The following is a 142,441-nucleotide window of genomic DNA, read 5'->3' on the forward strand; positions in this document are numbered from 1 at the left end:
TTCATCTCGTGAAAATGGCCCTGAAGATCTGAGCCTGACACGAGAGCTGCCAGGGATACTAGTGATGCCAGTGAAAGCAAAGTGTCCAGCGGCAAGACCTTAGTTGGAACACTTGCCCTCACAAACCATTTGAACTGAGAATGGAATCTAGGTGTTTCCAAGTGGATGCCCCAACTCAAGCGAGAGGCTCCTGTTTTCTCTTCTGACTCACTCTAGTCCGGTGAATTCCTCTTTCACGCAGGGACAGACCAACAGGAGGGAGAGCCTCTCTCGACTCCGCAGGAACAATGTAATCAATTCAGGCGTGCATGCTGCAGAAACAGTTGGCTTGGGCTTCCCAACATGCCATCTGTGAGAAAACTGATTTTTTTAAATGACTGATTACAACAAAATGCACATTCCTTTTCTGTTTATTTACATGCGTGCATGTATATTGATTAAAATTAGTCCGGTTTTGCTACATTAAATCAGAGCGTTGATAATTAAGCATCTGTGCACAGGGCTGAGAACATTAGGAGCACTAAAGAAACAAACAATAGTTTATAATAGGATCATTAGAGCAGTCTTAGTAGCACTTACAACATGTTTATTCAAAAATGAAATATGCCCTACGGAAGAAAAATACCAATTATGGAACACAGGGGATTTAAAATAAAAAGGTCAGTTTTAAAGCCTTTAAGTAAATCATTTCAAACAACTCGGCAACAGCTCATGTTTAAAAATAGACTGAGTAGCTAAAACAATAAAATGTGTTAATTGTAGGATCTGGAATATATCAAAAGGACGAGTACAGTCACCTTCGTTACCTTCTCATTGTTCAGAGTGAAAAAACTCAGTATTAATAATGACATATGACATACATCTTGGTGCATATATGCACAGCAAATATTTATGGTTCTAGGAGTGTCTTAAATTGGTTGTACACAGCCAAGAAGGAAATACTTGCAGCTGCACCAGGGCTAAAATAAACTGTGTGCATATCTGTATCAACAGCCCAGGTCTGCAGCACCGGCTGCCCTTGGGTCAGAGGAAGTTTATAGGTCCCCCTCCCACAAGAACAGCCCTTGTGTCCAAGTGGTGGAGCAACCTCTTATCACACACATGTACAAAGGCAGCACTTGGATTTATAGATATTATTTCTAATTACCAGATACAGCTGTCAGCACCTGCAAGTTTAAGTGGGACTAATGAAGTATTATTATTACCCACTCACAAACAGGGACTTTGACTCACAAAAAAGTAAAGCATCATCGTGGACTAAAACTCACCTCTTCTGTTTACCCTCTTAGCATGTTACACACAATATTAATAATTTAATCCAAGGAATTAATGCAAAAGAATAGCAGAAGGGTTTATGCGAATTGAACCCTGTACAGTCCTGGCTGAATTTCAGTAAAGCCGTGAGATGTTGGTAGTATCTCAAAGCAGGCCGCTTCGGGCCCTGCTAAGGAGACACCTACTCCATTTTTTTTTTTTCCTTGGAAGAAAGGGTTATCGCTGGACAATGCAGTTTCCCCGTAAGGTTTTAGATACCTGCTTGGAGGCCGAGCACTGGCTCTTGGCCGTGGTCAACCTCCACCGGCCCTGTGTGGGGAAGCACGGCGAGCTGTGCCCCAGATGCCAGCCGAGCACAGCCAGGGGCCTGCCCTCCGGGATCCGCCATGGGGAGCGGTACCAGCCCCAAGGGGGCTTTGGCGGGAGGAACGGGTTTTGCCCCAACATGGCGGACAGAGGGGGCGACGCCCACCACGGGCCTCGCCTCAGGTGAGCCCCGCCCCCCCCCGGCCGCCACAGGTGAACGACAGGGCGTTGCACCCAGCGGTACTGTGATTGGCCCGCGGGGCCGCCAATCGCCTGTTGCCGCGGCAACGCGCACGCCCTCCCGCAGGCACACCCCCGCGCCCCCGCTGTCGGCGCCTGATTGGCCAGAGCGGCGGTGACGCGTGCGCGGGGGTTTTACGGCCCTCAGCTGGAGGAGAAGCAGCTGGAGAGGGCGAGCGGCGGGCCTGGAGGCGGGAGGTCGGCGTCGCCGCTGTTACCACCATGACGTTCAAGCGGAGCCGGGACCGCTTCTACAGTACCCGCTGTTGCGGCTGCTGCCATGTGCGGACCGGCACCATTATTCTGGGCACCTGGTACATGGTGAGAGACGGGCGCGGGGGGCAGCCGGCGCCGCTGAGGGGGCGGTGATTTGCGTTGTGCGCAGCGCGCATGCGTGGGAGTTCGGCCCTTGCCCAGCCTGGGCGCGGTGGGCGCGGAGTAGGCAGCGCGCATGCGCTGCCGGTGGGCCCGGGCGGGGCCGCCGAAGGGGCTGTGGCGGCGGGTGCAGCGGGGCTCCCTCTCCTCTCGCCTGGGGAGTTGCTTCCGTCGGGAGCCAGCTGTCGTCGTGCTAGCCGTCGCGATTGGGGAAGCTGCATGAGCTTCTTGGAGTCACCCGTCGTGGCTCGGGCCCCGCTTCCTTCTCGGGGTCTGTTTCGGGCTTGCCAAACCCAGTTGTCCCTTGGCGGCTCCCTTGTTGTGGTTAGAAAAATAAAATGAAGGGGAAGTTCAGGGCATTTTAACCTGGGTCTCCGAGGGGTTCTGTTACTGTTCCCATTCCTTTTCGTAGATTGGAGGTCTTTTACATTTTTCAAACAGTACTGAACGTGTCCTTGGTAAGAAAGGAGATGCTCACTTTAGGGAGAATTTGGGGTGTGTCGAGAACAGGATGTTAAGATGTGGTTCCCCTGAGTAGAGTGTAACCTCTGAGGGGAAGGTGAGGGTCTTTGAAATGAGCATGGCTTCTGCTTGTTGAAGAGATTTGTGGAAAAGGAAGTTCCGGCTTATTTGGGACTTTGTGTTCTCAACACAGTGGTTGAGGAGCGATAGAAACAGGTTTCGTTTCCAAAACACCTCTTGTTTTCTGACTGGTGGGTGCTTTTTTTCTGAGACAGCGCTGTGGTGGTGAAGCTGAAATATTAAAGATGGTTTTGAACTAGAGTAAAGTAGAAATGTGAAAACAGTATCAGCAAGTTAAGGCCTAGAGCCGTAACTTCCCTTAGTTCACTTAAAGGGGAACTGAGTTCCCCTTTAGTAAAGTCACTTCCTTATCTTTCTTTCCCCTTACCCTCATGGGCAGTAAAAACGTGAGGCTAGTTTAAAAACGTTGCATCATAGCTTTTCTATTCTCCTGAAGCTGTAACCAAACAAATGCACCTTACTGCCTTTCCCACTTTCATTCCCTGTTCGCAGGAGTACCTAGAAACCCGGGAGCTTGGGGGGAGCGGTGGGGAGGGATGTGCTTTCCTTAGCCATGGACCTGGTGGTACTTCCAGCTTCTGCCTCTCTTGCTGTGCTTCTGTTTCATCTTGTTGCCTGGATGCGGCACCTCTTCCTCCTTTCTGAATCTGTGTAAATATCTGTAGTGCTTATGGACAGTGAAAAGTATGCTGGTCATTGATGAGGTTGATGGCTTCAGAGGTGGAGTGGTATCTGAGGCAAAGCGTTCCTTTGGTCCTGTGTAACTGCCACGGATTCAGGCTGCTAGAGGGAAAAATATAGTTGAGTTCAGACTAGCAGGGTGCATGCAAAGTACTTTATAGCTGTGTTTTTCTATAAACTGTATCAAACACTTTGTTAAACTATGCATTGAAAATTTTTATCCAGTTCTTCCCAGCTATCAGCTGGAAAAAGATGACAACTCTTTTAAGTCTGAAAACTGTTAGCTGTTTGAGCTGAAATAAGGTCTTACCATGAAGTCTTAGGTTGGTCTTGCCTAATGCTTTAAATCAGAACTCAACTATAATTCATACCTTTTGAAGGTAAAGTACAAGGTGGACAGTGAAAATTGAACTTACCTTTCTGCTGACAAACTTAATTTTTTTTTTTTAAGTGGCCTAGGGTATGTCAGGTTGTGTAGACATGCTAATGAATGCACCATTTAAGTATATCGCTAACTTCAGTCTTTCAGATGCTAGCTTGTGATAAGTATTTCTAAATCAATTTAAAATCTGTGTGGTAAGTTACGGTGGGACAAATAGTAATAACTTTCTGTGTGGGGTGGGTTTTTTGTTTTTGTTTGTTGTTTTTTTTTTTTGCAAGGGAGGTAACTTTTTGGTGGGGGAGAATGCTTAGTTCAACAACAGCTTTGTGTTACTGAAAATCTTGATCAGCCTGTATTTACTGGATAGACTGTGTTCTTGTGCTGTGCAGTCCTGAAGGAATTTGATACCAAACATAAAATGGAGTCTCGTAGCAATCTACTCCAGATGTTTTAGTAAGATAAGAGTTTTGGCTATTTAATACATGTCCGTTATTCTTACGTAACCATTTCTTTAGGCATTTTCCTATTCCTTGCTTATTTGTATACTCTTAAATCTTGCATCTAATTAACTTACCTCCTCTCTAAAACAGTTACATCGCTGTCCTTGTTGTGTACTTCTGTAAGTCTAGAGAGAACAAGGACATTATCTTCTAAAATGTCTGCTTGTTGATGCTGTGTGATCAAACTGCGTCTTTTAAGCATGCTTCAGTCCGTATGCTGGTACTGTTTCTGATAAATAGATAAACAGTATTTGCAAAAAGATGAGTTAAGAACATTTCTAGCAGACTCGTACTTTGGGTTCCAGGACTAATATAGTTTGGTTTACTCTGCAACACCCACTACTGTTCTGTGTAGGAAGGAAAAAGAAACCTCCTATTCCTAGCTCCATAATTGCAAACATGTGGCTTTGAAGTTTGTTTCTTCCTGTAAACTTTCTTATTAGGCACAGTGCTTTCCAGAAACCGGAAGCATGAACACTGCCCTGGCAAAAATCAGATCAGAGTTCAATAAACAGTCTAAAAGTAATAGCATTGTTTTGGAGGGAGTGACTGTTTCATTCTGGCAGCAAACTTCAGCAATGGAGTCAAAATGATGCAATTGCTACTGGTTAGCAGGAGGGTGAGGATGATCTCTGGAGTCGTTTGTTCACTGAACAAGATTTCCAGAAATGAAGGAATGTAACTGGTCTCAATCTAATCTTGATGGTGCTAGAAGCTCTGAAGTACCCTATTTAAAATTATTCTTTTTCAGTTTTTATTATTTCAGTATAATTAAAACAAACAAAAAAACCCAAACAAACAAAAAAACCCAAACCAAAACCCCCATCTTGGTTTGTTCTTCAGGAACATGTTTAAGGAAAAATACTGGAAAGGTGAGAAGATGAGAGAGTGTAGTAGTGCAAGGCAATTTCCTTCATCTTTCTCATTCATAAAAGGAAATAAGCAAATGATAAGTAGGAATTCGTGTTCATGTCAAAGACTTCTAGTCACTTGGAGTGCTTGGGGAAACCTAGACTTCATGTTCAAGCCTCCAGAGAGATGAAGCACTTACATGATTAGGCATTAAATGTACACCATGGAGATAAAACTCGCTAATTAAAAAGCTAATGCTTGTTATAGTCCCACAGTCTTTTGAGTTCTGATCATATGGGGAGCTAATATTTCTGTTACTAGTTTGTAATAAATGCGGACTTTCTACTTGTATAATACAAGTACTGGATTTTTTAATTTTGATATAAGCTACAGCAAGCTTCCGTTAAGCTCAGTTATCCCAGTTATAAAAGTAAAATACACTTCTTAAACTACTACAAAACTAAATTAAGTTTTTTCATCTTAATGGATCCATCTTTTGAATAAGAATTTGAACATGCATTTTGTAATTTATTTGATTATTATTTTTTGACTTCCTAACAAAGAAGACTAGGACGGGGACTGCTGGGATTTCTGGGGTGTTACCTCAGAATGGTGCACTATCCACTGAGTGCTGGCTTGTCAGGGTTGGGGTTTTTTTTGAGGGGGTGGTGGTTTTAATCCTCAGATTACACTGAGGCTTACCTGTGCTATGTTTTTTCTGACTACTACTCCATGTGGACCATTTGTGAACATATATCATATTTGCAGTGAGTATATTCTTTTAAGCTCTGATGCCTTGCCATCCAAACCATACTCTTGCTGCCAGTCATGTTGACGATCAAGTTGAAACAAGCCTTGTGGTCTTGCTGTTATCAAGCTTCTGTGAAAGAAGAATGATAGTAGTTAAAATACAGGCTCTGGCTTTGTGCTTAAAAGGACTCCTAATTTGGAGTTGTTAGTAACTCGTAATTGAAATCCATATGTTGAATATGATGAATTGCTCAGTGCTATGGTATGATTCACAAATAGCACTAATGGAGTACTGGAAACCCTGGGGTGTTAATTGGCAGAGGTTTGGGTTTGTTGTTGTTGGTTTTTTTTTTAAGTTAGTATTTTTATTCTGTCTCACTGATCCTAATAGATTGGATTTTGAATAACTCTTTAATTTCCTATTTTCTTTGCATGCCATTTCAGGTTGAGAAAATAAAGCTTTAATACTTTGAACTGTGCTCAGTAACTAGTGAAATTACTAAGGCCTTTTGTATGCTAAATTAGGACCATGGATAGGATGAAAATAAAAAAGTGACAGATGTAGGATCACAGTCTCACAATTCCAAGGCATTCAAGTTCTTGAGGCAGATAGTCTATCATGGCAGTTAAACTCAGTATTGAAGTAATACTGCCTTTTGTCCTGAACTTTATCACTATTTAAGTTAAAATGATGACTGTGTATAAACAATAAATGATTTAGCTATAATTGAACATGTGTCTCTGTTCCATGAAGTAGAAATCAATGTTTCAACTGCCAGAGATATGAACCTTGGCATAGGCTTTTTAAAACAAGTATAGAGCAGGAAGTTACTTTCCGAAGTATAGGTTCATACCCCTGGTTCACTCACAGAGAGGACTGCTCTATATAGCAGGCTGGAAAATACATTGAGAGGGGAAAGGCAGGGTAGAGAAGGGTGAAACAGGAGTGGTGAGAGAATATAGTATTCTATACATTTGAACAATGGTGAAGCAAAATAAAAGATTTGGACAAGTGGCAGATGAGGAACTTGCCAGTTTGCCCTGTAGAAAGTATCTTGCAGGGGGGGAAATATGCTTATTTCAAGGCTAAACTTAGTTCTTTACAGCCAGCTGTACTAGTTACTGTATTTTACATTCCAAGGCATAAAATGGAGGATACAAGAGGCTGAAAGTAGCTGGAATTTCTAATAAGTTTGTATAATACATGAGGACATGATAGCATTTCTACAAAACAATCAGCTTTTATTTCACTAAAGGGTTCTTCTTAGAAGAAAGTGTAAGCAAGCTTATCACCATGATATCTCTAAACACTAGGGGAAAAAAAAAAAAGAAAAAAAAAATCAACAAAGCCCTTTTAAAAAAAAAAAAAAGCAGCTCTAAGAACTATGAGTCTTAAGCTAAAACTGCTTTCGAATGTTCAAAAGCTTTTTTTCCTTACTGAAAACTTCCGTAATTGTGCGTAGGCTTGCTACTATTGCTACCATTGACTCCTGGAACCAGGCCAGTAAAAGAAGAAATATCTGGCAAATATTCTTAAGTTGTGAGAAACTGCAAACCAGTTTGGTTTTTTTCTTTTGAGGCTAACTGTAAAAGATCCTGCCAGTGGTGGTGACCATACTGAATATTGACTGGAAAATGACTGCAGCTTGAAAATACCATCATGACATTTTTTTTTTGTTACACAGCTCTTTTCTTTGGCATGTCTCTCCAGATATTAGTAACAGAAACTATGCCCCTGTAAATCTTGACTACGTTATAAATGCTGTGAAGGCAATTTTGCAGAGGCTTAAGCTACTTTTGACTCTTTGAGCTCTTACTGTTACTGAAAGCCTTTCTGGTATGTACCAAAATGGGGAAACAGAAGTAGTCCTCAATGGCAGTGTAAGTGAGGAGAAGGACCGGTAAGCACATAGCCAACACTAAATGCTTACAAATTTTGGGGTTCAATCTTTGTGTGAGATTTCTTTAACTTTACCTGTGTTTGTGTTGCCTTTCTGATAAGGACTGATGAGGTTTTAGTAAATTATCTAGGAAGGGGAGGGAGCCAGTTCTCCCCTGCTTGTATTAAAACTGTAACATGGGAAAAACCAAGAAGCAAGCTCCATTTGAAGATTAGAGCTGTAGTGGAAGTTTTCCCTCATACTCAGTATTTACTGTGTGATGCTTGCACATCCCCTTGTCCTGCTTGCCCCCCAGCACTATTTGAAAGAGTAGGGTGCAGTACCTTATTTGTGCATTAAATAACTCTGCCTTTCAATTTGTTGTAGAAAGCAGAAACTCTGTCCAAATGTTCCTCACTGTGTCTATTGTTGTACCTTTTCCTTCCTGGCCTCTTTTAACTGTTTCCAGTTTTCCGGTTCAGAAATCTGTGCGTTCATCATGCAGCATCAGTTTAATTATGTCATTTGAATCCTTACAAAGCCTATCCATCCTCTTAATTTGCAAAGTTATTTAGTTGTGATTTGTTAAAATTAGCAAGTGTCCAGTGCTTTTCTGTTTTTTTTTTTTGGTAGTGGTTTAACTAAATCAGCTTGAAATTTAATCATAAGTTGGGTTCTTTTTTTTTTTCCTTCCATATATAGGCAAAGCAAAGAGTTTATTTCTAACTGAAATAAAAGGTTTACTAGTGTGTCCTTAAAAAGATAAAGATCATAGCTGTTGCAGTGTAAATAACCTTTAGGTAACTGTGATCTTTCTCAGGTGGTGAACTTGCTGATGGGCATCTTGTTGACAGTAGAAGTGACTCATCCAAATATAGTGCCAACTGTTGATATCCAGTATGAAGTCATCGGAAATTACTATGCTTCTGAGAGAATGGCTGGTAGGTGTATGACTCTGCTGTCTGATTAGATAATAAAGCATGCAGTATCATGGTGTATTTGCCTTACACTAGTATGTAATATACGCATATAGCTTTTCAATATGGTTGTCTTGTTTTCTGAATTCCTCTTTAATGATTCTGGGATTGAGGTCTTCTACAAGAATAAAAAAAAACTTACGTGGAATATTATTTTTATTTCATATTACTCCTAAGCATCTTAAATGATAAGATTTCTAAAGATTTCTTGGCCTTCTGATGCTTTGAGTGTTGAAGTATGTGTGGAACATCTCTTAAGTCACTTTCTCAGTAAACATTTACTATCCTTGCTGTGTCAGTAAAACAAAAAGCAGAAAACTATTTTTAAAGATTTTTTTTTTTTTTAAATTTTTGGTGATCCTCATAGATTTAAGGAAAGAGCTTACAGCTATTGTGTAGGAGGTTACTAAGAGGAAAACCATGCCATTTTTCGAAGAACAGTGGAAGAATTGGGATGCCAAGTACTTGAGTGAAACCAAAATATTTATCTAAAAAGTTTGACGTGTAGAAGAAACAGAAGAGAAAGTGTCAGAATTAAGCCTACTTCCACTCTGTTGTTATAGATGAAATGTATGATATGTACAAGTGTAATCAGTGTCAAACTTTTGTCTGTAATGACCAAGTTTCTTAACTGTAGTACGACATATAAACTTGTGCGCACGCGTTGTTTTTGAATGTGCAGAAATACGTTGAGTGTGGCACTTCTAATGTCTTAAGTCTGTTGTATTACACTAAAATTTAGGGAGGGTCAGAACCAGTCCGGAGTGAAGACAAATAGTACAGCACAAATCTGGATTTTGAGAGTTCTGGTTTACAGTCTTTGTATTAGTTGTTGAGGATCTGTCAGTTCTGACCTGTGACTGGAACTCATGCTTGTTAGTAATGAAATGAGAGTGAGAACAAGAACCAAATACTTCATAAAGCCAAGATATTAAGTAAAATTACAGCAGATATCTGTAAAATGACATGTTTTGTAACAAATGTTGGTGTACTTGATAGTCTTAAACTTGCATGACTCAGAGATGGTTCTGAAGGTGCCTTCTCCACTCTTTAGTGTAAAATAGCTATCACGTGCTTTTGACTTAAAGATTCTGGTTTCCCATGTTGGAATGTGGGCTAGAGGGCTTTGTGTGCATGACGGGATATTACAATTTTGATTGTGCATGTGTATATTGTGAGTAACAAATCCTTAGAAGAAAACCACACTTGTTGGTTATTGCTGAGTACCTAGGGCTTTCTGATCAACACATTGCATTTCAGACATGGGAGGACCTCCTTCTTGATGCCATCGGTATATGTAGATAATATTATTATCTTGTACTGAATTGGGTAGGTAAGTGGTTCTACAGTGTACCTTTTCAAATCAGTTGCAGACTAGAAAATTATGATTCTCAGATCATCTCTTTCAAGCATGGGAACCACAACAGTTTGGCTTCAGTATTGCTAAAAACATTAGGTTACCACATCTATAAACTCTCAAGCTGGTTTCTTGCTCTGTGTTTAAAATGTAAATTGTGCTTGCTGTAGGAGAACGAGTATAATCTAACTTGTGGAAAGCAGCTGTGCTTCTGTCATCAGTAACTGTGAAGTACAAGGAGAATCTTTATAATTCAGTTTCTGTGAGTGTCCTGGATTCTGCTACCATTTGGCTTCTGTTCAGCTGCCTTTTCTTGTAAATAACGGGATACCTTCCACACAGCAATTTCCTGTTTTCCTTAGGGTTACTGAAGGAGCAGTGCTGCTCCCTCTGCCAATGACTGAATTACATAATCAAACCATTTTAAAGTGTAAAGGTTGATACTGTGCTAACTTCACTTAAAATTCTTTCCAGTTGTAAAGTTAATCACCCACATACTTTTAGCGCTGACATATATTGCAAATCAGCATCATTATGTTGCATTACTATCAAACTATGTCAGGCTTCTAATTGGTGTGTCTGAGCTTTATTCAGGCTTTTGATTAAGGCAGAGGGATTTTTCCAAACACCTGCTGGTTTTCTTGAACCAGATCATTTTCCATTAGGAGAGGTCTGAGTTAACTCAATTCTGCTGCTCCTGCAGCAGGTGAAACAATAGAGCTTGTGTACCTGTCAGCTGCAGTGTGACAACTTCAGGAAATGACTGATGCTTATTGTTTTTCTTTTAATGCAGAAAATGCCTGCGTTCTATTTGCTATCTCCCTCCTCATGTTCACAATCAGTGCAATGATGGTGTATGGTGCAATTGCTGTAAGTATATTTATAGTCCATGGTTTTAAACTTGCTACTGGAATTTTTAACAAAATACCTTACAGGCTGCTGCTTTTTTTTTTTTCCCCCCCTTAGCATCGTGTAGGCTGGCTGATCCCATTTTTCTGTTACCAACTCTTTGACTTTGTGCTCAGTTGTCTGGTTGCCATCAGTTCTCTAACCTACTTGCCCAGAATCAAGGATTACCTGGATCAGTTGGTAAGTGTTTGTTCAGCTCAGGTTGGTATTTTACATTTGAAATTAAACTTTGGTTTAATTGGATAAGTGACTGAGCTTTAGTTACCTTCCTGTGCACATGAAAGAAGAATTCAGGCTGCAGCAGCCATAGGGGATGACTGCTGGGGTGGTTATGAGAATGAGAGCTTATCAGAGGTGGAAGGGCCAAAGGTATCATTGCTCCCTAAAAGGAAAGCCAGGGAGAGAAAAGAAAGAATTGTGACAGGAGTTGTTGGTTTAAACTGTCTCTGCTACATTTGTAGTCGAAACAAAGATGTTCCTGACCCTTTAAGCAATGTGGTTCTGTGGCAGGTTCTGCTACTGCAGATGAAAAACGTCTTGACCCTTATTTAGTGGGGGAGGGGAAGAAGAGTGTAGGTAAGGATTCATATGATGTAGGGTCGTACAGCATTATGGGATGGAATCTGAGATTCTGAGGGTTCCTTTTTATGTTCTGTATGGCTCTTCTCATTTTGCAACAATACCTTCTAAGGAAACTGTAATGGAATTGTTATTAGTACTGCCTGTGTTCTAACTGCAGGAAGACTCAGTGCATAGAATACTGTCAGTTAACAAGCTCTTTCTGGCTAGTGTTTAGACCTGTTCAAGTAGACGTTAAAAGAAATCCTTTTAAAACAGATTAAAAAAAAACTGGATTGGTGTTGGAGAGAGGCTTTGTTACTGTGGTCAGGGAAAGAGAAGAGTCTCAAATTTGCAGAAGCTCTTCGTTTTGGCTCTTCTGAAGTTTGAGGGCAACTTTTTTCCTTTCTTCTCTGCGCACATTACATTACTGGTTGGACTGACAGGAGGTAATTAATACTAAGTCATTAAAGAGTTATCAAGTAGAGGACCTTAAGTACAAAATCTGTATTAGCATGAGTTTGAGGAAGTGACTAGGGACATATACAGTACAAGGCTTCTGTGTAGGTAGCCCGCTTCTGTAGTGACCTGTTCTTGCAGGACAGGCAGGATAAATACTGTGCTTTGTGGGAGGATAAAGAAGAAACTAGTGAGAAACGGAGAACTTTTTGTTGTTTCTGGGGGAGTAGTTTTTGCAAGAGTTTGTTTCATTTGGTGTCAAGTTTGGATGTTCTTCTGTCATATTTGTGACTGTGCAGTATTCGTGCTTATCTCCTCCTTTTCTCTCCCTTCCCTATTTTTTTAACCAGCCGGATTTCCCTTACAAAGATGATCTCCTTGCCTTGGACTCCAGCTGTCTCTTGTTTATTGTTCTGGTGTTCTTTGCTTTATTTATCATTTTAAAGGTAAGTTAAAATTTAAGTATATGTGTGTTTCATGAGTTACTATATTAAGATGTTGTCAATCTGAGTTAATTCTCAATGCTGAATTAAGAACTCGGCTGACTTCTTAATGCTGAGTTAAGAACTTCTTTGAGCAGAATTGTTAGGATGTTCAATTACGGTATGACTTAAGTCTTACATTTTGTGTACTGGTGTCTTCAACTAACTTGTTTGTATGTGGTGGGGCATGTTTATCCAGCTCTGCCCTTCCTGAGTATAAAGTAGGAATGCACAAAGACTTCAAATACCATCTTTTTGCATATGTGGACATAAATTTAGTATTTGTAATTAAGCATGTAGTGAAACAATATTGAGGTACTGCATACAAGTTTTCTAAACAAAACTTTTAAAATCTCTCACTGTGCCTAACAAACCAGGGTGCATGTTTTGGAAGGAAGATGATGGAAGGAGGAAATGCATAGGTTAATTCAGAGCTGCATCTTTCTCCCTACTGAAGGGTGATATTACGAGTTATTTTCTTTTTGAAGATCTAAATACAGAGGTGTTCATTGGAATTACAAAAACTTGTGCAGAAAAAGCATATTAGAGAAATTAGTTGATAATATACATTGGCCATGACAATATTCCTTTATTGCATTCAGATTGAATTTAAGAAAAACTGAAGTAATGAAGATGTTTTTTTACTCATTTTCTATACTTTCTCCAAGAGGAATGTCTGACTGGGAGGAGTGGAAGGCTAATAGAGTAGACGGTATTTTTGTATTGATTGGGAAATTCGGTACCTTGTGTATAACCACGTGCTAACTTGCCAGTGAAAAATTCAGAGAGATTAATGCTATACAGATCAATAATAAAAAAAAAAATCTAATCCTCATCACAGCATGATAGTATGTCTTTCTACAGCAGTTAATGTTGACTTAACGTCCAGGCTGCTTTGCTCTACCGTCTTCTCCTTGCCACCGCAGCTGTGTGTTTGTACCCTCTCTTCGCACTGGTAGTCAGACAAATAGTAATGCTAACGCAGGGATGGTGGGATTGTGCTGTTGTCCTGTCCTCCTCCTCCTGGCAAGTTTGGACTGAGATCCACAGAAGTATAAACCGGTTGGGGATTAATTCGATTAGCACCACTGAGGCAGATAGAGAGATTAGCTGAATGGATCTGTGAATTCTTTTGCTAAAACCTGTGTGGCTCATCCTCTCTGAGTCACTATGATAGCAAAGCTAAATGGGGAACAACATAGGCATGTGGCTAAATCTGTGAAACAGCAACCATTCCTCAGATATGTATCGACTAAGTTGATTTATGCTGCTTTTTGTCATATGAATGTCATCCAGCATCTAATTTCTGAATCAGCTAATGCATGTGAGGTCTTTAAAAAGAGAAATCTCTCTTCTTTCAGGCATATCTAATTAACTGTGTATGGAACTGCTATAAATACATCAGCAACAGAAATTTGCCAGAGATAGCTGTGTACCCTGCTTTTGAAGCTCCTCCACAGGTAAAACCTCTTTTTGAGATAAAAGGAACTGGCATTGTTTAATTTTGAAGTAGCAAACCACCATATCCATATATGTTTACAAGCCTTGTCCAGCTTTCTAAACAAAGACTGGAAAGATTAAAGCAGTTAAAGCAGCTAATGTTACAGTGGGTTATTTCTTAGTTACATTCTTATAGTGCATAAAATAGGAGGTTTTACAGAGGAAAGGCTTTGAATGTTTTTCTTGTAGTAGAGGGAAGCTTTCTGATTGCACCAGTGAAAACCTTCCTTTCCACTTTGCAAAACCGAGAGACAGTGGGGTGGAATGAATGACCTGGGGTTAGGTTCAGCAGAGCAGTAAGCGACTGCTGCACCTTCTTTCACTTCCTCACTAGAAGCAGCAGCAAGTTCTTCTTAAAAACACTTGCCTGCAACAGAGGATTAAGTTGCTGATGAGGCATGTGTGTGTTTGTTCTGTGTGGTGGTTTTTTTCCTAAACCTTCTCCATTAATCTCTTCAAAATGTCTTCTTTTTAGTATGTTCTGCCAACCTATGAAATGGCAGTGAAGATGCCTGAGAAGGAACCTCCACCTCCCTACATACCTGCCTGAAGCAATTTTCATGTTAATTAACATCTGTACCAGCTTCCTGGGGGTTTTGTCTTTTAATCTTGCAAAACTGCTTAAGTAATAGAAATATTCAGGGCTTTAGGAGCAAACTGTTCTGTTTAAAATATGTTTGATATAAACTTACTAAGCAAAACACATCTGGGAGTGATTTTGTTTGCTTTAATTTTTGTTCTCCTTAATGCTCTTAAACATTTTATTGCCTTAGGGCCTTATACTGCAAGAACTTATGCATGTGACTAACTTGTGGCTTTTAATAATACCAACTGAGCCAATCTATGACTGAAGTTAGCTACAATTATAAGTGTCTGCAGGATCGTGCCCTTAATTTATATTAATTTTTTTGTAAAGTAGTTCATAAAGACAATCTGATCGTGCAGCAGAATGACAGCTTGCCTTTATCCATTTTTTGGAGGGGGAGGGGGTTTGAATGTGGTATATACATGACTTTTTTTACTTTGCACTTTTCTCATGTTATCTTACCTTATTGTGGTTTTTTTGGTTATCCTATGTCTTGAAACATCGTATTTTTCAGGAAGAAGTGAGGGTGGCACAGGAGTTGTATTACAATGTGCTGCGAATGCAAGAAAAAGAGAGAGAAATGTGAAAGATGGTTGCATGCTTCTAATCTTATATGTATTTTCCTCTTTGTGATAAATGATACTTAAATAAATCTTTTACGAAATGTTTACCAGTAGCCGTGGTTGATCTGTTTGTTGTTGTTTGTTGTTTCTTTAAGTGCTTCAGTGTACTGCAGATAGTCCCACGTGCAACTTGGTGAACACTGGCTTCCTGCAGGTTGTTTAGTGATCTGTGTTCTTCAGCAAAAATCCTCCTGTGGGTGGACAGCATGGATTCCTTTTAATGTATAAGCTTGGATTGCAGCCTTTGCAGTTCAAGTGCTCGGGTGTCTTCTACTTGTCTGGTTGCTACTTATGTATAAGCTGGGAAAACGGAATTGTGCCGGAGGCTTCTAGCCCTCTGGGCAAATTTGATGTCTGAGCTCAGGTGTTAAGAGCAGGACAGACACCCAGTAGGACTACAACGTTATTTACGTTGGAAGGTGTCCACAATTGTTGGACCTATGCCAGAACTTCAGAAATGTTCTTCTAAAAAAAAAAAAACCAACCACAGACAACAACTTTCTACTGTTCCTCCTCTGTAGTAAGAGGTAAAGATAATTTAATGATCTGCTGATACATCTGAAGGGAAAATGGCTTTCTACTTTGGAAGATAAAAGGGATCTGGGATTAAAGTCTGGGGAGAAGGACTCAAATTGCTACACCATACAGGTTGTTGATTATTCTGGTCTGTTCAAGTATGTACCTCCTTCCTGTCCCCCGGCATTTAAAAATGTCCTCTGTCATTACACGCTATTAGTAATAGGTTCCTTAGTTTTCTCTTTACCTAGGTTGCCATCTATGAGAGCACCTTCAGCTGCGGTGGTGTAAGAACATCTTGTGCCACTGTTCTGGCAGCGCCCTAACCTTCCAGTTCCCCTCTGCACCCTGGTGTCTCGGTAACTGCACTCAGCTTCCAAGTTCTAAGGAACTGCATTGGATCAGGATTCCCAAAGAGGCTCCAAAACCGGGGAATCTTTAGATGCTAGCAAAGACTGCTTAAATGTGGCTTCTGGGGGGGAGCTGAAAGACTACATGAAACTAAAGTGGTCTAAGAAACACAGAACCGACACTATCGGGGAGCTGTGTGATGCTCAAGTTCTGATCCCAGAGCTTATACTCTGGCCTGCACCCATCTGCACTGAGGGAGATTCAGTGTGTGCTACAGAATGAAGCCAAAACCTGCTCCTTCACCACCTGCCTGACCATGAGTGGGCACCAAAGGAACTTGAAAGTGTTGGATAAGGGCAGAGAGCTCCGGCCAAGGGGTGGGTGTTGAGACTTCCTAGAAGGTGGGTGGGTGATCATATGGGTGAGCAGTATTTGGCAGCACCAGGCACTGCTTGAAATTTGTGTGGCGCGTGTGCACGCGCTGTTGCTCAGAGCGGCAGGCCCCTCTAGGAGATGCAAGCCATTGTACTCCACGGGACCCCTGTTCTGGGTCTTTCCTCTGCATGAAGGGTGGTGTTCCCCCTTCCCTGATTTTGTCTGCTGGCTTTGGGAATGCGATGGCGGCTGCTTCTACTGGGCAGTCAAGATAGTACCTGCTGAAGTGAGTCAATACCTGCCTGAGACGATACTGCTGGTGGGTTGTGAGGTATGGTGGTTCCTGTTGTAAATCGGGGCTTCCTGTTCCTCTTAGGGAGGTGAAGGGAGAGAAGATGGTCCCGCAGTCCAAGATGTTGACTGCGGGTTAGGCAAAGGTGTCTTCTAAAAGACTGTGCTAGAGATTGTAGTGGATTTGTGCCCTAAACCGTGCTTTCCGTTAAAGCTTCCCACTGGCAGGATTTACAGCGCTGGGGACCAGACAAAACGCCCTGCGTTAGATTTGACAACAGGGAAGGCAGTTTCTTGTGCCTCGGTGATGACGCTGTGAGCTTTTTCTCCCATTCTTTGCAAATACTGCCCTGCAGATAAAGCCGTGAGACCAGAAGTGCAAAGTTAGCAGACTTGGATCAAATAATCCCAGTGCATGGAGAAAGGATGAGTTTGTATTTCGCTCCTGCAGCTCCCAGGTCTGGACCCTGTCCTTACGGTGCCGCAAGTTCCCGAAGTTTAGCTCTAGTCCATGCAGCCCCTCCCTCTCCCCCGGGCTGAACGCCCGGTCGGGGCGGGGGAGCGAGGTCTGGCTGGCCGCCGGACCCCCGGGGGAGGAGGCGGCGGCGGGGGGGAGCCCGTGCCACCTCGCTCCCCGCCGTGCAGCTTTAAATGCGGCGCCGCGGGCGGCGGGGCGGGCGACGGCACCATGCGGCGGCCGCTCGGTGTCCCGGGCTGCTGCCTGCCGCTGCTGCCGCTGCTGCTGCTGCCGCTGCCGCCCGCCGCGCGGGGCTCCCCGCGCCGCCTGCGCCCCGCCGGGAGCCACGCCGCGGCAGGTACCGTACTCCCGCGGGGGCAGCCGGGCTGCCTTCTCCCCGCAGCCGGCTACCGCCTGCGAGGGGCTGCGCGCCCCCGGCCGGTGCTCGCCGGCTCGCTCGCTACGCGCTTTGCTCGCTGCTACCCAGCCGCGCCGGGTGCCGCCTGCCAGCGCTGTGCCCGGGATGCTCCCGTACGGGCCTAGTTTTACAGATTTCTGTAGGCAGAAGTACCAGCCGCTTTTTTTTTTATGCAAAGCTGGCCTTGCTAATCTCTAAAACCTACATAGCTGTTCTTTACCTGTGTTTCGCTTCTCAAAACATCTCTTTCAGACTCACAGGAAGGATCAGGCTGCTGAAAAGTTTTTTTTCCCCCTAATTTAAAAAAGATAATTCTTCTGCCTTCAAATATGGGATTTGGTCTTTTTTTTTTGTAGGACAAACATTCTGTCTCTTTTTCTTTCATGTCTTAAGCTACGCATGCACACACAAACATTTCTTCATGTTTTCTCAGCTTCCCAAAGGCCACAAAGCCATTCTTCTAAATCCTTATGCAAAAACTGAGTTATGGGATGCATGTAGGGTTATGTGTAATATACCTGGACGAGATCCTAGATTAGTCCAGTCCGTGACTCTGTCCAAAGGCAAAATCAACTCTGCTATTGTGTTCCGTGATGGAAGTAAGATGTATCTATGCAATTTTTTTTTTTCCCTCCCTTTTCACTTGCACAAGAGAAAAAAGTTTTTTAATGCATTGGAAAAAAAAGTGCTGTTTTCACCTCCACTTTTAAGAGACTTGTGAATAATTTTTATTTTTTTTAACTGGAATGGAATAATAAAAGTCAACCTGTAGCTGGGAAAGGTGTGTCACGTTCCCAAAACAGCTCTTCAGGGAGTATATTCAAACCGAACACCTCACATTTTGCTATTTAATGCACTGTTGAGCAGGAATGTCTCTTTTGTAGAAATACTGTGCTTTTGGGTTGTCTGTTTTTCATAAACCATCAGTACAAATCCATACCTTGATGGTATCGTCAAGGTCAGGATATCAGGACAGAGAGTGTACAGCTTAGGTTGCCTGCTGTTGGTGTCTTGCTTACTTTTTGTCTTCCGAGAAGTGATGCTTGTCTCTGACCTGAGCTATGGCTTTTCTGTTTCAGTCTAGATTTATACGTCAGTGAGGAATTTTAGAAGCTAGAAATATTTATGTAAATGTTCATTTTTACCTGTAAAATTACGTCATAAATAATAAGTTCAATTTTTTTCTCTGCTCTAGAAGCCTTACAGAAGCCTTTATCACAGCATCTTTTTCCTGTTGGCCTTTATTGCTTCTTGTTGTGTACTTTGGATTGTGAATTACAAACAAGAAATAATTCCTAATCAGCAATCTATATTGTAACTATCCTAAAAAATATTGTTATGATCAGTTTACTATGTAATCTAGCCAGTTGTTTTACCATTTTATTTCTGTAGCTTATAAAAATGGAATTCAGGCTTTATCTTTATAAAAATAAAAAATAAGTACATTTATATATCATTGCTACATTTCTGTGTCGGCTATTACTTGCAAACTACAACCCTTTGTTTCAAGGATAGACATTTTGTGGGCTCAAATGTGGAACCATCTTTTAATGCTTAGAAAAGTTCAATTATTTATTACTTGTCAAAATGAACATTTAAGAATTTATGTAATATTATAAATATATATATTATATAAAATACGTATACACATATCTATTTTACTTTTTTATATATATATATATATACATAAAATAATATGTTGCTCACTATAATTTTAAGCCTTTTCCGAGAGTATCAAGAGTGCTAGCATTTTTCTGGTGGGAGCAGTTTGCCGTGACAGCTCTCACTGCCCCAAGGTGAGAGCTCTGGTCCTGTGTAGGAGATGACTGAAGTGTTTTCCTTCCTTCTTGACAGACACTGCCTGCAAGAACCGGCCCCTAGACCTCGTCTTCATCATAGACAGTTCCCGTAGTGTCCGGTATGAAGAGTTTGAGAAAGTGAAAATCTTTTTGTCAAAAATGATTGATACTCTGGACGTTGGTGAAAGAACAACCCGTGTGGCGGTCATGAATTATGCTAGCACTGTCAAGGTAGAGTTTCCCCTCCGGACCTACTTTGATAAAGCATCTATGAAGGAGGCCATATCTCACATTGAGCCCTTGTCTGCTGGCACAATGACCGGCCTTGCCATCCAAACTGCCATGGATGAAGTCTTCACTGAGGAAATGGGCAGCCGGCCAGCAACCTTCAATATCCCCAAGGTCGTCATCGTTGTGACAGATGGACGACCACAAGACCAGGTTCAAGATGTGGCAGCAAGCGCCCGGACAGCTGGCATTGAGATCTATGCAGTCGGGGTAGACCGGGCAGACATGCAGTCCCTGAGGATAATGGCCAGCGAACCACTGGATGAACACGTCTTTTATGTGGAGACCTATGGTGTGATCGAAAAGCTGACATCCAAATTCAGAGAGACGTTCTGTGGTAAGGTGGTCAGTCCAAGAGGGTAGTGTAATTTGGCTCCTTTTGGCTCCTGCTGTGGTTCCACTCCCTAAGAAAGAAGTTTTTCTTTTTGAGAAGTGTTAGGTATCACATTTAAATATTTCCTTTGCTATCTATCTGTTGGGCAAACAAGTCAACCCTTTTATTCACTGGAGGCCAAGTAATGACCTTTCATATTGAACAGTGACCTTACCATCCAGGTAACAAACCTGATTTCAGTGGACCTTCTTGTGCAGTTGGTCCAATTTAGTGCAAGAGAAAGCGTGGCAACCTGGCCGGGTTTCGGCTATGTATATCGACTGACTTACCGAGAGCGCACACCCGACCTGTGCGGTCTGCTCGCTTCTTTTCCCATCTGGCTGGGAAGCAAGGAGGGGGGAAGTGGTTCTGAAGGGCTCCTTATAGCTTCAGAGTAGGAAAACCAGCTTGAGAAATTTGGTGCGGGATGAGGGGCCCGAATACAAGGGCAGGTCATCTCGGGATGGGCTTTCACCCTGCAGGCACTGCTGGGCTTTTTCAGCGTGCCAGACTCGCACCTTTCTCTGTTTCTCTGCAACCTGATTTAGACAGGGGGCTGTATCTGCAGCTCCTGACTGGATGTATATTTGGTTTGGGCTAGAACTCCACTAATGATGCTAAGCCAGTGTGGGTTGTTACTGTCATTTATAGAAAAAAAAAAAGGTCACGTATCTGGAGTATTTAGAACTGCCTATAGATAGCTATGGCACAGCCCTACCCACAAAAATCAAACAATGACTTTTTGACAATTAAAAAACTTGTGTGAAGTAGATTTTTCTAGTAAATTTCTAAGGAAATTACTTGTGAAATAATTCTCCAGCAAGTAATGGGTAAAATCGGGTGTAAAGAATATTGTAAGAGAATTAACGTAACAGCCATTGCCTTGGGAACTTGGTTGGCAATGTGTTACTTTGTTATTTCAGAGCCTTACTAAAAATTACCACCGTACCTTTTGAATACGTTTAGAGTGAATAGACCTCTTTTTCTAGGTATGAAATAAATGTGTAGGACCATCTGTAGACAGGACACTTTGTCCAATAATTAACATGGGAAATGCCTTGAGGTTTGGCTTGACATCATGTGGTGTTGCTGATGTGACCACATCCTCTCTCTGGTAGCTGGAAGAGGGTTCAAGTGCCCACCTAGCCGGACAGGTATGGGTGCTGTGAACACAGCACTAATTTGCCACCTATCTTCTTGCTAAAGCAAGTCCTTTCATAGCACTGGAGAAAAATCTCTTGTTCTTAAGAGTAAACGTTCTGTTTATTGTGCTGAAGCACAGGAATTGCACCCCTACTAAGCTGAAGGATAATCCAAAGAGAGCTCACACATACACACTTCCAGAGTAACTCTGAGTTCCCTGCATGCAGTTAGCCAGAATCTGTGGGGTTCATGGACAAAAATGGGGTAAAGGGAATATTTTTTCAAAAGGTTCCTACAAACCAAATGAATCTAAGAGAGTCTTGTAAGACAGTGTGGGTAAACTGGGTCTTTTCCAGCTCCAGACTGTTCTTTGGTCAGAAACCTACTCACCAGTGACAATTAGGATTTTCTTTGCTTTGGCCAAGCCAAATAAATTTGTTTGTAGGGTGAGCTGAAAACAGAAAAACTAATGTTCAGGGGCAAAATAGTTGGCTGAGATCAAGTTCTTGATGCATTGAGAGCATCATTCAACATGAGACCATCCTGGAGATGGAAAATCTTAACCTTAAATTGGTGTCCAAGTCAGTGGAAGCTTGACTTTCCTACCACAAAAGTCTGACTATTTGAGTCTGAGCTTCTCAGTTATGGTTGAAAATATCACCCACAGAGTTTGTTCCTAAGTCGTGAAGGTGAATTCTCTTTCTCCCAAGGGTGTAGCAGAATGAAAAGACGCTGTCTTGGTTTGAGATTTGTTTTTGCCAATGGAAATACAAGACACACTTTCTATCAGCCTTATTAGGGGACATCTAAATCTTCCATGTTTTAGAAAATGGGCAATGTTGCCTTGCATTCAGAAATACATGAGACAATTCAAGCACTCTTGCGTCTCATTTCTTATCTCACCACTATCGCTTTGGAGTTTGATTTTACCAGTAGTCAATATCCACATCATAACTACTCATCTAAGTAAAATCTCAGGTAATAACAGACTTCCCATTTTTCTCCTTTTCCCTTTCGTTTCCTCCTTTCTTTCCTTCCTTCCCCCCTTTTTTCCCCTTCCCACTTTTTTCCTCCACCTTTTTTTTCCTTCCCCCTTCCCTCTCCCCTTCCCTTTTTCATCTCATCTAAATCTAGTAATCTAAAAATCATCTGAGCTTAAGTGAGTATCTCAGATTCCTTTACAGTCTGTGGAGAGAAACAGAGGCATCTTGGGATGACCAAAGAAGCAGCAGATCCAAAGCTAAATACACTTGAGAAAAATTGGTCAGCAGTTAATTAGTTACTTACTTAGACCATCTGGGAAGGAAAAGCCTGTCAGCACCACAGTGCATGGCAGTGACAGCCCAGTACAACAGACATTTTGTCTGTCCTGTCACCACCACACACTTTTATCAGCTGCCATCCATCACGCTGCTTTTCCTATCACTCTCTTCTGTTTCCTCAGTCCGATGAGATAGCCTTACTGCCTGTGGGGAATTAGCTGGTGCCCGAAAATTGAATCTCGTTTTGTAGTTTGCAGTTTCAGCTTCTTAGTTCTTTGAGGTTTGAACGTTATTTCTGCAGTGTCCTTCAATTAGGAGGTTCATGTGCCTGCAAAGCTACCTTACTGTACAAACTTTCCTCCATATCCTCTTTTGGTCTTGACTTTTTAAACCTGGTGGAACCAGGCAGCTGCAGCCCTCACATACCCATCTTGCACTGGTGGGTGTCTTTGCTGGCTGATACACCTGGACCATCATTACGCAGACAGTCTTCATCCCGGAGAAGACAGTGTGTTATCTCAGTGCCTCTGAGTCATTTTTCTTTTCCTCCTGGTCTTGATGCTCTTTCTATTGCAGTTTTTTTTTTTATTTTATTTTATTTTATTTTATTTTATTTTATTTTATTTTATTTTATTTTATTTTATTGTGCTTTCTGTTGCATTTCAGTTTACATGGGGGTTTTTTACAGTGCAGCAGGAATTAATAAATCAGGTTGTATGCCAGTGAGCAGAAGTTAGTAAGCTGCCAGACAGTGACTGATACATTTTGGGATTATTTGAAGTGGTTGTCTGTAATAGAAAGGGACTGGATACAATAAGCCAGAAGGTCCTTTTCATTGCTGGGTTCTCATTTCCAGAGTAATGTTACTAACTGCTTAAAATCTCTCTCCCCGTTGCACCCTTTTCAGCTTAATCTCATCTTTCTGCCACCTCAGGGGGTGAGATATTTCAGTGCAGCTGTTCCAGTGTGGTTTATGACCTCTTTCTTCTGGCTACAGAATGATGCAAAAGATGCCTGTAACTTTTGTGACGGTGGCACAGCACTGACATTTACTATTACTAATCCAGCAAACAGTTCAAGATGTACTTTTGTAAGCATAAATTATTAATGAATGTTTCTCTCCTTTGGGATGACTGAAATGCCTTTTCTGTAATGCCCTTTGTAGCTGCGAATGTGTGCGCTCTTGGGACCCATGAGTGCGAGCAGGTCTGTGTGAGTAACGGCGGATCCTACCTTTGTGATTGCTATGAAGGCTACACTCTCAATCCAGATAAGAGAACCTGCTCAGGTATTACTCCTTCGGTAAATGTGTTCAACTAGAAAAAAAATCACTTTTTAACACCATAGTTGGGTTTGAGAAGCTACTTCTGTACTTCTGTTGAAACAGTGAACATCTGTATCTCCTTCAATAATAATAAATCAAATAATAAATAATAAATAAATAAGTCTACTGCAAGTAATGGTGAGAAGTAGTTTGATTCCATCAGCATCCTTTTTATAATGCCTACAGAACCATTCATTAGGGCCAGATGCCAAAACAAAGTCTTTAGATGTAGATACTGTATAGATATTTCTCCTACCATTACTCTAATTACACTATTACTCTAATTCCTTCAATTACTATTGCCATTTCTCAGCTGATTCCAAATAGAAATATATTTGAAAATGTGAATACACACTCCACCCCAAACTACTTCTTATTAACAATGAATTATTTCTCCAACGTGTGTCTTGCAGCTGTGGACATGTGTGCACCTGGAAGGCACGAGTGTGATCAGATCTGTGTGAGTATCAACGGATCCTATGTCTGTGAATGCTATGAAGGCTACATCCTGAGTCCAGATAAGAAGACTTGCTCAGGTAAGAATTAAAGGCTACTATAATATATGAAACTCCTGGAGACATGGACATGTTCTCTGTGAGTTACCTTCATTGTTTCTCATTGAAAAATTGCTTACAGACATCAACTCTTAAAATGAGGATTCACCTTGTACACTTTCTCCTTGGTTCCAGTAACAGTAAAATTGCATTTTTCTTTAAACGTGTTGATTACAAAAATGCAATTTGGCACTTACCTACCATTTTATGGTCTTCACAGTACTTCATAAACATCACTTAGTCCCTGGGAGAGGATGAACCTATTCCAGAGATGCCCACCAGCACTATGTCTCCATTGCCACTAGTCCATAGAGAACTTTAAACCTGATGATTTTCCCCTGTTCTCTCCAACTCTGCTATCGAAACTAATTTTTCTTTACAACTTGCTGCTTCTGCTTCCAAGCTGTGCAGGGGTCTGTGATATAGCAACCCGAGTCTTACATCGGCAGCAGCTTCTTCAATTGTCAGCCTGAAAAGTTAGCCTATTGTTAAAACTTTTTTTTCCCAAATACTTCTCTGGAGTTGTTTCTTTAAATCCAGAAGTTTTGAGCAGCACCAGCCTTAGGGTAGCTATTTTATTACTGGTAAGCGCATCCCTCCCTTTGAAAGCACATAAGCGTTCTTCTCACTGAAGTTTTCACTCTTCTTATTTCTGAAGGGAGAACATAATCTTCCAGTGCTCCTGCTTTTTTGTTTGTTTGCTTGCTTTTGTTCTCAGTAGGCTTTATCTCTCTTTGCCATTTAATAGCATTTCTACATATCATGCCTGCCTTTTTGTGCCTGCCTTCAGCTCATGGATGAAAGTATGAAGTTAAATTGGGACTCACCATAGTTACTGCTAATATTGCAAGAAACAACTTCTGCCTTGACACGTGGCAGGTTATTGCTCATCTCAGTATGGTGTCTTAGCTTCATCCTTACTGGGATATTCAGGGCTGTTAGAATTGCTGATGAAAATCAGATTGTGTGAGAGGTGGTATCATATAATATAATAATATAGTAGGGCACTGGTTGAATCCTAATTTGAATCCTAATTAAATTGTACTTATAAACGTTGAAGCATTTAAAATGCTTGAGGGTCTGGGAGGGATTAATAGCTTTTTTCTCTGAAACACGGTTCACTACAGCCATGGACGTGTGCGCACCTGGAAGGCATGATTGTGCACAAGTCTGCTTGAGTAATGATGGATCCTACAGCTGTGACTGCTTTGAAGGATATACTCTGAATCCAGATAAGAAGACTTGCTCAGGTAAGACCTGATCAAGGAAATACTGTGTTCAGCTAGAAACAAGGAACTTAAAAAAATCAGGTTAATTTATGTTATTTTTCTGACAAATTATCCAAGAGTTTCTGTACAATTCCTGAAAACACAGTGCAACTTTTTTTCTACATGTTTCCAGTAATAATCTGAGACCCGTGCATCGTGAGGGTGATCACTCTTTCTGGTGGAGGTGTTAAAAAATACTGCAGCCTCAGAGCTTTAGAGGATGAAGGGAGATGTTCTTTCCCAGGGCTGGGCTCTTGTGGGGATCAGGAGCATAGATGTAGCTGGTACTTAAGAATGTACATATAAGTATATAGTGCTTACAAATTAATATGTATTCTATATTATTTTCACTTGATTAGGATTTGAACCTCACTCTTCAGTTCTTTGGATGTCTCACTGATGACTTATTGACGCAAAATCCTTTTTTCCACTTCCATCATAATCCCTTTCCTTACTAGATTTTGTGTGACAACGCGCTCAACCTAGGCTTCCAATTCCAGGAGGTTTCTAGGCAAATCTCTCCAATTAAGTCATATGTCTCGCGTCTCAAAGAGGCGAAGCCAGAGGCTTCAATATTTCTTCCTGCCTAGTTTAGGAGCTGATTTTGTAAATATAGTTCCTAAGATTGACTCTTACCTGGCATTATACAGACACAGTAAACACCTGTGAGGGAATGTGAATTCAGTTAGGCATCCCCCCCTTTGGGAGTCCAATCCTGAGCCTTCTTTCATAGCCCTGATTCTCCCCCTGCATAGTCAAATTTCAGATTGTTTCCCTAATACGCTTGCTTTTTTTTTCCTTTTGAATCTCATTTTGCAGTATGCTGCTAATGATTTCTCAACCATCCACGTCTTTGTGATATAATAAAAATAGCCTAGGTCCAGGAGGGGCTCCTTTCTTTCTTCCTTTCTTTCTTTCTTTGCTTGTGCTTTACCGGACCTCCTTACTGCAAAGATATCCAAATATAGGAACTCCTTCTCAGCTGCCCTTTCAGAGTTGACGTGTTAAATTTGGCAGAAAGCATCAGCCTCACACATGAAGTACCCACTTTGTAACTGGCAGCGGGTGCCACGTCTCTCTTTTTTTGAGCAGCCATGTATACTTTTCTGTTTATGGTCTTTTCACTCCATAAAACAGTGTCTTATCCAACTCAATTAGAGCTGAAATAATGCCAAATAGTCTCTTAAAACCCAGATATTTGTTCTCTGGAATTCCTTTGGATAGTTATTTTGTAACTGGGTCACTGCTAGTTCAGTTCCTTTTGCAATCTGTTACAACTGCAAAAAAGTGTTGCCAGTATTCCAAAAATCGTATTAATTTTGTGATGTTGATAGTCAGATAAAACCACACTCTGTATCCCTACTATGGCTGATAGCGTGCTGACATGCAATAAAACCATCCTGGTTTGAATCCAGATGAAGATATGTTTGCAGATGGGAATTACTAACACCAACTAAAAAGGCTGAAGTTTGGGAATTGATTAATATTCTTTTCTTCTCAAACGCCTTCCTTAGCTGTCGACATGTGTGCTCCTGGAAGGCATGACTGTGAGCAGGTCTGCGTGAGAGATGATCTGTTCTATACCTGTGACTGCTACCAAGGCTACACCCTGAATCCAGACAAGAAGACTTGCTCAAGTAAGAGCAGATTGCTGTTCCCTATCCCCCCATCCCCTCCCCAGCTAAGTACACGCATTGAAATAGCTCTCACTAGCAGGTTAATATAGTTGGATCTGTTTGACAAACTTTCACATGCATTCAAGTGTTATAAGACAGTTCTATGTCACTCTGCCTTTTCCACTTCAGCGATATTCAGAGATATAAAGCACTTTATATACAACAATGCTAGTAACTGCTTACCATTCGGTCTTTCTTTATCACCTTTTAACTAAGGCCTTCACTGTATTTAAAAAACTGCAATTATGCAATATTCAGCAAACCCAGAACTGAGAAATGATTGAAGAGAGAAGAGCTGGGGTTAGTCACACAGTCACACACTCTGCAGGGCTGTGGAAACTGCGTACCACCACGCAGGAGACAGTCTGAGGCGGTGTCCTCCCCTCCAGGCTGAATTTCACGTTGCTGGTTGTTTCTTTAGCTTCTCAGCTAACTTTGTGTTATAGTAAAAATGTAGTTTTTTAAAAAATGTTTCTTTCCTTCCCGATCTCCTTACTGTAAAGCTATTGTATGCTGGGAAGTTTTCGTAGTGTGCCTTTGGAGGTGATGTGGTCCTTCACATCTGGCGGGGTTAGGCAGCTGCGGTCAGAGGGAGCGCAGACTGTACGAAGAAAGGACGGAGGGAGACCCCAGTAAGGCAATTAGTTCATCTCGCTGCTCCAAGGTGAGATCAGTTACACATCTCAATAGTTCCTGGTAAGATTCCCGTAGGATAGGCTCCCAACATGGAAAAGCATTGCCATCGGGAAGCGTTAAAAAATGTTATCTTGTTTTCGGATAACAGTTTCTCCAAAATGCATTCTGTAGGAATGGATGTATGTGCACCAGGAACCCGTGAATGTGAGCAGGTCTGTGTGAGTAATGGTGGATGGTATACCTGTGACTGCTATGAAGGCTTTACCTTAAATCCAGATGAATATATTTATTGAAGTACCTCTCTTTAATGTGTTAAATCCTTTTAATCTATTTGAGAAATGTTCTATCAACTCACTAACTCCCTGAAATCCCTTTTCATTCTTTTCTGCCTGTTTCCACTAATGTTCTGAGCTAGTTTGATCTTTCTTGTTTAGTTATAGCAGTTGTTGTATTTAAAACTACAGTTGACTTACCTATCACCACACATTAAGGACTTCACCGAATTTTAAAAAAATAATCTGTTATACCCTGCATTTCCTTATGAAATGGGAATAACTGGGGGGATTGGCAAGGCAGGGTTCTGGGGCGTCTGTCTCTGGGGCATGGGACTCAGTTGCGTACAGCATTCGGAGGATGGTGGGGGCCAGAGGGGAACAGAACTGGTGTCAGAAGAACTACTTGTCGTGGCTTAACCTGACAGGCAGCCGCTCGCTCACTCCCCCCAGTGGGACGGGGAGAGAATCGGAAGGGTAAGAGTGAGAAAAACTCGTGGGTTGAGATAAAGACAGTTTAATAGAACAGAAGAGGGAAAATAATAATAATAATGATAGAATATACAAAATGAGTGATGCACAATGCAATTGCTCACCACCCGCGCTGACCGGTAACTAAGTAGCGATCGGTACTTCCTGGATCACGCCTACCCTTCATATAGTGAGCATGACGTCACATGGTATGGAATACCCCGTTGGCCAGCTGGGCTGGCTGTCCTGGCTGTGTTCCCTCCTCCCAGTCTAGCTTGGTAGCAGGGGGTAATTGTACTTGACAAGGTACTTAGCAGCAACTGAAAACATCAGTGTGTTATCAACATTCTTCTCATACTAAATCCAAAACACAGCACTAGGAAGAAATTTAACTCTATCCCAGCCAAAACCAGGACTCTACTGCAATGCTAAACTGTATGTTCTTGTCCACTCCTCCAAGCTGAGTGGGGCAGGCATGAACACACCAACTGCTTTCCTTTCACATGGGCAATAACGCCATCAACTGTTGGCAGAACTTCTGCACCATTTGACATAGAATCATAAGTAAAGTTGGGTTGGAAGGGACCTTAAGAAGTACCTAGTCTGATCTCTGGTTCAGAGCAGGAATAACTTGCCATTATATCCAGTGGCTAAGGACCCTATGTAAGAGCGAAGTTATAAACTAGGTGGATATAGCCAAAGACCATCTGCAAAAATAGTATTTTTTTGTAGGGCTGGACTTAAACATAGATGCAGTGTAAAAACACAAATCTAGCATGTTTTGTGTCACTTGTTGGGCAACCCAGTGGCAACAGGAGTGCCCAAGATTTTGAATATCAAGTACTGGAAGACTCTAAATTTCACAAAAGGACTGTAGAAGACTTCAGGGTACTCTTGGGCAGTTGCCAAAGTTGGTTGGAAAAGTAATTTCATTAAAACAGACATAATCCAAGGAGGATTTGTATCTGTCACTGGAGAATTTAAATGCAAACATGAAAACTTAGCTGGCAGTTGGTTGGAAACCAACCATGTTGGTGTGATATTTTGAACTGGCCTTCCTCCAGCTGCATCTTGAACAGCTCTTCTTTGTACATCAACCATAAAGCTGGTGGAACATTCCAAAGAAGGGAGCTGAACAAATACAGGTTCAGTGGAATCAAGAAGACACCAGTTTCAACATTGGCTCTAAGACAAATGAATTTCTGCACTGCTAGAAATGAATCTGTTCATAGATTTTTTCAGTGAAACACTGAACGAACGACCATTTGAAATTGATATATTTCAGTCATTTTTCTGTAATTCAAGCAGCCATCAGTTGCGAAATGGCAATATCAATGGCATGATTGATAAGCAAAAAGAGAAACGAAGACAATTCAGAAAAAAAGAGAAATTGTATCCACAAAATTCTATTGTTTTATTGTTATAATGCTCACATAATTTGTTTGGCATTGATCAGCTATGCATTTATATATCTGCAGAAAAAATAATTGAATAATCTGCTGTTGTTGCTTTTGCAAGCAACATAAAACCCCATGTATAAAGTGACAGGTATTACATACAAGTAATCCTTCTTGATAACTTGTTGAAAGGGTATTTGGCAATTGTAGGCCCTCTTTTAAGGAGGCTTGGCCTTTGGAAGCTTATTATTCTGGTCTCAGACGTAGATGGTAATCTCACTACAGTAGCGGTGCTTCAGTTGATATGTTTGTTCTTAGCCTGCAGCAAGCGGTACAGCTTGCCTTAACTCCTACGTTCTTTATGGAGTAGGTGAGGTTAAATTGCCTTTCATGCAGCTAAGAGCTCACAGCCATCAGCTGATGCCTGACATGTTATTATACAACAATCAAATTATCATCTCTCTGAGCCCTGGTCATCCCTGGTTTTGTGGTGGATTATGGAGAAGAAGGAATTCTTGAGGACACTGAGGCTGATACCTGGTAAGTCTGGAAGACTGAGGGCAAGACCTGGGAACAGATTCAATGGAATCACTGCAGAGTATGGCAATGCTTGTTTTCTCCTTCCTAAGAGACGGATTACTTCTCTGTCTGCTAACCGGCTCCTCTGTTAATATTGCTGTGCCTTTCTACCAGATTTTGAATTCATTTGGGCCCATTTGAACATTGTTGTTCCCTCCATCCATATTCATGTGACATTGGAATGGACTTGTGTTCACACCTCTTGATGAATCAAAAATGATACTCCCTATGCATGCATATTGCCAATGTTACAAACCAAGAGTACTTGTGAGGTGATACACATGGATGATTTAGCTGAACCTCTATTGCTTAGTATTTAAAATTATTACATGTGTTCCTGCTTTCATTTTTGTATTATTTACCAGGTGGTAAATTCAATTCTTCTAACTCCTTCCCAAGCTGTGACTTAGGTATTTAAATTCCACCCACATCTCAGAAACTGATGCAAACTGACCAATTTGTGACACTGACCAACACTTTATGTGCCTAAAATCACTCGGTGCCTTCCTGCTTGGCTTGCAGGCTGGCAAGCCTGGAGGCTTAACTTTGGACTTTAACGCATTCTTAGAAGTGCTGTGTTTGGGAGTGATGGGTACCCCAAATGCCATTACAATCCAGCTTTGAAGGCAGCTGCCTTCATTTTATAGATAGATTTAGATATAAGGAAGAGATCCTTTTCTATGAGGGTGGTGAGGCACTGGAACAGGTTGCCCAGAGAAGTTGTGGATGCCCCATCCATGGAAGCGTTCAAGGCCAGGTTGGATGGGGCTCTGAGCAACCTGATCTTGTGAAAGGTGTCCCTGCCCATGGTGGGGTAGTTGGACTAGATGATCTTTAAAGGTCCCTTCCAACCCAAACCATTTTGTGATTTTATGATTCTTCTGAAGAGAAGCCCAAGTTAGTCATCGCCTTAAATACAGCTAATTTTATAGATTCTGTTTACAGTGATGCCAGTGGCCTTCCTGTGTGGATAGTCTGATGGTAAAAGTACTGTGTACAAGATGGAGTCCTGGACTGCAGGTTCTTCTCAGTCTGCATCACTTGAACACACTCATTCTGCTTCCCGGGGTGCCTTATGTTTTGAGGTGGGGAATATTCTGGATGAGAGGGAGAGAAAACATGCAAAGGGAAGATTCCCTCTAGTCTAGCGATCAGAGTTGATGGGGGAGGCTGGTTGGTCCCTGCACCCAGGCTTCTTTTTATTTTTTACTCAATAATGGTCTAATTTAAAGAGTGCGGAGGATCCAGATAGGCTAGGAACTGCCTGCTCTGCCTCCTCCTCGGTTAGAGTCAAGCTCTCTCTTGCCTGTCCTGTTCCTGGACTATGACACTTGTGTCTCTGGCTGCACAGCGGCCCCTGTTCACTGCTGCCTCTCCCTCCCGGCTGCCCTGGGTTGCAGCGCTTGCTGCAGTCTCACAGCACCAGTTCAACTCCCGTTGCAGAATCAAGCGTTTTCCTGGGATTTAAATGTTCAATAATTGTCATAAATATTCTAAATGCTGTTTTCTCTCTTAGGAGCCATAACGAGCAGTCTTATAACAACTGAAGAATCCTGTAAGTGTGAAGCCATAGCTGCCCTGCAGGACTCAGTCACCTCACGCCTTGAAGCTCTGTCCACAAAATATATCCTTTTTCTTACATGATCTCCTGCATTCAGCTCTTTACTGGTATTTTAGAGGTAGCTGTTTTGATATAAGCCAGGGAAGGAACATCCCGCAAAACAGAAAGTATTTTCATGGTGATTTTATAAATGTTATGGAGGAAAATCTTGGTTGTTGCAAATACTATTATGATTTCACATTTCATTGAAGGGCTTCAGTATCAAGATACAGATAAAATGCACATGCCCACATCCCCTAGATTATATATGCTATGTTGAACATGAAGCATTGCTCTGTTCATAGTTCTTCCAGATGACTTTTACTGTTATAGCAAACGCTCAGTTTTGAGCCCTCCTATTATGTCCCAAAATTTTCAAGACAGCTTCACAGGCAGTGTGACAACAGTCCCATTAGCTGCGGTATTCCTCTGCATCCCACCTCCGCAGCCAGGCGCAGTCCCAAGCAATTTTCATGCGCCTTCTTTTCTGTGAAAATGTGCTAGCCTATTAATATCCCGCTGCTGGGATATATGGGAATGGGAGAGCTTGGGTGCCGAGGCTGGGGGCACTGGGCAAGCCTCGGGTCCACAGGACACCCGAGGTGCAGGCTGGCGCGTGCCAGCGTCGCTGCACTGGGATTTGCCGGATTCATTTGTTGCAGTGCGGCACCTGCGGCAGTGAAGAGAAATGTGGTCGGCCCCCAGACTAGACATTTCACAAACATGTGGGAGAGAAAAAAAAAAAAAAAAAAAAGAGAAAGTGGTGAACTTTGTGGTACCACAGCAAACCTGAATGCTGGAGTGAATGCCCTCAGATGGCGTGGCTTGAACTAATAACTGGAGTTAAAGTTGGGCAAGCTGTGGTTCAACATAAGGGACAATTTTTAAAACTGAGAGTGGTTGATCAATGTGACAATTTACCAAGATTTTCATCACTGGAAATTTCTGAGACTACATGCTTTTTTCTGTAAAAGGTGCTCTTGTTCAAATAGTAATTGATTTAGGGGAGTACTTTATCACAAAGAACTGATGCTTTCTTTCCAAGTTATTCTTTGGTGGGCAATTTGTATCCCTAGAATCCTTTCAAGACAACCTGGAAAAAGCAGCAGAGACAATTACTTGCTGCTCCTCAGCCCTGAATGTCACTTGGTCCAACCACTTCTAAGAAATTAGGGTTGTTGAGCTCATTTGGGAAGTGGCCAGACCTTGACAGATCTCTAAAATGTTTTGAAATCTCTGGTTCAAGAATGTATTGACCTCATTTAGAAAACAGACTGTTCATTGAAAATGCAGCAATGAGAAAGATTATAAACAAACCAAACCTTATAGCCATCTATTATATTGCCCTTAACAACGGACCACTAGATGAAGTGTCTGAGAAGCTGCGTGCGTATCAAGGCAGACAGCAGGTTGTCTGAGCTATCATTCTACTTAATTCTAAAATAATCTTTCAGAAGCAATCCTTTTTATTGTGTTCAGCAAGCTTTATTTTGTTGCACAGCTTACAAAACAGCAGTTGATTTGTTATTATTGACAAATGTCAGGAAGACTTCAGGAAGCCAACAGTCTTGAAAACACAGTAACCCTGAGGATCTTCATGTACAGTCACTTTATAACCATAAAGCTACCTATACCTGCTGTGCTTCAGTTTGTAGTACAAGTAGTACAGCAGGTTCTGCTTTTCTGCAGTAACTGCATTTTTATTCTCTTATTTAAAAGTAAATACAGAAAAAATTAATGGATACAGTATATCACATTATACAAAACTGTGAAATGGCAACACAGAGTAAAAAGTGTGCCTATATCATCTGTCCATTAAATGGGAAGGTAATTTGGGGTCTTGTAACTTATTTTAATAAAATAAAGTATGATCAGCACACTGATGTTGGAACTTTTTTTGTATACAATTTAAAGGATGTGTGTTATGAAATAAAGTATTTAACAAAAACAAAGTAACAAAACCTCAGATATAAAGGAGGCATAAATGGAAGCAATCCACATAATTAAACAGGATACTATCCCCAAGTCACATAGTTGGAAAAAGAAGCATTTGATTTTAAAACCTACAAGTCCTTGTTAATACAGATAAAAGGTTTAATAGTAATTTCAAGTATTAATAATGTTGTTTAACACTCAGAAGGATGGAAGACATCCTCCAATTTAAGGTTTTTATCCTGCAAGATTTGCTTATATCAGTCATTCCTGTTGTCATACCGCAGACTTTACTGGGACTACTTGTGTCAGTTGGGCTTGTAAGATAAAATACAGTAGCTAACAATTTAAAAATGTAATTGTTAAAGGAATTCACTTGTTTTGCACACTTGGCATTTGTAATCATCCAAATGCTTTAGAAACTACATTTAAATAAATTTGAAGATGGAGTCAAAACTATGATTATTCTTTTTTTTTAGAATTGAAAAATCCAACATATTTTGTAGAGTTTTGCGATATAATTACAGAAAATCTTTTATCAGTAGCTGATATGCTAAGGACATATTATAACGACATCTGTGCTTGCTTCATACCCTGCACATAATAGATACAAACAATTGCAAGGAAAATCAGTGGGCAGAAGTTCAGTTATCCTGTTCACTGCACATGCGATAGAGACTTCAGATATGTCTATACAGTAATGTTAAGTCAGAATATAATACTAATATATATAATATATATATAGCGTGTGTATATATATATATAATGCTATATAATACTGTAATAGCACAGGTGAACATGGGACGCAGCTTCAGCAAGGGCTAAAAATGAGACTATAAACTGTCCAAGACTGCTGGATTGGTCTGCGGTTGGTATTTTGTGATGTGTCCCCACTGATATTAATTTGCTGTAGTTCAATTAAAGTTAGCGTGGGACAACCTAGCTATGCTACACTTGGTTCCTCAAAGTGCTGTGTATGCATATTTTTTCTGTAAGTCATGGAGTTTTATATCCAGCACTTTACATTGCTTACTTTCATGTCCTCTGCTTAAACATGGGTATTATATAAGGATTTATAGGGCCAGAAGCATGCCTTGGCCTCTGTCATTAGCAAGAATAAACAAGTTGTAAATCTAATGCAAGACTTTTCAACTTCTTGGCAATTGGGAGTGGATGACATCAGTCCCATTAAGGCCAGTTGTCAGATGAGATGTATAATTTTATACGATAGTGGAAAACTGTCCTGGAGGCCAGATGTGTCTTGCAAGCTGTCAGCTGGGCAGGCTTTGTTTCATGCATTAGTATTCATAACTCCATTTTACGTTACAAATTATAGTATTTACATTCAATTCTGAGCAATTACCTTGTCTCACTTTGTGTTTGTGAGCCCCAGATAAAATTCCTAAGTGATATAAGTGACAACTTTAAAATAGGACATACCAGCATGTCCTATTGACTGAACATTTTTATTTTAAATATAGATGTACTTGTTGATATGGAATGAGTAATTATACTGTTTTAATTATTGGGGCAGTGGAACTTTAAGACTAATGCAGAGAACTGTTATGAAAAAAACTAAATTTAATCTTTTGGATGGTATTTTAGAATTATTTTTATTCTGCTTAAAATAGAACAGAATAGAATACAACGGAATATTTCAGTTGGAAGGGACCTACAACGACCATCTAGTCCAACTGCCTGACCACAAGCATTTTCTAAATTACCTTTAGCTATCTTATTCAGCTGTAAGATGCCTACAGGGGTTCAGCCAGCTTTGCTTTATAGTTCTGTCTTATGTATGTGCTTCTAAGTTGGAATCGGTCAAAGAGCTAGATGCCCAGTGCTCCTCGCTGTTGCATGTTCACATAACTTCAATGAAATGATGTGACGATAATCTGTGGCTGGTTCTATTTCTCTACATTTCCAGATAGCCTCTCTGAGAGGAGGGGAACGTGCTAAACTTGACGAGACACAGGTTTGAAAACTTGGCTTCGTCATGATCCTCCTTTGACATTGAACAAATTGCTTATATTTCAGTATTCGTGTTGTGGATAATTGCACTGTGGAGTGCTTAGCCGCTATGAAAGCCAGGGGGACGCCCTGGGAGACATGGCACTTCTGTTCCTCCCGTGCCAAGCAGGCGAGTTTTTAGAGCAGGATGCCGAAGACACGGGAGAGACCGTCTGCTTACATCTCCCATGTTCCCCTTTTCTGTCGATGAGCTACAAAACACCTTCGGTATGGAAAATATTTTGCAGCTGGGTCCAACCTAGCTTGGAGTCAGCGCTGCAGCGCCAGGCTGCTCCTGAAGCCCCCTGCACCCCTCGTGCGGGCACAAATCGAGGCTTGATCCCTCCCCCTACCCTCTGCACTGCTCAGTGTCCAAGAGCTTCACAACAGTAGCCATGGGGCTTGCTTACCCTCTCTAACCCACTGAATCAGGCCATTATTCTTCTATATGTAGTAACTGACTGACCAGGCCTGGCTGCGGGTGCCAGCGGCACCTTCCGAGGGAGCGGGAACGGCGTCCCACGCCTGTGGCCTCAGCTGCAGCCACCCGTTACCTCAGCGAACTGGAACGTCCGGGGGGACTCTGCGGTAGGGGTAACTCTGAGGATGTAGTGGTGCAAGTTACACTAACGCCACCGCGTGCAAGCACTCTGGGATTCACAAGCTTTCAGATCTTCCTTCATGTATATACCTTTATTAATGAATGACCGGTGCTTTCTACCCAAGTTGAGCACGACTGTTCATGTGCTGCCCGCCGCTGCCGCTCAGCGGGAGAACACCCAGCCCCGCCTCCCCGCTCGGTGCCCATCCTCCGGCTGGCTGGCAGGCAGGCAGGCTGGCAGGCAGACAGGCAGAGCAGGCAGGCAGAGCAGGCAGGCAGGGCGGGGCAGGCAGGCAGGCAGAGCAGGCAGGCTGACAGGCAGGCTGGTAGCCAGAGCAAGCAGAGCAGGCAGGCAGATCAGGAAGACAGGCAGGCAGAGCACGCAGGCTGCCAGGCAGGGCTGACAGGGCAGGCAGGCATGTTGAGCAGGCAGGCTGAGCAGGCAGGGCAGGCAGGCAGGCAGGCAGGCAGGGCTGACAGGCTGGGAGGCGTCCACTCAGGCCCCGACAGTGCCCAACGGCTGCCACCGCCTCAACCCGCTCCTCTGGGGTGGGCTCAAAGGGGTGGGAGCGCTTGTGCCTGGCGCCAGAGGGCGGGCGGCAGCAAATGAATCGTGTCTTTCTCCTCCCGCTCCCGGAAGTAGAGGAGCGTGCGCCCGGGGTGGACTTCCGGCAGCGGTTGCCAGGGTGACGCGGTTACCAGGGAGGCCGCGCTGGGCCCGTCGCGCGCCGCGGCGCCGTGAGGAGCGGTGTGGGTCGGCACCCCTCGCCCGCCCGCTCCTCCAGGATGTTCATCTACCTGTGCAAGAAGGTGCTCCTGGGGCACTTTCGTCGGGGCAGCGGGGGGCAGCCAGCCCTCGGGGTAGGCGGAGTTCCCGGGGATTGGGAGCGCGGAGGCCTTGGGGCGCTGAGGAGACTCTCGGGGCTCCCTCCCGCTGCCCGCGGCCTCCGCGGCCCTGCTGTCGCTGGTGGTGCGGCCGTGGGCTTGGTCCCTGCCCAGAGTGCTGCCTTGCTCTGTCCTGCCCGCTCTCTCTCGGCCTGGGCTTGGGACTTGGGGTTTCTTTGGTCTTCAGCTGTCTCCTAAGCAACTACTCCCCCAGGAGAGTTTGGACGTGGCTCTTCAGCTGGGGACCAGCTCGTGGGAAAGCCCTGTGCGCTGTGTGGTCCCTCTCACCTCTGGTTGCTCGTGGCGCCTTCTCTGCACAACTTTGAAAATGTCCTGTTATTATTACTTACTGTATATGTTAGATTTCTCTTTTCTGAAGTGTTGTGTTGCACAGTTTCACTAGTGCTTATAATTATAACGATCTTCTGTCTCTTTTTGCATGTTGATGCAACTGATCTGTTGATAGAAATAAGTTTATATATTGTGTGCTATCACAGGTGTCTTTGAGATGTTCAAATAGAGTATTTTAAAATAAAACATGATTCTTAGAACTATGTAGAGATACAAAATATTTCTTTTTTCAGATTGCAATTCCTGGTAATGTTCGATTAAGATGCATTTCCTGGAATAAGGATCAAGGTTTCATAGCCTGTGGTGGAGAGGATGGATTACTGAAAGTTTTAAAATTAGAAACACAGACAGGTAAATGAGACTTTTTTTTTTTAAAGAACAAAATGCACCACACTGCAGAATTCTGAAAGCATAAGTCCTTCCACAAGTTACTTGACAATATTGCATATGTTTTAAATCCCTACATAGGTTTTTATGTATTTGCATAAACATCCAATGTGCTGCCACTTTCTTTTTAACAGTGTTTTCTGCCAGCTTGTCTTACATGGCGCACATATAATTTGTCTACCTGTTATATCTGCTGAAGTTTTCTTCAGTGCTTCTTTTTTTCCAGGGCATACATTTCATTCTTTTTCTTTTTGTATAGGCTTCCAGTTTATTTTGGAACTTATTTCATTATTTCTTGATTTTTGTTTGAATGTTCTCTTCCATGTTCATTATTTTAGGGAGAAAGCTGTGTTGTTTTTTTTTAAATAAATATGTTCCAAGAAAAGTAAAATCCAATTTCAAATTCTTTTAAACCTTTTTCTGAATGTAATGAAATGTGATAGCCATGGGTTTTGTTGTTGTTGTAGGTTTTTTTGTTTGTTTTGTTGTTTTTTTCCTGAAAAACTGCTAGACCATAAAGAGTATGAATTTGGATGACAGATGTGAATAGCAAACACATTGAACTGAGGGGTGGAAAATTCATCCTGCAGTTACAATTTACGTACTTTTAGGTGAGGTAATTTTTTCTATGTAAATAGTGATTAGAGCTGCAGTATTGATAGAGACACAGTAATATGTATGCTTTATTACGTTTATTTTATAGCTATTTTTGTTATTTTTAGATGAAGCAAAAATAAAGGGACTTGCAGCTCCTAGCAATCTTTCTGTGAATCAAACTCTTGAAGGTCATAGTGGTAAGTGTCTTTGTGCATTTAATGTACTTTTGCATAGAATAAAAAAAAATACAAGATCTTGTGAAGTTGATAAAGTAATTTTGCTATAACTTTTTATTATAAGCCTGAAATCTTTCATGATCTGTGACTGAATTACTGGGTTGAGAATCAAACTGATCTAGCCTTACCTCAGTTCTCCTAGCTGATATGGCATGTGTGGTGCAGGATGCATGCTGCACAAACCAAGCTCTGCTTTGGCTGTTACGATTTAAATTTGCTTATGGATTTTGCAAGGTTAAGTCTGTGAACTTTGACATTACAGCCTAACTTGTGTTTTGTATTACCTCAGGTTTTGCTTTTTCCAAATTATTTGGTCCCCATTCATTATCCTGAGAAGAACATATTGATTTCTATTTAAGTGGATGATGCTATTGTATGTGTTATATTACACAGGGACTTTTTTTTTTTTTTTTTAAATTGTGCAATGCTACTGGTATAGTACTTGTTATCTCTGACTTCAGCGTGGTTAATCTGGAAGTGCTAATCAGTTGCATGGGACTGGAATATATTTTTTAGTATTTACATAAAAGGTCATGATACATTTGCTCCCATACATTTGTTCACATACTGCCTTGGTAGGTGACAGACAAAGAATGCTTTATAGCAGAAGAGAAAAGCTAAATTGATGGGCAGTTGATGCCGGAAATGCTGAGTTAAAGAAACAATGATGTTCTACTGTGTTTTTTTTTAAAAAAAAAAAAAGGAGAACAATTTTCTCTTACACCGTATATATAAAGTTTTAACCTCTGTATGATAAGCTAAAATGAGAAATGAGACTAAAAGCCTTCTTAAGCATTATTTCTAGCGACACATGTGGATAAGACTGGTTTTTTTGATAGTGTCTATGAGATTTGCTTATATGTTATGGTAGCTTTACATTTTCTTCTGAAGAAATCGAAGTTAGTTCAGTAAACCTAATCTCTGTCTTAAATATATCTTCATTTTCCCTTTATTGACAAACTACAGAAAGTGTACATATGTAGACTGCAGTATAGTATACAGACAAAGTTTAGAGAGGTTAGAAAACAGGCTAGAGAACGACAGTGTGTAAAAGTAAAAATTGAATGCAGGGGAATCAGACAGGGAGAAATTAAACTCTCGCGTGAGAAATGTTACATGGTCATCATCTGTGGACAATGGGATATGAAGAGAATGCTAAAATCCTTATATGATTTAAAGAAACGGTCTTTTTATGAGGATTTGCCGTTGAAACCTGCTAACAGTCGGGTTATTTTAGGGGCCTGGTTAAATATGATCAAAAAAATGAATTGTGAGGAATTGATTTAGTGGATACTTTGAATCGATGTCTTGAATTCCAAAATAGATTACTGTTTCCTTCAAAAATCCCCGACATTTAGGATATCTTTGATTGCATCTGTTGATAAAGTTCATGACTGAAATGCTGAAAAATGGAAAGGATACAGAGGAAATGGATGACTAGTGGTGAGGGTGTGAAAGAGTGTGATGCTTGAAGTGGCCAAGTTCATATCCAGTCTTGAACTGATGAAATAAGATGCTGCTTAGAAACGGTTTGAAGTCAAGTCAAATATTTATGGGTGGGATCCCATATGAGACTTGAGGGTCTGAAGGAGTTGCGTGTAGAGTGCTCTTTTTGGTAGTTGTGAGGGACATTTTGTTTTAAAAGTGCAACACTACTGAGGATCAAACTACTAAGAGGAAGAAAAAACCTAAGCTTCTTATGACAGTGAAGTTTTGTCAGCTTCCCAGACTAACATGTCAGAGGCAGTCAGAAACCGCAAAACTACTATTTGGGCTTTGCGTATTGAAGCAGTATTCTGAGCAGAATTTGGAGAGGATGTTACTCAAGTGGGTGAATACAGAAGCAAAAGGAGCCGTTTAGCAGAATTTTGAAAGAGGAAACAAGTGATACAGAAAGAATGTCTAAAGCTAAATCAAAGTCAGCAGTGCAAATTTCTGAAAAGGTCCAGGTTGATGAAGTTGGATGTGATTGTTTTTATTAACTTATTTAAAAGGTGTAAATAAAAAATCTGTATAATTTTCTAGGTTCTGTGCAAGTGGTGACATGGAATGAACAGTATCAAAAACTGACTACCAGTGATCAAAATGGACTCATCATTGTGTGGATGCTGTATAAAGGTATTCTACAGGATAAATTTGAGATGGGATAATATTCCGTGTTGTGAGAAATCTTTCAGTTCTTTTTCAGAGTTTTTATTTTGCAGACTGTAAAGCTCAAAATAGATTTAAAACAATTTCCAAGTTTTTATTGTAATACTTGTCTACATTTTTCATAGTATAGTCGCATATAAAAAGGCATTTGTCCTGGAGAGCTTCCTTGGGAGAAGATATGAGTTCTTAGCCATATGCTTCGTCAACTGCTCTAAATTTCTTACTTTCTTATCTCTGTTACCTTATTCCCTTGGAGGAAAATAGTGTATTGAGCAAAAAAGGGAAGCAGTGCTTCTTTGTGTAGGTTCTGTTCTGGATATCGTAATATTTAAATAGTTCTGCAAAGTGCATCAAGCAGAGACATACTGGTAGGACTACAAGAACTTAGCAACCCTGCTTAGAACATCAATTAAATACTTCTGTAAAAGCAATCTTTAGAAATGTTTAATTAAGGCAGTGAACTAATATGACTAACCAGTGTATTGCTGTAATTGGCTTTTATTGTTCTTGACCTTTTCACGCATACATGTACTTCTTTGGTACACTTAAATTCACTTGAAAGCCAGCAAACCTCTTAGTCAAATTAACCACTTCCCAACACATGTGGGAAAGAAAAAGAAAATAAAAGGTTTTCTTTTCCTCTTGGGGGTTTTTGTTTAATAAAAATGGAAACAAATAAAATCTCAGCTCAGCTTCTCATTTCAGGAATAAAGAATATCACTTGATTAGTCTTTCTGCCTGATATGTGGTGGCTACTGTCACATAAATCAACTCTTAGTTTTGGAAAAGAACCAGTAAATTACTTAATACATATTCCTATCAAAGGTTGTTCCCTCCATTTATGTTTCCTAGTGTATTCTTGTCAGTTCTGAAATTACGTAAGCACAGATCTCTTCCTGTAGGGCCCCTCTCGGACTTTGGCTCCCCTCTCGGATTCCTCATTTGTCATGTTCTTTTTGGAAGTGAGTAGCTCACATCTGAACACTGGGTTTTGCAATAATTATGTCTCTCTAGTCTGAGGGACACTATAGCGTAGTCTTGCTAGACTTTTACAGAAGGGGTGGAACAACTTTGTTTTTAATTCCTTTCCAAAATTCATTGCTTCTGTATCTTTTTGTTGTATATTACATTGCGGAGTCATATGTAACCTACTATCACGTTTACTCATAAGCAGACTGTTCTCAGGTTTCTCCATTTCACTGAACACCTAATCTGATTGCTTGGTAACTTTTATAAACTTTTTGTCTGTCTGTATTATATTTTATTTGTTTTTTTTAACAACTTCAGGAATTCATATTGCTAAGAAATGTGATTATCATCCTATTTGCATATCTTTTTAATAGACAGTAATTTTACTCTTTGAATTCAGTGATTAGCGCGTACCTTGAATCCACTAGAGGATTATCAAATCAGAAGTATAACTCGGATTTTCATTCACTCCTAATAGGTGCTTGGTATGAAGAGATGATTAACAATAGAAATAAATCTGTTGTTCGAAGTATGAGCTGGAATGCTGATGGACAGAAGATTTGTATTGTATATGAAGATGGAGCTGTGATTGTTGGCTCAGTGGATGGTAAAATTTAAGCTCTACTAATTGTTGTGGTATTACATAGCTTTTGTTTTCAGTATTATATACATAGTGGCTCCAGATAAATACAATTAATAGTTACTTTCTAATTGTTGCTTTGACTTTCTTTAGCTTTTTCAATTTTTACATTGGTAACTTGCATCCTATTTTTCATTTTGTGGTCCTGTTACAGGCAATCGCATTTGGGGAAAAGACTTGAAAGGTACCCACCTGTGCCACGTGGCCTGGTCCTCCGATAGCAAAGTTTTACTCTTTGGAATGGCAAATGGAGAGATTCACATTTATGACAATCAGGGAAATTTTATTGTAAGTTCATGGTGGTATAATAAAGGTATTAACTTCAACAGGCATAAAAACTTACTTCCTCTTAATTTATTTCATGTTTGTTTAGTTGGTGGACTTCGGTACTGAGAACTGGACAAGGTCTTGTGCACAAAGTTTTTATTCAAGATTTATGCAGCTGCAGCTTTCTAATAAGTATTTATTTCTTGGTAGCTAAATGTATATCACATCAGCTAATGCCTTTTTGCCTTACAATAGTTATTGAAAATGTAAAAATATGTATGGTGATACTAATTAAATTAAATGAAGCTCATGTTGAAAATATTAGCATGCTTTCAGCATAAAGCAGTAGTTTATTTTCCTATTGCTCCTGTCATTCTTTATTACATAAGGAATGTTACATGCTTCGGAGAAAACCTGGTAGTAAGTGGAAAAATGAAAGGAAGTAACTATAAGATTGCTGCATTCGTACACCTTCGGTTTACTTATTTATTTTTATCTACTTATTTGGAATATTTGAATATGACTATGACAAAATGCTAAACAGAAGTAAACCACTGATTTTGAAAAGAGCAATGTATTTGGAACCATGTTCTTGACTTTTAGATGCCTATTATGGTGAATTTTCCCTTCCCCTTCCCCTTCCCCTTCCCCTTCCCCTTCCCCCTGTTACGCTTCCCCTTCCCCCTGTTACGCTTCCCCTTCCCCCTGTTACGCTTCCCCTTCCCCCTGTTACCCTTCCCCTTCCCCCGTTACCCTTCCCCTTCCCCCTGTTACCCTTCCCTTCCCCTTCCCCCTGTTACCCTTCCCTTCCCTTCCCTTCCCTTCCCTTCCCTTCCCTTCCCTTCCCTTCCCTTCCCTTCCCTTCCCTTCCCTTCCCTTCCCTTCCCTTCCCTTCCCTTCCCTTCCCTTCCCTTCCCTTCCCTTCCCTTCCCTTCCCTTCCCTTCCCTTCCCTTCCCTTCCCTTCCCTTCCCTTCCCTTCCCTCTGTTTCCCTTCCCTTCCCTCTGTTTCCCTTCCCTTCCCTCTGTTTCCCTTCCCTTCCGTTTCCCTTCCCTTCCGTTTCCCTCCCCTCCCCTTCCCTTCCCTTCCCTTCCCTCCCTTTCCCTCCCCTCCCCTCCCCTTTCCTTCCCTCCCCTCCCCTTCCCTTCCCTTCCCTTGTATCTGTTACCCTTCCCATTTTCTTTAACCCTGCACTGTATCTTTCTTTCTTCCCACTGTGTGAGTCATGGTGTTTCTAGCATGTGCTGTAAATTACTGAAATTCTTTAAATAACATGTTGTTACTCCCCCTGCCCGTGCTCCAACCCCCGACCTTTTATCAACAATACGTGTGGTTGTCTGTGCTCTCTCTCCCTCCCTCCCCCTCTCTCTCATTCTCTCTTCCTCTCTCCCTCCCTCGCTTCCATAAGTTACCTTGTAGCCCTCCTCGAAGTCATCCAGGTGCATTCTTATCTTTCAGAAAAAGCCCTTACCTGTGTTACCAGATGTACAGGTCTAATTATTACAAAAGTAAACTTATCTTGATTGGTGTTCTAATTTGGACATTTATTTTTTCCAATTATTTCAATATATTATTCAAGAGACTTTTATCAAGAAAAAGCTATCAAAAGTTTCTTTTTAAAAAAAAATCCTGTGAATGGTTTGAAGTTATTTTAGTTTTTGCGAAGTTCCGGTGAGGTTCCTTGTGCGTGTGCACATGTCTGTCTGGTGGATTTTTTGTTTGGGTTTTTTGTTTGTTTTCTTTGTTTTTAAGTTACTTTTCAAAGAATGAAAATGCCAACATTAAAGTACTTCATTATAGTTAAAATATGTGTCTTCGTAAGTCTGATCTGGCTTTGAATAAGGAAGTTTTTCAAACTTAAAATTTTGAGAATGTGAAAATTTTTCTTGGGAGAGGAAAAAAATTTTGCACAGATATCTGGTCTTCTGCAAGGTATCAGCAGAGATATAAATTGTTCTTCTAAACAGCATATTGTGTATGACTTTAAGTAATTAACCATTCTTGTCTAGGTGAAAATGAAACTGAGTTGTTTGGTGAACTTAACTGGAACATTCAGTATTGCTGGAATACATTGGTATCATGGTACAGAAGGCTACATTGAACCAGATTGTCCTTGTCTTGCTGTCTGTTACAACAATGGAAGATGCCAGATAATGAGAGATGAGAATGACCACAGTAGGTACAAAATGTGGGGTGCTAATTACTGAGCTACTCTTGACCCAAAACATCTACTTCTGTTCATATTCTTAATGTTTATTTCTTAAAAACTAGATCCTGTTTTGATTGACACTGGTATGAATGTAGTATGTATTCAATGGAACCACTGTGGAAGTGTATTGGCGGTGGCGGGCTCCCTAAAAGCAACTTCTCAAGATAAAGACGTAAACATTGTGCAGTTTTATACTCCGTTTGGTGAGGTAAAAATATTTAATATACTTCTATAACGTAAACGCTTTTTTATCTTAGTGTGTTTTGTCTATGTGGTCATTACCGGTGGAATTTGGGTGCCAAAATGTAGGTGTTTAGGGCATTTAACATGCTCTATGGTATCTAGGATATCCACCTGGATCTGGAAAGATGACACAGGACCAGGTACCCTTTTAGAACAGCAAGTTAGTGGCCAGCACGGAAATCCAAGTGAATCTCATAAAACACTAAATGATGGGATATGTATAGTATCTAACTTTGAACACCTAACTCAGATACCTGAGTTCAGACTACAGGCAATAAATGATTCGGAATGCTTAGGCAGCAGTTAAGGTGCTAACTCAACATCTGTGTATCAAATCTGGAAATACTTGTCTTTCTCCACTGGATGCGTAAGGGACCTAGGCATCTCTAGATTAGGAGTCTAAAATACGGCAGTGAATGCTCCCCTCTATTTTTTTGGAGTCAGTAAAACTTGAGAAAATGGCATCTGGTATCAGTAAAAGCAATGGCTCAGAAACCTTAGAAAAGGTAAACGGTTTCTAATCTTCATTTGTCTGTTTGGGGGTATTGTTTTGTAAATGTTTTTTGTATTTCCTGTCTCTCTTACAAGATGTTCAACAGATATAAATGTTGAGAGGCAACTTTCCTATATATTTTTGTTCATGGTGCTACTTTTGCCTTGCAAGGTAATTTCAGGTAATTTCACTTTCCCTCCTAGTAATCTATCTGGCAATCAGTAAGTTAGTGTTAGGTATCAGAGTGTGAGGAAGTTTGTCCCTTGTACAGAGGAAGTACTCGTCAGCCCTGAGAGTAACTCTGGTAAGGATAGAGCTGTGAGTTGTGCTGTGAAAGGCGTTAAGATCCAACATCATCTGTAAGGGTTTTCTTAGTCGAAAGTATTAAATGGAACCAAAGGTTTTGGCAGTAATGTTACGTCTCTAGTTGCTAATGTCCTTCAGATTAACTGAAACAGGTGTTCCGGATTCTGTATCTAGTGTTTAGAAATAAACTCTTTAGATTTTAGAATTGTTTTGTACTAGTTCTGATACTCAGGTACAGACTTAACTTTTTGGAAGACAATGTCTTCTGTGAATAATGTGTGACCAGTATTTGGGCTTGGTATTTGCATGTGATTGCGATCAAAGGCACGAAATAGGTACTAAACTGTGTAAGTTCATTGATAACAGTTTATGTAGGCACAAAGTTATGCTCTCAAAAGGAAAGTTAGATCTAACCATAAGTATCAGTGTTCTGCTCAGTAAAAAGTTGTATTTTTTTAAAGCCTGAGATTATTCAAAATCTTACAGTAAATAATAGGTTAATGTATCCTTTATTACATACATCTATATTATTTGCAAACAAAAAGCTTCCTACAAAGAAGTGCTCTGTGGGACTAAGGTTATAGTTTTTGAAAACATTATTTTTTTCAATTGTTTCCTTCATTCAACTTCAAAATTCTACAGCAAAATAAAGATATAAAAAAAAGATTAAAAAAGGATAAAAAGTGTATTTCTTTGCTAGCTCTTAAATTGTAAATGGCCATCTAAGTGTCTTTCTTAGACTTCTTTTGAAGGGGAGTAGAGAAGAGGAAAATGTCCATTGCCTCACTGCAAATTGTGTACCTCTGCAGCTGATTCATTGTATGCTCTTGACATAGGTTAGCTATAATTTTTTATTTGTTTAAACTATCAGCTGTAGTTAAGAGTGTTGTACATCAACTGACTAATACACTTCCAGAATAAATGAAACTTCTGAGGCATGTCAGGTATCAGTACTATTGTTGTGTTTATTTTAGTAGTGACTGAAATTATAAAGGTGATTTGAATTACCAACCAAAGGAAGTAATGTTTATACTGTCATTCTCCATCTATTATTAACTATCTAATTATTCACTATATTACTAAACAGGACTATCACTGAGTCCTGTTTTTTCTTTCTCTCTGACAAAAAAAGAATTGAGGCAAAAGAACACTTTATGGTAATGCATGTTAAATATCTACCCCTTTGTTTGCACGTGTATTGTAATTTGGGAATCATTATGGGGTACTGTAAAGAAGATCTATGGCTGGTTTTCATCAACTGTCAAAACTGTTGTTTATGTATTCTAGAGAGTGGTTTTCCTATGATAAATTCAGAATCTTTTTCTTTCCTTGTTTTAAAAAAGCATTTGCGCACACTGAAAGTTCCTGGCAAACAGATATCTGCCTTGTCTTGGGAGGGAAGTGGACTGAAAATTGCACTAGCTGTTGATTCTTACATATATTTTGCAAACATTCGTCCGGATTACAAGGTATGTAGTAATGTGGCACTTAACTGTATTAGTAAGTTTCCTGTTATTTATTCTCTTTCTGAATGGGTTGAAAAAGTAGCTTTCTTTAATATATAAATCAATGCTTAACTTATGATTACTGTTTGATCAACACTACTGACTTGAAGTTTTAGTGGAATGTGAGTGTCTGTCTTGGTGACGGAATGACTTAGCTGTTGCTTTTATAATGAATTTGTGATTTTATTTTCATAATAAGGAAATGTATGCCTTGTTAATATTAACAGAATTGGGCATGATTCTAAATTTGGTAGTAATTGAGGCTGTCATGTAGGTAAGGCTCCAGTGTTTTCATTGCTGGTTAAACTGAATGGGCTAAGTGATACAATGGGAATTTTTTGAGCCTTACTTTTACTGTCATTTTTTTGGTGGTGAATTATTAGTTTGAACCAGGAGAATTGTGTAGAAACCTGAACAATGGAAATGAATGCAACCTGATAGGCGTACTTCCTACTTATATTTCAATTCCCAATATATTTTTTACAAGTGTGTATTCAGCTAATTCTAAATAATGTTTTTATCTTGTCTACCAAGATTGTTGTTTGGTTGTTTTTTTTAAAGAGTTAGGACTATTTCACTTACATTTACAGTTTAGCAAAAAATAGCAATTACTGTCCAGTATACAGTATTGTATACTTTTTTTTTCCAGCACAGGATATGTTCTTTAATCATCAGTGTGTAACCACTGTGATTAAAGAGAGAGAGAGTGTAATGTGAGGAACATACTGCAGCTATATTGAAATGTGTTGTTCCACTCGGTTGTGAAAAATCATTGGTCAGGGAGTTACAAACACAAATCTGCTAGGAAGCAATCTCAAATAGTTTGTTGTAAATCTGCTGGAAAAGACTTTGGAAATTTGAACTGGAAATTAGTCTTGCAGAAAATGCTACCTAATGTTTATTCTGGGAGATGTGTAACAGCTGGAACACTGGCCTATTGCTTTTTCTTAAACTCATCAGTATCTATGAGACCATGTGTATTTCAAGATCTGGCACAGTTTGCAAATGAATAATATTTTGAAAACTTAGTTTTAGAAAGTGCATGTGTAAGCACTCTTTTTGCTTTTTTTCTGTCCTTTTGCATATGGAAAAAGGAAAAAGACGTGCTCAAATTAATTTATTTCTGCAGCAAATAAACTCTTAACCTGTTGGTAGTATACTCAGTTTCAATGTTAAACATTTTTATGGTGAATGGTATGTGTTGTCCTTCAATAAATAATACACATTACTACCGCTATGTTCTTTCTGATTATATCAGTAACTCCCTTTTAGGAACTAGATACTCTAAAAGGTGACAGTCATTAAATGGTAGTGATTCAAAGCTGTCATTAACTTAGGCTGGATTGGAATTAATGACCTGGAGATGAAGTGGAGATCACATTACCAATCTACTGAATAATCCGGTTTCCTGTATTTTTCAAGTATTACCATAATAAGAGAAAAGGGGTTCTAGATTAATATGACAGTAAAAACTATGAATTGAGCTGATCTTTTTTAAACTACTTATAGTTTACATGGTGTCGTTTTGGAGTTGTAATACTAATTTAGCTCTAGCTCTAGTTATATTTCTTCTGGTGTATATGACCTTGTTCAAATCTACATTGGATTTCACTTTATATCCTCATCATCCAGCATTCTGGGGTCCTTTTCCACTTCTTGAAATCAGTTTTAGATTTGACAAACATGACAGTTAACTGACTTGTTACCTCATAACTTACTCCTTTCATATACATTTTGAATATTCAGAATAGTATAAGTTCCAGTTTGCATCTCTGGGAAGGATCCTGTGGGTAGTGCTCTTGATTGTCAAAAACTACCTTTATTCCAATCCTTTTATTTTTCTTCCTGTATCCAAAATGTGCTTGATTTTCCTGAAAATTGAAGTAGGTCATATCAGTTAGGTCATCTTCATTGGCATGCCTGTTGCCTTTCAAATAATAATAAATGATAATAATAAATGAATGAGGTACAACTTCCAGGGCTAAAACCATGATGACTGTCAGTATGTTGTATTTATCCATATGCATCTAATTCCCTTTTTTTTTTTTTTTTTTTTTTTTACATCTCTACTTTGTGTGAAAGCTGGATTTACTGATTTGTTATTTCCAGAATCATAACGCTTTTTACATCTGCCCACTCCTATTCCTCTGGGTATACTCCACAGCATTGTGATTGAATTTCCATAGAACTCTACTTGAGTGAAAACCATTGGATTCTGACAATTTACTACCATTCAGTTTATAGATAATTTCTAAAAGTTCTTTTGCTGATACTTCAGTTTATCGTCTCAGTTTCATTCCCTGTAGAGTGTGGGAACCCTTCTGGCCAGCTCTCTAACAAGGTTTCTCCTCTCTCTCTAGTAAATGCTGATGTAGAGAATTCTATTAGTTTTTCTACAATTGCATCATCATCCTTAAGTGGTTTGCTTTATATCTCGTTTGTCAGCTTCACCTCCTTTTTGAGATATTTTTTGATTCTGCTGTGTTAGAAAGGGTTTTCATTATTAATTTCTATAATTTAAATCAGTTGAATGCAATAAAATACATCTTCATGGTTTTTACAGTGTTTGGATATTCCATTTCTTCTTCTGCCTTTTTGCCCTTTCTCCTACTTGTTACATGAATAATTACATTCTTCTGGGGGGAAGGGAGGGTTTTTCTCGTGTTACTAAAATGGAAGAGGTGATGTGAGTTATTATCGTGCTCTAATATAATTGCTTATTTTTGTCTGCTTCAGGAATTGCACTGTTTGAGGTGTTTATTATATTTCCCTTGGGAAATGAACTTTGGGTTTCCAAATCAGTAGTCACAGAGCAAGCATTTTCATGGTAAAAACCATCATCACAGTGGGTATTTCTGTGTACCTGTTGACCATGGAAGAAACAAGGGGAAGTGAGATCTTGTCACATTTTGGGGTTGATCTTCCAATTCTGATTGCGATTGGTTATTCTGTGTGATGGAAAGGCTTCTTTTGTCAATTTAATATTATGGAAATAACTTATGACTGGATCTGTGTTCACGTACTTTTAATAAATCAGTTAATCACTTGACAGGTAAAGAATATTGAATACTGATTGTGTATATGAAATAAACACTTTCTTTCATAGCTGTGAACAATTTATTATTGAATTCTTGTAATTTCTGATAGGTTTTATCAAACTTGTCTCTCTTGGCAGTGGGGTTACTGCTCCAATACAGTTGTTTATGCGTATACCCGACCTGATCGTCCAGAATACTGTGTTGTCTTTTGGGACACAAAAAACAATGAGAAGTATGTGAAATATGTCAAGAGCTTGATTTCCATAACAACTTATGGAGACTTCTGTGTTTTAGCAACTAAAGCAGATGAAAATCAACCTCAGGTAAAGTATTTCTTTTAATTTTCACTTGAAACATTCTGTTCCACGCGTCAGTGCTTTTCATCTTATTCTGGCTGTAATGTAAAATTCTGAATCTGTCTCAGAGTGTGTCATTCAGTTGTCATTTGACAGAATGGCACTTGAGTGGGCTCAGTGTTTAAAAACAAAGAACCCCGACAAATAACAAAGTAATAGGAAAAAATGTGCAAACCAATTAACTGCCTCTGTATTTTAACCCCTTGTAGCCATTAGTAACTTAATAAAAACTGCAGGCTTCAAGATTAATGTTTCTTTAGAAATATTTAGAAGAGTTCCCCAAAGAAAAGCTAAAAGCAGGAGAGTATCAGAATGGTAATGAATATTTAATCAGTCAGAAGTGGAAAAAAAAGGGGAATTTTTTGGGTGATTTAGTAAATCACGTTACTACAAACTGCTCCGTTTGTTTATTTATTTATTTTAAATGTAGTGACAAATTATATGATAAATGTATCCTTTGGTTAATGTATGTTCGGTTACCATGATGCTAACTGTTACATGGTTTTTCTTACTGCATTCACTTCTGAATTATTTTCTATATCACCTGTGTATTGCTTACAAAGGAGGAGCATGAGACGGAGTCAATTGGTGCAACGGTAACAAAAATGCTTTAGTGCTGCTTTGCTTGATTGTGCAATAAATTGGTGTACTGTCATATGGATTGAAAATATGGTATACATGGCCAAAACCATTTGGTGAAATTGTGTGCAATAAAATGAGATTTTTCTGGATTGTATCTTTAAAATAGGAAACAAACAGTGAGGGCCTTAGTGTAACTTTCTTGAGCATAAATAAGACATTTAATTTTAGCATCTGAAAATTACAGATAATAAGCATCTTTCAATTCATTCGAAATGGCTCCAGTGTAATTATTAGCACTGTGGGGGGTCAACTTCTAGGAAATGAAGCAAACAAGCTTATCCTTTGGGTAGCAGTTCATTAGAGTTGCTTTCTGAAAAACAGATTTGTTTTGCAATAGATTTTGGTCATTAGAATTGTGATTTCAAGACGGCAAAATGTACAGCAATAGCTGATGGGGCAAAAAAGACTAATTTCAGCAGGAACTGTTTAGAAGTATTGCAAGCAGATGTGAAGTCAGTAAGTTATGAAGAACTTAATGTTGATACCCATAGCAAGGCTTGAGCTTTCTGCTTTGATCAAATCAGACACTGCAAACTCCGTTGTCCTGGCACCACCCTGTGTAGCTCATGCAGCCTCTGTCTTGGATACTGTTACTCCGTCATCCCTTGGCAGTCTCTCATCTACTGACTTAGAGTCCCAGAAATAAGTAAAAAGGGCATAAAAGAGAAATTGATTAAAGACTGAACGTTGGGATAATTTACCAGAGAAGAATTAATATAAACATAATGAAAAAAACCCAATAAATAGTTTAAAAGCCAGGTGTGGTTTCCTACAGAGGTGGAGGCTCAACATATTTTTTAGAAAAGAGAAATTTGAGAATGCTGGTGGCAAGTTTAACTCATGAACAAAGAAATAAAAATACTATTTTTGAGAGTGTTTATTGGTGGCAGAACCAGAAAAATAAATTATTTAATGAAAAGAAATCCTTGTTCAGATCTTTTTCTTTGAAAGAATGAAATTCCTACAGCAGCTGAAAACCTAAATTCTGCGATTCTCATGTGATAAATAAGCTGTCAATCTGTCAGTTTAAAGGGGTAAGATGTACAGTTGCTGTAGTCTGCTACCACAATTACATTAATTCTTCAGGAGGTGAAAGAGCTATGAAGAACTAATTATCTTCCATTTCCTGGAGAGTCAGAATAACAGCTCTTAGGTGATTCAAGTTTTGGCAACCCTGTATTATTATTATTTTTTTTAAATCTAAAGACTTTACAGTAGAAGTTGCTACTTAATTTGCACACTTCTCATTCAAGACATTCTTATTTCCCTGGGCAATCATCATAAAGTTATTTAATCCCTGATTTAGGTCCTGAAAAAGAAATACATCAGCAACAATAATGAAGCATTGGTGTCTAGGTCAATTTTTCTTTGTTTGCATCTTCCTGAGTTTAACAGACAAACCTGGTCTGTTAAAGATCTGGCCTGTTAGAGGTATCTGTGCTATAAAAGCCTTCCCGAGCAGGCTTACAAGAAGGGCAAAACTAACAAAAGTCATCAGTTTTGTAGTATCTATGATACTGCAGGGCGGAGAGATTGCCTTATTCACAATTCTCCCCATATTGTAGCCCTCTTGGGGGTTCAAGGAGATCAAGGTCTGCAAAGGATAGAACAAGGGTCCTAGCTTCCGGGAGCTAGCGAGGGGGACTGATGCAGTTTATTTTATTATCCTTTGCATGAAGAGCTAGGTGAGAATTGAGTCACTGAGAAATTGCTGGTGTGTCATGCTAGGAAATAATCGCAGTACAGTGTGTGCCCCACAGAGCAGGGGATGAGACACTGGCTGTCTTGCCCACATGTTATTTGTGGACCCTGCTGGTGGTACATCCTGCGTATTGTATTTTGTCTGGTAGATTTTCTCCTTCGCTTAAAACAGCTGGTCATTTTCCTGTTTTGTGCTCGGCTTCGTTTATAGTGCTAATTGGCAAATATCTCATTACTCTCATGCTTATGCTGCTTTATATTTACTGCAGTCACGGTCCTCCTGTTTTTTGTTGCTGATCAGCATTAGATTGTGTGAAATGTGGGTTACGAGATACAGCTTGTACAGAAAACCTTGTACAGCTTACTAATTTACAAAAAATGTGGTAGTAATGACACTTGCTTTTATTTCCATACAGTATGTGCTGGTTCTCTGCAATTCTATTGGCACTCCCTTGGACCCAAAATATATTGATATTGGTAAGCAACTTGCAATAGTCTTATTCTGTTGTTTTTTTTCTAGTCTTTGTAATGAATTTCTTATGCAAGTCTGTTGTTCAGTGAAACAATCACTGTGTGGTAACACCCCTTGCATCCAAATGTTGTGACATTCCATTCTATATGTGGTTGTAACTATGATTTTTTATTGGCTTCTCACTTCTACTTGGACTCCCCCTAAATGCAATAAACACGTAATCAGGGGTTCCCATGTTGTGAACTGTAATTTGTGTTGGAAATGACCTATTAATTACTCTGTTAATAAAAATAGTGGCTTATAAAACCAGTCCTATTCCTTGAACAAATTGGCTAAATTTAAACTGATTCTTCCAGTTAATACGAACTATTTACAATAGAATTTTTTTAAATTGTTACTTTTCCTTTTTTTTTTTTAAAATGGATGTTATTGTGGTTTAATCACTGAAACCAGGACAATGTTCATGGTGATTCAGATTTTCCTTCACAACAGTGGTAATTCAACTCCTTTTTTAAGGAAATGTACTTTTTTGAAGAGGGTCCTTTTTCTCAGAGCAATTGAAATAGTTTGATCTGGACTTTCATTTAAAAATAACATGTTGCTGCTTCCCTAATATCTTAAAGATAAATTTCTCATATGTCAGTGTTGGTAATATCTTTTCCTTATCATCTTCCTCACAATTGTTTTATCTAAATAGTTTCAGATTATAAATTAAAAATCAAATTAAAAAAAATCAGTGGATTATAATAGAAATACGAAAATACCCCCAAATCCTAAATAGATCTGAATTCCAGGCTTTCCCTACTGCTTGTTTGCTGCAGGTGTGGTACAGAACATTGCCAAGTAATTGCAAACCACTGTTTTCTGGGAGTTTTGCTAGAGAATAAAGATCATTGATTTTTCCCTTTAAACAGATGAGGGAAGTGTGGACAAACTGACAAATTAATCAGCTTTTTGATTAATTAATCCACTTCTGTTTGTTCTGGTTTTTGGTTTATTTTTGGTTTGTTATCCAAATAGATCTGAATTTGGATTCAGAATAGACACTGTGAGCCCCATTTGCAGTTTTCTTTTTGAAGCTTGATTCTTTGATTAACTTTTCTGTTTTGTTGGAAGGATAAATCATTCGTAATGAAGTTTTAGCAAAAATATTTATTTGCTTTTGAACAAGAGAGGAGAGTATAGTTATTTAAATTAAAAGTACATACTTATTTTTAGAACCTCTTAGCTAAAATGATGATAAGTAGAAGGTATATTTGGCAGTAGACATCTAATGTGATTCCACTATGTTAGAAAGGTGGGATACGCTATACCACTGCTGTGCTCAGTGGTATAGCACTTCCTGAGCACACTAAAATACTTAGGGAAAAAAAAAAATTCTGTGCATGGTTGATACAGCAGAGGTGCGTAGCCATATTGGAACACGTTATGGATAAAAATAGATTGCTTATTGTAAATCTGGAAGAATTCCTCCCCGCTTATTTTATTAATGTAAAGGTGTCTACTTAATATGTGTATATAGCTTTGGAACTTACATGCTCTGATTCTGCAGAAATTAGGTTTAATTTTTAAACAAACCAAACCAAAGTCTTTTCCCTACCTGTGCCAAAAAGAGATATAGCTATTATGACAAGAAACCTCATGAACTTTTTTTGATGTAAATTGCCTGCTAGAGCCATTGTTTCATCCTCTCTGTAAAAAAGTAACTCTTCTGTCTAACTTATTCTCATTAGAGAAGTTAGTTCCAAGCCATAATGCTAATACTTGGTATTAGTATTAAACGATAAACAAACGGCCATTCTGTCTGATAAAATAGATGGGAAAAGTGTCTAGCAAAGTTTTGATAAGATAGAAATGATGAGAAAAGTGAGGTAAAGAACTGTAAGACAAGGAAGTAACAACAATTCACAGAAGAATATAGGTAGGAAAAAAAAATCAACAAAAGAATAGAAATAGTTGAGGTCATAAAGATGATTATTTTCCTCGACCAGTGCTACTAAACTGTTTTATTATAGATTAACTAAGTTTGTAAGTGTCATTTTCTAACATTGTTCAGTTTTTCAGTGATAGCAGGAGGAAATCAGCTGTGAGTGAAATATATATTGTGAAGTTCATGTCCTGTATTGTGGATTATAATTAAAATGAAGAGCATCCTGCTCTGATGAATGAATTTGACTTCTTTGTCCTATGGAACGTGTATGAAATACTGTGGTACTTTTTAGTGTCATAATTTCTGTTTATGTCAATTTGATGCCCTCTTGCCACCTTTTACAGTAGGGATGGTACACCAGAATCTTAAGGTTAAAATGCCCAGGAAATTCAATACCAAGAATTTTACAATGGATGGAGGGGAAAAAAAAAAAACCAAACCAAACAAACTGAGCACTGAAGTAAGATGATGTGGTGGGTGGTAGTGGTGTGGGTGGGGTGTCTGTTGTGTCCCCCCTGTCCCGTCCCCGATCAGATGTCTACACTGTATGTGCCTACTAGTCTCCTTGACTCACTTGACAGGTGGGATTGGGGTGGTGGGAGGGGGATTCAGGGACTTATAGGGAGTAATTCATCTCATTGCTAGAGTTGACATCTAAAATAAGTTCAGTGAATCATTCCTGAAAGGGGTCTTTTTGCTCTCCATTGGATACGAAGAAGCCCAGGGCAACCAGCTCATCTCTGACAGAGATATCTAAAATTAGGTGAGACGAATCCCACTCAAACGGTCAAAATTAGCTTTGCATGTAACACCTCTAAATCTGCATTTAAACTCTTTTTTTTTTTGCATTTTTCTAGTGTTCTGTTTATGTGAGCTTTCTAAATCTATCTGTGATAGTTTTATTTATTTACATTATAAACAAAGGTATCAGTTTCTGTATGATTCCCCCATTATGACCCATCTCCTACAGCTGTCTGTATACAAGAAAATCTTCTCCAGTGACTGAAAACAGTTAAAGAGAAATGCCGTTTAATTGACAAATGCTGCTGTTGTTGTATTTGAACTGTGCTGAAGAGATTAAACAATCTGGAAAAGCTTCTCTTCCTTTAGCTTAACTAAGCTTTCTGCAGTCTGCTTCTGTTCCCTCCAGTGTCAGAGGATCAGTTTAGTGCATAGATTTACAATGCTCTTTCCTAGCGTGAGTTCATTTCTGAAAATGCTAGGCATTATAGCGTTCAACCTCAAGGACAGGCAAGTATTTGAGGTTAGGAATATCTGCGTTTTTGAGTCCTGAAAAATTTCTGTAGTCTCAGTATTTCAAACATAACAAGCAAGTCTTTAATTGAGGTATAGTAAACACAGCCAAAGATTCTACCTTTTTTTTTTTTTTTTAATGCATCCTGTAAGACTCCTTTAAAGTTAGCCCACCAAACTTACAGAAGGGATTGAAGGTGAAAGTGAAAAGCAAACGCCTATAAATGCATCACTTTTGGAACACATTGCACTGGTTTATCATAGTTGCTTTCTTTTTCCGTAACCTTTGAAGATAAAACTTTATAGAACAGCTCGAAATATTTGTAACATAAGGTCAATTTGTGTGAGGAGTAGGCACTTGTACACAGTCAAGGTCTTAATATGCAGTATATCATGCTGTTTATCACAGTTGGAGCTTCTTGACAGTAGAAGGTATAATTGTTCCAGTTTGACAGGGTGCTGAACTTAAGCAGCTGGCTGGCCTTGCTGAGGTCAATAGAGAGAGATGACCTTGTAAGACCTTAAAGGCAGAAGACCTTTCTGTAATTTCTTTTAAGATTCCAGTTGGTGCATCATTTCTAACAAAATCATTATCCTTTTGTCCTGTTTATAAATGAAAAAAATCAGCTTTAAATCAATTATCAGGTGAGAATAATCATTAATAGTTTAAGAGATAAGCAGTACAAAAGTAAAATTAACATATCTCTTACTCAAGAGAATTGGAAGGGTGTTATTGACTTATGAAAAATATATTATCTGTCTGTGACATTCTTTTTCTTTCTCTTCTTACTACCAAAACAGTTTTTCAGGCTATTCTCTTTTAGTAAGACGATAAATTGTTGCATTGAGTTCTGTCCAGAAAATAAGCTGCTTAGGTATTTTTTGTTTTGAATTCTTGTTCTTGTTTCAGACTTCTAAGTGACATCTTTCAAAGTGATTTAAAAACACTTAGGTTGTTACTTTATTTGATTTTCATAAATCCTTACGAAAAATGCCTTCTCATATAGTAGGATGTTCCTTAACAGACCATTGGTATCTGTGTGCTCCTGCCTATTCTTAAGTGGGCGCTCTTGACTGCCATGAGTCTAAACTATATTTTTCTGATTGGCTGTAATTACTGCAAATTGAACACACAATATCTTTGTTTTTTACCAGACTTTTTTTACCCCTTGTTGGAATAGCAATCATCTGGCACTCTACTGAGCATAAAGATTTTACTCCTTCTTGAGACTTTGGCGCCCTGCAGGTCTCTTGGGCTTTGACCTGGTAGGAAATTGATAGTGGAGAAAAAAGATTGCTAATCTAGGGGTGCTAAGTAGCTGTTGGAGCATTTGAATAATGCATCTGAGAAAGTGTGTTAAGGCATAATCTGTATGAATTGTCAATTTATAACATTTTATAAAATTGTTTCAAGGAAGTGCTATTAATCTCCTAATGACAAAGTAATTGTGACAGTGCGCAATGTTTGATTCACCCCCAGGAGATGCAAATCTTACGTTGTTGGGCTCTAAGCCAATAGTTCAAGAAGGGCTCAAAAAACCAGAAGTGCTTATTCCCTTTATTCTGTTGAATTTTTAATTATGTTGTTAGCTTTCTCACGCTTGCCTCTGCTAACAATGGCAAAAAGAATTAATCAGACATTATCTCGTGAAAGGCCATCAGTTCAACTTTCTTTAGACATTGATGGATGGTTACAGCTTAAAGATCTTCCTCATGTTGCTCTTTATTTTGTCCAAGGACGTTTTTCTTCCTGTGCTTCCTGTGCCTTGTTTTTAGGATCCTTCACAATAGCTTGTATTTGCTAGTCCATAAGTTAGTCTTTTCTCCATTGTCTAGCATTATTATGTTCCATCCTACTAAGGTACAAAAATTAACCAACACAGTTTCTTCTGTGCTTCTTTCACAGGCTCACAGGCTTTCTGTCAAAGTCCTTTCATGAATAACTAAATATAAACTACAGAAGGTTAAATATCTTGTTATATAATATCTTTTTAATGGAAACACAACAGATGGCATCTGCTACGAAAATGTCACTCAGGCTGGATTATATCATCTTCTTACATGCGCTTAGGAGCACTGACATAGGGAAGTGTTAAGTTATCTTTCACATGTGTGTTAGCGCCCAGTGAAATGAATACAACAGCCTGACCAACATACAGGCAGATTGAAGGCAGAGTGCTGGAGTCGTGCCTAGCTGTCTCGCCTCCCTCCTGGACGCTTTAACAAGGATGACTGAACTATATGTGAAACAGCACTTGAATTGCTGTTACTTACAGTTGATCATTTTAAAGTAAACTATAACTGATTTTTAGTATTTCTTTGTATTCTGTAAACTGTGGTCATTCATGAGTTGTCCCATGTGCAGTTCAGTTGTCCCTGCTGTTGTCTGACATTTTCTTCTCTTTATGAGCTAACACTTCTAGAGATTTTGAATCAAGCTCTAAAATTAGGTAGATGTTATTGACTAAGTTCGTCCCAGTTTCTCAGGAACAGCCTGTTACAGGCTTTTATGAAAGCAACAGTTTAGTCTTGCGTCTGTCTGTCAGATTGCTTCCTTTCCATCAGATTTAGGTGGGATTACTTGTCTCTCTTGTGTTTGTATATCCTATTTCATATACTAGAAAGTGTCTCAGCTTTTTCATGCAGTGAAGTAATATAGTCATGGATTAAGTTTGTTTTCCATCTGCTATTTTTAAAGAAGATTAGACATGAAGGCAGGTGTTTTCTAACTGTTTTGAAGTGAGATGGAGTGAGTGTGGATGAAATACAGACATTGCAGAAGGTTATTCGAGATTCCTGGATATCTAAGAAATAAAGTTGCTCTCCGTCAGGGAGGAGGCTTTATGAAGGAACAGTGAAGAGAAATGAGGTGAGAAGAGAAAGAAGGGCCAGAAAAAAATCAAAGGGCAGTTGTTTCACATGTTGGCATTGTTTTGATGGGGTAGTGTGTTTAATCCTTTTCAGTGTTTGATCACTGAAAAGTAAGGCACCTGTTTAAATGTTTTCCATACATATTTTCAAGGTCTGCAAATTAAGTATTAAGACATTAAGTATTAAGACGTGAAGTTAGCTATCTGCAAAATCAGTGGGAAGAGCTAGACAATCTAAGAAGTCCACGTTTAGCATGGAAAGCAGCTATGCAGTGGAAATGCTGAGCAGAGGAGTGTCCGAATCTTTTGCCTCCTTCTGACTTAAGGTGCTTGCTTTTCTGTCTGCTTAATAGTCAGAGCACGAACTCTTTGAAGGGCACTGATGCCCAAGTGAGCAGTACTTGCTGCTAAAATCAAGGCCGCTGTATAAGATGATAATAACTTCTCTACACTAAAGGAAACTAAGTAGTTAAACCAGCTGCCTAGAAAGGGATTCTAGACCTTCCTCAGCCTGAAGGGATTGAAATGAGCATCTTCCCTTTCCCAGGAAAGGATAAATTCCATTCCTTCCTTCTCTGCCCCAAAGTTGGAGTGGCTGGAGCATCCTTTCCTCGTGTTGAATCTATGCTATTACGCAGCCAAGAAGGAAAGCATTTTAGGAGCAGAGTGTAGCCCAGTGTAGCCACATTTGGCTTAAATCCAATCATCGTTTAGCCTGCTGTTGCAAAGAAGGGAAGGCCTTGCACTCCATGCTGGCTGCTTATTCCTGCCCTCTCCAACATTTGTGATTTTCTCTTTAATCCAACTTAAACTTACCTTTTATTTATTTAATTTTGAGCTCAGTTAGATGAATGAACTGATCCAACTTACTCTGTGGTCAAGCTACTGCTAGAGCTGATATAAAAGAAGTGGGAGGGAAATGTGTCAGGGGTTGGTGTGTGGCATTTTTTTGACAGCAACAATCAGTTTAAGTCTTAGGCATGTTCATAAAATGCCTTACTGATTGTATTCCTCTGGATAAAGCATAGATGTGTTGCCATCTTGTTTCTGGATCACAACAGAGCTTATGTGAACGTCCTTTTTTCCCAGATTAGGGTACTTTGAGGTGTGCACAAATGAGTAAGTTTAGGCTCCGTGGAAGCTGTAGGTCAAATGGGGAGTCACCTGGTGAGTCTGAGGAATGCCCATGGCCTTCAGATGTGTGCTTGGTTTAGCATTGTCTTGGAGTAAAGTGTTTAAACGTTGACTAAGCTGAGTCCAAATATGAGGCTTAGTACTAAAAGTTTGTGATTTAAGCAAGAGGAAACCTTATTCCCTGACAGGTCAGGAGATTCTCATGTTTAATTTTTAAAGGATAAAAGCATTTATTGTTATGGCATGTATAGCTGCAGCTGCAAGGTAATAAAAGAACAGGGCAAATACATAGATTTATTAATGCCGTTAAAGAAACAGAGGAGGCTGTATCCTTCAGTTGTATGTGACTAATTATTGAAATGAATGTGTTATAAGTATATGAAATACACTGAGTTGCATGTAATGTAAATAACTGTACTGCTCACATGTTAAGCATCATCAATAAGCCTTCTTATCTAGTATTTATATTTATACTTAAAAGTGTTTTATAGCCATCAGGTAGCTTATGTAATCCTCTTGGTTTCAAAGAAATAAAAACTGTTCAACCAATCTTCCCCCATCTCTCATAGCACTGGTTTTCTTTATGGCAGGCTTATAGCTCCCTCCAGAGTTCTGTTCTGTGCTAAAATACAGAAAAAATTGACATTCACAGTAAAAGAATCAGATTTTGTGCTCACAGCATGTTATCTGTAGACTCAGTGTTTCACTAACAGGCTGGGCTACACAATTACATTGGGGGATTTACTTAATAGGTTTTTACATTTTTCTGTGCCTTTTTATGTGCATTCACTGGTTTTCAGAAAGATGAAACAAAGGATTGTAAAAGAAAAAAAAAAAGAGCCACAATACAGTCAAGACAGTGTATTATAAAGAATAATGTAATGGTTTGAGTGCATATATATGTATTTTTTTCCTTTGTTCACAGAACATTGACAGTAGGAATGAGATATTCAGTTTGTCCACATATTCTACATGGGTTTAGGGCTGAAGTAAAGAAAATGCTCTGCCTTCCTACACTGTGATCTTTGGATGCAATAAAGTAACACTAAGCACACGCTTTGCTAAATATTTAATTTGCTGCCATGCAGATAAAGAATTGTTATTTGGTCCAGCTATTAGCTAAGATACAAACAGCATTTCTAGGTCTTGTCTAACTCAAAATTTGTTAACTGTTTTTAAGTGGTGCTAATCCAAGACTCTCTTCTAGGTTTTCAACTTTTGAGTAGTCTTCCTTATATTTATATTTGAATAATTACAAATATGTCAGATATGGAGGTATTTTATAGATCTTGTTAGAGATTTGAGATATTCCTGAACTGGTCATTAACCTGAAAATTTGTCTATATGTATTTGATGTTTTCTGCATTAATGCATGGAAATTTGCTGAAATAATAGGGAGAAAAATGTTAAATTTAAAATCAGAACTTGTAAAGAATTTCCCTTTTCTTCTGAACAAGGCCACAAGGCCCCTGTGAAATTTCTTAGCAATTAATGAAAACTGCTGCTAGGTTGTGTGTGGTGTGGTTGGTTTCTTTTGTTTGGTTGGTTTTTTTGTTGTTTTGCGTTTTTTTTTTTTTGGCTTGTTTGGCTTGTTTGGTTTGTTTGTTTGTTTGTTTTTTGCTTTTAATCTATGGAGATAGGGTTTCATCCATCTGGGAAAAAGTTTACAAATTAGCATCTAGTCCAATACTTGCTGCTCTAATTTTACAACCATTTGGGTTTCATAACAGGGCCACTGTTCGTCACAATGACCAAAACGCATGTGATAGCAGCTTCAAAAGAAGCGTTTTACATCTGGCAGTATCGTGTGGCCAAGAAGCTCACAGCAATGGAAATTAATCAGGTAGCACGGACCAGAAAAGAAGGCAGGGAAAGGTTTGTCTTTAGGCTTTGTCATTTTTCTTCCTTTGCATTGGTATCGTTGATAAAGGTGGATTCTCCCATGCCTAAAATATGAACTCATGTCTTCTCATTTTTCTGTCTTCTCATTCTTCAAGATTTGTTGACTTGCAGGCCTGTAAGATTAAATACGAAAGAATAGTTTTTCATAACAAATGTGTGTTTGTTATCCAAATCTCTTAGACTTTTTTGGATTAGTTCTTGTTCAGTGTCTCAATTTGCTCGCTGTGTGCTTCCTTTACAGAGCTGTGTGTCATGATGCTTTTTTCCCCCTCCTCTTTTTCTCCTCCATACTCTTAGTTTCTAGGCAGCTGTATTCCTTCTGATAATTTTAACTGCTTCTTGTGTGTCAATGGCCGTAAAGACATAGTCTATCCAGCTAGTTCTTCTCTAAATACACTTGTGTCTAATTGTATCTCTGACGTCTAATCCTGTATGGACTTTTATCCTCTCAAACTAAACAAGCCAAAGTCAACATCCTCTTGCCTCTAAAATATTTCCTTCCCAGGTGCTCATTAGTGGCATTAACTTTTCTGTCACCTTCACAAGCTTGCAACTTTGTTATGATTTTCTTCTGTGTTATTTTATGTTTTCTTCCATAGAGACACTATAGCATCTTTCTATAAATCTACCATCTCCTGTCACCATATATCCATAATAATAATAATTTTACATGGTGCAATAACTTACGTTGTTCTCGTACCTGAACGTCCTAGCCTTGGACAAGATTTTAAGTTTGATAGAAATACTGAAAAAGTAAGTAGTTGTAATTCAGCATAAACTATGATTTTAGCATTCTAAAATCTTTCATAATGTTACTTTTTAAGGGAAAAGAGAACTTGTGATGAAGTATTGAATACAGTAATACCTAAGTTTTGTGGATATGAAGGTGAAGCTCTTCATAAGTATGGAGAAGAGCCTGAGGAAATATGGAAGTGCATGTTTGAAAAGAGACAATTGTAGTGGTTGATGGTTTGCAGGAACTTCTTGTTGCAGAATGAAAGTTTATAGATCATATGGGAATAGACCATCAGGGGCTGTGAAAGTGAAAGCGAGTACCATATCTTTATATCAATCCAAAGCAGGGTTATCAAAGGGGATACTACTGGACCGTAAGAACAGGCACACCTTTTATTCTCTTTTCCAATTGCGACGGTTTCTTCTCCAAGGATTGAAGATACCTATATGCTATCAAAAATGATCTTTCTTTGGATTCACTTTTTCTTCTAACTTTTCTTTCCTACAGGATTTATCATATTGATGACACCCCTTTAGGATCTGCAGATGGACACCTTGATTACAGCAGAGCTATTGAAGTGAGTGATGTTTGTAACTAGTTTATTATGGTGTCACTGGTAGCTTGAAAGAGAATTAGTTAGCATTGCTTTATTTATTTTCATAGATTTTCACTAGTAGAAATGTTCATACTTAAACTTTCTTTTACTTTTACCTTTTGCACATAAGTTTTATTTTTCTTCCCTCTGGTTAGTGCATTGTTACTGCATCATTCTGTATTACTGGAAATACACACCAAACTGTAGGGAACATAGAAAAAGTATATTCTGGGTTCCAGTATGTAGACACCTGCTGTCGTCTTGGTGAGAAGCAGCTCCCCTTACTTCAGCTTGTTGAAACTCAATAACCCTTGCAATTTTTTCTAGTATTTTCGGCCTTTTTCACTTTATTTGTGTGTGTGTGTATGCGCGCGCGTGCTCACTGTTGTACTTACCAACATACCTGAAATGAATTACAGGCCTCACAAGTCAGGGATAGTTGCCTTCTTGTATTTTCTGTTAAACACCTGTTTGGGTTTCTTATTTTTCTGGAGGAGGGGCAGGAGAAGAAAGGAAGCCGTTAATACTATTATTGCCATGATTCCCATAACAAAGGCTACTAATATCATAACCATCCATTTACTGTATAGTGACAAGGTTTGATAGCCCCTTTTCATGTGGATATTTAGCAACATTCTTGTATATTTAAATAGAACTTCTTTCTTTAGCAGTGCATTCTCACTGTTGCATTAAAACTGATATTGATGTTGCTTGTATACCTTCAGGGAACAAGAGATCCAATTTGTGCAATAACAGCATCTGATAAGATACTACTTGTGGTAAGTTACATGATTAAAATAACTCCTAATTGACTCTTGTGCTTGTAGGCAGGAGATTCTTCTGCAATGTGTTCATAAGCAGTCATAATTTCAAAGCATTTCTGAATTTAGAACTTAGACAGATGAAATCTCCAGACATCCTCAAAGATAACTTTAACAGGTTCTTCCATTAACCTGGACTCTTTGTTTAGGAGCGCTAATTCACTAAGTGCTTATGATTTAACTACAGACTAGTTGCCTGAGTTAGTACTTATACGTAGGGTTTGATAAAGTCCAGGTCACTGGACTTTATTCTGTAATCTGAGTTCTGGAAAGTTTCTTCTAGGCTGTATGTAAATGCATAAAGATTTACAAAGTTTGTCTATTTACATATTAATGGTATGATGTATGATGATAGATAATATCACATGTATGTAGTATGCTATATACATATTAATACATTTATGGATTATACATATGTGTGAGGTATTGTATCATGCCAAACAGCTGGTGCATTTTTTATTCCAATCTGAAAAGAGTGATCTCATTAGATGAACGGACATACGGATGGGCTTTAAAACAAACTAACAGAGCAGAACATGGATGGAAAAAGAACACTGTTTCTTCATTTTATCCACCTTCCCAAGAAAGATCTTGATGTCTTCCCGTGTTCCTATTCCAGTGATTTTTTTTTTTTTTTTTTTTGGTTATATCCTTTGACTGGATTTTACAAAATCAGTGGGTCACAGGAAAAAACATGAATGAAAAAAGTGTTACGGTTAGTAGGTGACTATGGGATTCTGTTTGTGCTTGAAGAATACGAGTGAGAAAATGAAATTAAGAGGATAATTAATCAGTGACTGTGGTTAAAAGGAAGGGAGTGAGAGGAAATGCCTTTGAGACTAGATCTGGATAAATGTGCTGAATCTGAATGCATATTACAGTGGTTAGATTTTCTAACACTTCTGACCAAATCTGCTTTTCAGTTTATAAGGTATACAGATGTGAAAAAGTCAAAGATGAAAGGTGATTTATACTGAGGATCTTAGGGGTGGCTTTGGGGGGAAAAAAAAAGGAATAAAGTTTGGACTACCTTGAAGTTTAATACCGACTCATTTCCAGTATAAGGATTAAACAGTAGGTAAAACAAGCTGGATATGTTATTCAGTCTACAGAAACACCATGAGAAAATAGTGGCAGTGATCATTTCAGTCCAGGGATGTCAAAGTCATTTTAGACTGTTGGCCTGATAGTGTCTTGACATGGCTGTGTCATTTGGCAAAATAAAGATAAACCACATTGGTACTTAGATTTATTTACTGTTACTCAAGCCTTTGAATAACTAGTATATTTTACAGCATTTACTTTTAAAACTAGCTCAGGTCTTGAAGTAATGGGTGAGACTTGTTAGCATGCAGACAGCACTACATGAACACAGCTGTACTGCTTTCAGTCTCGAGCTGGTACTGTCATATGGCACTGTTTGAGTGGATTTACCAGCGTGGGACAGGGATCTTTTCACTGTTCTCCTTTTTCATTATGTAGACTATGTCTGAAAGTTCATGGGGGATTGTCGGGCTCCTGAAACTGTTCTGTGGGCTGTATGTGGACTATGGCTGTTTGTTTTAACATCCCTGATTTAAGCAGATCCGTAAATTGTAGCATCTTAAGAAAGTATCTTGTTTAAATTGCAGAATTTGGAACTTTTAGAGTGATGACATTCCCTCTCTCCACTTCTGCTCTGTCACTTATCCAAAACCACTTTTGTCTAGGACAGCATATAAATAAAGCCTTTTTAAAGAGTTTATTGATGGAAAAATTCTCTCAATAAGCAAGCATTGCTTTTCTCTAGGGAAGAGAATCCGGCACCATTCAGAGATACAGTCTTCCTAGTGTTGGTATAGTACAGAAGTATATCCTGAACTGTCGTGCATATCAGCTGTCTTTGAATTGCAACTCCAGGTAGGTTACAGATCTGCTTCTAACACAGGTATCCGATTTTAAAATAAACTACCACAATTTGTGAAAATACTAGTTCTATGAATTCTATGATTCTATAATAATTATGTACTAATTTTACTTTAATAAACTATTTATTAATTTTAGTTGTTATTAATGGTTGCTTAACCATTTATTTATTACTAATTAATTACATCTGGCCAGTCATCAGATTGCTCTGAGGGATTGTGTTAGTGAAGCTCTCTTATGTTTTAAACTGTTAGGGGGTGTGTGTGTGAAGTTTAAGGAAACATATACATGAGAATATCTTTGTTTTATTAGATGAACCAAACATGAGCTTCCTGTGATCATGACATGAATTGATGAAATTACGTCATAACCTTAAATTTTATATCTCTAAGGTTTCTTTCTATTTCTGTGTCCTTCTAATGCCTGGAAACTTCGTTCATCCCATGTTAATTTTCCATTGTTACAAGCTGTAGCTGGTGGCAATGCTTCTAGCAAGACTGGTTTTCCTAAGCTTCAGCTGTGCCAATACTGAAGTTGCTTTCTACTTAACAGCTATTTTTTTTCAAGAGAGAGCGCGAGAGTCTTGGCCGAAAAGGCAAAAATATACTGACTAAAGAGGACTTGTAAGACAATTCTGATCACTTCAAAATAACTTTATAATTTCAAACAAAATTCATAATGCGTGTGTAGATCGCTCACCTTTTTAGGTATAGACCAAAAATAGATTGCTTCACTTAAAAGGCAATGTGATCTAGTCAGAGCCGCATTAGTTTTGTTTTGAACACAAGCTGTTTCCTTCCTAAATGACTTTGTGCTAGTGAAAAAGGCTCAGATCCATAAGCGCTTTGAAGTTAATTTTCTAAATTGCTTTTGAAATTTCAATAAGGATTAAGGGTGTCTAAATACCTTCCAATATTTAGAAATGCTTTTAAAATGGCATTGTAGTAAATAGAGGCTACTATGATTCCCTGAAAACTTATGTAAGTGGAAATTTTCAAATGTAACCCTTTAGAAATTGTATTTTTCCCATATTTTAGATTACTTCAAAGATTAATTGGATTATACTTCGTATTGTCTGGAAAAAAAACTAAAGAATACCCTTTGTAGAAATACGAGAAATCCTGTTTTCAAGATGAACAGTCTGCATCACCGCACTGTCTTTTTAATTTAAGAATCTGCTTCATTGCCTCCTAGTAAATAATGAAAAACAATTCTGTTCGGTTGTTAATTTTAGGCTCTGTCAAGAAAAGTTTGGTGAGGGGCACTACCTGCAATTTACTCAAATTGATATCTGAAGTACTACGGATCTGCAAAATGCTGGATGAAAAATGGGCCTATTTCAGAACCTTTGCAGGGCCAGATCCTGTGTGAGCAGATGAAGAACTTTTTTCCATGTCTCTGGTCTCTCTGCTGTGCAGATAAATGAAAATCACATGCATCTCACTGAATCTATGGGTTTATACTGGTATTAGATTAGAGGGAAAATTTGGCCTGAGTGTGCCAGTGTAGGGAACTATTTTAGATTTACAACCTTGAATAGTATTATTTAGCTGTCTTATTTTTTCTTCCTTTGTTTTTCTGTAGTCGTGTTGCTATCATAGACCTTTCAGGTGTTTTGACTTTCTTTGACTTGGATACACGGGTAGTAGACAGTACAGGACAGCAAGTGATAGGCGAGCAGCTGAAACTGGAACGCAAAGATGTCTGGGATATGAAATGGGCCAAAGATAACCCAGATTTGTTTGCAATGATGGAGAAAACAAGAATGTACGTTTTCAGAAACTTGGATCCGGAGGTAAATATTAACATACGTAAACTACTTATTTTACAAATTCGCTTGTAAGTTAATGGCTCTATGTTGAATAGTAGTATTCTTCTGCTTACCGTTCAATTAGGCAAGTGTTTATATAGACTTGCTTCTGAAAATCTCAAAATCTTGTCAGCTCTAATGTGGGACTGTTGTTTAGGAACAAATAAGTAAAATGAACTATCAGTCCTGGAAAGATAAAAATGCTGTCATATTTTTCTTAAATGTATGAGATATTTTCAGGAGCATATTTTTTGTATGCTTTTTTCTATGCTTTGGAAAATATAAACACAATTTTAGTAAAGATATTTGTAAAACACAGTTCAGTTGAATCTAAATATTGGCACTGTTCCTTTATCTCTTTTTTATAATTTAGTTATATGTCTGTGTATATGGAATTGTCAATAATGTTAATGATTTTAGTATTTGTTTCCTGCTGGAAATGCAATTAAATCCTAGTTTGGAGAAGAAGAAAGTCTCTTTATGTATACCTAACAGATCTGGTTAGGATTTAATCAGACAGAATACAAGTTCATTCCTTTGTAACTTATTTAACTTTAAGGAACCTATACAAACTTCTGGATATATTTGCAACTTTGAAGATTTAGAAATCAAATCTGTTCTTCTGGATGAAATATTAAAGGTAAGTGTAATTAATTTTATTTTGTAGGAAAAGTTGGTGTCTGTCTCAATTATTTGAACAGTAGATATCTATGTTGGGTGAAAGTAAAGGTGACATGGAATAAAATTATGTTTCTTTATCCATTATGTTAGAATCCTGAACATCCTAACAAAGAGTACATCATCAATTTTGAGATTCGGTCATTACGAGACAGTCGAGCATTGATTGAAAAAGTTGGCATTGAGGAATCTTCCCAATTCATAGAAGACAATCCGCATCCCAGACTTTGGTAAAATCTCTTTATAAGGCAATTTTATTTAAATTTGTGTTCTTTTGTATTATTTTCCTGTTCAGACAGATCTAGTATTAAAGTACAAAACCTCAAATTGAAACCAGCCAAAGCGCTATACACGTTAAACAGAATCATTTGGGGGGGGGGGGTAGGTAACAGTGCTCAGCTGTAATCTGAAGGGCTGCTATTCTAACTGAAAACATCTCTTCATTGGGCTGAATCACCTCCAAAGGAGTATTACAGCATTGAGGGAAGGCCCAAATTTGCAGTCCCCTGCTAGTCTGGCTCCTCTTTTGCAATTGGCGTGTTTGGGCAGTTTCAAGCTGTGTGGCATTACTATTTCCCAGAATGCAAAAAAGTGAGGGTTTTTTTCCTGAGCATTTGAGAATTCGTGTTTCAGGAGATGCTGAGCAAGTGTTCAAGACTCTTCAGCATCCATCTTAAAAAAAGAACTTGGGGCCAGTGCTTTCCCAGGTTTCTAGTTCTTGAACCCAAAAAAGTGGGCTGCTGTTAAATTGGAACTTTATGATTTTATGAATGTTGTAGTACCTAGAATGGAAGTCATGCTGTGTGTGTCATGGTACTGGGTATAGGGTACAGGACACCTTTTTGCTCTATGCTGTATGAGCCCCAAAATGCAGTGCTCCCTGCTTTTAGGGACAAATCTAAAGGAAATGAAAAAGTTGGCAGAAAGCCAACTTTAAGTTCGAAATTAAAATTTAAATTGGTCATAAGTTGAGAGGATATTTATTTATTTGTATATTTTATATTGAACCTTGATGACAAAGAGCTTAAAACCCAGTAAAGGGAACACATTAGAATGATATCAAGATAAAAGCAGTTGACTAACCTTGTAGCATTTTGGGTAGGCCATAAAGGACAGAAATGAGAAGGGGCGGGTGCGTTAATCATGTTATTATGCAGCCTCTCAGAAGTAATCTGAGAAAAGGAGATGTTGGCATGTTTAAACTAAACATGGGCTCAGCTATTAAACTAAACTTGCAAAGCCTGCACAGCAAACATGTAAGAGTAAACCTATGAAAACAGGAGTTGTGGAAATCTATTTAATATCCCATATTGTAAGGGATGGAAGAGTAAATGCCTCAGTAGATAACTTAATGAAAAGTCAGTAGCAGAAACTAAAACTTCATTAACAAGTTACTTGTTGAATGATGCCAATTCTCTTTAACTCTCTGGAAATGGTTTCTCTATCTATACATTTTGTTAGTAATTTTGGCTCTGTTTGGAAGCTAACTGATTTCTTGCAGTATTGGATGTTTGGCTTGCGTCAGGGGGGGTTGAGAGTTCTCTGTTAATTCTGACAGTTCAGACGGGAATTCAGAATTGCTGAAAGACTGGCCAAGACAACTTGCTTTAGAAGTTTTTCCCAAAAAGCATTCCTTCCTATCCAGTTGTGCTTTCATCTCCAGAACGTACATTCTGAAAAACAGGATTTGATAGCTACATGTTGAAAGTTTCTGTAATAGTACTGTAATTTTATTAGTTTGAGTACATAGGGTAAAATGTTAGTTTTGCAAGTCTTCATTTTTACTAATGTCTTGAACTAGCTGAAGATTTTTGGAGTTTTGAAGTCATTCATGCTTTTTGCTAGTACCATCTATTTATTTAATATAAAATGACTATCAGTTTTGAAAGTCTGTGTCTCAGTAAGTTTTATATCATAAAATCACAAAATATATGTCAAATGCTGTTCACCTTGCTCCAAAATTGCCATGAACTTAATTTTCATTATGCAAGGAAACATATGATATGTCACATATTTATACAGAAGAGATGGAGTAGAAGTGCTGGATATAAAGCAAATATATTCTAGATCAGAACGGAACAGTGCCCTTACTGCTAGAACGCAACAAACAGGATGATGTGTGTTGCAGATCGATTAAATTTGCCATACTGTTTTTCTCTTGGTTTCATTGATGTCAGTGGTGAGCACTTGAATTCAAGTAATACTAACCTTCTGATTCAAATTGATTCAAAAATACTGAGTTGATACTGCCTAAGCATGGCTTAGGTCACTGAATACAGCAATTGCTGGTTTTGTCAGTACCCTACTGCACTGACTCTGTTTCGCAATGTCAATCAGCCAGTCTTAATTTACCTAGCCTTATTTTTTCAGAAAATTCTAGAGCTTATTCAAGCATCTGATGGACGTAGGTTGGCCTGCAGGTAGAAATTCTCTATTTGCAGAACTAACCAATGGGGCAGTACCAGTACAAGGTTTTCCAAACTTCTCTGCTCTCCCAGACACTTGTCTTAACTGGACAAGGAACATCCAGATGGATTAGAAGGATAATTTATTCTTCATGGCCAATTCAGTTGGAGGCCTTCACACTGAGGCAGACATCAAGGCTTAAAGTTATGATATATGCATAGGTAGAAATACCTAAATGGAACTGCATTGAAACCGGCAACACATTTCACATAGGACAGCTATAATACTCAAACCCTGCCCATTCCCCCCAAGCCAGTGTCCATTTGAACAGCTGAACAAAAGCAATTATTTGAACGACTTTCCCTAAGCAAGTACTGGGTAGATCACAGAACGTACTGGGGACAAACATACAACTGAATTAAGATAGTAAACAATAGAATTAAGATAGTAAACAATACAATTGCAATAACTTGAATGTCTTCTTTAAATAATAACTAGTTAAATGGATCCTTATTTAATTTACTTTATAGCTGCTTTTCCATCTATTATGTTTGTTTTTCACACAGGCGTCTCCTGGCTGAAGCTGCTCTTCAGAAGCTGGATCTGCAGACTGCTGAACAAGCTTTTGTACGTTGCAAAGATTATCAAGGTATTAAATTTGTGAAGTGTCTAGGCAACCTGCAGAGCGAGTCAATGAAGCAAGCAGAAGTGGCAGCCTATTTTAGCAGATTTGAAGAAGCTGAAAGAATGTATCTGGATATGGACAGAAGGTAATTGCATGTAGTCATCTTAGCAGCAAATAAAGAAAAAGAGTTTGAAAAAAATGCTTGTCTTAATAAGGAATGGCTGTTTTAGCACTGAAGACTCTTAAGCAGTTTCTGGAAAGACAAAAAAGGATCAGATGGAGAGAATTTTGTTGTATCCATAGATAACCAATTCTATATGTAAATCAGCGCATTCCAAACTGTTTGCAAAACCTCAGCTGCTCTAGGTAGCGCTGTGTTTCATACATGTTTTTTTACAAGTATTTTGTTGGTATTTCAACTGGGATTCCAAAAATACAAACAAACAATCTTAACTAATGTTTAATTTATGTACTGTTGTTCTTAGCTAGTAGCCAAGCACACATTCTTTCCAATTACATATACAAACAACAGAGTTTTTAATGAACTGTAATTTCTGGAGAGACAGAAAGGATTCTGGATGAAATTGTGGACCAATCAATGGAATTTTTGCTCAGGAATGAAAACAAACAAAGCAAAATTACAATATTACTGGGAAATAGAAATTAATGCTAAGTAATTAGCTAGAGCACTGTCTTTACTGAAAAAGGATAATGAGAAATAATAAGCAGCAGTTGTACAATGTAGCCTGTAGATGGTGGTCAAACATGGAGAAGCACGAATCACTTATGCACATGTGAAATTTTTAAGCTTTGATTAATGGAGCCATGAAAAAAAGTAGGGAATGATGGAGAAAAAATTATTTCTTCTTCCATGCTGTAAGAATGAGAAATCTTCTTCTTCCCCAGTAAAGGGAGTGGGGGGAAGGCAGGAGCTGGGGAGAGATGCATGTTAGAGCTTGGTAATGGAAAACTTTCTTGCACATAATTAATTAGCTGATGGAAGTATGCTGGTTTGGAGAGGTGGACTGCCTCATAAGCACTTCAGTCGCACTGCAACACTGATTTTTAGATATGGCATATTCCTTTCCATATGGCTGAAGAGAAATTTGGCCATTATAGGATTGCAGAAGTCAGACTTACTTTTTTTTACTGGTTTCTTCAAGAGTAGAGCATCTTACTCTCCAGCTATAAGAATATGGGAATTCTGTATTGATCTTATGTGTCTTCTCACCACTAGAAAAAACTTGATAAGGGCCTACCATAAATCAGGCTGAAATAAATCTATTTTTCAAATACAATTTTAAATTTTTCAGGTAGATGCTGTTATTTACCTGACTGCACTGACTTGCTATTGCCTTTCTTAACTCACTTGTAAGTTTAGGGCATTTTTAAAAGAAGTGTATAGATCTCTCCCATTTATTTTCTATGCACCTGCAGGATTACTTCTATATGAAGTAATACAGAATTATCCTATATGATGGAAAAACATGCCAGACAGACACACAGTGGGACATATGTATGCATGAATAAAAAGGAAAGACTACTTCTGAGTCCTTTCTCCTTCATCCAAAGTCATCTTGAATCTGAAAGAGAAGTCTCTGAAATACATTTTATTACACCTCAGCTTTAGCCTCCATTATTCATATTCCTTCCTCTTTGGCCTTTCCCCTCATCTCCCTTCTCCTTTTAGCCTTTTGCAGCTGCTGCCATCTATTGTAGCAGCCAGCAGTGAAAGATAAAGAGTGGTATACAGAATAAGAGGAAACCTGAAGTAGCATCAGCCCAATTGTCTCGCCAGCTGCTCATTTAACTCCTTGCAACAGAGTATGGCTAATAGGGAAGTGCATACGTATGATATAACCTGTGAGCTCTCTGAGTATTTGCTTTTATGGAATATTGTTTAAATTGTAAACAAGCTATTTGGGATCATTGTGATACCTGTGATGTAGGTTATGAACGTGAAAATACTTTTGGATGCTCTTCTCAAGATTTTTGTTAGCCATTTTATTGTTTTTGACTTTTTCCTGCTATTTTCTGTTTATATTAGAGATCTTGCCATTGGACTACGGATAAAACTGGGAGATTGGTTTCGAGTATTGCAGCTATTGAAAACTGGCTCAGGTGATGCAGATGATGCCCTTCTTGAACAAGCACACAATGCTATTGGAGATTATTTTGCAGACCGTCAGAAATGGTATGTTCTGTAGAGGATCTAGTAAGAAGGAAATTACAAAGGATATGATAAAACTGATGACAAGACTTAATTTATGAGGAGGGACAGACATCAGGAAAGTCAGGATGCAATACATGGGATAATTTTGGAATGATGAGATTTAGCTCAGACCTTTATGGTTCCATTGCTGCATGTACCTTTAAACAAAGAGCTGTTGATCAACTATCTAAACAATTAAGGTGGTAAAAATCTCAGTCTTGCCAGAATTCAGTTTGCCTCAAAGGTGGAGGCGGGGGGCAGAGAAATACTTTTACAGTTGTGTTCGGCTGGATATAGAAACTATTAAAGAAAAAAAAAATCAGTTTAAAAAAAAAAAAGTAGGAGAGAATTATTAAACATCAGTGAATTTTGAAACTAACCACAAACTTTTTAGAGTGCTTTAAACCCACAAATATTTGAAAAGGTCCAGAGTTCTCTCTGACCTGGATCTGTCTCCAGCTATTGCCCAAACTGGGCAGCCAAGGAAGATTTTAAGAACAGTGCACGCATGTAACGGTATTTCTCCAGAACACATTTTGCAGTCAGGTACTTACTGAGCCAGAAGTGACGTCTTTGTAGTTAATAATTTGCAGAGAAATTTTATTTCATGAACTTTTCTTGTTGCCTTCTAAGCCCATGTAAACTTTTAACATCCAGAACACTCTGTCTCCTAGAGTTCCACAGCTCCACTATGTATTGCTGTTACCCAAACTATATTATTGCAAAGAACTTGGGTCTCAAAGCAGTTGAAAACTTGTGATTAGATTTTGAAAGTTGATTTTTAGATGCTTTAGATGACTTTGGAGAATGGTCTTGGAGATCTTAGTGCCTCTTTAAAATACGGAGGCACAACAGTAAAGCCCTTTTCTGAAAGTTAGTTGTAAGTTGTTGTCCATTATCAGCCGTGATCTGTGCAGATGTGGGAATACAGTTTTAAGATTCCTTGACGTCCTAACCTTATGCTAGTCAGAGAATCAATCTTGCTACTACTTCAATATAATGATCTCTGAAAATTAAAACTTTTAGTGCGTTTTAGAAAAACAGTAAAATTCTAGCTACAAAAGCTCTCTCAAGCAAAGTTACCTATTTAAAATAATGTCCTTTTAAATTTACAGATCCAAAAGGCTTACACAATGAGAAGTTTCACTTGTGTTTATATATCAGAAGCCACCACATTTTTTTTTCCTTATTAGGTTAAATGCTGTACAGTATTATGTACAAGGACGAAACCAGGAACGTTTAGCTGAATGTTACTACATGTTGGAGGACTACCAAGGACTGGAGAATCTAGCTAACTCACTTCCGGAGAATAATAAATTGCTCCCTGTAAGCAAAAGCACCTTTATTTTTCATTGTCTTATGCTCAACTATTTATTTAAAATTTCCCATCTTGGGAGGGTTAAGAAAGAAAGAGAGAAAGAATGCAGTATATGACTTACTCACTTAAGCACAATGGTGTTACTTTGGTATTGGTCTTCACTATTACTGTTGTTTTCATACTCCATCATTCTTCCTTTCCCTTATTGTCCAGGTTCCCCAGAAAGACCTGATTATTCATCACGCTTTATGGCCACATGGCTAAGTCATAATTCACTGCTTCCCTCATGAAATTGTGGCATTTCTCTCTAAAATAGCTATGCTTCACTGAGAAGTCATTCCTCACTGCTGGACACTTTAGCTTTCATTTTGTTGTCTAGTCTACACTGGGAGTTTTTTGCCCCGGATTCTGGCTGCTACCCCTGGTTTAACCTCTTACATGGTAGCTCTGGTGGGAAATGCTAATGTACCATGAAAATTGAAGATACTCTGCTGAAAGGAGGGAAAGTAGGTGGTATAGCCTGAAATGACCTACTAAGTAATAGCTAATTTAAAACTATGCTATGATTGATTAATCCAAAATGCTTGAAAAATGCAAAACATGCTCATTTAATGCCATTTTCAGTTGTTTGAACAAAGCAAGACATAGAACTTTTTTTAACCTCTTTCTAATAGTGAAGTTTTGTGAAATACTCTAAATAGTAAGAACACAGTCCTTCTGGTATGATTTGATTTGAAAGAAAAATTTTTAAATACCTTTTTTTTTTTTTTAGTTTAGAAGCAGTGTGTGAAAGTAGCACAGTGTTCTAAAGATTTACAACAGCGCGTGTCGTCTTCACAGAATCCATGAAACAAACAACCCCTTTCCCCCAACTTCTTGGAATTAAATTAAACAAGAATATAATAGTATTGCAGTTGCTATGCAACGTACTAAAAACCTGGAGGTGAATTTTAACACGGTGCTGATGCTTTTTGCAGGATATAGCTTATATGTTTGTAAGAGTGGGAATGTGCGAACAAGCTGTGTCGGCCTTTCTGAAATGTAATCGACCAAAGGATGCGGTAGATACCTGTGTACATCTCAACCAGGTAAAACAGCAGTAGATAATCTGCTTTACTGATACCAATTTAACAGTGAGATTTCTATCCTAATGCCCAGTTAAATACAAGTCCTTGTTAAGTGTCTGATGATTCGTCATGATTTCTGGAAAATTCATACTTCAGTGCTTAAGCCAGTTATCTGAAATTAGGATTAGACCATTGGAGGGACAAAGTTACATGCAGTAGTGCTACTTCTGCGTGTGTGTGTGTAGTAAGCATGCTCAGCATACAGACATTTGTGGCCTTTGTAGAGCCAGGCTGTGCTGCCTGCAGATGGAATGGGAGGAAGACTGGAGAGCTTCTGGCTGCTCATTTTCCACATCCCCCTCCTTCCTTGTACAGATGCAAATATATTTGTGGCTGGGTTAGGATGTAGCTGGAAAAGAACTGATCTGAAAAATGATCTCTATGTTTACAGCTAGAGCTGTTGCCCCGTATGACTTACCTGTGCAAACATTTGTGTCAACACAAATAAGAGAGAAACTGAGGATGGCTATGAGGAACTTGATGTATGGGAATGGCAGGACTCGCTAGTGCTGTCTTTATGTGAACAATTTCCTAGTTTATGGATATGAAGGGCCCCTTCAGGGCTATAGAAACTGAAGGGTTATAAGTTTCTCAGTCCTGCCAAACTTTTCATCTGGGGCAAACACAGTAGCCAAACTGTTGAATATCAGGAAAATTCACAGACAAAATGAGGTGTATAGAAGGATAAGTAAAGTGTTATTGTTTGTGCCTTAAGCTTACGGGCTGAAGTCCTCTTTTAGAGGACATGCTTTTGAGACTCTGGGGTTTAGTAGTATCAGAAGTGTTGAAATCCACGTGTCCAGCTATGAGCAGCAATGAAGTGATTTTGCAAAGCTTTTACCAAAGCAGAAGCAACTGCTTTGTATGTGGTTTTGGACAGAGGTCCGGCATTTGTTTCAGAGGCCTGCTGTATCACATGATTGGCAATGATGTTAGCGTTTGTATTCTCTTGCTTTTTACTTTAATTTTATAGTAGTCTGGTTCTAAATGGTGATGAAGTATTGCACACAAATGTTGCAATATTGCAAAATGTACTCATGGATAACCAGCTTGTTCTGAGAATGTATTTGAAAAAATAAGGTTGATAATTGTCTGGTTTCATTTCTAGTGGAATAAAGCTGTGGAGCTGGCTAAAAATCACAATATGAAAGAGATTGGATCCTTGTTAGCCAGATATGCAAGTCACTTACTGGAAAAGAATAAAATCCTTGATGCTATAGAACTCTATCGTAAAGCCAATTATTTCTTTGAAGCTGCTAAGCTCATGTTCAAGGTATTGCAGGTTTTATTTTTATGTCAAATAACTGGGTTTTTGGACTAGCTCTTATTATTTCCATGCTACTTTTATTTTCTTGGGGTTATTTTAGTGTTAACAATGTCCAGGCAATAAGCAGATTACACAGGATACTGTAAAGATGAATCCATCTCCTAAGTTCAGGTATCTCTATCTGAAATAGTTACCCTGGATGTCCTCTGTAGCCAGTGGAGAGGAGACTTTCAGGACACAAGACATCTGATTTATTTTGAGACTTTCACTTCAGAATGAGATGAACTGCACATCAGAAAAGGTCCTGTTGCCCTCCATTGGCTAGTAAAGGAGTATAGCAGGTCGGCCTGGGTGCAATGTCCACATTATTTTATATGTTGTGTAGATTAGTTTCATCTCCTTTATTTTTAAAAATAGCAATGTCATTAACTAGAAGTTAAATCTTCAATTGGTACCTTCAATTAGAAACTGCTGTGGTGTGCTTTTAAGATAAAGATGTTGCTTAGATTTGGTTTGGCTGCAGGGATTTCTGTACATAGCTTATAAAGTCTGTAAGAGTGATATGTAATTTTTACAGCAAATATTTATAGTAAAATATATATATAGATATGTAACTTTCAAAAGCCACCTTCTCTTCTGAGAAAACCACCAGACCTTATTGAAAGCTATGTATTACTTAAACTTTAGTGTTTAAAAATGGCTATTTTTTAGTTTATTTTTATATTAAGTCAATAGACTTATACATGGTTACACTGATTTACCCTTCCCGAGAATCTGGCTTTATATACTTGTTAGTTAAATAAATAAAGAATAATGTGCATTCTTCACTTTGACATTTTCATTTATAGTTCTGTTTGCAGTCTAAATTATTACATTCAAATGCAGAATCGTTTTTGGCATGATTTCCTAGGTTTGTACAAGCATGCAATTGTCCAAGAGAATGAAGCAACTCTTCTAATATTTGTTTTTAAAAATCTACATTAAATTCCTTGCTTTTTTTTAAGATTGCAGATGAAGAGGCAAAGAAAAGGACAAAGCCTTTGCGAGTTAAAAAGCTTTATGTATTATCAGCCTTACTTATAGAACAGTGCCATGAACAAATGCAAAATGCACAAAGGGGAAAAGTTAAAGGAAAAAGTTCAGAGGTAGAGTGTCTTTTTTTGTTTGCTTTTTCTTTCTGAATTTTGGTATGTGCTACCTAGTCAGAATAAATAAAGTTACCTTCATGTGAGGCTATTACGTTTTTTCAAGAACTCTTTCTCCTGCTAAGAACAAAGCTTTCCTTAATGCAAGTCTTCCATGAAAACATACTGTTTAAAGTATTATTTTAAAACATTTAAATCATATGTATTAATAGATATTTTCTTCCTAAGTTTAATGTGTTTTTCTTAATGTTTTCACTATAACAATAAAAATCATACTAAGAAACTCCAGATTTTTTTCTTCTGTGAGACTCACTTTCCTGTCATTTAGGAGTAAGTATCAATCCTAAAGAGAGATCTGTGATTAGATTAAGCTATGTTGGCTACAATTTAGCAGGGAGATGGCTCTAGATATGGGGGAAGCAAATGGAAGAATTTTTTTTTCTGCTCACAGTTTCATCTTCATATGCACAAATGAAATAGTTTAAACAAAGTTTTAAGAGATCTGGTGTTGAAATGCAATATTAATCCAAACTATGAACCAGTCTGCAGATGTGCACAGAATATATTTGTACACATGTATATGATATTTATCTTTGAAAATCTGCACCACATGTTCTGCCTATGCACTGTATAAAATACCTAACAATGTTCGCTTTAGGTCCATGTATTTATATTTTCCCTAGTTAACACAGACAGTGGTGTAATCACCAAGTACAGAAAAGTTCTTTTCATGTATCCCCATTTCCTGCTGTATCTGTTTCGTATAAAAATTACTTGTGATACTGCTTTGTTTTCAGACTGCTTCAGCTTTGGCTGGTTTGCTAGAAGAAGATGTTCTTTCTTCAACTAATCGCTTTGCAGACAATGCTTGGCGAGGAGCTGAGGCTTACCATTTTTTCATACTTGCACAAAGACAGCTCTATAAAGGTTCTGTAGATGCAGCACTTAAAACAGGTAGGACTTCATTTTTAACCCTGTAAAGAAACTGTTCTAATTTTACAGACCTGCACAGCACATTATTTCATTTATAGTTGGCACATTTTTCTATTCTCGCTAGATCCATGGAATTTAAAACAAACGCATATAATGAATTGCATATGGCTGCAGTCAAGATACCTGGAAAGTATTTTCTTGGAGACAATGCAAATCTAACTTACCAAATATTATCTGGTTAAATTGGACAATCTCTGTAGATGTTCTGTTGGCTGTTTTGTTTCTTTCTTTCAATTGTAAGACATTCCTGAATTCACACAGACCTCCCTGTAGAGCTTCATAAAAAATTTGTGGGAGTTAGAGAAGCCAACAGTGCCCTATACTTTGCCCAAGTAATGAAGGTCCATTTCAAATACTTCTAACAAGTTTAAAAAAAATAAAATTGTCTCAAAAAGACACTTTAATTTCCCAGTCAAATCCTCTTATTTTTATTTATTTTTAGAAAGTGTTGAACCACGCATGCTTCGCAGTCACGTCAACAAAAAGACTTTGGTTCATTGTGTCCAATTTGTAAGATTAATACTGTCTACTAGTAGCAAATACTTCATACAGATGCTTGCACTTCCCAGACGACATGTAGTAATTTCCTTGGATTTTTTTTTTTTTCATTTCTTAGCTCTTCATTTGCGAGATTATGAAGACATTATCCCTGCAGTTGAAATCTATTCCCTTTTGGCACTCTGTGCATGTGCAAATAGAGCATTTGATATTTGTTCGAAAGCCTTTGTTAAACTAGAATCCTCGGAAACTCTTAGGCCAGAGCAGAGGCAACAGTATGAAGACCTTGCTCTAGAGATATTCACAAGACATTGTCCGAAGTATAACGAAAAATCTGATCTGGATGACGTTCTTGAGAGGTGGGTTTATATTTATATGATACTGAATAATACTAGCATTTTTTTCTGCTATTATCCGTATTTTGTGTTTTAGCAGGCTTTGTGTAACCGAGTTAATTAGGTGCTTTGCTGCTTAAATCAAATATTGGGCAAGAATGATGCAGGTGTTAGCCAGTTTGCAGAAAGGGTAATACAATACTATTTTGTTAGGGAGAATAGACATTGACTGTATTCGAGGAACTGGGCATAAAGAGATAACGTCATCTTAATTTGACATGCCTGTGGACAGAGCACAGGAGTTTTGGGATCTTCGATGAGGTGTCAACTGCCATTAAAGTAATAATGTTACTGTTTGCATCACCGTGTGGTGTAATGCAAATGTCAACAAGTGAATATTTAACCATTATTAATCAATAAGTCTTCAGTGTTTTGTGAATTAACTAAGTCTCACATGATGTGAGAAGATGAATATGTCAAGTGAAAGAATTAGAATATGAAGGGCACGCTTCAGGGCTAAGTCCTTGGAGTGGCTGTACCCACAATGGTGTCTTTGACATATGTTTCCTTCTAACAGCATGGAATTTGTGAGTATGGAAGTTGATTGTGAATCAGTTTTCTTTTTAATCAATAGAATTTTAACCTGTCGTGTTTGATTTTACTGTGCAGATGTACAGAATCTCACTAGTAGCTTTCATGTTGACTCTTCAGAGGAATAAATGTCATAGGTGCACGTGTCTAATTGGACCTTACCTTTATATGGCCTTCACTGCTTCTTTTCACTTCATCTTTTGGATCTGCTGGTCCTGATTTGTTGACTGTATGGTTCTGGGGGTGTGCATTTTGTTGTGTGAAGATTTACATACTTGAGTATGTTAACAGTGAAGTGTTACATGATTTAATAACTTCTAATCAAAAAGTGGTGCACAACTGAATAGAGAAGCAGTATTTTACACATGAGCCTCACAAGTTTTGTAACTAGCTGTAGGCACACAATTAGGTATTTATGCTGTTTTGCAAATTTCTACAAAACAAATCTTCATTGCTATTTTAAAACCATGTCTTTATTCTTTCAGCTTTACTTACTCTTCTTTCCTTTTTTTTAAATAGTGGAGATGGGAAACTTCCTGTATGTGTTGCAACAGGAGACCCTATCCTGGAGTATCAGTTCTGGATGTGCAGTGTATGTAAGCATTGTATGAAAGCCAAAGAAGCAAGCAATTACAACTTCTGTCCTCTGTGCCACAGTACAGCATAGCAGAGGATAAAGGACTGTTTATCCTCATAATCTTGTTATGGCTCTTAAAATTCTCTCTAAAATGTTACCGATGTACTATATTTTAAAATGCAACTCAGGTACTGTATTGTAATAGGTAGTGCCACTATTAGGGAAACATTTTAAAAAAAAAAAAAAAAACAAAAAACCCACAAGAGAAACCTTTACTGGCTCCATTTATGTGAAGAAATGACTGTGTTAGGCGCCTTGTTACCTTTTTTACAGAAGTTTAAGGTAAAAGCATTCTTTTCTAATTGTAAATTGAGCCTAGTTTCAAAACCATGCGAACTGAATGTAGGTTCATCTAAATATGTTTTACTCTGAGCAAGCTCCATTTTTTGTTTTTGTAATTCCATAGGAAATTATTATTGGGTTTTCTCAAAATTCACAATTTTTGAAGGAGTAATTCCTGAGTTGAAATAATGCCACAGTAGTTGTGATAATATTATTGTATACGTTTTTCTACTGCTGTTTTACTAGAGTGATGGTACCAGTACATCTACGCTGTTTTCTTTTGCCAAGTGTATTTAAACCCCCCATAGCAATAAAGGGCTTGCAAACATTTGGCAGTCGGTGCTGTTGGTCTGCATCTGGCTTCCTGAGCTTTGGTGACGTCTTCGACCAGTCAAGGAGATCTCTATGAACCTTCAAACTGGACTCTGGCAATGACCTACTTTTTTAAGTAGCTTGCCGTGAGCAGCTGACATCTGTTGAACAGATTTCAAGAGCTGAACTGTCATCCTTGTGGTAGACGACGGTTTAAGGAACGCTGCTTTACTTAGCTGGTCTGTTTTATTGCGGGATTTGAGCCTCTGCTCTGGAAATGCTGCAGGTCCTTTCTCCACGCTATGAGCTTCCCGCGAGACCCACCGGCGCTCGGCAGCCTGGCAGCAGCCGCCAGCCTCGTGCGTTGGGACGTTTCCGAGAGGAGCGCGCGGGGCCGCACCTGCGCCGTCTTTCAGGGCAAGTAATGCCTCTCGCCTCAGCTTAGGCCAGGTAAGAATAAACCCCGTTTTGTATGGGAAATATTAAATATTACTAAGTATTTTTTTCTGTCCTGGTATTTGAGCTTCTTTTTCCTTCGTGGAAATGTGTCTTGGAGGGCTGTGCCAGTCCGTCATGCCGCGCTCCCCCAGCAGGACCCGCGCGGGGGGCGAGTACCAGGCAGAGCCCTTCGTCCGTCCCCTTCACGGCTCCGTTCCGGCCGCTGCCGTGCCCGTGACGTAACGACGCGCCCGCCCTGCGTGACGTTGCCGCGGCGGAGGCGCGGGCATGGAGCGGGAGGCGGCGGGCGGCGCGGCGGAGCTGCTGGCGGCGGCGCAGGCGCAGTTGGCGGCGGGGCAGCTGGCGGCGGCGGAGGAGCTCTACAGCTGCTTCATCGCCCGGTGCGCGGCGCCCGCCGCCGGCCCCGGCCCCGCAGGGTACGTGCCTGGGCGGGGGGGCGCGGCGGGGCCGGCGCGGGCCCCGCCGTAACGGCCGCTCTCCCTCTGTCCCGCGCAGCGCCGGCCGCGACCTCGCCACGGCCCTCAACAACCGGGGCCAGATCAAGTACTTTCGGGTGGAGTTCGCCGCCGCCATGGAGGACTACACGGCCGCCATCGAGTGCCAGCCCGGCTTCGAGGTGCCCTACTACAACCGGGGCCTGGTGCTCTACCGGCTGGGTACGGGCCGCGCCGCGCCTCAGCGCGGGCCGGGCCGCGGGGCCCCGCCGCCCAGTCGGTCACGGCAGCGCCGCCTGGCCCGGGGCCGTTCGCCCGGGTGACCCCGGGCAGGGCAGGGCGGCCCTGGCATGCGCCCTGCGAGCCAGGCGGTGGCCCTTGACCCTCCCCGCCCGCCCCCCTCCCGCCTGGGCCGCCGTCCGCCCAGTGCGAGGGGAGGGCAGGGAGCTCTCCAGACTGAGGGACGGCCGGGAGCCCTGTTTTACCCTGAGATTCACCCGAAGCTGCAGAGCCGCTCCCTCCTTTTGCAGGGGGAGGGACCTGCCTGGCACCGGCAGGGGAAAGACGTTGCACCAGAAATAAATGCTGCAGACGGAGACACGTTTTTCTCCAGTAATCACAGGACGTTTCAGCTGCGAGTCTGCCCTGTGTATGCAGTTAGATACCCCTTTTTGCAGATGTGCTGCTGTGTCATTTGAAATGATGCTATTCAGGGAAAAATAAGGGTTGCAGTTTCAGTTCAGGAAAAATTTGCATTAGGGGTTGTGGTGGTGCATTCATACCTTCCCCTTTCTTGGTAAAACTAGCCAATTCCAAACATTGCCATTAAACCTAAGATAAAGCTTATCTTAAGCAGGTGCAGCCTTAGTGAGCGCAGCCTCCTCGACTTCCAGTGGGCTGTCAGCTGCCTCTGGGGAATTTGCTGCCCAAGTTTTGAATATGCTGTAAGAACATGACACCCTTGTTCCTTTTGTTGGAGCTTGGCCATTGCAAAGTCAAGACCCAGAAGCTGAGGATCTAGAGAGAGCACTGGGAGAATGGAGCCCGACCCTGGGCATCAGCTGGGAAGCAGTATGCCTGTGGTCCAGGTTTAAGGCAGCCTGGCTATTGTTAGTTGCCTGAGCGTGGGCCTTTTGGCTCCTTCTCTTAGAATAAGCTGGCTGAATTGAGCCTTAACCCATTTTAGGTTCAAAAATGGGCACTCGGGTTCTTGCTCTGAAGACCTTTGACTTCCATGTGGGCCTCTGGAGAATCCAAATGTAGTGGGTCCAGTAGGTACAGCTGCTACTTTTTGTTAGTGAAAGGAGTCGTCGTTCAGTTGTGGTTTGTGAGTTTGAGCAGTTACAGAGACATAATTCTTTTTTTCTTTCTTTTTTTTTGGTACAGGATGCTTTGATGAGGCCATGAAAGATTTCAGGAAAGTATTAGAGTTAAACCCCCAGTTTGAAGATGCTGCATTGAGTCTAAAACAGGCTATTCTTGATAAAGAAGAAAAGCAAAAGCGGGGTTATTGAAACTGCAGCTAGTGGTGTGAAAATGTTTTGCTAAACACTTAGTGATTTTTGTCATCAATGGATGAAACACAAGATCATTTACATCGCTATGACCTACTGAAGAAACCTCATTCTTGGGTAAATAAGTTAAAAACGGATTATGATTGCAAAATAAACTATTTTTGGATATTGTTAGTGTTGAGGAAAAGCATAATGTTAGATCTGTGTGAGATACTTGTACACATTTTGTACAGAAGTACTTTGTAAAGATGTTGGAAGGTCAGTAACAGCAAATGAAGTCTGTAGTTCTGTTATTAAAACGGTGTTTCTGTACTCTTTCACAGATTGTTTTAAACAGTCTTCTGTGGGGAAGAAACATCAAACTATATAAAACATTTAAATACTTGAGATTGGAGCTTGTGAGAAGTACAGTGATTTAATAATGATAGTGTTTGTCCGCAGTTAAATGTAAATTTGATTTACACTAAAAGTGCAATTGTTAATTACAAGGTGGTTGTCCTTGAGATGCTGTGGTAACTGATTTTCTTTTCACTTCAGTGTGTTTCTGTATTAAGAAACACTTAACAAAACCAGTAAGATCTTTTCAGGTAACACCACCTGTACCTTGCTGGAGGAATGTGGTATACGCATTTAGTCCGTCCTATGTTCATTCACTCCTAGAGGTAGTTTTACATTATGTAAACAGGTAGGAACAGAGCATACATATTTTTCGTAATCCCGTTGTAAAAGTATTGGACAGATTAATAATTGAATAAAAATGAACATGTACTTTTTATCTCATGATTGTCTGTAAAGAGCTTATGGTAGAGAATGTAGTTGGGCTATTCACTGTAGGAATTGTGGCTTTCTCCTTTTTACTGAAGAGGTCGATTGCTTGAAAAACACAGTGTGAAATCTGTCTGATTGAACGGGGTGTGGATACCCAGGCAGCTTCATTTCTGACATGATAGGAGGGACCATTGCTGAAATCTATAAATCATCAATAAGAAACACCCTTGCATGTTCATAGCAATACAGGTTCTAATAAAAGAAATACTCTTTGATTGCCCGCATGAGCATTAGGGTGGTTTTTTTTTTTTAAATAAACTATGCTAATGACAGCTCTGCTGCTTACGGTGAGTTTCTTCGTGGATGATCCTGGAGCCTGCACAAGTGCAGGGCTCACTGAAGATGGTGGGACCCTTTGGCGTGAGTCATGAGAACAGGCTTGAGCCTCTGAACATCTTCCCCAGCAGCCTTTCCGAGACCGCTTTCAGCTTTGGGATGAAACTGCAACAGCCGCAATGAGCAAATTTGGAGCATGGGGCTGAGAAGATGCTGCATTTACCTCTCGTGCTCCATGACACTTGGCAGCAGCAATTTTAAGGTTATATAAATACGATGCATGTAGTGGGATGTAACCCTTTATGGTTTGGAAAGCAGGCTGTGATGTCATGACAATGACCATTTTTTTTCAAAAATTTAATTTTGGACTTTTCTGGATATATTAAGCACATGCTTTGCTTCCGTTTTTATATCTTGGTGCTGTGTCTCCAAAACAGCACTGATAATTTAAAAACTTGGCACATTTCATGCCACCTTAGTCTCAAAAATTGAGAGATCGTACCAACTCTTGGTTGATGGTGAGAAGGTGAGCTAGAACTAAGGCTGCTCCTGACTTACCATGCCAAGAAAATTGAAAAGACGGTATGAACAGTTGAATATGACCTATGAAGTTTTACTTTGAGAGGAGGGATCACAGATGTGGTTCTGCACAGAATGCTGTTTACATGACAGGATACAGATAAAAATCAAACGGTTAACAGCAAATAAGTATTTTAGAAAACAAAGGTGCTAGTAATAATATCCCTCCTTCTTCCCAGCTTGTGGTGTTTTGTGAATGTTGCTTGATTACTCCTAATGCATTCATTGTTGGTACAGAAGTATTTCACTTGGACTGGGAGCAATTTTATCATAGATTCTCCACAGTATTTCCTTCTCTTTCCTGTAAAAAGATGAACTGTCATGGTGCATTTCTGCTAATTTGGAATTCTTTCAAGGTAATTTTGGCCAGTAAGGTTCTCGCAGACATTTTCCCCTTTCAAGTGCACACGAGTCACTTTTAGTTCTCTGGCTTTACATCACAAGACTAATTGGGGTTTTCAGTCTGAAATTATTAACTGGTACTGCGTGATGTTCTTTCTCGCAGGCCTGTTGAAAGGGTATAAACCACCGTTACCAATACTAAAAAAAAAAACTTGAAGAGCAGGATGTGTTCAGTAACTCCTCTTGTCCTACAGGGTTTCCTGTTCGTAATCCTTTAAGAATTAAAAGTCTAATGGAGAGTAGTAAAATTCTTTTTATGTGATGTTTCCACATGAATTTCAGACAACCTCTCAGCTTGTAAAAGGAGCAGGGGTTGTGTGCTTTGGATGCTTCGCCATGCAGAGGTACTGTGGCTTTACACCTTCACCGAGCTTTAGGGGTTGTCTCTCCATGAAAATTATAAACCTCTGTAGAGCGTCTGGGTCAGTCCTGTCTGCCCGCTCCATCGCCCTTGCGAGGCGTTTGCTAGCCGACGTCATGGCGCTGTACCAGGACGTCCAACAGGTGGTTGCTGCTAATGGACATTGACTGTCTCTTTACTCTGGCCAGAAATGTTTCAGACGTGAATAATTCACAGCCGCTTTCCCAAGGTTTCCTACCTATAAACCTACTCTCCACAAGCCCTTGACTCTTTCCTTCACACAGCCTTCACTGGCAGCCCCTCCGTTTAGTTTGTTCCCCATAGCTGGGATTAATTTGGCAACGAGTAACGGTGTTCTCACCTGGTGATTTGCCTCTAAACTTGCAAAAAATAACACGATTTCCTCAATACCTTACAGAATGGGGTTTTATTTCTTCAGTATCTGCAACAACAGTCTTTAAGATCTTACTTGCTCAGAGAACAAGGCAAAGAATAACATCATCACCCCGTGCTTTTCCCTAGTACCCTGTTTGTCCTTCTACTGAAACACAGGAGGAGGAGTTGCCACACCGCTTGCAGTGTTGCAAGGCCTTTCCCTTCCTTTTGAAGAAAGGTAGGAAAAGATGACAAAATCCCCGGTTAGCAGGGCACAGAGCAGCATGAGAAGTGTTTCATATACATTTAGTGTGAGATGCAGCGTGGGTAACGAGGAGAGCCATTCCGAAGGGAAAGCTGCGGCACGTTGAGGGGAAAGGGCTAGGTCGTCAAGTGGTCAGAATATGTTCCTCTTCCACGTGCTTTCCCTCCAAGTGGACAACGGAGGTAAGTCAGCATTAAAAACCTGAAAATCTTTGGCTGCTACAACTGAGGACTGCACTATGCACTAAACTGTCCCGTTTAGTAGGTAAACTTGGTAAAAAATAGTTGCACTATTCAAATTTTGTGGGGAATGAACGCCTTTGTATCAATCAAGCTCGGCTATGCAGGTTGTGGTCTCCCCTGACTGTCAGAAAGGGAAGGGTTCAGAAAGAGGCAAAAACAATGTTCAGAACTGAAGATTGCTAGTAGAAGGGTAATATTCTATATTCTTTTGTGTTAGCAGATTATTGGTTTGCCTCATCCTTTTAATAGAGGCAGAGGCTGGATCAGTAGAACAGATTCAACCTCAGCCTGTGGCTTTCGTGCATGGTGGAGGGGCTGGTTGCTTTTTATGAAAAAAGTTTGCTGTGAAATCCGGTCAAGGTGGAGGCCCACCTAGCAGCATGTTGTGGTCATTTGAGTTGAACTCTAGTCTGTTTCTGAAGATTAACTGTTTCCAAGATTTTCCTTGTAGGATCCCTTCAGTCCATGAGCAGGGAGGGATTGGATGCAGTCCACAGCATCGCTTCCTATAGCCCATGACGATCAGTTTTTTCATCATTCATGTCTTTGTGTTGCACAATAAGCATGTGAAATGGACCTGAAGGATATCTTCATCTCCCAGGAAGGAACAGCTAGTCCAACCCTGTCATAGACATCACAACAGTAGGTTTCAACCTAATTACTATTACTATGGAAAAGGCTGATCTGAAGTTCAGTGCTTTCCAGGCTTATATTGGGGACTCCTGTGTGCCTGTATCTGTGCATTTAACATATCTCTCACACCTTCTTAATTCCTTTCCTCCACATTGGCTGAATACTGAAGGCTTGTTCAACTATAGTGGTATGACCAGAGTGGTTCCTGAAAGCCTAGTCCAAGAAAGAGTTTAAGCCCATAGGCCTGAAAACTGCAATCTAGGACATGAGTTAGGTGCTGAAGTTCCACCTGCAATACCCAAGAGGAGGGAGTAATCCCAGGAGCACCTAGATGCAGAGCAATACACCATGCAACAGCGTGGGAAAGACACCCTCAAAGTCACAGTGAAGCAATGAATGCCTAACCCTAACACATTTGTGTTTTTCAGTGTAAAAAACACAATCTGCCATGAACAGCAACCAGGTAGGAGGAGGAAACCAAGTTTGAGGAATTTCTCTGGCTTGTCTGTGAGAATGTGGGAACCTGAAATGCCTGTTGAAATGGGAATGCAAGTCTGTCTCACCTTCTCCCAACATATCCAGAAGAGAAAGGTCTCCCCATCTGCTGGGTGGTGGCTGGATGGGTATGGAACGCTGCTGGACCCCTTCCTGGCTTTCCAGGACAAAAGGGAAAGATCTGGGATATCTCACTTGCTGCAGACAAGTTTACCTGAATCAAGACTGCAGAGCGAGCGAACCTTAGTGATGCAACACCGGAATCTGTGTGGAACTAGACAGTGTCCCGTGAGCACTGGGGAAAGAAGAACTAGCCTTTAACCTTCATCCCACTTTACAAATTTCAAAAGGACTGCTTTTTAGATTACCAGAAAGTGAACTTAAACTGATGAGTTTGTTACTGTTAACATTAAAAATGGGGAAAGTGCTCTCTTGGAAAACGTGTGGGAGCAGTAAGCTTGCTTGACCCTGCAGTGTTAGCTCCGGGCAGTAGAGTGCACTGCTCATACAGCAGAGAGGAAGGCATCTCCCAGGCTGCTGCTGAAGGGGGTCTTGGGATCCCAGCACCCTCCGATTCCTTTTTACAAAACTCAGTCCTTCAGTAGATACAGCTTTAAGACTACATTTATTCAGCAATCATCACAGGCATGACTGCAGCTTTTGGGAAGCGTGCCACGTGTATGCACTAATCAGCGTGCGTAACCAGCCGGCCTGTGAAGATAGAGGCTGTACGAGCTGTGCAAACCCACGGGAGACTGCACACGGGTGCACTATTAGCCTGCATCGGCACAGCGCGATTGCCCCCTCTTCACTGCTGTTGAATACCTACTCGTGCTGCAGGCACACCTTTGGTTACGGTGTAATCACCTGAGAGTGATTACAGGTGGTCATGTGTCCGGTTTGTCCTTGATCTCTAGAAAATAACTAAAAAAATGTCTTCTGTGGGCACAGAAAACAAAACACCAGGTAAGTTGTCCTTATTACTTATGTTAGAGCATCCATCTTCTCCCATGTTGTAGAGTTAGCCTCTTCCATACAGGGGCAGGTGAGAGGAAAGTGAGGAACTAACAGGTTTCCGAGACGCTCAGATCAATGCAATGTTATAGACAAAAATCTACACTAATGGGAAAAAAAAGTATGCCGTTGTGTTGCATGTGGAAGAGGCCCCAAGTAGCAGATTGCTTGGCTCTTTGAAGGCAATGTTGGTACACCAGGTGGTTGCTGTTGCACGTTAGCAAGGAGATGTTCTGCACTTACATTACTTTGTATGTATTTTTATTTGACTCTTCAGATTTGCACTTTACATTCACATGGGAGGATTGGCAGTCACTTTATGAAATACTACAAGAAGCGGCCGTAATCAGGGCTGGAATAATTTTAGTGATCTGCAAGTTCATATTTCAACAGCTGGAAGAAACGAGAAGTGTTATTTTGCAGCCTTGGGTTATTTTCTGGTAAGTTTTCTTTTGTAGCCACTTCAGAGAGGCAGCAGGTTACAACATTTACTAATCCCTGGTATTTTTCAGTGTTGTGGTGCTGTCCTGAGTCCCACCGTCTGGTCTTTTCACTTCAAGCAAGATATTCTGGTGGCCACTGAAAGAGGTAGCTCCTGTGTCTAGTCGTAATGTTTAGAAAGCAGCCAGCACAGCAGAGCCTTCAGGTGCTGTTGGAGACACACACACGGTGAAGTGAGGAGTGAGGCTGGAGCACACAGATTAGCTCTGGTTCTCCAAGGGCAGATGAAACTATAGGGTAAACCCTAACAGTTTGGAGGATTTGGACCCTTCAAAAGAATTTGGAATATGGCAGTGATTTGTGCCTTAGTGTTTGTTTCTAAAATTTTGGATCCATTTTCTTTCAGACTGGGGGCAGTCCAGTTGAAAACCTGTTGAAATAATATCTGGTTCCAAAACTGCCTGCTACAGCCCAACTCCAACATGCCCTGCCTGCTGCTGGCATCTTCTCCAGAGCCATGCCACCTGTGTTTGGCTTGGCAAGTAGCTCTCCTTCTTCCCTGTCTTACAGGCTCAAGCTTAGACCAGGAGACTGCAAACCCTGCCTGTTCCCTGGTTCTTGTCGCAAAACTTACAGTTCTAAGGTCTTGAAGGACAGGCTATGCATCACTTGTGCCACAAAGCATGGTGACCTCTCTAGGTGAGTACGCGGGGCCTGGTGTTCTTACCAAGTTCAGTTTACATGCATCATCTTAGATCTGGATCAACAACCCAGACTGGTCCAGCAAGTACGTAGCCCCGGAGATTGGTTGAACAGTGACCTGGAAGGGCTGAGAATGAAACACAGTGTATTTGTGTAGTTTTTAAAGAATACATACATGCTGCACGTTAAGTGCTAATGTATTAAAGTATGAACTAAAGATAATGTTACACAGTCCATGTTTGAGGCATTTCAGATGCCAAAACCAGAGGTCCTAAATCCCTTAAAAACATCAGGTCAGGAGTGCTTTGCAATGGCTCTTTTCCTCCTGAACACCTACCCTTCCTCTCCCTGCTTGAGCTGCACTGTCCTCTGCAGGGGCTGCCAGGTAGTGTGTCGGTGGGAGAGCACGCTGCCACCAAACAGTGCACATACACCTGAGAAGAAGAAAAAGTACCACTTGGTCCATATCAAATCCCGCTTTGCAGAGCATCGTTTTGTCTTTTGCCCGCCTTTTGCAGAGGTTACAGCTGATTAGACTTAGGCTTGTCTAAACACTTGCATGCGGCACCTTCTAGCTGAATGTGCCTTGAATTTCAAATTTGGTGTCAAAGAAGCCCTCAGGCAGTTTGGTAACTGAGAGGCTGAGACAGGAGAAGTTAAAACCTCCTGAGCTGCAGTGAGGCTATGTATCAAAGCTAGACAGAAACTCAATCTAGTGCTAGCTGCAGCTGCACACTTAGGAAGCAGCACAAGCCAGAATTGCATCATGTTCATTTCTAGCAAGTTCACGAGTTGAACTGCTTATGAAAGGCCAAGTCAAAAAATTACGTGGTTACTTAAGCTGCCCAGGCAGGGGTACTGCCATGGCTCGTATCAGTCCACTCAACTGGGTGCACTAGGAGCAAAGCACCCTCAGGTGATTGTCCTGGGGTTTTCTTTGCTCTTCTTAGACCTGTTAGAGCAGGACAGAACCTCAAAAGTGTAAGACCAAACCCACATGCCTCTGCTTCCCTGCCCATTGGGCTGGCATCTGAGGAGATGGTTGACTGGCTGGGACAGATGGGAGACAACAGAGCTGAACTTCATGTGGATGTTATGGCATTTAAGTTGACTTTTCTGTTCTAGACATTTTGAGCTGAAGTGCTATGAATCTGATCCTATAAAAAGTCAGAAACACCATATAAAAATCATATTTACATACCAAACTCTTTTGTTTACTCCAGCCAGTCCAATCTCAAGTCACTGAAACTGTGTTGCAGAGCAGATTTGAGAAGAGAACTGAATTAAAGCTGCACACCAGTCAAGCTACTTGGGTTGAATGCTGGCTAGGTCTTAAGTCTGTGAGGTGTTTAAATTGGCTATTTTTTAAATGGTCTTAAGAAGTTCAGAGAATAGGGTCCGTGAGTGGGAGGTGAGCCTTTCACTTAATCTTACCTGTTCCAGTCGATGTGCCAGGGTCCTTACTGCTAGCCTTTTAAAATGAGAAGGGTATCTCACCCTGGGGCTAACAGCTACTGGACAGAACTCTGCAACATACTCACTGCCGTTAATCTCACACCTATTTGAGAGAACAGATCAACAGATCTAGAAGAAATTAAGGCTTTGCTGATGAGCGCATCGGTCATTCAATAACTACTTGCCCATCCACACTGATGTTCCATCTTGGGGTGCTGTTGAAGTCTAGAGACCGGGTTACCCAGCAGTTTTCCAGGTGTAACTCAACATTGGGGCTCTCGTCTTTCAGCTCCACCTCGAGAAACACAGGCTCCACAGGACGCTTGAGTATTGCCATGTTGGGCTCATAGAATTCCATGAAAGATTCATCTCAAGAAAACATCAGGGGATTTTGTTGTTTAATTTGATTTAAATTAAAACATGTTTGGAAATTTTCTGATTTTCTTAGGAGGAGACTTACCTTTGGACACTCTTGAAACTACATTCAGGGCTTGTCTTATCCTTCTGTATACTGCAGAAAAGGAAATGTTAGTGAGGTTCTTTAGTAGCAGGACATGTCTTAACAAGGGAACTTACAACTGAAAGAGTCACAGAAGTTTAAAAACGGAGGAAGAGAATTGCCTACCTGCAATATTTGATCTTGGCACCATCGTACCAGAGCCAAAGGGAGGTGATGTGGATGGATCACTAGCGAAGGCCCCTAGCACTAAGGTCTCTTTTGCTCGATAGTAGCACAAGACTGTTAGCCTATAATGGGAGAAAGGGTAATTTTTGTGTTCACTTTTACTTTCCAGCAGCTGTACCAAAGTGAGCAATGTCAGTGAGCAGTAGCTCCTACCTGTAGTCTGGATCTCTTGTGATTATCGGTATACTCTGTCCCGGAAGAGTTTCTTTCTCATAAGAGATTTCATTTTCATAAATAATGTGATCACCTTCAAACTGTGCATATGGGAAGCTGATTAAAAATGGAATCTTCTCAGGAGCTGGGGCAGGGGAACAAAAAAGAAAATGCAGGGGAGACAGAGACATCCAGCAGATGTATCTGCTCCGGCCTTGGGCTTACCCTTACTGAAGTGCCACAGGTAGTGACATGGAACTTGAAGAAGGCATGTCCTTCATTATACTCTCTAGGCTTGCAAGAGCTATCCCTTAGTTTGGTTTTACTCATATCAATGGCAGGAACTGTCTTCATTTGGGCAGATATCATTACGGTACCATCTGGGTGGCATACTGAGAAAATCAGAGAGTTGGTTATAAACTCAAGGAAAGAATCACAGATCTTTTTATTGACTGATCAGTCGTATAACTTACTTATAAATGCTGAAGAATTAAAACTGCAGCTAACGGAGAACATCTGTAAGGTCTCCATGGTTCTCACTTTCCTTAGGGCAACATCAAACCTTGCTTTAATTTTCTGAAAGGACACTTCCTGTGGAGGAGGTGATGCAACAGGTCTCCTGTTAAGGCATGCGATCCATATGTACAATGTTCTGCTCTTTAGCTTGTGCCACTTGCATACTAACAAGTCACAAGAGTTAAGTCAGTGTGAAGAGCTCGATGCAACATGGGGACAGAAGTTTTCTTGTGTGAATTAATTGGTCACTGTCACAGAGATAAATTTTGGCTGATTATTGTAGAATAGTTCAGATGTTTATTACAGCATCAATGTTCTCCTGCCATGTCTTAATATTTCTACAAAATGTTCTTTCGTTAAGGCTATATTGAAATATTGTTTCTGGCTCAGTGCAGATGGGACATTTTGCCTCATCTTACTAAAAATACTGAGGAGTTTGTTTTTGAAAACTTGGTGCATATCTTTTAGAGACAACTTTGCACTGCAGGTTACATAATACACGGCATTCCCAGAAGGGTCCATGTCCGATACCTCTTGTCCTACTTGCACTGGCTTAGAGTCCTTCTCTCTGGAGGTTTTCCAATATGTGTAATACTACAGCACTACAAACTCTGACTGTAGGACTGTGGCTGTAAGAGCAAACAGTCCTACGTGCTTTAAAGAAGGCATTGCTATACAGTTCATGTACCTCATAGATAACTCCCACAGCAAACAGAGGTATCTGCAAGATCAGGTGTGTAGAATTGGTAGCTGCAAGATACCCATTGGTAAGCGCAACGTGCCGGTTCAGGAGCTTGTTACCAAGATACAGGTTCCAATACTGGTGCAAGCCAAAAGTAGGGATGGCTAGGTACAAGTTTTCCTCATCACAGTAACCAACTGCTTCTGGTAGTTCTGCGGGAAGAAGGTGGGATGAAGAGTTAGCAATGAAGGAAGGTTTGAGTGATGATGTTTGGCCCAGGCAGGGATTTCTATCACGGGTAAATTTTGCACTGGCACTGCAGCAGCGCTGTTACGTGCATACTGGCATCGTCTGCAGGGCTTGGGCTGTGTTGTGGATGTAGCAGCTCACAATCAGTGGGATCGGGAATCCTCACGCTTTAGCGGTGGTCTGCCAGCCTGCTTCCAGGACTATTCCGTTACAGTAGGGCAAGCGGAGCTACGTATGTAATTATATTTTTTTGGTCAGCCTTCTTTGGGTTGAACCCAGAGCTATTTCAAAGATAAAATAGGACAGTGACCTTCGTGGTATCCAAAATCTAGGAAGTTTGAGAAAGTACCAATCAGACCTCCTGACTGTTTCAATAACCCGCTAAGTACAGGTCTTAGTAGATGATTGTCTCCTTACAGAAATGCTGTCTTTGGAGTTCACAGCAATTTATTTGAGTCAGTTGAGTTCTGTCCTGGACGCAGAGGCAGAATTGCATTTGAGGACAAACTGAAACTCATAGCAATGTCTGAAAGTTTTGCCAGTAGATGTATGTTCAAGTTATGAGGCATCTTGTTCACTGAGTTTGCAAGCCAACTTCTTCTACACACTAGTTTTTATTGCTCTCAGCGTCTCGAGGGCAGACTGTCTTGCCAGTATGCAGAAGAGCTGCCATCAGAAAAGCAGCAAGTTGGCTATGTTACCAATGATGAGCTATTGAAGGGTGGGGTTTTCCCAAAAGCTCTTATCCTCCGTCTAATACCATTCTCACTGAATTCAATGAAAATCTGATCCGTGCTGTTGATGCAAACCAGTTAATAGCAGGGGAAAGCTTACCGATATCAGCAATCACACACTCCAGCTCTGCCGAATGATAATAGAGTGTCATCTCTGGACCCACGCTTATAGTGTAGTTAACGAGGAGGGTGTATTTTGTTTCATTTCTATTCACATACTGAAAGAGAGAGAAGTGTAAGGCTGCAGTAGCAATGGCTTCCAGCACATAGAGGCATGTATATCCTGAGCAGCACTAAATAATTATTCCAACACCCTCCTCTCCCCTGCAAATAGCTCAGTCTCTAAAAACATCGCTTCAGTTGGCCTAAAACTATTCAGAAATCTGGACAGGATTCAACAGCCCTTTCAGCCAAACATAAATGCGGAGAATGTAGTGCCTGTTCAGAAAATGGAGGCAGAAGTGAACACAGTGGTGTTTCCTCTGTAGCCCATTGGTGAAAGGGCTCGTAGAAGGAGATTCAGGTCCAAATCCTTATTTTTCTTTACTCAGAGTGTGGGCTGAACCCAGGAGAGTAAGTAATCGGTAAAACAGAAGGTGTGAGGAGATGCTATGAGAGATCCCTCTCAATATCCTCACTTACTTCACTAAAAGTGCTCCCAAAGCAAAACCTGCTGTTCAACCTGAAAGAAATACTGCTGAAAATTTTTGTCTTGCTTTGATCCTTAGTGCAATTTAACTGTGGTTTGACTGCAGCCTGAAAACTCTTTGCGCAAGTCCTGATCCTGTGCATTCACAGTGTTGTTCCTTGTAACAAAAAATAGCATCGCAGCTCTGCGTGATTTGGTTGAAACAGTGGTAGAGGACTTGCAGTTATGCATCCTCCCACTGAAATGAGAGGTTGAATTCCCTCTGTGAGTTTATACTTTTTACAAATATTTAGATTACAAATGGTCTGAAGCTTAACAAAATTACATTTAGAATACCCTGAGCCTGCGTGTACATGCTCGCACGGTGCATGGCCTGTGCCAGCGATCAAATGGCTCTGCATAAACAGTAGGTTCAGGAATTACTGGATGTTGATAATTGGTGTTTGCAGGATTGCAATAATTGATTTATTTTTCCAAGGCACTCCTGTTTCAAGGGACGGCATTTAATAGAGATTTGACAAACCTCTTCCTGCTGGGCGTGTGCTCGGACATGAGCCATGCTGACAGACACTAAAGGAAGTGCTATTTCATACCATCTAATCACACGTGATGCTGCATGTCTCCCACAGACCTAGGGAGAGCAAGGTGGGGATATACCAGCCCCTAATCTTAATTCAGATGAGCTCAGACTCATTGACACCTTTATGACAAGGAACAGTTGTCAGTTAATAAAACGCAGACTACGTTTGGGTTTCCCTCTGAAAAGGGACTCTACCTCCTCCACTCAGCTGCTGAAGTGACCTACTGTATCTTACCTCCTTCAGAACATATGGATCATCAAAAGAGACTTCCAGGATAAATTCTTTCATTCTATTAGAAAAGGGAGTTTCATAAATCTTAAACCCATGGTGCTGTGCTTCCCTCAGGGTAAATGGCACATTTCCTATTGCTATTGCCACCAGAGAGACATCGGGAAGAAAGTGTCCAAATGCAACATTAAATAGCCTTTCCTCTGGCAGAGTATCTGTAGGGAGAGAACATCGAATTACTGCTGATGTGGATCAAGTAACAAAGGCGGTTGGGGTGGCCTCCCATTCAAGTTCCAGGAAACTTAGCCAACAGCCATCCCTTTAATGGCTCTGATTAATGAGTGTTTGTGTTCTAGTCAGATCTGAAATACTCTGAGTATATGAGAATTGCTTCAAGCTGCAGGAGATTAACAATAAATGCATACAACTTTATAGAAAGTGGGTTCAGTAATTTTCTAGAGGTGCACTAAGATGCGCAATGGCTTTCCTATAAAGAAATCTAGAATCTAGTTCAGCCACATTAAATATGGAAAAACTATCATAATGTATGCTAAAAGGCTCCTTTTTCTTTCTGAATCAGTTATCCAGATTCCAAAGATGTTTAGTGTCTTAATGCATTGGAAAATATCATTAAAAAAATATTACTGCACCACTGGATGGCACAATTTCAGTATGCTCCCAAGATAACAAATGCAAGCAATTTGGGGGAGAAAATGCCATCATCAATGAATGCTGTCCTCAGACAGTTGTTCTACCCAGTATGATAACTGCACAACGCAACATCTTTATTCTAGGATCCCAGTGCTCACTGGAAAAATCTGGATGTTAGTGTGAAAGAAATGTTTATGTTCTTATCAGCAATTTATAATTTTCATTTCATCCCATAATGACGGGTGATAAATGATACATCTGTTAAGTCTAAAGGTTTGATTTTTTTTATAATACCTTGAATCTTGACTTTGGCTAGCAAATTGGAAGTGGGAGTTGAGAGCATTCTGGTGAATGTATGTATGTGGCAGAGGTCAAATGGAGCAATGTATAACACAGCAAAAACAAGAGATTGGTAAAATTCAGTGAGAGGAATGACTTACTGTTGATAACAGTTGGTATTTGTGGCATGAAAGGTGTGGTGACGGATTTGATGACAGTATACTTCGTGGTTTGCCAATCTGCATCTGTCCACGTGTGCTCCAAAAACAAGTCAATACTGTAAATGACTCCATATACACCACCAGAAATGGAGCTCTAGGAGGTAAAATTTGTAATTAAGTCTTAATTCTCAATAGCTCAATAGAGGAATGACTGAATATGGTTAAAATTCTTACACTAGAAAGAGAAAATGGTATTCTAGTGCAGTCTGGGATGGATTTTGCTAGGGGACCTTGTTTGTTTGTTTGGTTGGCCCATTTGTCTGGTCCGTGTTTGGCTTAGATACTGCTAAGATTCTCAATAAGGAAGTATCAGGTTTGTCGGGGTGTCTTCATTAAGTTTAGTAAGTAACCATATTTGCATTTATTTTTTTACAATCCCTGGATTACCAGTCACGTCTCTCATTCTGTCCCAGTTCACTCTGAGAGTTTGTCAGCGCTTCCAACAGTTCTTCAGACCATGCCTGTCTGGTGTTACAATACACACAGTGGTGTAATGTCCACTGATACACACAAAAGTGAACTTCTGAAGGCGGTAAGTCAAAATCACACCAATGTCATCTTCACAAATGGAACTGGTAAAGAGCCCTGTGAGAATATTGCCAGCTCCTTTCTAAGTGTTCGAGGTCAGGTTGGATGGAGTTTCGAGGAATCTGATCTGTGAAAGATGTCCCTGCCCATGACAGGGGGGTTGGACTAGATGATCTTTAAAGGTGCCTTCCAACCCAAACTGTTCTGTTCCATTCTACTCAACATTTCTTTTGACACTGCCTCTATACCTGTAAAATATAGATTGACAAGGAATATACTGTGTCCAAAGCAGGTGGCTACACCCAAACTACATGCTGGGAACCTGTCCCATGCTAACTCATGCTGTCTTCATGGAAACTGTCTGGGAAATGACCCCTTGACCCAGGCCAGAAGTTTACCAGGACTAGTTTCATAATGTAACAACATAGAAAATCGAAGTCCAGTGCCCAGGAATCCCTTCACTTTTAATTTATTAGTATATCTTATAGATAATTAACAAAAGACAGTCTCTCGATTCTATCGTGTTTTGTAATCATAGATACTTAGTTTCTGAGTAAGTGCTTTCAAAACACAGAGAAGGAGCATCTAGGTCTTCGAATATTTCTTGTATCTCATAATTTTAAGTGGCAATCGATCACTATGTGGAAAGATTTGGAATGATCATGATTTAGAAACATCTTCCATGGTGCAGGCCCTCAAATGTGTTAGCGTGTGACAGGTTCGTACTAACCTTTAGCTTGCCTCCTTCTGCTCCAATAGGGATAGTTATTCTGATGTGTGTTTCGTTGTGCTCCAGTAAGTAGTTCTTCTCCTCCGGATTTACTATGACTCGATCATCGACTCCCATTAAAATGTTTTTAGACAGAAAGGTGGATTCTTGAACCACTAATGTGGGGATAACACTTGGCACAGTCCATGTTAGCGTAGTATCAGTGAAACTGATGCCATCTGTTGAGTTAGATAGACGGTCCCAGAAGACCGGGTGGTTGGAGTTACCAGTCAGTCTTCACTCTGCAACGGCTGTCTTTCCCTGACTCCTTTTCACCAGGGTACCTTTACAGCTTTCACTAATGAAACACCTTGTAGGATATTAGCCAAGGATTGTAAGATACTAGATGGCTATTTTGTCACAGAAACCTGGTGCTTGAAGTAGACTCGAATCAGTTTCAGGCAACTAATTGATTTATTTAGAAGAACCGACAGTCATGCTCCCAGCTACCTGCTCGGTTGTCCTTCTGGTCCCACGAGTTTTGCCTTACTGGCAAAAGGAATGGGGCACAGAGCCACGTGCTTGGACCTTCTCCTTGAAACATTGGCTTCAAGATTATGACAACTTAAAACCTCTTGCTTCCTCATCAGTTGTTCACATTAATACTGTTCTGTGAGAGACAGAAGGTGCAGCCACCACTGTTCTGCAAAAAGCCAGGCTAGTTCTGTCTCTCCAGAGAAAAGGACTAGGTGAGTCCCAAGGATGCAGAGCTGCATCCCCTGCGTGCAGTTATATGACAGGGGAGAGCCAAGGCTGTGGGATCAGTTCAGGGGAGGCTCCCTGGCCCTTCTGCTGCAGTTTTACTTGTCTCCAGTTCCCTGCATCTAACATGGGGGTTTGAGAAACCAGAGACAAGGCATGACACTGCACTGCGAACACAAGTAACGTAGCGTGACAGCAGGGAACATGTTTGTCCGGGACTAAAGACATGGACTCTTAGGTCACGTTGCTCCAAAGGCAGCTTGTAAACCTCTTCTCTTGCAGAGTAGGTCACAGGGAAATGAGGAGACTGTGTTTTCTACTAGCTCCTTAGGCAGTTATTTTTGTGAACAAGGAAGAAATCCTTACCAACAGGACAGGCGACAGTCGTGTCAATCAGCAAAAGCAGCCACCGCTGCCTGTACATGGAAGTGGAAGTGACCATGTTCATATTTACACCACTGACCTGTTAGGATGCAGGCAGAAAAAGAGAACTGATGTTCTAGAGAGGCAGTGGAAACAGCAGAGTTTTGTGTCCCATTGAGAGCAACAACTCACCACGCTGACGTCAGACTCGTTGCTGTGATAGGGCGCACGGAGGTACACTCGGGACTGCGTGTTATTGAAGCTGTAGCCCAGTTTTGCTGCATCACTTACTGTTATTCTCTTTCTCCCTGATGGAGAAACAAACATCAGTTGCCATAGCTGGTATGCAACATTTTGAGTCTGCAAGAGAGAGATGAGCTGCATCAGATCTAAGTCTACCAAAGTCTCTTAAAAAACGATGGTATTGTAGCGCGTATTTTCCCACTAGAAGCTGAAGTAACTGGAGTGACACTGGACACTACTAGTTCACCCCAGGCAAGAAATACTCTTGATCTATATGAAGATAAGGAATTCTATAAGTCTTTAAGGCATCTTTAGAGATAGTCTTATAGCAGCCCTGGAAGAAACTTAGACTGGTGGCCTTGAACAAATCCCCTTGGACAAAATGCCTGTGCTGTTAATAAGATGATTGCCTTCACGTCTGTCGATTGCAGGAGCAGTCCAGAGGCCAAATGACAGACTACCTTTTATAGTATGTAGCCATACTGTGTCAAAGATGAAATGAGAGGAATGTCTGTACTGGTCTAGAACAGCGTATCCTGAAATGATAACCATATGGGAGGATAGCCAAGAGGAAAAATGGGCATAAGGAACAAGTAAGACATGAGAAAAATAGGACAAGCGTATATACTTTCCAGCCTCGAATAATTTTCAGCTCAGGGACTCCTGAGCTATCTGTAGCTTCTTTGTATTTTGTATGTCTCATTGGATTTCTCTTCAGTCAACTTTTCCAGACTCTCCTTGAGATCAAGCAAGCTTTTAGCAGCCACAACATCTTTTGGCAAGGAGTTTGACAGATTCACTACGCATTGTGTGAAGAACCACCTACCCTTGTTTGTCTTGAACTCAGTTTCCACTAATGTAACAAGCATATGGCTCTGTTCTCCCACCTAAAGGTCTTTTTGCAGTCTAGAGCTCTAAGAAAACTTGAGAGGTTTTTTCAGTACTTGATGTCATCTTTGCCATCTCCCTTTTTTGACAGAGATGGAGCTATGCCCCAAGAATGACTCATGAGACTACTGAGAAGAGGCAGGCTAGGAACTGTTAGGACAGACTCTCCTTCATACCTCTGGCAGTGCTGACATCCACGCTACGGTGTAGTCATTTGAAACTGCAGGGACATCGGTCTTCACTGACACCTGGGGACACAGAGGAGATTCTTTGGGAACAAACAAATCTGCAGCATTGTTAGAGGCATGAGGAGCAGAGAGAGGGCTTTCAGGTTTCTTCTCCAGTGTCTGTCAGGATTTAGCAATTTACAATCACTGGAGGTAATTAAAGTGTTTTCAGAGAGGTTCTTGATGGCAGTAATTTCTGTGGCCTTAAAATGAATGTTAAAGCCATGGCATTTATGGTGGTCCATGTACAGCAGAAGGAATACTTTGTGTATAACCAGGTAAATCAAAAGTCCCGTTTCATATCTGGTAAGCTGTAGACTAGATTGCACTCCAGAGACTTTCAGGGCCATCTGGGTTTCTCCACCGGAGGTATAGGGAAGCAGGCTATTGGCTTTAACAGGACTGATGCCCTCTTCCCGTGCAGGCTGAACACCTGAAAATGCAGGATCCCCAATACCTGAGGTAGATGCTATAGTGTAAATCTTGCCAGCATGTGCTGCAGAGTGAGGTGAGTTCTGGACACTGAGTTGGGAGACAGTGTTTGCCTCAGACATCTGTACTATGGTTTAAGTGTGTTGCAACACCCAGACGTGACTGCCCAAGTCCCAACAGGAGAAATATGCTTTCTTCGTCCTGCCTGTAATAGGTGCGTACAAAAGGCAGTGAAGTTTGTTTTGTTCAGTGCCTTATGTCTACATTGGTGTGGAGATGCTGGTAGCAGGCTGGATGGCCAGATCGTACCACCCAGCGGGATGCAGGTTCTGGCTCACAATGATGTCCTGTGAGTTGTGTGACGCAGCAGGGGTGCAGCTTTGCAAACTCTAGGTTTTGTTATTTCAGATATAAGGATGACGTTCTCACAGATGCTGCAATGCTTTATAACATAAAGGTACTTTTGCGAGCTAAGCAGGTTGGCCTGCCTGGCTCCTGGTTTGCTTGCAGTGGCTTAACTTACATAATCTGTACAGTGAACTGAATTTCACTGCATTCAAAATACCTATGACCTGTAAATGTGTTACTAATAAGCATCTGCAGTTACACCCTCTGCTGAATATCAAGCAGATCGCTATTATGCCTGGAATTTGTGGAGGTTGTTGTGCCTGGCAGGGAGCTTGGATGCAGCTTCGCCTTCAGTGGGAAAGACTTTACCTCCATGTAGTTTTCTTCACACACAATTTCTCTTGAAGCCCAGGAAGAGTAGGAGCAGTACATAGGGTAGGTGTAGGTCACAGCTGCCCTCATGCTTGAAAATGAGGAGACCTTGATGTTCACAGTCAGTGAAAACAGCTCATCTGCCTTGGAAAGAAAAACAGGCAATTCAGCAGAATGTGTAAAAGGTCCCAGGAGCGGCTGCATGGGGCCATCCAGCCCAGTGTCCTGTTTCTGAGAGTGTTTTATAATGATGAGAACAGGTTGAGAGCTGTAGTGACAGTTCCTCCAACATACCACCCTGTCTTAAGTGGTTTGTGTGCAGGGGCTTTCTGAGCCAGAGACACTGCCTCAGTACTTACAGCCTGTGCCTCAGATCACATCTCAGCCCTGCTCTTGCCACAGCATTAAGGAGCAGCTAGTCAGGGGAAGATCTGACCTACCCCACCATGTGGCTCACGTTCCTCCCATTCGTGACTGCTACGTGCCTCCTCATGGAGAGAAAGTACTGGAGCTTTTAGTTTGATGTAGGTAGTTTAGATCTATCTTACAAATGCCGTTTGGTGTCTATCTTGACTAGCTTCAGTAAGAGCTCCTTTCAGTCCTTCAGCTCTCCAGGAGCCACACATGAAGCCATGGACTGTGATTCTATCTGACATGGATGTGTATTTTTCTACAGAAAAAGGCAAAACCTTTCCAGAGAAATTTCCAGTCTGGAAATCCTGGTCGTTGCACAGCACACACTACACCCCCTGTTCTTGTTAGCATAACCTCTGCCCATAAAGTTTTACCTTATTTTTTCTGTGGGGCTTCCAGGACCAACCAGACTAAACATGGACAAGCAATGAAGTTTCTACTCTGATATGTTCTGTTTCTAGGTACATTTCATCTCAACTAACATTTGGAAATTAGAAATCCAGGCTATACTTCTACAAATATTTTAGGAAGGGGTGAATCACCTTCCGGAGATGCCTGTTTCTCTCCATTGACTATTGTGGAAGTGTAAACAACTAGTTTAGACTAGACATTATCTTTTAGATGGCTAAAGTTACGTGAGACAAATCTGGGTCTAATAGATGTGTGTGATCTACGTTCCTAGGCATGTGTTAACAGGCACATTACCACACAAATTAAGCCAGGAAATGATCTGCCAGGATCACACTGCAAACGTTGCTTTTTCAAGCAGATGCCTACTTCTTTCCAGAGAGGGTTTCAAGAAACTCTCTGGCAAATCAGCAGCTACAAGGATATGCTTGAGAACTGGCAGCTAGTCAGCAGCATTAGGCTAAGTGTCATTTCATGGAGAGAGGAAATCCCATGTCAGTCACACTGAACAAACCTCATGCTGGAGAGCCATTGCTTATTCATTTCTACACGCCATCAACACTAACCCCTTGAGTTCTCTATTTCTTGAGTTCTCAAAACATGCCATTAGAATGCCATATAATATCTCAATCTTGTCTTTTTGGAAAGGATGTACTGTCTGAGTTGTTTTCAAGCCCGTCTCTGGGTCTTACCTCGTTGGCCACGTGACAGCCAAGCACCGACGCGCGGAAGACGGGGTTGCCCCATACGTCTTCTGACAGGACATAGCCACAGCGAGATGTTAGCTTCTCATCCATCAGAACGGGGCCAGCATAAGGATCTACAGAAAAAGGGAATGACGTTGGGATGGAAAGCTCAGGGCAAGTCATGGGGCAGAGTGGTGCTGAGGCCCCCTCACGCAGCTCTCCTCTGAAAAGAGGTCCAGCTGGGTGGGGTGCTCTCCAGTGACGTGTGCTGTTAAGGAGCTGGCGAAGCTGTGCTGGTATGTGTTAGAGACCATGAGACAGTCTGGCATGTCTCAAGCTCACCCACATTGTGTTCATTTTAATGTCCGTTTCTTTGTGCCCAGAAGCTTGTGCCACAGCCACCTTGAAGTACGATTATGAAGAGTTTCTCTGAGGCATTACATACATTTCTCCCTCCCTGATTTTACTCTCTAAAGAGAGTTATGGGCTATTAAGCCCATCCATTTCTAAAAATCCTTAAGTTGTGATAATCTGCTGCTCACTCTGGTCAAAGGATGCAGTCACAGATGGGCATTTCTACAAATTGGTCAGGTTTGCTGCTCATCTGGGCTTGGCAAGGCTCTGTGTGCTGTTAAACCCATGGGTGAGCCAAGTAAGGTGGGAGCTGGCTGCGCTCAGCTCTTGATGCTGGTAGAGTTAATAACATCATATTTTGTTAATTATCTGCCCTCTGATTAAGGAACTGTTTTAGTCTTGGGTTAGACACAAGAATCTACAAATAGATAGGGTTTAACTAGCTGCCATTGTAATTTCTAGATTTGTCTGTCATCTTTATATGTCCAACAGTACTAATAACTGCTGTTTCAGTAGATGTATTCTTGCAGCCAGGATAGACTAAGGAGATAAGTGAGAAGAATTTTGGAAGAAGAGGGAATAGCTTTTATGAGACCAACTGATAGAGCTGGAAGAAACAAACAACCTTTTTGTGCCTGAAGGCTGGTCTGTTTTTTCCAGCGATATCAGTTGTTCTCATAAATGCTATCACTTCTCCCCACACCCTTGCTGTACTTGACTTTTTCAGTTCTGCCTCCAAATCAATTGAAAAAACCCAAAACCCAGAAAAAAGTGGACTGATCTCAACAGAAAGAAATCTGGTTTGGGGTGAAATCACATACTTTTTTCAATCCCATGTGAACATTTTCTGGTTTTCATTTTGGTTAAGTAGATTTTTGTTTTCCTCAGCAAAATGGAAACACTTTGTTCAATCTGAAATAGGGTATTTAACTGCCATTGTGGTGTTAAATAAAAAGGAAATTTAAAAAAATCCTTTAATTGCTGCAGCACTCACTCAGCACTTGTTGAGAGTGTGTTTTCTGGGTATTACCCACCCTACACTGCTGTTGTCATTTGTGCTGTCCAGGACATATCCAAGCTGCAATGTCGCCTTTGTTTTCCTTGCTAGACATGTGTAAGGGCTCAGCAGAGGAAAGAATGAAAGCCAAATGTCAGTCCTTCCTCCTCAGACCGTCCTTTCTCCTTTCCCCAGCATGTTAGTTGTAAGGGGCAAAGGGGACTGTGGCTGTGGATACAAGCTTAACTCATCTGTAGGGATATTGGCCAAATTGAGGTGCGAGAGGCCAGGTGTAGGTGGCAAAGATGTTCTGCAAGTTCTTCGGGGTCAGTTACCAATTATCGGGTAGATGGCAGCAGCATCCAGATCACAGACACTGTGATCACTTAGGTGATTCCCCAGCGTTCCTGGTACTCAGGGCAGCCGCTTGTGACTTACCATTGATTTCCAGCTGGAAGAACTTTCCCTGGAGCAAGAGTTTATTCAGTTTCATCCAAAAAATCCTGGAGTGGCAACTGCTCTCTACAAAACCTGGTGGGAGCACATATAGAGCAGATGAGGCAGTGGGACTGGAGGGCAGAGCAGAGGCACATCTTGTTACAAGCAGAATAACCGACTTCTCATCCTTGCCTCTCCCCACTATCCTTTTATCATGTTTCACCAACCTGGGGGAGCCATCTGCCTCCCTTGTCCCAGCCAGAACAGCAAGAAAAGCAGCCAGATCCTGCAGTGTAAGTACATGAACAAATGATGGGCTGAACAGAGAAAAAAAAATCAAGATGGAAAATGAACGAGGCAGCAACCGAAGTCTCATTACCTGCATAGCGAGTAACCCACAGCCTCCATCTGTCCCCAGAGACCTGTGCATGCGCAGCAAAGTCCTCCTCCCTTTGAAGTAAAGCTGACCCAGCTGTGGAGAGGAAACTTGGTCAGACCCAGGAGGAGAGGTATAGCTGACCTTTTACGACAGAGATTGTGCTGTCTTCTCCAAACCTTGTGTGTGAATCAGGAGAGGCTGGTGGCTTCTGTCGTGGAGGGACGCCTGGGCTGAATCCTGCAGTGCCCTCCAATGTTATCTGAGCTCCTGGCAGTGGGAGGCAGACTCCTTCTCGCTGGGAGGGCAGAACACCCTCCTGCCAGGTATTTACAAGGTCAGATGCTGCTGCTGAGCCTCATTTTAATGAGTGCAGCAGAGGGTGCTTGGTGCTTTGCATCAACCCCTGGGAAATAATCTCATTCCTTACAAGCCAGTTGGGTAGCTTTGGCTTCAGGTCTTAAGAGCACATGAAATATTTCCCCGGAGGTTACTTTAATTGGGTCTACACAGGAAATACATTTTTGTTTCTGTTAAATGTCCCAGTGACCCAGCCATGCCAGAGATAACAGCAGTTCTTTGGCAGCTACACGTTTTGCTTTTGTGGATCCAGTTAGGTCGCCCTTTGATTTGTTTGATTATCGGAGAGTGTTTTGGTGAAAACATCTTGTTTTTAGAAGTGCTCCAAAATCTCTGGATCATTCAGACCATGTGCAGGTCTGTAAATGGCCAAACATGTTGCCTGGGAAGAGAAAGTCATTGTGGGAGCTGTGGCTCTGGGACTGCAAGTTCCCCGGGAAGCAGAAAGGCTGAGAGGTGCTTGTGTGGCATGGATGAGCTGTGGTGGGGTGAGAAGTACAGGACATTTAGGCTGACATTTTAGCCATTGAAACCCAGAACTCAATCTCCTTTTGGTCCCCATTTTGGGGCATTACCCAACCATTCTCACCTTACTTTGGTTCACATGCATGAGCAGAGCTGTGCTGTAGAAATGAGATGTTTTTCACGGTATACTTCACACCGCTTTGGGATAAACAAAAGCCAGTGGGCACATCCCAGGACACAGTGCAATCAGTGTAATTTCCTCCTCTGTCCCCCTCTCTCAGAGGACCTCTGCAGTAACAGCAGAACCCACACCACCGCCCCGCCGTTCACACTGGCTTTATACAGCAGAGAGCCGGTGGCACGCTTGTGTGAGTGCTCTGGAGCCGAGCCCCGGGGCTTTAGCAATCTCCTAATTAATGTCCTTTGGTCACACGACCCTTTCAGCGGGAGCCGAAGTCCAACTTCTGCAACAAACTTCTCATGAGCCCACGCAGGACTCGCTGCATGATCCTGGCCTGCGTTAACTCTGCGTCCCCGGACTCAGAGTGACTCTTCATTGAATCCAGCTGGGGCTGGAATTCAGCTGGAAATGGCGGTACTCAGATACCACAGTGATGAGTGTGGTGTAACAATGAGATTTTGAATTTTGAGTGAAAACTTCAGTATATTTGGATAGCAGACGGTTCCAATTTTGATAAGCCACTTCCAAGAGCCATGTAGCATCTCTCTGAGATACTGAGTCAAGGTCTGAGGGAGCCATGTTTGAGAGAGCGTGACTGCAATTTATTAATGAACAGCCAACCATCAGGACAGGTACATGACAGCAATTAGCTGCCTTCTTTGCACAAGGAGATGAATTTCCAGATCTTTGGACAACTCAGTGCATCGCGATTACTCTGCTTCTGGCATTAATCGTGGTTCTAAATGTGGCAGAAATGACTTTGGATGTGACATAGCAATTGTGGTCAGTGTGCGATAGCCAGCTCTTGGCCTCGCTGTCAACCAAGCAAAGCAAAGCAAGTCCAGGTCAAATGCTTTTGGCTTCCAAGGATCGCTTAAGTGCTGCGGAAAGCACTGTTAGCGCTGGGCGGCTGGAAGCATCGGCTGCTTGTGGTCCCTAAAGTGCCTCTGGTACTCATTATAAAGGTAGGGAGGATAAGCTTGTCATTCCAGGTTATTTTATTTGTCTACTCAGTTTTCCTTGCTGTTTTGGCTGCATAAGAACACCCATCTTAATGTTCTCGTAGGGTAATAAACAGCTGCTGCGTTTCGACGTTGAGGTGATGGCATTCTGTGGTGGATAAGATGATTCATGGCTTGGGTTCTTTCGAGCTGAAAGGTACCGTATGAATGTAATGTTTTGGTTTCTTTTTTTTTCCTGCATGGGTCTGGAACTGGGTTTTGTATTATATAATGTGATTGAAAGTTTAAAACCGGCCACTTGGAGCAGCACGCATATAGCACCTCTCCCAGTGAGGCTTGTTTTTAGTGGTGGAAAAAGGCTCCAGTCCTTTGAGTCATGGTGTTTGTTTTTCTGTTGTTCTGTGGTGCTGAGATCCCCAGGTTACCTGAATGCTACAGAAGAAGACTTTTTCATTTTTCTGTCCCAAGTCTTTTAATTAAAACTTTATTTTTCCAACTGGTTAAAATGCAAGGAAGTGTGTTTTTTTTTTCCCACTAGGTCCCATGTGATGTTCTTAAGTAAGCCTCACAGTTTGATACTTAGTCTGAGTGTGGGACAGAGTAAAATGGGACCCATTATTGGACAAAAAAATAACTAGTGAACAATGGGAAAGGAAATGGGGTGAAGTCTGGTTTTAATGTACCAAAAGCAGAATCTTTGCTTATATAGAGTTGGGAGAAGCCAAGATAAGGGATCCCTGACCTCCTTGTCCACTTGCAGCTGCAGGACTGGCAAATCTGAAATAGAGATAGAAATATTGATATACCAGTATTTATAAACCTAGAAATAGCTGCCCAAGAAGGTGACCTAAGATGTGACAACCGACTAGAGAGAGCCACTAGGAAATCTTCAGGAAGGAGATGCTAGAGGAGATGCTTCTCCATGGGAAGAGCTATGCCTTGGAGCAAGCTGAGAATTGGATATCCAGGTGTGGGTGCAGCGGGTGGGAAATGGGAATGGTGCTAAGCTTTATCTCTGAGAAACCTTTTCTCAGGGTGTGTGTCTGTGAGACACAGAGAGGTGCAGGCGACCTCCACCTGCAGGGTAGCACTCCTGTTCTGGAAAGGGCTTGATCACCTTGGCACGGACACGTTTCCGAGCTCTGCTCCCACCCACATGCGCCAGGAGCTTGTAAGTGCATTCAAAGGGCTCTTAAATCCCCAGGGAAAAATAGCATATAAGGATAGTTCTGGTTTAACTTTATACCGTAGGTATGAAGATAACTTCACTGATGCAACTAAAATGCTCTGTCCATTTTCATATGCACACATTGTGTTTCAGAGGTCTGAGGCCTTAGTCTTGTGTGCAGATGGTGCAGAGGAAAATATATCCTGTAAGGAACAACTATAGAATAATCAACTCAAAGAGGCAATTTCTTCCTATCCCCATGAGCTAGTAGTTGGCTTATGCCTTGGACTGTGAGGGTTTACATTCCTCGTTTGTTATTATAAAGCTATTATTATTATTATTATTATTGTCTGTATAATGTGTGTTTATAAAGTGTCCTTGTGTTTATGCCATATTTATCTTTAAAATATGCCACACTCAAATTCCAAAAAGCAACACTTGCTATCATTGCATGCCACCAAATCGTTAAAGTGGTGGAAAAAGCGCAAATAAGCAGACCTGTATAATGATGGACTTTTAATTTTTTTTTAACGTGCTATTGGTGTTAATTTCCGTGTGCCTGTAATGTTTGTGTTCACTGTAACCGAACAATAGAACTTTGTTTTTGTTCTTTGTGTAAATTAAAAACATCTGTTCTCTTTATACGAAAAGTTGTTTTTTAAAAGAAGCTGGTCTGATCTAACTAAATACCAATGCTGTGTCCACAATGAGTTACTATTAATATTTGGGAAAGGCAACCATCCAAAGCAAGTGTAATGTCAAATCACTGGCGGGAGTGCATATTTATTGCTCGAAGTGACAGATAAAAATGCAGAGGTTACAAAAACAAAATTCTTGCGGATGACTAATGATGCGTATATATGCCCCCAATGCCCCATCACCACATTTACAATTGGCAGGGTGTTCTCCGCCGCCTCCTGCTCCCCAGGATTAATCGACAAGAGACTGGTAGCTTGGCACCCTCCCTGGAGGAGCGACGCTGCTCCCACCTTCCCTCCGGCAGACCCTGCATGGAGTGACCTTCGGGGCGTGCTGGAATCTGATCCATCTATTTCATTTGTCTGACTTTTCCCCCACCTCGCTCTGGTATTTCACTGCATGGGTTTATTTTCTGCTGAAGGCACATGACTTTTTTTTCTGTGCAGGTGGAGGAGGTGGAGCATCCACTGCGTGTTTCTGTAGTGCCTGTGATGCCGGCACGATGGTGGTCTTAGAGTAGTCTGTAAAGTCCTGGTACAAAGGAGTTGGCAGCCCAAGACGGGAGTCTGTCATCTTTCTCGTGAGCCCTGCATTCAGCAGCAGCCTTGCTGAAGTAGTCAGAGGTTATTTCAGAGAAAGAAATACACTGTTTGTCATGAGCACTGGTGGCAGGACTGGGGTCTGAGAGGTTCAGCGCTGTCCCTGCCCAGGTGGCTATGTAGCCTTGTCACTAACGTACTTGAGCACCTCAGAGATGATGAAATTGTCCTCACAGGCAGACGTCTTGGGAAGGAAATACATCTAATTAACATTTCTTGATGAAGGGCCTGATTCAAGAAAGCATCTCTATTGAGTGCAGCAGTTAAACCTTTGCTTAAATCTCATTTATTTCAGTGAGATTTAAACACAAGTAAACCCCTTCCAGGCCCTGGGCATGCAGAGCCCAGACCTGCTTCTCCCCTTCCTGCTACCTCCGGTGTCCTGTGCCAAGGGTGCCCAGCCTTTCACTGGCGAGAACCAAGAAAAAAAGCTTGGCTGTGTTAAAGAATTAGATATTTTGTTGATATGCTTATTGCAGTCAGTGCCACAACAGATACTTATTATCAGCGTAACTTCCCGGCTCCCTCTTAAGATGCCCCATCCTAATGTGTCCTTCCCCTCTCCTCTTCTCCTGCAGAGCAGCCCTGTGCTCCCTCCTTTCCCTGGCTACCCCTAATACCCGTATTACTCATCTCTTCCCACAGCATCTCCGCTCTCTCTCTGCTTCGAACTGCAGCGTCCCCCCCGTCCCGCTCCCGACAGGTACCCGCAGCCCGGGCTGGCGGCTGCCTCCCGGGGGGGCAGCTATCGTCAGCCGCTCGGTGGTATTTTGCCTCCGTCTCAGACACCAACGGCCGCCTCCAAGATCCAGCTGAGCGCAGAACTTGCTGAGTCACAGTTTCACCACAAAAACGCTCATGTGCTTCCTGAGAGTCGCGCAGTTATAGGCACGGCTTGGCCGGAGAGGAGCAGACAGCTCTCACCCTGAAGTGCATCCAGGAATGTTGGCAAGAAGTCGCTTTTTATTTCCTATCTCGGGTTACCGCAACACGGGTTAGGACTACAAAAGCTTGAAATCCCTGGCAAGCTAACGTTGTACATCTGTCTAAGATGACGGCCAGCGTGGACAACCGTGGGCTTCGACCCATGACCAGTATGAAGCACTTTGTTCCTTGCTGAGCAGCTGTCATTAACAGTGATCTGTGAGGTTTCTTCCCGATTTCACTCGGTGGTTTGCACGGCTGCTCTCTTCTCTGGTGAGATCTCCGCGCTTGCCTCTTTGGCTGCGGAGGTGATCTACCGCTCGGCCTCACCGGCTAATTGCTCTCATCGTTTCGCTGTTGGGGGGGGCGCGTGCTGTTTCCATCAGCCTGATGAGCTGCAGCCCCCCGCATACCCTCAGGGGATGTAAAATCTGTGAAATGGGAACAGCGCTTGCTCCCCGGGATGGTTACGAGGGATTAGCGGTGAACGTTTGCAGGGTGACTCGAGAGGAGCTGTAACTCACCAGGCTCAGTCTCCCTCTGAGCGGAGGTCTGTTTGGGAAGGTGATCTGTGGAGTCACTGCCTCATATTACTGCCATCTTATGTGCCCTTTCTACAGGCAGAAATTGGTGAATCAAATTGGTGCTGCACTAGAGGAATTGGGTCTTTGTCCGTGTTTCATGGGACCTGTCAGACTTCCCTTCTTCTCAGTAGGACCTCGCCCTCGTGGTCCACAGCGAGGGGGAGAGCAAGGTGCAGTGTCCTCTTCTCCCCCCTTGGGAGTTTGGTTGCTGTCAGAAACAATTTTGATGCCGATTGTCCCCAGTTATCCAGGTTGATCTTATGCATGATATTGCTGGCACCTGCAGCCATGACATTTTTGGTGTTGGGGTAGGACAACAGCTGCCTCGGCTGACCATATTTCAAAGAGTAGCATTAAAAGCAATAGTTGCCCATGGCTTTGAGGGTCCTTTGCCCCCTCTTTGCTCTCCTGGCAGTGCTGCCATGGTGCAGCTGGGAGCCTCGAGCAGAGCAGCAGTGCCACGGCAGCAGTGCTGCCCCTCAGCTGGCCGGGGTGGCCATCCATGGGGTGGGCTCAGGCTGCCTGCAAGCCCCTGCCCCTGTGCCCTGGGCCACTCACCAGAGCAGCGCCAGGAGCCGGGTGCAGGAGGGGTCACACGCAGAGCTGGGCTCCTTTGTGCAGGAATAGCACCTGCGCTGCCCACGGCCAGCCCCCAGCACGGCTGCAAGAGGCAGTGTGGGTGCGGGGCTGCTGGCATCAGACCCTGTGCAGATGCTGTGCTGCAACCCCTTCCCAAATGCCTTTAGACCTCCCTGGCCACCACAGACAAAACTGCAGATTTTCACCCGTGCTTTCCTGTCCCCGGTGCACTTGTGCTGTGGGTGCTTTTTTTGCCTGTTCCCATTAGGTGTCTCCCTTTTCCTCCTTATGAACAAGCTGGAGCTGTGCATATTCTGGCAGTGATCACCCCTCATGCACTGGTCTGAGTTGGGGTGCCCAGCAAGGCACTGGGGCTCGGGGACCCCCTTTCCCTCTAGGGCTGAATTTCCATCTCGGGCCACGTTGCCAGATTTTGCTCTGGGATCTTTGCGCAGGAAATTTCCTTGGCAGGGCAAGGAAGTGGGATCCTGCTGCCAGCCCCACTGTGCAGGCTTGTGTCCCCCCCTTTTCCCATCTCCCAGGCTGTTTCAGCGTGCTCCTCGGGGCTCTTCACGGTTTGGAGCAGTGAGCATCCCTGCCCGAGGAGGTGGGTACATTTGCAGGCAGTGGCAAACCACTGAGTTTCCATATAACTTATTTTGCAGCTCCATCAAACACACCTCGATGGAGTTTCAAGCTAAGCCCAGATTTCCTGGTAGTAGGAAAGCAAGCCAGTGACATGGAAGAAGGGCTTAGAGAAGGACTGTTGCCCTGTTGCAGGTACTATATGCTATCCCTGTTTGGGATTTAGGATCTAGGATCCAGGAAAAATTTCTTTACTGAAAGAGTGTTCAGGCCTTGGAACAGGCTGCCCAGGGAAGTGGTTGAGTCACCATCCCTGGAAGTATTTAAAAGACGTGTAGATGAGGCGCTTAGGGACATGGTTTAGTGGGCATGGTGGTGTTGGGTTGACGGTTGGACTCGATGATGTTAGAGGTCTTTTCCAACCTTAATGATTCTATGATTCTATGTTCCTCTGTGTTACAGATGCATGAAGAAAACACATGCAAAGAGGGATGCCTGATAGCAAGCTATGCACAAAGGTGCCTCCCCCCTCCCCGAATCCTAATGTGAAATGATGGCAATGATATTCCTGAGCCTTTATGTGGGGAGAAAAAGGCCCTTTCAGCAATGGGATGGCTGTGAAGCTTTTGCCTCTCTTTCTGCAGCTGATTTCTGACCCTACCTCTGCTCTGATCAGTTTGGGTCCCTGTGTGGCCCCTGTGACATCCCCTGGAGCTGTCTAAAATTATTCAAGTTTTGTGCATCTTGACACTGGACGCAAGTTTCTGCAGTTTCGATATTAATTGGTGCTCAAAATATAGCAGGTTGTGAAGGCAATAGCAATGCAGCACCCTGCATGCTGCATCATTCACAGAGATCATCCAGTCGCTGCCATGGCTTGCTCCTCATCTGTAAATCACCTTGCATGGAGATTTATATGGCACTAAAAGTTTTATAGCTGATTGCATTATTTTATTCTTAATTCACATGCAACGCTGGCACTCCTGCACCATACTAATTTAGGCCATCTTGTCACCATTTTGTAGAGAGGAGGACTTAAGCTTGAGACTAAGACACTACCCTAAGATTTAGGTGCTGGAGTAGAACATCTTTACAGAAGCCTTTTTTTAAATTCTATTTTGATTTTTATTTATTTATTAATTCAGGGCATGGGCTGCTGGTGTTGGCAGTGCTGTTAGTTCAGCTGTCACACACGCAAGGTTTTGCCCCAGATACAGCTGCATCTCTAATCTTTGGGATAGGATGACTTATTTAAACAACATGTAGCATCTGGTCTCCGTGGCTTGGGCGACTTACCGGAGGTCACACAGCAGAGACTGGGAAACAGCCCAACTCTCCTGCCTCTGATCTCTGTGCTCAAACTTTTGCAACTGCTTCCTCCACCACAGAGCAACGTTAATGTCCCCAGGCAAGAGAAGTAACATAGCTGTAGCCAGGCTGGGGAGATGTGGAATACAAGGTGACTGAAAAGCTGGCTGGACTGCTGGGCTTGGAGGCGAGTGGTCAATGAGCTGAAGTCTGGCTGGTGGTCAGTGCTGAGTGGCGTTCCTCAGCTGTCGGAACTGGGATGGATAGTGTTCAACCCCTTCATCAGTGCCCCAGGTGATGGGATGGCGGGCACCTCAGTGGATGATGCCAAGCTGAGGGGAGCACTGAATGTGCTGGAGATTTGACCGCCATTCAGAGAGACATGACAAGCTGAAGAAATGGGCCTACAGGAACCTCAGGAAGCTCAACAAAAAGGAATGCAAAGTCCTGCATCTGGGATGGAGTAACCCCACGCACGGGTACTGGCTGGGGACCGACTGCTAGGAAGCAGCAGAAAAGGACCTAAGGGTCCTGGTGGACACCAAATGGGACAGAAGTCCGCAGTGTGCCACTGTGGCAATGAGGCTACTGTGCACTAGGCTGTATCAGCCAAACTGTAGCCGGCAGGTTGAGGGAAATGATTATTCCCTTCTGTTTGTCACTTGCTGGAGTACTGTGTCCAGTTCTGGCCCCTTGGTACAAGAATGACACAGACAAACACAGATGAGTTCAGCCAAAGCCACTGAGCTGGTCGGGGGCTGGAGCACACGAGGTAGGAGGAGAGGCTGAGAGATCTGGGTTTGCTCAGCCCGAGGAACAGGGGCGGAGGGGATATCTCACTGTTGTGTCCAGCTGCCTAAAGCAGGGTTGCAGAGAAGATAGAACTGGACTCTTCTCAGTCCAAGAAGTTTCCACAACATCTTCTCAGATGTTTATAGCAAAAGAACTGGAGGCAACAGTCACAATCTATAGCAAGGGAAATCCTGACTGAATATAAAGAAAAAAATTCACAATCAGTGGTTAACCACTGGCATAATTGCCCAGAGAGGCTGTGCAAGCTCCACCCCTGAAGATTTTCAAAACATGACTGAACAAAGCCCTGAGCAACCTGATCTAACTCTGAAGCTCTGAGCACAAGTTTTGACCAGATGACTTCCAGAGGTCCCTTCCAACCTAATTTATTCCATGACTCTACAATAGCTGGATATCTTCAGTATAATTCCTGCTGTATTCCCCAGAGGACTGAACTGAATCTTTTGTCAGTATTGTTTTCACAGGCACACCTTTCATAACCACCACATATAGCACAAAAGAGAAGAAAAAAGAAAAAGTCCAACACTGAGAGGAAAAATTGAAGCAAAATAATGTACAAGAGCTACACAAAAACTCCAGTGTCTCAAAGCAGCTGGTTGCTGCTAGTGTTGGCATGAAAGGAAGCATAAAGTGGATTAAGTGCAAGGACAAACAATCTGAGGCATTCTGCTAGCAGAGTCTCCTGTCATCCTCCCGCTTCTCAACATGACAGTGATCCAAGCTGTGCAGAGTCTTGGATGAGGCTCCAAGCGCTGAATCACTTTGACTCCCCTCCCTCCCCTGCGATGATCACACATAGAAAACAGACATGACTGAGAGAGACTTGGGCCAGTTTATAAAAGGAAAGTCACTTTTCAACATAACCCTCCACGAAAAAGGACTGTTTGGTTTTGTCACTTAACAAACACCCCGATGGCCTGATGAGAAACCTACTTGTCAAGCTGAGTTTCCTTCCTCAGGCTTGAGGACGGTGGGTTTAGGAAACTTTAGTCGCTGCAAAAAGGTGGTGGTAGCCTTGAGATGGTCCCTTGATAGCCTTCCTCCCCCATGGCCCCTAGTCATGTTCCAGTACCAAGGTGCTGCAAACAGGTGACAAACATATCTTCCCTGCTGTCAGAAAAGTGCATTGACAAGGTAATTTCTATACGGCATGAAACCTTTCGTATTAGAAGAACATTAAGGCTACAAAGTGAAAGTCTCACAATGATGTAATATTAACTCTGTTCTCTCAGTATGAACGAGGATATGCCTGACTGGCATTGGCTCCTGTGTACATGGGAAATGGACCCGGGCACAGGTTACTTGCACATTTCTGCTACGGACAAATTTGCGCTCTTCAAATTTTCCAGGTGCGGTCTGAGAGTTAGCATAGGCAGGGAGGAGATCTGCAGTGAGAGCTAAGAGCATTTAATGGTATGGATACAACCAGAGAAAGCTTAAGTTCACTAGTGTAAATGCATTTCTGTGCTTGGCCTCTAGCCCTGTTTGTCCCTATGCCTTAGTCCTCATCCTCAACTTTGATCATGTCTTCCTTGACCTCTGCCTTCTCACCAGCCTGTTTCAGCTCTGCCTGCTCCCATCTCGCCCTGTGCATTCTGCATTGATCCTGCTTTCCTTCCGATCGCCGTTTTTGCCCCGTCCAGTCTCTTGGATGTGGTTTAGATCATCTCCTCGACGTACAGGTTTTCCTCATACTCTTCAGTCATGATCTTGCTTCACCTCTTAACACGCTTCCTGACTCCTGTGGTGTCTGACCTCATTTTGCCTTCTTTTTCGCCACTGAACCCAGACTGACCAAACTAGTAGGCAGATTCATGTTGCTACAGTAAAGCTGTTTTCCTCAGGCTGCAAATCAGAGAAACACTTCAGTATGTCCTTAAACCTATTCCCTTCGGTGTGCTTAAGCACGTTCTCCTGTTGCCCCGAGCAAGGAGGATGCCTGCTGCTGAGCGAGGTGGGATTGCTAGCGAGTTGATTTAGGCTCCTGAGCAATGTGGAACAGTTCAGAGCCTGGGCAGGACTGATGTTAAATCACAGATGAAAACAGCAATCTGTCAGCAGCGTTTTTCCTGTTATTGTTGTGGCCCAGACAGTTCTGCTGCTGAAAGGCCAAAAGTGACATATATGAAGAAAAGAGACCAATAAATAGAGGTCAAGGGGACTATTCAGTATATTGTAATCTAAGTAGTAAAACACAGGAAAAAAAAAAGGGGGCAGGCTTTACTAGGATGAGCCTGGTCTATGCTCAGGGGTAACCCACCCTAGAAATTGGTGATGTGGCACGACCTGGGGAAAACAGGTTTGGAAGCAGCCATGCCTAAAGCTGGAATTAACACTAGCTCAGTCAAGGTTGCCCTTACTTGCACTTAGTATCATACTGAATCCAAGATCTGCATCAAAACTGTTTCAGCTGTGTTGGCCAGACTTTGAGACCTTGATAATCATTGTTTCCTTCTTTGCACCTCTGGAGTTGGCCTTTTGTTGTTTGAGGTTGTTTTTCTTTGCTCTTGCACAATTTGCCCTTCCCCCCCCTCTAAAACCAGCATAAAAAAAATTTCAAAGCAATTTTTTGGGAAATTTGAGAATATTCTCTCTGCGGGAGTGAGCCCACGTGAAGCTGCAGCAGTTCAGTTCCCTTGGCGAGGGAGAAATCACTATAATTACTGGCCGTGGTCCCCCCTCTCTCTGGGATTTGGGCAGCTTCAGGCAATGACAGGTAGTTAGCAGCTCCATGGTTAGAAAGAACAGTTTCAAGCAGTAATTACAACCATTTCTCACTCCTCTCACCTAGAGGAACCGAACTGCTACTGCCTCCTGTCTTGCTCCCTTCAAAGCCTTTGGCCTTTGCTTGGGCATCACCATTTTGAAGTTCTGCTCCTTACACACATGCCAAATAATCCCACCTTAACAAGCCAAGCCCATTGACTCCAGAAGGACTGCTTGTGTGCTTCCACTTACGTGTGTTTACATGCAGTGCTTGACCGGGCTTTACCTTGGGTTACCACCATGGAGATTGATGGGAAATCTGTTCAGAGGGTAAAAAAAATAATGAAGCCTATGTCTAGCAGGATTTCATTCCAGGTTTAAACTATGTAAACACTCTTATAATAAGCATCTTTGGCAAAATCCATGACCCAGCTGTGCCACTTTTCTTGCAGTACTTCTATTCCTGGATCCATCCTGCCGAGCTGTAGGAAATTTCTTGAAGTGCCTAAGCACCTCCTCAGGTCGCGCTCCCACAGCAGTCAGTAGAGAGAGGTCAGCTCCTCCAGACATCGCATCTGATCTTAGCTCAGCTCTGCTCTGGAAGTGGAGACGAAGCCTGTCTTTCTTCTGGGACCATCCTGGGAATTCTCAGTGACTGGGCTCTGAAACTAGCCTCGGTTAAGCCCCTAAAGCTGGGGGCAGAAGGGGATGTCTAACCACCTATAAGGATACACTAAAGCCCTTGCACCCAAAACTCCCCCCGACCTTGAGCTGATTGTTCAAGGTGACTGAACTGGTCCTACTCCTGCTGCAGCTCCTTGCGTGGGTCCTGAACCAGAGCCACGGGCTCGAGCGGGGCCGCGGGTGACTGCAGCCGTCTGTCCTCTGTGCCCAGAGCTGTGAGATCAGAGTCTGAGCATCCACATTCTCCACGCGGATGGTTTTGCACTACACGTACGAACCAGATTATTTTCAGTGAAGAATCACGTATCATGCAGCAAGTTAAAAAGGCAAAAATCTTGCCCTTCAGGAATTAATTTCTAGCTGTGGAAAATAACAGATAACATGTATCCACAACAAAAAAGTGGAAAATAATCTCAAGAGTTAAATCTGATGAATACAAAATACTGCATGAACTATCATAACTCAAGATATTCACTGCATTCGTTGAAATCTCTCATGCAGCATTTTAAAAGACATTAACATTTTTTAAAGTAATCTTTTCCCAGCTATTCTGTATTAATAACTATTTACATAATAAGTTATTGTGAAAGATATATACATAACATACTTCTTTGAAGATATGCACTGGATGACTTGGAAGAAATCCTACCTCATTTAATACAGATTTTCTGAGACGCGTAGAAAAATGAGAGTCCTGAAAAACCTGGAAAGAATTCAAATCTGATGAAAAACAAAAATATTATATATGATTAAATTTTCCAACCAGCTTTAATAAATACACCGATATTTAAAACAGAGCAAAACAGAATAGTGAGGTATGTCAACATTTTTCAAGGCTTCTAATCATTTTTTAGAATATGAATACTGCAAATTTATATCCAATAATTATTGTTCCTTTTTCTTCTAAAAATGGCTGTAAAGTAATTTAAAAGGTAAAACAGTATTAGAACATGCTGTTAAAAGGTACTAGAACACCTAAATCCTTTCAACTACAAACAAATTGAAATGGAGATCACTATAACGATCAAATAATTTAAAAACTAAACTGAAGTTAACACAGCAAGAAAAATATTTTTTTATAGCAGGGAAATGAAAAGCTAAAAATAACAACATTTTCTATATGAGATTGAGGTTTGTTAATAAGATCAATAATACTTTTGCCTTTTAAGTCCATATCACATGTGAAGCATTCTAAAGTTCCCATTTTTTAAAATCCTGATTTTTCAGGCATTTCAACGTTTGAACATATTTTCTGTATGTAGAATTCAGTCCTTCATTCAGTGAATGCAAGTTTTTTAAGACGCAGTACCTGAAGTTCTGGAAATATTTCATTATCTATTTCAGAGCACTCTTTCTAGACTGTCACTCATACACTTTTAATTTAAACAGAGTTGAAATAGGGAAATTAAAGCAAAACAGAAAAGAAACTGAAACATGAGTCTGTTCAGCTGCGGCACAGCCTGTCTGTTAAAGGAGTTCTGAACACTAATCTCGTCGTTGATTTACATCAGATTCCTTTAACTTTTGTCTGAGTCTTTACTGAAGCTGTTCAAATCAGTTTGTAAATGTAGATTGAAAGAGCAATTTATACCATTATCCTGACAGGCAGCTCAATAAGGATAATTCACTGAAAATATCTATTTAAAACTCATCATAGAGGCAGAGCATTTAATGTTTTCCTTTTTCAAATAAGTAAGATCATTTACTAAGGAAATGGGAAATTGAAACACTTTTTTTTAAATTTTATTTTTTAGAAAACAGATGTACTTAAGGTCTTACTAGCTTTCTTTGCATTGCTGTGATAATGTATGATGCTTTCCAAGTCATGAATGAGCCTTTTTAAGGAACCTATAAAAATTACTTGCAAATTGTAAAGTTCAAATTTTTAATAAATAAACGTTCACCAAGTTATAGTAAGAGAAACAGTGTCCAGAAAAACCGAGACTTCAAAACACAGGCCCCAGTTCAGCAAATCAATTTAACATGTAGTTAGCAGGTGAACAATTCCCTTAAATTAAATGTATAACGAACTCTGTCGCTGCAATGAAGCTCAGACATCTCAACCAGGAATCTTTCCAGCGATTAATACGTAAGGCGCTCACTTTCAGAGACCTGCTTTCCCACATGCTTCAAATTTAGATCCTGGATAGGAGTGCAGGTTATCTGAACTGGCTCTTACCTATTAACTCCAGGGATAGATTTTTCCTGGTGATTTTACTGCTCAGGAGGCCTTATTTGCAATAATCAGTCAGGCGGATCTTCTCATCACCTTGTAACATCAAGAAGGGCTAGCAGGCTTGCGACCTCTGATAGCACGGCAGGATCCCTAACCCGTGCAAAGTGGACCTTTTGCAGGGACGCAGCTTTTGCCAGGCTTTGAAGGCTGCTCTCTAGTCAAAATAAGAGGGGCTGGCAGTGAGATGCAGGAAGAATTTTTATGAAAGATGCTAGTGAAGAGCAGAAGGCTGCTGAAAGGGACTTCTGTATATTGGTATGAAGGGAAAACCCTGATTGACTAAGAGGACATAATTCTTCTTTATAGAAAGTGCCGGAATGTTTTGCAGACAAGAGTCCTATGAAGGAGTTAATGTGTTATTATTTCACTAACAAACTAAGGCACAGAAAACTTTTCTTCCTAGTATCACAGAGACAGCCAGTCACAGAAAGACTCCTCATCTCTGGTTCCGTACTGCTACCACTGGGATGTATTCTCATTGCTTCTTCTTTTCTTGTGGCATTATTAACGTAGTTATATCTCATAATAAATAGATACCTATGATATTTTTAAACATACTAGGGAAGAAAATGGGAGCAGAGCATGTTAATCTGAAACTGCCATTTCAGTAAAAACATCTTAATCCTTTTGGTTTGCATGTAAAACCAGTGGAAAGGTTAATGAAAAAAATGAAGACACAACAAAAACAATAAAGTTTTGAGTATTTATGAGAGTGAACCTTTTCATAAATGCATAGACAACTAGACAGATGGAAGAAGCAGGGGGTTTTGAGGGGCAAGAGGCTCTCCTCGTGTCCAGCGGGACACCTGGCTCCAGCAGGTTTGCCTGGGGGTGCGCAAACACCTTTACTCTGGAAGTTTAGCCTATTTTTGAAGGAAGTTTTAAGCAGATAAGAGCTGTTTAAACCTTTTCAATTTAAAGGGCTGCTATTCAGCACAGAATGAAAATGATGAGTTTTCCAAACAGCAAGATACAATGACAGAAATTGCACAGCAGCACTGGAGAATAAATACACGCATTTCAGGCTGATAAGCATCGGGGTACAAACTGAGTATGAATATAATTTATATTTGTTTTTCTTTGGCTATTATGAACTTTGATGATTTTCATCCTAATTTAATAGCACAATAAATCATTTTTATGAACGTCATGCTCTTTAATTACTTCCTTGTTAAAATGTGAGCTAATTGTCCTTGGTCTTGGAATAAAACTTCAGGGAAAATAAAATATGTTCTGAATAACCCGAGTCTCTTAAGTTCAACAAAGTTGCAGCAAAGTGCAAATGTCAGAACAGCCTGCTGTTGTGTTCCTCGCTGGAAACGATAAAAACGAAAACCACTGCTGTGTGTTAGTCGTTGCTGTTGGGTAAAGGGCTGTGGCTGGAGAAATTCTAGCACTAAGACAGCCTCTGACCACCCCTGCCTTTTCTGACTGTAGCAATGACTAACGCCGAAAGCCCACCTATCTAGGCAGGCCTGTACACCCGCGTTGAACATGGGAGGGCTACCCTCTCGCAAACGTAGCGCTTTCTGCAGAGAAAGAGCTCTGCTGCTCAAAAACTTGTATGCCTGCTCCTTGGGAATGACACCAAAGAATACCTTATAAATGAAGTATGCTTCCCATTAGGGATTACAGCATCATTTGATCAAAGTCCACTGGAAATAGCTCTTGGCAGCATAGACGTTCTCTGTAACTCTTCACTCGCTTGAGTTTGATTGGCAAAGTTGGGAAAAGCAAAGCTGACGAGGGCTAGAGGATAGGACACAACAGGAGTTTTATTGTTGTTTTTGCTGTCTTTCTCCTTGTTTTAAGGAATGACTCTGTGAAATTGGTTTTTCGGATGCAAAGAAAACACTGGCAATGGGCTCATTCTTCTACAGAGTTGATCATGCCCTACATGCTGGCTCAACTTGGAAAAAGTAATGCAATACAGGCATCGCTTAAAATTAAACAATTTTTTGGCAACTCTGGTGAAATATATTGTCATCAGCTGTAGAGCACCGACACACTTGATAGAGTTAAAGAATGTTTGGAAGACTTCAAACTCTCTCTGGTTTGAGTTTAATGAAATCTGGGCAATCAAAATGTCTACCTGGCAGCTCACAAGAGACACTTCATGTTCATTATTTTGTAGTTAAACTATCTATCTGCCCCGATGTGCAAGGCTACAAATTTGTATACATTTTAATATAGTCTATTTCCATTGTAAATTACCCATAAATTAGATACAGACTTTTAGGCACCTCGGAGTGGTTTTTCAATCTCTAATTTGGTATTAGGGATAGATGTTGTTGAGTTTTGTACATTGGTTCCTCTCTTGAGAAGATCAGTGCTTGCAGTTGGGAGAGAAATACATCACTCCACCGCCTCTTCTTCCCATTCTATGGACTATGAATCATAACATTTAAAAAGATGAAATACTGATGCAATGCCATTATTTATGGCTTTTTCTGAAGACTGCAGAGCATCTGACAAATGTAAATTGATCCTGACAAAACCTCAGTGAGTTATTATGCAGCTAAACATGTCCTCCATAGAGATGACAAAACATAAATGATATGATTTATAAAATCCTCCATACCCTATAGTACCCCCTCCCCAAATACATTGCAAGCATAGTCCTAGTTAAATAGATTTGAGTCAGTCGCACATAAATCTACAATGCCTTTAAGACTAAAGGCAGAGATAGATGAAGAAGAGAGCAGATCCCTTTTTTCTGCCATATTGTGCCTGCCACTTCAGTGTTTGTACTTCAATGCAAGAAAAAGAAGGACCAGTTCACTGACTTCATTGGACTTTGTCTTGATCCCAGGTGGTGGCACCTAGCTAGTTTGGACACAGAGATGCATACGCATTTGGTTTCCCCTGTCAACGGAGAGGATGAAGTCCTGCTCCCAGCTTCCTTCCCTTTCTTGAAAATTGCCCCATTGTCAGTGTATGGGCCATGCCATTTTAAAAAAAAAAAAGCTGTAAAAATATGGCTTCTACTGAGCACCATAGAGAATGGAGGGTAGGAGTGCTTTCCTGCTGAAGCAGGTCCTAGAAGAATTTCTCTGAGAGGTCTTCAGGCCTCTCTCACCCCTTTTCTCTCCAGACACACATGTTCCAGTTCATTTTACTTTTATTTCCTTTTTGTGAGTGTAATGTGCAGATTATGCAGCTGTCTTTTTAGTTATTAAATGGGTTTTTATAGTTTAAATATATCTCGTGTCTGTGTGTATAATGGTCCCAACATGTTTATGACAGGTTATGTCATTGGTTCCCTTGTTAGGGAAACTAACAGAGCTTCTCCATTAGCTTAAGAGGCCTGGGAATTTTGTGCATCCTGTTCTTGTTGCTGTATGTCAGTGCTGGGCAGATTGCCATTATACCTCTGTGCATAATTCACTGGTTAAGAACATGCGAGTATGTCTCCCTCTAATGTGTGGTTCCAACAACAACCTGCTCATTCCCCAAAGCCAATGAAGGCAGTCTTGCCAATTCTTGTGATTTTATTGTGAGTCTCTTGACATTTGGTGTGTGCCTTAAAAAACACAGCTCCTGGAGTTAAGATGAATGCATAAGAACCTCAGCTTTCATTTGGAAAATAACATAAAATAACATATTCTGAGCCTTCCTGTTGTGAAAGTGTTTGGAAGTGGACCCCAGCGGTTAAAACCCTAGAAAGTAAATGCAGTCAACCCCAAATGTGTTATTAAAGTCATATCTCATGGTGTGATTTTTATTTAAAAACAAGTTCATGAGTATAGGAACCTGTCTGTAACTTTTGGATGGCTCAAGCTGGCAATGTAAGAGACGCTGTTCCTGTTCAAGTGCTGGGCTTTTGTACTTTTGATGCTAAAATTCCCATGCTTGATACCCAATGACAAATATAGTGCTGACCTGTGCGCTGCTCGGGATTTGTCTCATCTCCAGCCAGCAGCCTCGGGCCAGCCTGTGGAACTGAAATCCAGGTATGTTGCACTTAGTCAAGGACAACTCTGCTTTCGTTTGCTCGCTTGGAAGAAAGATCAGACCTGTGCAGGTGCTAAGCAAATTCCTCCCTGGTTACATCTGCGCGGTTCGGAGAGACCTCGACTCCTTTGGTCTCAGCTCCAGAAGCCACACAGTCGTGTTAACACAGCAATGCTCTCCGGTTAATATATCCTCCTTTTCAGCGTGGTAGTTAGTTTGGGCACAGCCATACAACTTCCAGACGGGAGCTGGGTTGCCTCTGGCCAGCTTGGAATTTGGGGTAGAGTGCGTTGGCCTGTCCGCACCACTGTAAGTAGACTTATCTTAACAGCGCTCAGGGAGTTGCTTCTCCATGGTGAGCTGCCAAAAAGAGGCCCTTTGTGACAGAGGCTGAAGGCTGTGCTTTCTAGCGCTCTGTGCCCGCAAATGTTTGACAATTGCCGTGTTCATCCATGTGCAAAAATGAAGCGTCCCAGACTGGATTTGCAAGTTACATGTTGGGTTTTAAATATCTGTCCAGGCATGTATCTATAAGCACCCTCTTACCTGGACTGGACCTTATGAAGATCATAGTCCTTTCATCAGAAATTGGCACTTGTAGCAAATTCAGCACTGGCTTGATGATACTTACTGCTCCAGTTCTTGATATTCTTCATCTTGTTGCCTTTTTCCATCCTTTTCCTCCTTGGGTTGAGCCAACACCTGTGGTCCCATATGGGCAAATTTGGCAGGTCCAGGGGATGGATAACAAGCTCTGGGATATATTTTTCCAACTGTGTCATCTGGCTTATGGGAGAACTCTGGCTTAGCTGTACTGCCAGTACTGGAACGACTCTGGAGCCGTCTCCTAGTCAAATGGTTGTAGAGCTGGCTGGCTTGCTTTGTTTTCCTGGACAGTGTATTGTCTTTTTTTTTTTTTAAATATATATATATTTTTTATTCCCTTTTTACTGTGAGAAATGTGGTCCATATGAAACATCTGACATTAAAGCCTTGTTTTAAATTCCTTCTGCAGTGTGTGTGCTAGGTCTATTAAGATAAAGGAAAGTCTTTTTCCAGTGTCTGTGTATGTTCTTGTTGTAGCTGGGAAGGGAATTCTAGGAACTACCTGTGTCTCTGCTTGCAAACATCCAAATCCGAGCTCTAAGAATGAGAGTAGATTTCCTCGCTTGCAAAACCACAGCTGTGGTTAACGGCTGTAATGGAGATGAAGCAGCACATTTTCTTGCGAACATTAATAACTCCTGTGCACATTGTCCACATTTTGCAACCACATTTTCAAACCACTGCATGTTTTTCAGAGGACAGCTGCTCGAGGGAAGCCTCTCTTGCTACCAAATGCTGGCACTTTGTTGTAAAGGTCTGCACTTGATTTAAAGAGTAGAAATACAACAGGACTGGTGGCCCAGCACTAGAAAAATCAACAACCAAATAAATCAGCTAGCTGTTATTGATCTTAGTTTCCCTAAAAATGGTATTGGACTTCAGCATTCCTCGGGCTGAAGGGAATGAGAAGTTCATTTTTGAGTACTTGCCATAGTGCATATGTCAGTATTTGCCACTGACTTTCCCTCATCGCAGCCATCTGCAACCCTCCTGAACAAAATCATGTGCAGCATTGTGTTTAATGTTCCTGAAAGAAAAGGGAACATGTAATAATTATTTTAAAATAAACACCAAAGGGACAAGTACTGTGTTCTTTGGCTTAATTCATACATGGATGAAATCATTTTTCTACACAGGCCTGCCAATGTCTTGTTTCAAGAGCCTTGGAGGAGGCCTGCAATCACTGAATGAAGTGTCGGCCATCCCTCCCTCCTCCCACCGCGCTCCCCGCTCCGCGGCAGCCCAGCGAGGCACAAACCACAGCCACCACAGCACGATGGCCGTGGCTAGGAGGCATGAAATATCTGCTCAGGATAAGATTATAGCATAGGCAATAAACATGAGAGAGGGCCTGGGTGCTCTGCAGCAGCCGGTTCGGCTGCCCTGGCACTGGCTGCAGGCTTTGCCTCCGTTTTGATGTGGAGCAAACGCACACACTAATAGTACGCCCCATGCACGGCCTCACACGTGTGGGAAATGCTCCGTCGTTGCCTCAATGGCGTCAATGGCTCCAAGACCTTGTGGGGAATCAGCCTTTCCCCCGGGGTAGCCTGGGGACGTGTGGGTCCTCCCGTGGGTGATGTGCCATCCGGCTGGGCGAGGCGCTGCCCACGCTGCCTGGGACACGGACCGCTGCTGGCTGCACCGTCGGGGGGCTGTGCTGCAGGAGGGTGCAGCCCACCGTTGTGTCTAACCCCAGCACGTGTGCTTCAGCGCCAACTGTGTAGCTATAAAAAGTTCCTCAGAACATGGACATGGGCAGCACTAGCCAACTGTGTAGCTATAAAATTTGTTGTGTGTGCATTAGGTATGTGTCCATTCGTTCATTCTTTCTTTTCTTCCTTTTTCCTCCCTCCTTTCCTTCCCTCCTTCCTTCCTTCCTTCCTTCCTTCCTTCCTTCCTTCCTTTTTTCCCTCCCAATCTGCCTCCCTTTTTTGCAACATCTTCTGTGCCCCCTGTGAGACATCCCAAAGGCACCCAGACAGCGCAGTGGCGGTGGCGTGGAGGAGGAGCCCACGCTCAGCGCGTAGCGTGGACTGTGCTGAAAATCACACACAGAGTTTGCCTGGCTCTCAGTCCATGCGAGATGGGGCCATTACGCTGAACATATGAAGATGCTGGGATGCCCATGGGTTATTCATGGCCCCCTGAAGTCTGGCATGGCGAAGGCCAGGGTAATGTCTAGCTTACATGTATTTCCAATGTATTTTTTCTTGTTTTTTAAAGCTGATGGGCATAGGAAGAATTGGCATTTGTGAGTGCGATCGTGTGCAGTCGCAGGAGTCCGGACATGATGACCTCTGCAGTGTCCTGTCCAGGCCCGTGTTCCTGTGCTACCAACGGTGGGGACAGAGGACTTGGCAAGAGCATTTACCACCTCTTGGCAGTCACTGTCCAGTTTAATTTTTAATTACCTCCGAGGTCAATCTCAAGATATTACCAATGCCCTCAGAGAGAGTTGCGTCAGCCTATATTCAGAAATCACATTGAAAACTCAAACTTTGCTTTGGCATTCATTCTGAGGAACATTTTTAAACTTTAGTATAATTTAGATGAGACCCTGTAATTGACTTGTGGGTTTCTTTTATTTCCAAATCATTATTTGATTTCTCTGAAATGGTGACCATCTTGCCAAACAGAACATGGTACATACACTCTTTATTGATTGTTTATAGGAAAATCAGTAAAACCTTCTCCCATGCAGGGGACCCATGTAGGACTCCATAATTCCCACTTAGCAATAATTGAAAGAAGTGGGCTTTGTCTTGTCTGTCTGCCCAAGGCTGGCTTTCCCCTATTAGCACCATTGCCTTAGCGCTGAACCAGAGTAATTCATGCCAACGAATGCTGCACCAGCACGAGGAATGTTCACAGACAAACCATCCTGCACTAGTAGACAGCACAGAGTTAGAGTATAAATGCTTCAAAGACATGCAGACATCTCAGCGCGAAGATACTTATCCAATGAGCAACATCCTGAACAGATGTCTGCTCTGTAATTGCTTGCGTGCGTGTTAACACTAGCAGGTGATGATCTGACCGCCGGGCTGAGCGTGCACGTATGTGTGTGGGTGTGGAGGGGGGGTGTGAAAGAGGATGATTTTCTTGATGCTGACATTTTGATGTACAGTAGCGTTTGATGAAATGCATCGTTTCCCCTAAAGAGGGACCTGATCAATCACAATGGGTTGAGCTCTACCTACCTAGAATTAGCCATGTTAGTCGGTGGCTAGGGAGGAAATTGTTACTCTCCAGCCTGAGTGAAATGAGTCATGAAAGAAGCCAAGATGCTGGCTAGAGATCCTGTGTGAGTTTGATACAATGTTCACTATGTCTTGGAAGAGCTATTTTAAGAAGAATTTGGCTGGAATCCTCGACTTTTGATTATTCTTTTTTCCTTCTCCTTGCATTTTACTGCTTCCCTGTAGCATGTTCTAAACGTTGTGTCTTGATTTATATCTGTAAATAAATTCTCCTTATTTATGGAGATGTAATGTCCCTGGGGTCCAGGAGGCCCCAGCCATTCCATGTAACTGAAAGAGACGTTACCTAAGTGGACCATGAATCAGAAGTGGGGCAGACAGGGAGAACTATTTTTACCAACCCACTTGACTTGCGAGGAGGTCTGCCCAAAAGGCAAGTGGGGGTAGCCGATTGCGGGGACTGGGAAGGTGCTAGGAATTGTACCCTGGGGTATCATTTCTGAGCGTTACAAGGTGCTTGGGCTGTGCTGAATTACAGAGCAGGGGAAGGAAGCAGGAGAGACAGTGGGAAAGCTTTTCGTGTGCTATCTAAGCAATAGCCAGGGCATTCCTGACAGAGGAAGAAAGGTAGAAACTGGTGGCAGCTGCTGAAATGAATAAGTTACTTTTTGTTGCTCACTTGCCAGCAGCAACCTGATAGAAAATGTGTAGCAGATTAAGTTAGGTTGGTCACGGTGGAATTACAACGCAGCTTTTCTCTGAAAAGCATCTCCTCGTAGGCTTCACGTCCATTCCTCCACTGCCCCTCTCATGCCATGCAATAAAGCCTAGTGTTAATGATGGCACTTCTGGCTAGTGTCCACGGAGGAGTTACCTTTTCAGTCCATGTGTCTGGGCAGGAAGCTTATAGAAGATTTCTGCTTCTCTTGGGAGAAAAAGTCATCCCACCTTTTACTGGCGTAGTTCTGGTTGGGGAGGTGTGGTGCGATCTGCAGCAACTCCAGGTTGTGAGGAGTGCAGGTGTCTGTCACCTGAGCTTTCTTTTTATTTATGACCTTTTTCGGTAAGGTAGAAACCTTGTCCTAATATGAGTGTAATTTCCATTGCCTTCACTGGGAGTTTTCACAGACTAGGGATCAAAAGTCTTTTCTTCCTTATTTGTTTTTTTTAAATTGGGCTTTATTTTTCAGGAATTTGTTTTACTCATTTATCTTGGTAATAATAATCTGCTAGCTCTTCTCAGTGAACTGAAGATGAAGAATGGCTTTAAGTACTTCTACAGATAGTTTTCAGAGCGTGTTGTTGTTGTTATGGTCCTGAACTATGGTTAGAAAAGTAACTGTCTTGAAATGCCATCTTCTCACTCATAATATCTGCTCTGGGTTGTTTTTGAGTCTAAAAGTAAGTTATTACTGTCAGTGATTACTGAAGATAATGTGTTTATTTTAGTGAACTAACAAATGTTCTACTAGCATGTTCTGTTTGAAAACGTTTTCATTGATTTTTTCCTTAAAAGGCTCTAACTTCTGGGGAGGATTGGGTCTTCCATATGAAAAATGCAAAGATTTGAGTGGAACCAGGAAATATTGCAGGTGAAAAACATCATTAGAAAGTGCCATTTCAGACCACCCTCATGTCCTCACTTTCTCATATGGGCCTGACCCCCATCTCCGTGTCCTGCTGTAGCCACAGGGTTCCCTTTGCCACGGGAGGATATCACGATGCATTGGGAGATGCAATCCAACCAACTACTACCATGAAACAAGCAGCATAACATTTCAAAATTAAAATATTTGTTTATTGGTTTTTTTCCCCAAAAGGGCAACACTTTTGCAAAATGGGGGAAAAACACTGCCGTAGGTAGGAGGCTGACTGAATTCCTTGACATGTCACTTCAACAAACTTATCAGCTTAGTAATGATGACAATGTCTTATTACTAGTAGTGAGGTAAGTGGCAGAAAGCAGCCAATATGGTTATCAACTCCCTTGAGGAGTTTGGAGAGTGAGAAAGAAGAAAAATCATCTTTCATCTTGCACATAGACCAAATATGACATGTAATCACAGAAAAAAAAGAGCACACAACAAGCCAGTCTTTGTCAGCTGTCTAATTATAGATACAGCCTACTAAATAGCCAGCAACATGCAGTCCTCATTAAATCTGCTGTGCACAGAAACTATTGTTAGGGTCCAGAGAAGCTGGGCTAGTGAGGGGCTGGACAGAAGTCATGCAGGGGAAAAATGATTTGAGGAGAGGAACAACTCTGTGGTCCCCCATCTTTGGGGACCGAGGAGCTGAAACACTAATATTAGCAGGACCTGTCTTCTTTTTAGCAATTTAGTTTGTGAGTCACCCAGGGATGCTAAGGACGATTGTTCAACCATTCTCCGCGATACCTTTGAAGTGCTTTCCTGTTGAAAACTTTCTTTACCACCTTTTTATGACCATGTTTTCCCTTGCTTTGGCCTCTTTTATGTTGTTTTGTTCACTGGTAGGAGATGGGGCTGCCACTCTTGTCAAAACACATGAATAAATAAATAAACCTTCCAGGTATTTAATACAAAAGAATACTGGTTGCATGTGGGCAGCTGCAATCAGCTCTGAAAACAAGAGGTAAACACATGATAAAACTGGCTAAAATGGCTGGGAGGTGTCCAGGTGGCAATATTAGTAGGAGGACTCAGAAACTCTTTGAAAACACCTTGATATCCAAGGTACAGAACATTTTGATAACTATATTTGAAACATATGAAGAGTACATTTGCTTTTCTTTCTTTCCACGTGTCCGTTCTCTCTTAGGATTCTCCTGTGGAGACAATCCCTTCTGAACTCTTGCTATAATCATCTGTCTTCTGCTTCACTTCTGATCATGTGCAAACCAGACCCTCAAGCTATATTAATGGTTTGATACAGTAGCAATAGCTGAATGATACAGGAATAGATCAGATCAGCATTTTTCTCCTGAAACAGTTCTCTAGGGAATCATGAGTTCAAAAAGTAATGAAAACTTCTGCAGGAAAAAACGCTCCATGTTTTCCTTGGGCTTGGGGATGTTTAAAAGCAACCTGAAAAATCCCCTGAATTTTTCTACAAAGAGCAAATGATTGTTTGCAGGCAGCTGCCGCCAGGACGGAGAGCTCTTGCTGTGTAGCCGGGAGCAGGCAGCACGGGGAGGCTGCTGTCAAGTGGAGAAGGGAAACCAGCTCCTCTCTGCTCCTGCCTCCCTCACCTCCACCTCCTCCCGGCTCTGCTGGGGCAACAGTGAGGAGTGAAGGGAAGGGCTCCATCCGCTGTCATCTTTCCTTTTTCATTAGGAGCCTGACAACCATTGCTTCTATATTCAAAGACTTTCAGCTTTAAATTGGGGGATTCTTATCTCCTAAATAGGCAGAGGGGTAGTATATACAAGCCTGTCAATCAAAGCTGGAGGGTATCCACAGGAGCCTTTGGGTCTAGAAAGGCATGGATGCACAAAATGCAAGACATATTACTGATGATTTGCTTCTATTTATTCTCAAAGACCAATGTGAAGGAGTTTAAGGGCTGAGTTAATTCTTAGCTGTGCATTGAATTAAACAGAGTTAGACCAGGACTGTGTTTGGCAATATTTCCATATCCTGCAATTCAGCATGGAATATGTAATCATCTGACAGAGGGTTCAGTATGTTTAGTTGTATAACTGCTAGAACAGATAAAGGATCAGCCAGGCAAACAGTGAAATATGAAAACGGTTCTCGTAAAAACATCCCAGCCTTGGGGCATGCATCTGCCAAGACTACTCCGTGGTGACATGAATGGACATAGCGTTTAACTACTCTCCAAGAGGAGAGAGGATTACAAGGAGGTGGGGAAAGCAGAAGAAGCCAGAGCAACCCTGCCAACAATAGCAGGTTGCAATACTTAATCGCAGTGCTTGTGCCAATGTGCTTCGAAGCTGCTGTTGTTTTTATGAGGAAAAATGCAGAAAAGACTAATCTGTGTATTTATGTCTGTCTGGAAATGTTATAAGTGCCGTGTGGTCATTCTGATTCCAGAACCAATGGGGTCGGTATTCCCAGGATGGGGAGACTTGGACAGGGTGCCAGAACTCAGCAGCTACACGCGGGACCGAAAGCAGAGATAGTGAGTAAATGGAGGGACTCTAAGTAAAGTGGGAGACAAACCTGGAACTCTACTCGCATTTCCAAAGAACAGAATTTTCTGGGGCTGTTTCAGTTCAATGCTAGAAATCGTATGCCCTTGAGAAGTTCTAGAGCATCACCTTCAGCCTTTCATAACAAGCTTTCTTATTATGCAGTTAATTTGCTCATTTGTTTTCTGATATGACTGTAACTGATAGTGTTATTTTGCGGGAGTTTATGCTAGTGAGGTATGCTAGAGCAAGCATCTTGTGTGCCATAAGCTTTAATGAACGCACAGAACAAGTTCAATAACTTGAAGTGATAGCATGAGCTTCCTTTCATGCCAATATTTTCCTATATTTGCCAGTATAATGTTATTTAGCATAAGGGACTGCGGCTTATTATCTACTCTTCTTTCTGCTCCCAACTACAACAGAACATTTATTGAAAAAATATAATGGATTTTTAATGGTGGCTACTGTGGTTTGGTCTTTGGTCTCATGTCTTTCTTTTGACAGTGACAGCAGAAGTTATAAGTACAGTGCTGATTTTTTGTGGGCAGTAGGATCTGTATACAGATCACAGGCACATCACATAGGTTATCAAGCAGAATTGGTATAGGGCAGGCTTAATATGACAGATATCTGCGTCCTGTTCCTGTTTCTTATCTACTGCCGTGACCGCGGGATGCTGGGGGGTGGGTGCTCTGGTGTCAGGTTATGTCGCTGGCGACAGAGCAAGAGGGAAGCAGGTTTTCCGCTGGCTGTTTGAAAGATCTGCAGGAGAAGTGGATTTGGATTCATCGGGACATGCATTCTCTGAGGAGAGTGGAGGAATAACACAGATGATTTCCTGCTACTTCGTAGTACTCTTTGGTTACACAAAACCATAATACACTGATCTGTCTTTCCTATCTGATCCTGCCATGGTAGTCTCCATGCTGTCTAAGGGTTTGTTTGATAATGTGTCTCGGGTGGTTTGTACAGTTTTACTTTAATCCAGCTAAAGCTTAGCTCTGTTTGACTGGTAAAAGACAGTGACACGTAGGAGTAAGGCTTCTTTGGCTTTCTTTGTTGGGTAGGACAGATACTTGGCAGCTGAGTTTCCCAGGGACTTCGGGATTAAAGTGAACCTTGAGTTTCTTTCTTACTTAAAAGTCTCTGTCACTCCAAACTTGACATTTTTCTTCTATATAAGCTATAAACTACTGCAGGGGAGAAACATTTTCCAGATGACAGCGCTCCATAAATGGTGTTGTAGGATGTCGGTTATCTGTGATGGGAGTTGCACATCTCTACAATACTCATGGGATCTCTTTTGATAATGAAATGTCATTTCTGAGAGAAATGAAACATGTGTGGACAGGTAAGAAGGTGAAAATTAACATGCTCCTTGTCTAAAACAGATTTATTTGAGCTTCAAGAAAGATTTCTTGGTGAACTGGGCTAAATCCGGGTGAACCTGAGCCTTCAATGGTTTGCTTTCATTAGACGCATCTGTAAAAGCTTTGATCTCTTAATGGCTCTATATCTGTTGATGTTCCTACAAATTTTTAAGGAATGGGAAGAGCATTTCCACTGCAGTAGTGTCATATTTTGATGTTCACGCAAGTTCATGACCTTCCAGATCCAAATCTGGTTGTTTGACATGACTGCCTTACACAGCAAAAAGGAGATTACGGAAGTGCCCTGTGCTAATGGGAGTTTCAGCTGAGGTGGAAGACTGAAGCCCTTCCTTTGGAAAAGGAGTAGATAACAAGGAAAATGAATGTTCATCAATGTAGGTGCTTCAAATACAGATTCCCACATGTTTTGCTGCAATTTGCCTTGATGATTCTGTGGAAGCCATTTTTTTTCTCATGTTGTCTGGGATCAAATCTCTCAAAGATACGAGATGCTGTGGAGAAGGAGAAACTGTCCTTCAGATGAAAAAAAACCAGACCAAGCAACAAATAAATAAACCTTGTACTCGTGTAGTCAGGCACTGATACTGCGTACCTAAAGCTGTAATATCATATGAAGTTTATCAGAGGGGTTGGAACGCTTACACTGGCGTCCTTGCCAAATTTCTCCTGGGCAAATTACTATCCATCTTCCTAAATCCTCTTGGCAGTTTCTACTGGAGAAAGAAAAAAGGTTTGCCATGTGCTGAGGCCCTGGACTGTGCTTAGGTCTGGGCTCATCCCCTGTCTCTGTGCATGCTCCATGTCTGAGAAAGGCAGCGTTTACGTGCTCTGTAGGTCAGTTGTCCACGGGGCTGATAACTTCAGATGGGTGATCAGGGAGTAAATTATGGAGGGACTGAAAGACTCTCTGGCGAGGTGGGCCTTAGCAGATGGAAGTCTTCCTCTCCCCTGTTCTAGACACCTGCGTGCTGCTACTGTAACAGCTCCAACCCTCACGTGCGTTTTTCCTTAGAGGCAGTTGCATTTCACTACTATTATGGATGGGTGAAATGACTCTTGCAAGCATGTAGCAGAAATGAGTTGTATGAGTGCCATAGTACACGGAAGAAATGTGAGTCATAAATCATCATTAACATCTGCTGGAAAATGTATCTGTGCCCCAGCGGTTGTAGGTTACTCTGTCAGAGCACTTGACACAAGACCCGTGATTGGTGTTGTTTGGGACACAAGTCCGTAAAGATTGAGACTCCTAATGGCTGCTCTAACAGGCATGTCAGTTTTGGCTTAATGAATTTGTTAATATCAAGCAACTTTCTTCCTCCAAACAATGGTGTTGGTAATTCACAAGCTGTTATTCTTGGAGCTCCACTTTAACAAAAGCCAGCCTCTCTGTCTGAATGTTGCTGCTTTCATATTTTATTGCAGAAATTACACAAAAATATTTGGCTTGTCTAATGAGGGCTTGACGATATAGTATATATTGCTGAAAATGTGTCATCGCATTATTCCTACAAAAATAAACTTTTGTGTTTTTTTTGCTTGTCCATTGGCATTTTGCTAGTTCAAACTGGGGAATACGGGATGTCTATGTAACTTGTCTAATAATGCAAAACAAATGATATGGATGTAATGCTGGTATTATCAGGGCTACATCGTTCCTTTGCACTTACGCTTGTTTTCCTCCCTCTTTAGATCTACAGGTTTAGATTCGCACACTACATTAGGCTGTGCTGTTGGCATTTGTAGTTTCAGAGGCTTTAGGAACACGGGGTTTGACCGCCCTGGATGTTCTTATTAATCCATGTTCTTACATGTCCTAGATCATGCAATGTGTTTTGCAAGAGGCCTTTAGGGCCAGGAAAGCTTATTGTGGTTATCTAATCTGACCTACTTCATTACGGAGGTCACTAAATAGCCCCCACAGGATTTCCTGCAACTGGGAGAGAGAGTACTTGAAGAAAGTTTTCCATCATGATCAGAAATGGCTGAAGGCTTCTTGGCAGTGTAAGCAAAATTTCATTTCAGGGCAGCAGCAGAATGGGTTGTGAGAGGAGGAGGGCTGGAAGGGGCCAGGGGATTTCAGGAGATGAGGGTGAGGATGCTGGGACAGGTCAGGACGACTCCGGTAGGCAAGTGTGAGATCAGTGAGCTTTTGGAGACCATGAGTGTCAAACAGGCTTAGGAAAAATCATGGAGGACTGCAGAGAAGATATGGAGATGATTAAGGTTATTTTTTGGCAGGTGTATGATTCAGGAGGAGGTCACAGTGCCAAGTGGTTTGAAGTAGAAGCTTTTCAGGTAGGAGATGGAGAAGAAAGGTCATGGTTCCCAGAGAGGGGATGGAAGTGATGAAACTTTTGGGAGAGGACTCAGTGGGGGGCAGGGGGGATTTGAGAGACACGGGAAGTTTGAGGGGACTGTTGTTTGACATAGGGATCCCACTGCTTCCCCCTCACCCTCTCTGACCCCTTCCCCTCTGGGCTTTCCTTACAGCTCCCCCACTTTGGAGAGGTGTGAGCCCCACAGCCCCAGCTGTGGTTCACACAACAGCCAGCCCCCCTGGATGAGAAACACACCTTTATTTGTGCAGTTCCCATTTGTCTTACTGCGCCTAGGGGAGTCAAGGAACTGGATGAGGAGGGGGCTGCAGGCAGGCACGGGGCTGGAGGGGAGACCTGAGGAGCGGTCCTTTCTGCTTCTGCTGCCAGGAGCGTCAGATGGGGCATGAGATGCTTCCCACCCCGGCTGTGCCCCCACCACCAGTCCTGATCCTTCCCTCGGGGCAGGAACAGGACGTTACCCTGGCATCCAGCTGAGCTGTGCGGTGGCTCGGGAGGACCGCCCCTCTTTTCTGGCACTGCATGAGACAGGCAGCTTGTGGATCTCCCCTTCCCTTGGGGGCTCAGCCCTGCTCACCTGTGGCTGTGATTTGGCTCTGATCTTAAAAGCCACACAATTGGTGAAGAGTCTACCAAGGCTCTTGGTAAGTCATTTCAATGAGTGTTGTGAAAAACGTACACGGCTTTACTAGTTTGAATCTATCTACCGTCAGAAGTGTGGGAGAAAAAGAAATGGAGCAGAAGAAAAGTGCAAGTTTTGGCAACGCTGGTCGACTGCTGGAAAAATGGATGGCAAAAAGGGCTTTTCTCTAGACACAAGGTTAGAAACACAGGGCAGAAGAAAAGAGAAAAAGCTGTCATGAATTGGATTAGGCAGCTAACGAAGGATTGAAGCAATATATTATATTGCTACTGTGGAGGAGAACGAATACCTTCCTCCCAGAGATGAGAGATGAGGAAAGAAGTGGATATTTGTTCAGTGTAGAGTGCAAGAAGCTGATGGTTGTCCTGTCGGAAAACAGGATCGTTGGCTCTGTGAGGGGGAAAGTGTGGAATAGTTAAGACTTTCAAACCTGGACTGAAGATTTATAAACTGTTCTTGTAAAAAGAAAGGACAATTTTGCTTTGATAAACAGAATTTTTCAAATATCATATCTTTTGTGTCCAGTTTGGCATTCCCTCTCCGACACTGGCCCAGACCTGATTGTTCAGCGGAAGTTGGTGTGTTTTCTGTAACACACACAGGGAGTAGCTCAGTCTTGTGGAGGGGAGTCAGGCCACACATGGACACCTAAGGCCAATTTTGTTTGCTGACAACCTCTAATACAGTCATCGGCTGTATAGTCTCTCCTTTTTTACTAGCCATGCTGCTTGAACCATGACTGGAAGCAAAGTTAGTACATTGAGGACTGTCGTGGTTTAACCCGGCAGGCAGCCAAACACTACACAGCCACTCGCTCACTCCCCCCCAGTGGGACGGGGAGAGAATCGGAAGGATAAGAGTGAAAAAAACTCATGGGTTGAGATAAAGACAGTTTAATAGAACAGAAAAGAAAGGGAAAATAATAATAATAATAATAACAACAACAACAACAACAACAATAATAATAGAATATACAAAATGAGTGATGCACAATGCAATTGCTCACCACCCACGCTGCCTGATAACCAAGTAGCAATCCCTACTTCCGGGAACGCCTACCATTCATATACTGAGTATGACATCACACGGTATGGAATACCCAGTTGGCCAGCTGGGCCAGCTGTCCCGGCTATGCTCCCTCCCAGCCTCCTGTGTGCTTGGCAGAGCATGGAAGCTGAATGTCCTTGACTAGCAGGGTACTTAGCAACAACTGAAAACATCAGTGTGTTATCAACATTCTTCTCATACTAAATCCAAAACACAGCACTAGGAAGAAATTTAACTCTATCCCAGCCAAAACCAGGACAGTTCTGAAGGACCGTTCATTTCATGACACAGAGCAAAACCCACAGAACAAGGGGGCAAGAAGAAACTGTAAAGCTAGACAACACTATTGCTTGTTGCATGCTGGACTGAGCAAGCCAGAGCAAAGGGGTATAACCTAAGAAGTACAGGAGAACAAAATATGATGCCTCTGTGTCTGCTTACCTGGTTTATTACCGGCAGAGAAATACAGAGATGTAATTTTCTAAATGGAAATGAAAATCAAAAAGGCTTTTTTTGAGAACTGATCCAGGTCCTGGGAGAATATTTGCACAGCTCCATCTCTCAGGAAAACTGCTGCTGATGGCAGAGTGTTTCCTTCAGCGACTGAAGAAAAGGGCGCTATGGAGTAATCAGGTTGTCCCAGGTGAGGAATAGGGGTCCGGCCACCTCTTTTGGGTGTGCCGTGGGGCCAGTACACATCTGGATGCACTAGGTGGCAGGGTCTGCCCGCGACAGCGAAACCCGTTGTGGGGATGGTGTTTGCAAGGGACAGAGCAGCAGGTGGAGAGCACGTTTCCTCGGAGATGCCAAAAAAGAGTCCAAAAGATCTCTATCTAAAGATGGTATGCAATTCATTATCAAATGCAAAACAGCCTTCTCCAGCATAGTTCACTGATGAGCAAGAGGCTTACATTTAGTTGATTGAGAAGGCAAAAGGGGAGTTTTGCTCTCAAAATGTCTATGAGCCTTGTCTTCAGGTAGAAAGAGAACACCATGGGAAACAGCTTAGCGACTTCTTCCTCTACTCTTTTGATATTCAATAAATTTAAAACTGAATTTCTTGTTAAGTCTTGGGCAGACAGAGATTCATGTTTGCACTTGGCCTGACAGAAACAGCATTTGATTCTTGCTTGGAAACTGTGCTCAAGAGCAGCAAACTGCAGGTGCGTGCAAAGGGACGGTCTGCTGGCCGGTGGGGACAGGACCCGAGGTGTTCTCTACCGAAAGCTTAACCTTTTATGAGAAGCCTTGATCCAGGGGAGGGCTTTTTGTGAAGAGAAGGTTGTTAGAGATGCCAGTGGCAGCTATGAGAGATATGAGCAAAAGGAGAAATCATATCCCTGCTTCTGCAGGGGGGGATATTGAGATTATGTGATTTGTCCAGAACTACCTGGAAAGTTAATAGCAGGGCCAAGACTGGTGCCAAATGAGCTCCCTGGAACCCTGAGCTCAGATGGTCCAACCTCGTCTGGCGTGAAAGCAAGTGTAAGCTGCTTTCTGAGGTATGGGCCAAAGATGTTGATGCTGACTGACAAAAAGAAGATCAAACTTGGGAACAGCAATAAATCTGACCGCAATATTTGAATGTGCTCACCCTGAAAGTGTACTCTGGTGAGGAGACAGCTCCCGTTTTTCTCCACTGTAAAGCACTGTGGTTTTCAGCCTCCTCTCTGCAGATTGCAACAGGTCACATGTTAGGTATATGTTTTCTATATGAGATCCATGCCTCTGCTGGGAAAGTTTTAGGGCTCTCCAAGTCAAAAAAGCTTGAAAACCACCAGTGTGGTTGTAGACTGCTCCCTTTGTACTTCAGAGGCATAAGTATAAAAGACAGGCCCAAACCAAAATGGGAATCTTCATCCTCTGTCCCTGTGAGGGACTCTGAAAGGTCTCTTTTTTGTAAATTGAACAGACTTAACAGCATGAATCCAACCTGGCGTTTTTAGTTTTAGGCAATGACCAAA

The 142,441-nt window shown here is 41.3% G+C and overlaps 5 protein-coding genes across 9 annotated transcripts; 4 read left to right on the plus strand and 1 right to left on the minus strand.

Annotated features, from left to right (window-relative positions):
* The first annotated feature begins 1,865 nt into the window (after positions 1-1,865).
* Positions 1,866-15,282, plus strand: LAPTM4A (lysosomal protein transmembrane 4 alpha). The gene is made up of 7 exons (XM_075144991.1): positions 1,866-2,142; positions 8,605-8,725; positions 10,912-10,988; positions 11,085-11,207; positions 12,395-12,490; positions 13,888-13,986; positions 14,502-15,282. Exons 1-7 carry the CDS (start codon positions 2,044-2,046, stop codon positions 14,574-14,576), a joined length of 690 nt encoding a protein of 229 aa, XP_075001092.1. The 5' UTR covers positions 1,866-2,043; the 3' UTR covers positions 14,577-15,282.
* Positions 15,283-17,215: 1,933 nt separating this feature from the next.
* On the plus strand, positions 17,216-34,168 carry MATN3 (matrilin 3). The gene is made up of 8 exons (XM_075144990.1): positions 17,216-17,583; positions 19,498-20,067; positions 23,674-23,796; positions 24,246-24,368; positions 25,514-25,636; positions 27,169-27,291; positions 32,202-32,309; positions 33,648-34,168. Exons 1-8 carry the CDS (start codon positions 17,280-17,282, stop codon positions 33,701-33,703), a joined length of 1,530 nt encoding a protein of 509 aa, XP_075001091.1. The 5' UTR covers positions 17,216-17,279; the 3' UTR covers positions 33,704-34,168.
* A 3,304-nt stretch (positions 34,169-37,472) lies between these two features.
* Positions 37,473-83,674, plus strand: WDR35 (WD repeat domain 35). 5 transcript variants are annotated; one of them, XM_075144992.1, is made up of 28 exons: positions 37,473-37,638; positions 38,298-38,415; positions 39,174-39,245; positions 41,310-41,402; positions 42,883-43,011; positions 43,199-43,332; positions 45,320-45,485; positions 45,582-45,727; positions 47,905-48,030; positions 51,242-51,427; positions 52,024-52,056; positions 54,220-54,280; positions 63,194-63,338; positions 64,609-64,678; positions 65,422-65,475; positions 67,307-67,416; positions 69,007-69,217; positions 69,792-69,872; positions 70,004-70,140; positions 72,883-73,086; positions 74,989-75,135; positions 76,347-76,479; positions 77,449-77,559; positions 78,707-78,871; positions 79,870-80,010; positions 80,808-80,964; positions 81,620-81,860; positions 82,947-83,674. In XM_075144992.1, exons 1-28 carry the CDS (start codon positions 37,615-37,617, stop codon positions 83,092-83,094), a joined length of 3,543 nt encoding a protein of 1,180 aa, XP_075001093.1. In that variant the 5' UTR covers positions 37,473-37,614; the 3' UTR covers positions 83,095-83,674. The 5 variants fall into 5 exon arrangements, with proteins under 5 accessions (XP_075001093.1, XP_075001097.1, XP_075001096.1 ...); XM_075144996.1 differs by lacking the exon at positions 78,707-78,871 and having other exon boundaries at positions 37,491-37,638; XM_075144995.1 differs by lacking the exon at positions 69,792-69,872 and having other exon boundaries at positions 37,491-37,638.
* Positions 83,675-84,305: 631 nt separating this feature from the next.
* On the plus strand, positions 84,306-87,167 carry TTC32 (tetratricopeptide repeat domain 32). The gene is made up of 3 exons (XM_075144998.1): positions 84,306-84,533; positions 84,613-84,773; positions 85,938-87,167. The coding sequence occupies exons 1-3, from the start codon at positions 84,385-84,387 to the stop codon at positions 86,063-86,065; spliced, it is 438 nt and encodes a 145-aa protein (XP_075001099.1). The 5' UTR covers positions 84,306-84,384; the 3' UTR covers positions 86,066-87,167.
* Positions 87,168-91,802: 4,635 nt separating this feature from the next.
* Positions 91,803-101,136, minus strand: LOC142079936 (zona pellucida sperm-binding protein 2-like). Its single transcript, XM_075144614.1, has 15 exons — positions 101,020-101,136; positions 99,702-99,855; positions 98,617-98,825; positions 97,253-97,370; positions 96,176-96,381; positions 95,445-95,562; positions 95,197-95,363; positions 94,972-95,072; positions 94,759-94,880; positions 94,594-94,644; positions 94,319-94,502; positions 94,113-94,236; positions 93,016-93,112; positions 92,704-92,805; positions 91,803-92,184 (listed from the first exon to the last, which is right to left on the minus strand). The coding sequence occupies exons 1-14, from the start codon at positions 101,134-101,136 to the stop codon at positions 92,723-92,725; spliced, it is 1,851 nt and encodes a 616-aa protein (XP_075000715.1). The 3' UTR covers positions 91,803-92,184; positions 92,704-92,722.
* Between the last annotated feature and the right edge of the window lie 41,305 nt (positions 101,137-142,441).

This window comes from Calonectris borealis, chromosome 3 (genome assembly GCF_964195595.1).
Source record: "Calonectris borealis chromosome 3, bCalBor7.hap1.2, whole genome shotgun sequence".
Lineage (NCBI taxonomy): Eukaryota > Metazoa > Chordata > Aves > Procellariiformes > Procellariidae > Calonectris > Calonectris borealis.

What these genes read in the sequence shown, in the direction of transcription:
- LOC142079936 (XM_075144614.1), bottom strand. Translation starts at nt 101,136, where the DNA reads ATGGGAGTCGATGATCGAGTCATAGTAAATCCGGAGGAGAAGAACTAC. An exon ending in TGGAACATCAGTGTGGATGG is followed by an intron (nt 94,237 to 94,318) that starts GCAAGTAGTTAT and finishes TCTCTCAAATAG; the next exon opens with GTGTGAGATTAACGGCAGTG. An exon ending in TGGCACATCGACTGGAACAG is followed by an intron (nt 93,113 to 94,112) that starts GTAAGATTAAGT and finishes TCTTCTTCTCAG; the next exon opens with GTGTATGTGCACTGTTTGGT.
- LAPTM4A (XM_075144991.1), top strand. Translation starts at nt 2,044, where the DNA reads ATGACGTTCAAGCGGAGCCGGGACCGCTTCTACAGTACCCGCTGTTGC. An exon ending in TTCTGGGCACCTGGTACATG is followed by an intron (nt 2,143 to 8,604) that starts GTGAGAGACGGG and finishes GATCTTTCTCAG; the next exon opens with GTGGTGAACTTGCTGATGGG. An exon ending in TGCTTCTGAGAGAATGGCTG is followed by an intron (nt 8,726 to 10,911) that starts GTAGGTGTATGA and finishes CTTTTAATGCAG; the next exon opens with AAAATGCCTGCGTTCTATTT.
- TTC32 (XM_075144998.1), top strand. Translation starts at nt 84,385, where the DNA reads ATGGAGCGGGAGGCGGCGGGCGGCGCGGCGGAGCTGCTGGCGGCGGCG. An exon ending in GCCGGCCCCGGCCCCGCAGG is followed by an intron (nt 84,534 to 84,612) that starts GTACGTGCCTGG and finishes TGTCCCGCGCAG; the next exon opens with CGCCGGCCGCGACCTCGCCA. An exon ending in CCTGGTGCTCTACCGGCTGG is followed by an intron (nt 84,774 to 85,937) that starts GTACGGGCCGCG and finishes TTTTTGGTACAG; the next exon opens with GATGCTTTGATGAGGCCATG.
- MATN3 (XM_075144990.1), top strand. Translation starts at nt 17,280, where the DNA reads ATGCAGCCCCTCCCTCTCCCCCGGGCTGAACGCCCGGTCGGGGCGGGG. An exon ending in CGGGAGCCACGCCGCGGCAG is followed by an intron (nt 17,584 to 19,497) that starts GTACCGTACTCC and finishes CCTTCTTGACAG; the next exon opens with ACACTGCCTGCAAGAACCGG. An exon ending in AGATAAGAAGACTTGCTCAG is followed by an intron (nt 24,369 to 25,513) that starts GTAAGAATTAAA and finishes GGTTCACTACAG; the next exon opens with CCATGGACGTGTGCGCACCT.
- WDR35 (XM_075144992.1), top strand. Translation starts at nt 37,615, where the DNA reads ATGTTCATCTACCTGTGCAAGAAG. An exon ending in CGGAGTCAATTGGTGCAACG is followed by an intron (nt 52,057 to 54,219) that starts GTAACAAAAATG and finishes ATTTCCATACAG; the next exon opens with TATGTGCTGGTTCTCTGCAA. An exon ending in TCTTTGAATTGCAACTCCAG is followed by an intron (nt 67,417 to 69,006) that starts GTAGGTTACAGA and finishes GTTTTTCTGTAG; the next exon opens with TCGTGTTGCTATCATAGACC.